Below are 144,179 nucleotides of genomic sequence, written 5' to 3' on the forward strand. Positions count from 1 at the left end.
ACTGTCTTATAGTATACTCTCAACACTCAACACAGAACACTTCTGTTACCAGATACATCGGTTTTTTCTCCACACAGACCAAATCTTGGGTACCAGCTGGGTGTCCTACAGTGCAACCCAATTGTGACAGTAAATGGAGAAAGCATCAGACCCCACAGGCTAAGGACTCAGTCCTAGGAATACACGTCATGCCCCTTGTTGCTTGCAAATTTAAATGACAAACACAAGGATGGTAAAAAGAAAGTGACTTTATGCCAGAGCTTAGCTGAAGGGAACATACAGGCTCTTGCCTTAAGGGAAGCACTTCCACTTTCTGGGCAGAAAGCAGGGCTTTCGGACTTGCCAGAATGGCATGCAGGGGATGAGGTGAGGAGGTGCAGGGTCTATGGGACATGCTCTGATGTTTTCTCCATTAGGTGATCTTGCTAGCACCACCATGGGCAGAGCCAGGTTGTAAATTGACTGTTGTCTGCTGCCAATCTCCTGGTGGGGGAGAGATATGGAAGTGCCAGTTTGTTTCAAGGTTTGGTCCCTGGAACTTTTAAGTTATCACACAGTTGGAAAAGTTTGCAGTATAGGAAGTGTCTGGTGGAGAGACAGTAAAGCTTATAATTGCATTCCTAAAGAGCTAAGTGCAGGAACAGCAAAATGGTAAAACTAATTCATTTCTTCTGTAAGAAAATATGGGTACTCCGTTACAAGACTGTAACCACTTAAGGTGCCAACCACAAACAGTAGGTTCCCAGGTTACCTTCTGTCTGACTTTGCTACAGATTGGAGGCTCCCACAACACCCTTATTGGGTTCAGCAATTTGCTACATCACATTGCACAACCCATGAACGCAGTGTACTTACTATTCCTGACTTATTACCAAGGATCTTTTAAACGCTACAAATGAAAAGCCAGACGAAGAGATGCACAAGGTGAGGTATGTGGAAGGAATGCAGGCCTCCCATGCCCTCACCAGACATGATCCTCCCAGTATCTCCTGTGTTGGGAGAGCAACACAGATGCTCTCCCAACCCTGTCCTTTATTACACAGGCAAATTGGTTACGTCTGTGGCCATAGGTGATCAACTCAACCATCAGCACCTCTCCCCTTCACAGAGACGGGACGGGGGAAGAAATTTCAAATCCTCTAATGACAAGGTTGCTTCCCTTGGCAGCCAGCACCACTGAGGCTATCCAGGTGCCCCCAGCCATCAATCATTTCATTAGAATACGAAAGACACATTACTTCGTACATTCCCGAGGCTTGGCGCTCTGTTTCAGGACACTGCAGCAGAGACCACACATTAACTCTTATTACGTTCCAACAACCTATAAAATGGAAGAAAATGTCGGCACATTAGATACTTCATTAGTGTCTGTTATCCAGAATGTATAAAGAACTTTTACAACTCCACAGCAAAGACAACCCAATCTAAAAATTGACAAAAGACTTTAATACACACTTCACCAACAAGCACATGAAAAGATGCTTAACATCATTACCATAATTAAAACCATGAAGAGATAACCCTTAACTCACACAAGAATAGTTATACTAAAAAATAACAAGTGTTGACAAAGATGTGCAGAAACTTGAACTCTTAAACACTGCTTGTGACAATATGTGACAATATGTGACAAAATGGTGCAGCCTACGTGTAAAATAATTTGATGTTTCTTCATAAAGTTACAAATAGATTTACCATATGACTCAATGATTCCATTCCTAGGTATATACCCCAAAGACCTGAAAACAGCTGTTCAAACAAAAACCTGTGTGCTCTTTAAATGTGTCAAGGTCATAAATATGCAGGAAAGTCTGGGGAACAGTTCCAGGAAAACAAAACTGGATCCGAATGAAAAAAAAAAAAAAAACACATTATACTCCCAAGTGTGGCACGAGGTAAAAGTGAAGTGAGTTTGTGGACCGAATTATCATGTAGGAACAACGCTGATTTCCTGATCTAGGGGTTATGTGGTAGTTACCTGGGAGAGTGTCCATGCTTTCAGTGCAATATACCAGAGTATTTTGTGCGACACTGCAAATCTGGTACGGCAATAACTGTTGCGGAATCTAAGGGAAGAAACAAGTTGTATTTTGTACTACTACTGGAAGTTGCTTAGAAATATGACATTATTGGAAAGTAAGTTATTTTTAAAACAAGCATGTCAATACCATGCCAGCAAAGCAGACACATCATCAAAATCCATTACAGAGGCTATAGTTCAGCCAAAGCTGTAAAACCCTTAAAAAAGTCTCAATGTCAACAGGGTCCACTTACTAGATATTATTCTATTTATTAGTATTAGAGGCCATTGTGTCAATATATTAGTGTTAGGGCATGGTATGGACATTTAGATTAGTGTTAGGGAATGGTGTGGATATTGTATTGGTGTTGGGAAATGGTGCAGATATTACATTAGTGTTAGGGCATGGTGTGGATATTATTACATTACTATTAGAAGCGATGGTGTGGATTAGATGAGTATTAGGGCATGGTGTGGATATTATTACATTAGTATTGGAAGCGATGGTCTGGACTAGATCAGTGATAGGGCATGATGTGGATATTACTACATTAGTACTGGAAGGGATGGTGTGGATTAGATCAGCGATAGGGCATGGTGTGGATATTATTACATTAGTATTAGAAGCGATGGTGTGCATTAGATCAGTGATAGGTCATGGTGTGGATATTATTACATTAGTATTAGAAGGGATGGTGTGGATAAGATGAGTGGTAGGGCATGGTGTGGATATTACTACATTAGTATTACAAGCGATGGTGTGGATTAGATCAGTGTAAGGGCATGGTGTGGATATTATTACATTAGTATTAGAAGCGATGGTGTGGATTAGATGAGTGGTAGGGCATGGTGTGGATATTATTACATTAGTATTGGAAGCGATGGTGTGCATTAGATCAGTGATAGGGCATGATGTGGATATTATTACATTAGTATTAGAAGTGATGGTGTGCATTAGATCAGTGATAGGGCATGGTGTGGTTATTATTACATTAGTATTAGAAGGGATGGTGTGGATTAGATGAGTGGTAGGGCATGGTGTGGATATTATTACATTAGTATTGGAAGTGATGGTGTGGATTAGATCAGTGATAGGGCATGGTGTGGATATTATTACATTAGTATTGGAAGCGATGGTGTGGACTAGATCAGTGATAGGGCATGATGTGGATATTACTACATTAGTATTGGAAGCGATGGTGTGGATTAGATCAGTGATAGGGCATGGTGTGGACATTATTACATTAGTATTAGAAGGGATGGTATGGATTAGATGAGTGTTAGGGCATGGTGTGGATATTATTACATTAGTAGTGGAAACGATGGTGTGGATTAGATCACTGATAGGGCATGGTGTGGATATTATTACATTAGTATTACAAGCGATGGTGTGGACTAGATCAGTGATAGGGCATGATGTGGATATTATTACATTAGTATTGGAAGCGATGGTGTGGACGAGATCAGTGATAGGGCATGGTGTAGATATCATTACATTAGTATTGGAAGCGATGGTATGGACTAGATCAGTGATAGGGCATGGTGTAGATATTATTACATTAGTATTAGAAGCGATGGTGTGGACTAGATCAGTGATAGGTCATGCTGTGGATATTATTACATTAGTATTACAAGCGATGGTGTGGACTATATCAGTGATAGGGCATGCTGTGGATATTATTACATTAGTATTGGAAGCGATGGTGTGGACTAGATCAGTGATAGGACATGATGTGGATATTATTACATTAGTATTGGAAGCGATGGTGTGGATTAGATGAGTGTTAGGGCATGGTGTGGATATTATTACATTAGTATTGGAAGCGATGGTGTTGATTAGATCAGTGATAGGGCATGGTGTGGATATTATTACATTAGTATTGGAAGCGATGGTGTGGATTAGATGAGTGTTAGGGCATGGTGTGGATATTATTACGTTAGTATTAGAAGCGATGGTGTGGATTAGATGAGTCTTAGGGCATGCTGTGGATATTATTACATTAGTATTAGAAACAATGGTGTGGACTAGATCAGTGATAAGGCATGGTGTGGATATTATTACATTAGTATTGGAAGCGATGGTGTGGACTAGATCAGTGATAGGGCATGGTGTGGGTATTATTACGTTAGTATTGGAAGCGATGGTGTGGATTAGATCAGTGTTAGGACATGGTGTGGATATTATTATGTTAGTATTAGAAGCGATGGTGTGGATTAGATGAGTGTTATGGCATGTTGTGGATATTAATACATTAGTATTAAAAATGATGGTATGGACTAGATCAGTGATAGGGCATGGTGTGGATATTATTACTTTCGTATTAGAAGCAATGGTGGGGACAAGATCAGTGATAGTGCAAGGTGTGGATATTATTACATTAGTATTGGAAGAGATGGTGTGGATTAGATGAGTGATAGGGCATGGTGTGGATATTATTACATTAGTATTGGAAGAGATGGTGTGGATTAGATGAGTGATAGGGCATGGTGTGGATATTATTACATTAGTATTAGAAGCGATGGTGTGCATTAGATCAGTGATAGGTCATGGTGTGGATATTATTACATTAGTATTAGAAGGGATGGTGTGGATTAGATGAGTGGGAGGGCATGGTGTGGATATCACAACATTAGTATTAGAAGCGATGGTGTGGATTAGATCAGTGTAAGGGCATGGTGTGGATATTATTACATTAGTATTAGAAGCGATGGTGTGCATTAGATCAGTGATAGGGCATGGTGTGGACATTATTACATTAGTATTAGAAGGGATGCTGTGGATTAGATGAGTGGTAGGGCATGGTGTGGATATTATTACATTAGTATTGGAATCGATGGTGTGCATTAGATCAGTGATAGGGCATGGTGTGGATATTATTACATTAGTATTAGAAGCGATGGTGTGGATTAGATGAGTGTTAGGGCATGGTGTGGATATTATTACATTAGTATTGGAAGCGATGCTGTGGATTAGATGAGTGTTAGGGCATGGTGTGGATATTATAACATTAGTATTAGAAGTGATGGTGTGCATTAGATCAGTGATAGGGCATGATGTGGATATTATTACGTTAGTATTAGAAGCGATGGTGTGCATTAGATCTGTGATAGGGCATGGTGTGGATATTATTACATTAGTATTAGAAGGGATGGGGTGGATTAGATGAGTGGTAGGGCATGGTGTGGATATTATTACATTACTATTGGAAGTGATGGTGTGGATTAGATCAGTGATAGGGCATGTTGTGGATATGATTACATTAGTATTGGAAGCGATGGTGTGGACTAGATCAGTGATAGGGCATGATGTGGATATTATTACATTAGTATTGGAAGCGATGTTGTGGATTAGATCAGTGATAGGGCATGGTGTGGATATTATTACATTGGTATTGGAAGCGATGGTGTGGATTACATCAGTGTTAGGGCATGGTGTGGATATTATTACGTTAGTATTAGAAGCGATGGTGTGGATTAGATGAGTGTTAGGGCATGGTGTGGATATTATTACATTAGTAGTGGAAGCGATGGTGTTGATTAGATCAGTGATAGCGCAAGGTGTGGATATTATTACACTAGTATTGGAAGTGATGGTGTGGATTAGATCAGTGATAGGGCATGGTGTGGATATTATTACATTAGTATTAGAAGGGATGGTGTGGATTAGATGAGTGGTAGGGCATGGTGGGGATATTACTACATTAGTATTAGAAGCGATGGTGTGTATTAGATCAGTGATAGGGCATGGTGTGGATATGATTACATTAGTATTAGAAGGGATGGGGTGGATTAGATGAGTGGTAGGGCATGGTGTGGATATTATTACATTAGTATTAGAAGCGATGGTGTGGATTAGATGAGTGTTAGGGCATGGTGCGGATATTATTACATTAGTATTAGAAGCGATGCTGTGCGTTACATTAGTGGTAGGGCATGATGTGGATATTATTACATTAGTATTAGAAGCGATAGTGTGGATTAGATGAGTGTTAGGGCATGGTGTGGATATTATTACATTAGTATTAGAAGGGATGGTGTGGATTAGATGAGTGGTAGGGCATGGTGTGGATATTATTACATTAGTATTGGAAGTGATGGTGTGGATTAGATCAGTGTTAGGGCATGGTGTGGATATTATTACAGTAGTATTGGAAGCAATGGTGTGGACTAGATCAGTGATAGGGCATGGTGTGGATATTACTACATTAGTATTGGAAGTGATGGTGTGGATTAGATCAGTGATAGGGCATGGTGTGGATATTATTACATTAGTATTGGAAGCGATGGTGTGCATTAGATCAGTGATAGTGCATGGTGTGGACATGATTACATTAGTATTGGAAGCGATGGTGTGGACTAGATCAGTGATAGGGCATGATGTGGATATTACTACATTAGTATTGGAAGCGATGGTGTGGATTAGATCAATGATAGGGCATGTTGTGCATATTATTACATTAGCATTGGAAGCGATGGTGTGGACTAGATCAGTGATAGGGCATGATGTGGATATTATTACATTAGTATTGGAAGCGATGGTGTGGACTAGATCAGTGATAGGGCATGGTGTGGATATTATTACATTACTATTGGAAGCGATGGTGTGGATTAGATCAGTGTTAGGGCATGGTGTGGATATTATTACGTTAGTATTAGAAGTGATGGTGTGGATTAGATGAGTGATAGGGCATGCTGTGGATATTATTACATTAGTATTAGAAACAATGGTGTGGACTAGATCAGTGATAAGGCATGGTGTGGATATTATTACATTAGTATTGGAAGCGATGGTGTGGACTAGATCAGTGATAGGGCATGGTGTGGGTATTATTACATTAGTATTGGAAGCGATGGTGTGGATTAGATCAGTGTTAGGGCATGGTGTGGATATTATTACGTTAGTATTAGAAGCGATGGTGTGGATTAGATGAGTGTTATGGCATGCTGTGGATATTATTACATTAGTATTGGAAGCGATGGTGTGGACTAGATCAGTGATAGGGCATGGCGTGGATATTATTACATTAGTATTGGAAGCGATGGTGTGGATTAGATGAGTGTTAGGGCATGGTGTGGATATTATTACATTAGTATTGGAAGCGATGGTGTTGATTAGATCAGTGATAGCGCAAGGTGTGGATATTATTACATTTGTATTGGAAGTGATGGTGTGGATTAGATCAGTGACAGGTCATGGTGTGGATATTATTACATTAGTATTAGAAGGGATGGTGTGGATTAGATGAGTGGGAGGGCATGGTGTGGATATTACTTCATTAGTATTAGAAGCGATGGTGTTGATTAAATCAGTGATAGCGCATGGTGTGGATATTATTACATTAGTATTAGAAGCGATGGTGTGCATTAGATCAGTGATAGGTCATGCTGTGGATATTATTACATTAGTATTAGAAGGGATGGTGTGGATTAGATGAGTGGTATGGCATGGTGTGGATATTATTACATTACTATTGGAAGTGATGGTGTGGATTAGATCAGTGATAGGGCATGTTGTGGATATGATTACATTAGTATTGGAAGCGATGGTGTGGACTAGATCAGTGATAGGGCATGATGTGGATATTATTACATTAGTATTGGAAGCGATGGTGTGGATTAGATGAGTGTTAGGGCATGGTGTGGATATTATTACATTAGTATTGGAAGCGATGGTGTGGATTAGATCAGTGATAGGGCATGTTGTGGATATGATTACATTAGTATTGGAAGCGATTGTGTGGACTAGATCAGTGATAGGGCATGATGTGGATATTATTACATTAGTATTGGAAGCGATGGTGTGGATTAGATGAGTGTTAGGGCATGGTGTGGATATTATTACATTAGTATTGGAAGCGATGGTGTTGATTAGATCAGTGATAGGGCATGGTGTGGATATCATTACATTAGTATTGGAAGCGATGGTGTGGATTAGATCAGTGTTAGGGCATGGTGTGGATATTATTACGTTAGTATTAGAAGTGATGGTGTGGATTAGATGAGTCTTAGGGCATGCTGTGGATATTATTACATTAGTATTAGAAACAATGGTGTGGACTAGATCAGTGATAAGGCATGGTGTGGATATTATTACATTAGTATTGGAAGCGATGGTGTGGACTAGATCAGTGATAGGGCATGGTGTGGGTATTATTACATTAGTATTGGAAGCGATGGTGTGGATTAGATCAGTGTTAGGGCATGGTGTGAATATTATTACGTTAGTATTAGAAGCGATGGTGTGGATTAGATGAGTGTTATGGCATGCTGTGGATATTATTACATTAGTATTAGAAATGATGGTATGGACTAGATCAGTGATAGGTCATGGTGTGGATATTATTACTTTAGTATTAGAAGCAATGGTGGGGACAAGATCAGTGATAGGGCATGGTGTGGATATTACTACATTAGTATTGGAAGCGATGGTGTGGACTAGATAAGTGATAGGGCATGATGTGGATATTACTACATTAGTATTGGACGCGATGGTGTGGACTAGATCAGTGATAGGGCATGGCATGGATATTATTACATTAGTATTGGAAGCGATGGTGTGGATTAGATGAGTGTTACGGCATGGTGTGGATATTATTACATTAGTATTAGAAGCGATGGTGTGCATTAGATCAGTGATAGGGCATGATGTGGATATTATTACGTTAGTATTAGAAGCGATGGTGTGCATTAGATCAGTGATAGGGCATGGTGTGGATATTATTACATTAGTATTAGAAGGGATGGTGTGGATTAGATGAGTTGTAGGGCATGGTGTGGATATTATTACATTACTATTGGAAGTGATGGTGTGGATTAGATCAGTGATAGGGCATGTTGTGGATATGATTACATTAGTATTGGAAGCGATGGTGTGGATTAGATGAGTCTTAGGGCCTGGTGTGGATATTATTACATTAGTATTGGAAGCGATGGTGTTGATTAGATCAGTGATAGGGCATGGTGTGGATATTATTACATTAGTATTGGAAGCGATGGTGTGGATTACCTCAGTGTTAGGGCATGGTGTGGATATTATTACGTTAGTATTAGAAGCGATGGTGTGGATTAGATGAGTGTTAGGGCATGGTGTGGATATTATTACATTAGTATTGGAAGCGATGGTGTGGATTAGATCAGTGATAGCGCAAGGTGTGGATATTATTACATTAGTATTGGAGGTTATGGTGTGGATTAGATCAGTGATAGGGCATGGTGTGGGTATTATTACATTAGTAGTAGAAGCGATGGTGTGCATTAGATCGGTGATAGGTCATGGTGTGGATATTATTTCATTAGTATTAGAAGGGATGTTGTGGATTAGATGAGTGGTAGGGCATCGTGTGGATATTATTACATTAGTATTAGAAGGGATGGTGTGGATTAGATGAGTGGTAGGGCATGGTGCGGATATTATTACATTAGTATTAGAAGCAATGCTGTCCGTTAGATTAGTGGTAGGGCATGATGTGGATATTTTTACATTAGTATTAGAAGCGATGGTGTGCATTAGATCAGTGATAGGGCATGGTGTGGATATTATTACATTAGTATTAGAAGGGATGGTGTGGATTAGATGAGTTGTAGGGCATGGTGTGGATATTATTACATTACTATTGGAAGTGATGGTGTGGATTAGATCAGTGATAGGGCACGTTGTGGATATGATTACATTAGTATTGGAAGCGATGGTGTGGATTAGATGAGTGTTAGGGCCTGGTGTGGATATTATTACATTAGTATTGGAAGCGATGGTGTTGATTAGATCAGTGATAGGGCATGGTGTGGATATTATTACATTAGTATTGGAAGCGATGGTGTGGATTACCTCAGTGTTAGGGCATGGTGTGGATATTATTACGTTAGTATTAGAAGCGATGGTGTGGATTAGATGAGTGTTAGGGCATGGTGTGGATATTATTACATTAGTATTGGAAGCGATGGTGTGGATTAGATCAGTGATAGGGCATGGTATGGGTATTATTACATTAGTAGTAGAAGCGATGGTGTGCATTAGATCGGTGATAGGTCATGGTGTGGATATTATTTCATTAGTATTAGAAGGGATGTTGTGGATTAGATGAGTGGTAGGGCATGGTGTGGATATTATTACATTAGTATTAGAAGGGATGGTGTGGATTAGATGAGTGGTAGGGCATGGTGCGGATATTATTACATTAGTATTAGAAGCAATGCTGTGCGTTAGATTAGTGGTAGGGCATGATGTGGATATTTTTACATTAGTATTAGAAGCGATGGTGTGCATTAGATCAGTGATAGGGCATGGTGTGGATATTATTACATTAGTATTAGAAGGGATGGTGTGGATTAGATGAGTGGGAGGGCTTGGTGTGGATATTATTACATTAGTATTGGAAGTGATGGTGTGGATTAGATCAGTGATAGGGCATGGTGTGGATATTATTACATTAGTATTGGAAGCGATGGTGTGGACTAGATCAGTGATAGGGCATGATGTGGATATTACTACATTAGTATTTGAAGCGATGGTGTGGATTAGATCAGTGATAGGGCATGGTGTGGATATTATTACATTAGTATTGGAAGGGATGGTGTGGATTAGATCAGTGATAGGGCATGGTGTGGATATTATCACATTAGTATTGGAAGCGATGGTGTGGACTAGATCAGTGATAGGGCATGGTGTGGATATTATTACATTAGTATTGGAAGCGATGGTGTGGATTACATCAGTGTTAGGGCATGGTGCGAATATTATATGGGTGTTAGGGCACGGTGTGGGTATCATAGTAATGTAGAGCACAGTGTGATTATTATATTAGAGGCCACTGTAAGAATATATATTAGTAGCCACTGTGTCTTGGACGTTGACCATGATACTAGGGTATACTCCAAACAGTGAGATTTGGGGGTTTTATTTTTCTAGATTAATTTCTTCCTCTGCTGAGTACTCTAAAGACTCACTCCTTGGCACTCAGGGTCGTGGACAGGAGCTTTTTACTCGCCAATGAAGAACACCAAATTAACATGACCCTCGTGCTGCCCTGAGGAAGTTGAAGCTCCTCGCTGCTTCTGGCACCTCAGCGGGAAGTTGGTTGGGGCGGGATCGCGCGCCCTCTGGTGGAGCCATGGTTCAGCACAGACGCTCTTGCTCACAGTTTCTCGGCGGATGTGCGCCCCCTCCTGGCTGTCCTGAAATACCTATAAAATTCAATATTCAGTTTATTCAGTTTCATAATTTTGGAAATTCAAACCGAAATAAAGGCCACTATATCCATACCTTTCCCATAAATGGTGATGGAAGAATTATTTGGAAGCCATATAGAATGAAGTGACTCTATACACAAATTAAAACACCAAAACCTACTCAAAATAGTCCAGAGACTACAACTTGAAATGCAAAACTATAAATAATCTAAAAGAAAACCTAAGAGACATTGGATTTGGTGTTGAGTTTTAACACACAGCATCAAGTGCCAATTCGTGAAAATACTGAGAACAGACTTTATAAAACTAAATTTTCTACTATGAAAAACCCTATTCAGAGAACAAAAAGACAAGACACACTGTGAGAAGATATTTACAAAATACAAACGTGATTTTAAAAACTGTATTGAAAATACACAAACAACTCTTCAAACGAACACTAAGAAAACTAAAGGCCCAAATAAAACTGGGTAAATATCTGAACAGACATCCAGCCAAATAAAATATATAGATAGCAGGCCAGGTGTGTTGGCTCATGCCTATAACCCCAGCACTTTGGGAGGCTGAGGCGGGTGAGTCACCTGAGGTCAGGAATTTGAGATCAGCCCGGCCAACACAGTGATACCCCCTCTCTACTAAAAATACAAAAAAATTAGCCAGGCACGGTGGTGGGTGCCTGTAATCCCAGCTACTTGGGAGGCTGATGCAAGAGAATTGCTTGAACATCGGAGGTGGAGGTTGCAGTGAGCCAAGATCACGCCACTGCACTCCAGCCTGAGTGACAGAACAAGACTCTATCTCAATAAAAAAAAAAAAAAAAAGAAAAAAAAGAAAATATACAGATAGCACATAATCACACAAAAGGATGCTCAATATATCTCATTAGGAGACTGGAAATTAAAATAATGCTGAGATATCACTGCACACCTAGTACAACTGTGGGACTCTTAAAAAAGCTCAACAGTAACAATTGGAGGTTGAAGAACAATAGGTACGGCCATTCATTACTGGCAGAATGCATGAATGGGTACAGCCACTTTGGGAAACAGTTTGACAGTTTTTCCCAAAGATAAACAAGTCTTACCTTACAATCCAACAAATGCACCCCTAAATTGTGTATGTTTAGACAGCTGCTTTGAAAAATTATGTTCAAACAAAAACTAGCATGTGATTATATACGAGCCACTCTACTCATCATGGCCAAAACTTGAAGTAATCAGAACATTCTTCAATAGCTGAATGCATAATCAATTTGAAGTACAACCATGCAATGGAATGCCATTCACCAACAGAAAGGAATGAACTGTCAATCCATGAAAAGAAATGAATGAATCTTGCATCTATGTTGCTAAGTAAAGGGTGGCAGTATGAAGATGCTATACATTATATGACTCCATTCATATGACATTCTGGAAAAAGCACAACCAAAGAGATGATAGTCAGATCAGTGACTGTCTGGGGTGGGGATCTGAAGTATTCTGTATGCTACTTCAGTAGTGGATATCTGACAGTATGCATTTGATAAAACCCACAGAATTTTAATGCACAAAGAACAAATCACAATCTACACAAATTAAATTATTTAGGATGTGGAAGTATCTAAGGACAAAATACAGAGTGCAACCAAGAATCTAACTGTATTACCAATGTATGTTGCAAGTGGTGGGCCAAAGGTGCTGAGCTGGAAATGAGTAGAATCCATAGACTAAAAACAAAATGTACTATATACATGAACAGTGGACTCTATTTTATAAAGTTATTTCCCATAGGGATAATAGTTAATTTTGAAACCACTATATCTGTAAAAAGAAAAATAACCATGATTTTCCTCTATACTATGAACATTCCACTTTTAACAGCAAATTGTGGGGGGGGGGGGTGTTTCCCACACCAACCAATTTTCCAACTCTCTGGAAAACAATTGGGTATCCTGTAATTCAACTGTGACACTGATTACCTGGAGTTAGTATACACCCTACAGGTTAAGGGCTTAGTAACACCAGACTGTCCACAACCTCAGATGCCAATCACAAGTAATGAATCCCCAGTTTACCCAAACTTCTATATGACTTGGCTAGAAACTAGGCATTCCTACACCCCCTCTTCAGGTTTGACAATTTGCTATGATGGCTTATGGAACTAGGAAATACTTACTTATGTTTACCAGTTATTATGGTCTCAATGTGTGTACACCCCCACCCCAAATTCCTATTTTGAAATGTAATCCCCAAAGGGATGGTATTCAGAGATAACCGAGAGGTGATCGGATCATGAGGGTGCTGTCCTCATGAATGAAACCAGTGCCCTTATAAAAGCGTCTAGGAGCCCGTTTCCCCATTCTGCCATGTCACGACATGCTAGAAGGCACTATCTATGATAGATGAGCCCTCACTAGACATCAAATCTGTCAGCCTTGATCTGGAACTTTCCAAATTCCATATTTTAGGAATTTTTATGGAAGCTTCATCATGTAGACATGACAGATTATTAACTCAATTTCCAGTCCCTTCACACCCTCAAAGGATTGCATGTTAAGCTAAAAGTTACAACCTTCTTATCATGGCTTGGTCTTCCTGGTGACCATCCCCATCCTGAAACCATCCAGGAACCCACAGAGTGTCCTTATTAGAACAGAAGCCATTCCTATTATCCAGGAGATTCCAAGAGATTTAGGAACTCTGCGTCAGGAACCAGGGCCAAAGACCAAATATTAGAACACAAGATGCTCCTACTGTTCAGGAAATTGTAATAGTTTTAGGAGCTCTGTACCAGGAACTGCAGACACAGACCAAACATATATTTCTTATTAAGTCCCAACCTGGAATCTTGATCAAGAATGAATTCCTTGTTCCCAATGGTACAAGGGATGAAATAAATGGCAGATAGATAGTAGGAGCCAGGTTCCTCACGATTACAGTGAGAAGTTACAGATAAAAAATAGGGAAGCCTAGAATGATCTCTGTCATAATGAGTCAGAATATATATATACAACATAAGTATAAACTCACATTTAGCTTAACATATACACAGATGGTTCCACATAGAAACCTTTATAATTAAGTGGGTACATATAAGTTAGAAGACACACATATATTTCTTTGCACTGTCAGCTGTAAGTGTCATGATGCAATGACCACATTTAGTGTCCAGATGTAAGTTTTTCATACCATTCTCTAACAAAATAAATCAGGGCTATTAGAAGAAATAGCTGAAACTAGGACTGGGACAGAAAATATATGAGCCAGGGTACTTTTGAAGTAACAGAAATACATTATAAAAAAAACATGAAATTATGTAAAAGGAGCCAGTGGAAAGAGCTACCAATGGCCACAGGTATGAACAAAGAGCAACAAAATACTGTAGAATTAGATAACAACCAAAAGATTAAAGTAACTATCTGTGGATCCATACTGGTATAAATAAATGATTAAACAGATATGCAAATGGGCTGAATAGAAATCTCTTATACAGAAGAATTCCAAATACCTGATATAGACACTCAGCCATCAAGGAGGTGGGGCTAACTCCCCATTCCTTAAGTATGAGCTCTGCATGATGACTTCCTCCAAAAGCATACATACAATATAGACATGGGAAAAAAGTAACTTCACGGTGAAAAACCTGAAAACACTGCCTCAACCAAGTGATAAAAGTTAACATTAATGGTGATAACACATCTTGAGAGCATGAAGTGACTAGACTAGCACTTGCAAACCAAAAATAAAATTCAAAGATCTTTCCCACAACCACCTCTCCACCAGGGGACACCAAAGTTAACCTGGAAGACTGGTTCAGGCTATGATGGGAAAGAGATGGTCAGACATTCCTCAGTATGCCCTCCTCCCTTTTGGAATTCAGGAAAAGCCAATCAGCATTTAACATCAACACGACCTTAAATCTGATAAGAAACATTTACAATCTATTCTCTCTGAAGCCTGCTACCTGGAAGCTTCATCTCCATGATAAAACCTTGGTCTCCATAACCCCTTATCATAACCCAGACACTCCTTTCTATTGATAGTAAGTCTTTCAACAAACTGCCAATCAGAAAAATTTTAAAGGTACCTATAACCTGGAAGCCCCACCCCACCCTAATCCTTTGGGTTGTCCCACCTTTCTGGACCAAACCAATATATATCTTAAATACACTTGATTGATGTCTCCTATCTCCCTAAAATGTATAGAACCAACCTGCACCCCAACGACCTTGGGCACATGTTCTCAGGGTCTCCTGAGGGCTGTGTCATGGGCAATGGTCACTCATATTTGGCTCAGAATACATCTCTTCAAATATTTTAGTCTTTGACTCTTTTTGCGGACACACTACACATCTGCTCTGCTTCCCCCAAACCCCTAAACCCAGGCTGATTATGAGAAAAACCCCAAGTAAACCACAATGGAGGACATTCTACACAATACCTCACCAATCCTTCTAACACTGTTTCAGGTCCTCAGAAGTAAAGTCTGAGAGACTGCCACAGCCAAGAAGAGCCTGACATGATGACTAAATGTCCTATGGGATCTTAGATAGGATCCTGGGAGAGAAAAAGGCAGAACTAAGGGAAACCAAATAAGATGTGAGCTTATTTAATAATATAGTAATATCCAGTCATTAACTATGACAAGAAATGATATAAGATGTTGGTCAGGAGTGGTGGCTCATGCCTGTAATCCCAGCACTTTGGGAGGCTGAGGCGGGCAGATCACCTAAGATCAGGAGTTCAAGACCAGCCTGGCCAACGTGGTGAAACCTCATCTCTACTAAAAATACAAAAATTAGCCGGGCGTGATGGCAGGCGCCTGTAATACCAGCTACTCAGGAGGCTGAGGCAGAAGAATTGCTTGAACCTGGGAGGCGGAGGTTGCAGTGAGCCGAGATCATGCCACTGCACTCCAGCCTGGTTGAGACTCTGTCTGAAAAAAAAAAAAAAAAAAAGATGTTAAACCTATCTGATACATGTTGATATGTTAAAAAGAGGGGAAACTAGGTTGCGTCTACATGGGAAATCTGCATTTTCTTCCCAATTTCTGTGTGAATCTAAAACTAATTTAAAATAAAACCTCTATTTAAAAATTGTAATTTTTTCAGATATCTGCTAAATTATTTCTACTAAAAATTATTAATTGGCAGTAACTACTCCTACTTTTAAAAACAAGAGCATTCATGATACTGCAAAGTAAATTATACAGACTAATACATACTTTCAAAGAAATGCCCCTTTTACATGTTTTATGTTAAGATAACATATATGTGTAAACATGGTCATATCATTTTTCTTATGGTGTAGTTCACTCTCTAAGAAAGCTGGTCATCTTAGAACCAGGGAAAAAAATTCACATTTTGGAGACTATTTCAATTTACGGCTGGATGTTTTCAAAGTATGACTTTGTGAAAAAAAAAAAAAAAGTTCAAATTGATTCCTTGTGACTGGATCACTTATTCTAATGAATGCTTGCCTTTATTTTGTTTCCCAGCATTTCTTTCAGCTACGATACAACAGAAGCAAATATTTGCCACTGGAAAAAATATTCAAAGACACTCTTAGGTTAATCTATAGCTGATGACAGTCAGTCTAGTCTACATAGCAAGCAGCTTCAAGATATGATTATTTAGCTAAGCGGGAATGGGACGTGACTGCTGCCTCATTCCCACGCCTCTCTGGACCTGATAATTTAGAGGAAGCTCACATTTGCTAGATAAAAATTTTCTTTTCCTTCTCAGTATTAAATATGCTGTCACAATAGAAGAAAGCTTTACTGACTTCTTAAATGATGTGTTGAGACCGGAAACCTAAAATGATAGTTACTGAGAATAGTGCTAATGCCCTAAGTTTTTAGTCACACCCTCACCTAGGTAGGAACCTAACCAAAAGGGGAGAACTGTTAAACAAATTACGGGAGGTCATTGTTTTGGTCACAACTCCTGCATTAGGCCACACTGAGCAGGCAAAACCAGAATGGAGACACTCACGCTGAATGACACACAACGAAGCTGAAACTTTAAGGAAGTAGATAGATCCCAAAAGAGCTCCCTTTTTCCCTGAAGAGACTCCAGTCTACCTGAGTCAGCATAAAGAAGTCCCCTCTGCTTTAATTCTTACCAAAACAAGTAACTTGAAGTAATCTGATATTAACAAATCAGTTGTTATTTTCTATTGCTCTATTTCCGCCTTACACAACACAGTGTTCTGCTATTGCCCAGAGGGCACTGAGACCAAATAAAAGTTGAAAATGCCACACTGAAAGCAAATAAGTCCTAATAACTCAACTTACAACGATAACAAAGAGTGACACCAATGCCCAAAGTTTTGATCAATATCTCAAAATTGAGAGGCTGACCAAAAGGGAGGAATTCTTACATCAAACAACATTTGGGCTTTAGAAGCCTCCCAAGGAGTCCTTGTAAAGAGTCGCGGCTGGGCACCGTGGCTCACGCCTGTAATCCCGGCACTTTGGGAGGCCGAGACGGGTGGCTCATGAGGTCAGGAAATCGAGACCATCATGGCTTACAAGGTGAAACCCAGTCTCTACTAAAAAAAAAAATACAAAAAAATTAGCGGGACTTGGTGGCGGCAGCCTGCAGTCCCAGCTACTCGGGAGGCCGGGACAGGAGAATGGCATGAACCCGGGAGGCGGAGCTTGCTGTGAGCTGAGATCGCGCCACTGCACTCCAGAGCGAGACTCCGCCTAAAAAAAAAAAAAGAAGAAGAAGAAGAAGAAGAAGAATCGCAACCTAATTTACTATAGAAACAAACTGAAAACCTGACTTGGGAATGTATCATTGTAACAAATAGCGGCGGTTCAGCCAATCACATCAGCCGAGTGTCAGTCAATGGCCGGCAGCCAGCTGTTCAAAACAAGTTCCAAGAAGGCAAATCCGGGCTGTAACCAGGTCTGTAACCAATCCAGCCACCTCTATACCTCACTTCTGTTTTCTGTATGTCACTTTTTTTCTCTGGCTATAAATTTAACCTGCACATATTGTGTGGCAGATCATTCTGAACCATTTTTGGTCTGGACTGCTGCCTGATTCTAGAACCACAAAAAAAAAGCCAATTAAGATCTGCAAACGCACATTTGTTGTAATTTTGTATTTTAACAGTTGTGCCCTACAAAAGACATTAAGCTGAAATTAATCAAAAATCATTTACGGTCATGATTAGGTCATAAAAAATTGTCAAACATAACAATTCTTCAAAAAAAGCTAAAAAGTATTTTTTAAAAATATTGTTGATGGAAAAAAGAGTGCAAAAGTAGGTAGGAATATTATGTACAAAACTAAAAACAGAGGAGAAATTAAAAGTCAAATAATTGCATCAAACTGGAAACCTAGAAAAAATGGGTGATTTCCTAGTAAAAATACACATTAACAAAATGGGCACTGAAATAAGGCAACTATGAATATACCAATTAGCATAGAAAAGCTAAGAAAGGTCCTTAAAGATCTCCCAGTGGAAAAAGGCCCCAGGACCATCTGGGTCCATAGCTTAGTGTAAGCTGACTTAACTAAATGTGATTTTACACTCATGCATTGCATACATATGATGGTGGTCCCATGAGATAAAAATGGAGCTGAAAAATTCCTTCCTGGCCATCTTGTCATAAGCTCATGGCTCAAAGCATTACCTTTTCTCTGTTTTGATACCATGAAAGGAAAATAAATCTCAGGACCCCCAAATCACTAAGCCAAGGGAAAAGTCAAGCTGGGAGCTCGGTCAGGCAAACCTGCCCTCATTCTATTCCTAAGATAGCTACAAAGATAAAAAGCTACATACCTCACTCACAATTTGCCCACAAAGAATTTCCTTTTGGACAAAGGACAGACAGCACTCAAAGTCATCCCTCACCTGAGACAGATGCATATCTGATTGCTTCCTCTGCCCTATTATTTATGTAAAAATGCAGATTCATTGAGCCAGACTAAATTGTGTATTCAGTGGAAGGCTGATCAAGGATTCAAAAGAATGCAACCTTTTGTCTCCAACCTACTTCTGACCTGGAAGCACCCCCACTTCCTGCTTCCAGTTGTCCCCCCTTACTGGGCCAAATGACTGTATATCTTACACGTCTCATCTATCCCTAAAATGTACAAAAGCAAGCTCTACCCTGGCCACCTTGGACACATGTCGTCAGGACCTCCTGAGGCTGTGTCAAGGGTGTGTCCTTAATCTTGGCAAAATAAGCTTTCTAAATTGACTGAGACCTGTCTCAGATATTCTGGGATCACAATCTACAATCACCATGGTGTTATAGTTGACTGCAGCATTCAGTACAGAGACATGCTGTACAGGTTCGTAGCCTGGGAGCAATAGGCTATACTATGTAACTTAGGTGTGGAGTGGGCTACACCATTTAAGTTTTATAAGGACACTCTACAGTGTTCACACAAAGATGAAATCACCTAAGGATAGATTTCTCAGAAAGTATAACATCGTTACGAGATGCCTGAGTGTACTTTAAATGGTCAAAGCCTAGGAGAAAAAAAGAAACTTAACTCTTGTTATGGGTTAATAACAAAGCTTAAGAGAGTTAACATAGTTCATCTAATCTAAGATGCCAATGATTAAAAAACATTATTTTATGCACCATCACAAATAGGTTGCCAATTAAACCGACTTTCTGAATAACACACAAATGTGAATTTACTTCTATTAATGCCAGGAAAGTAAAATGAAAAATAAATTACGGTTTTGACATGTTAAAGCAAATAAGGCGGGGGTTAGCCTGAGGCCTTCCCTAAGCAAACAGAAACCGAACTTGGAGGCATTTGAACTGACTTAAAAAAATTAACAAACCAACCACAGTCAATGCCAAAAAGCTCAGCAGCCAGTTGGCTGTATGACTAGGGACGCTGAGGGAACCATTCCCATAACAGGCGGTCGCCTAGCTGGAGCCACTGAGGAGCCTCACTTAGGGGCCACCCTAAGAGCTCAAAGCCCCAAGCCGATTTCCGTTCTGGTGCTTCCTGCGTGATTCATGAACCATTCCTTCGCTGAAATAAACTCCGCTTAAATTTATTTTACCTAAAATCCTTTTAACAGACAAAGTCCAGTATTTACACTTAAAATACGGTTGTGAAAACTCACATCTACATCTGCTCTTCAATATTTTTCAAGTACTTTAACACTCTAAGAAAAACGAGCCACTGGAACGCAAACAAAAGCAAGTCGTGGGGTGCGCGTCTCCCTGGGGCTCTCCATGTTGCCCTCAGGGTTTCTCCCTTCTCTGTCCCGGATCCACCCCAAACAAACCCATATTGGTCAAAAATTAAAAAATGAAACAACTCAGGTATGCTGTAATAATGAATAACAAAGCCACTTAATGATGGGCCACTTTGTAAAATAAAATAAATACAACTTGAGAAAGTGGAGCGCGAGGCAGCGCGGCCTCCTCAACGCTGAGCCGGGACAGAAAGCTTTTTCCTCACCTTTCCTCGGGCAGCCTCGGGGACCATGAAGCCACAGCTTCCCCAGTCGTTCCTGAGGAGCTGAAGAGAAGGAGGCTGGGTCGTCCCTGGCCACGGTCCCCAGGTGTTCCTATAGAGCCAGCGGCGTCTCCCGAGTGGGTCCTGAGGAGGAGGAGGCTGGGTCCTCTCAGGTGTCCCTGTAGGGATGGAGGCGTCTCCTGCGTAGGTCCTGAGGAGGCGGCTCGGCTCCGCCCCCTGGAGCCGCAGGGCGTCTGTGCCGGAACCCGGGCGCCTCTTGAGGTTCTGTGAGGCGGCATCGCGCCCCCTGACGGCCGTCGCAGGCGGTGCAGGATGCTCAGGTGCTCGCGGTCGAGCTGTGGCCTCGCCCCTCCGGTGAATCTCCGAAGTTCACTGTTCTGACAATTACTTGCCATGACTTTTGAAAAACCAGCTGAGGCCGGGCGCGGTGGCTCACGCCTGTAATCCCAGCACTTTGGGAGGTCGAGGCGGGCGGATCGCGAGGTCAGCAGATCGAGACCATCCTGGCTAACACGGTGAAACCCCGTCTCTACAAAAAAATAAATAAATAAAAAATTAGCCGGGAGTGGTGGCGGGCGCCTATAGTTCCAGTTACTCGGGAGGCTGAGGCAGGAGAATCGCTTGAACCCGGGAGGGGGAGGTTTCAGGGAGCCTCCTCTAAACAGAAAAGACCGACCCCCAGTCAGTGTTTTATTTTCCCTGATGACCGCAGGCCATGAACTTATGGAACAATAACGTAATTAGGCTCTTGGACCCAGGGAAGTAGCTCCATGCCACCTGCCCTCATTTGCTGAACATTTTGGTTTCTCGGATCTGCTACTCAGTTTCCAGTCTCTTCCTCCCTGCCAATGCTGCCAGCGTGCCTCTTCTGCAAGCAGCAACCGCCTTCCACCTTCCATTCTCTACTCTTTAGCCATCATCTGGCTGGACTTTTCAGAACGGACTGCAAAGGAGAATAAACTGGCTGAGTCTGAGGGTGCACTCACGTGCAAAGTTGCAAGCTTTAATGTACCCATCTTGGCAGATTTTGGCTCCTTAGAGTTCTTTCTCATTTGGGGATCTCATGTGCCCTCTCATGAGGTGGGCTCGCTGACTGTCTGCGCTGGTGGCATCTGGCAGCACCTTGTCAAGTGCACCTAGGTAAGAACCTGGCTGCACCTGATGCTTAGCCAAATGGGGAGCCCACAGTTCTGTGTATCAGGTGATGTTTAATCTCTGGAGGTTAATGAACGTGAGGGAGCGATACTGTCTGGGACTGTCCACATATTGCGTCTGAGTCACTGAAGGAAAAGAATGTAGGGTCTGTTTGCTGGGACTGGACACCTCCATAATCACATGCTCCGTGAAATGCAGGCAGGAGATCTCGCTTTCTACCTCTGGGATGGGAGTGTGCAGTTTCAGAGTGAGACTAGCTCACACAACTGACTATTTGGGAAAGAGAAATGAAATCAGATGCAGCAATTTAATATCCACTAAGATGATATCTTAATCACAAACACTCTTCTGGTTTTTAGAAATGTGAATGTTATTTACACTAGGTTAAAAAACCTGAATATCCAACAGCATGACACCGACTAAAGAAATACTGGCGCACTCTGGAACCTTGCACACCACTTATTGCCATGGGAACAATGGGAACACGCCTATGCAAAGATGTGCATGGAAATTAGAAGAATGCAACGCTGTAGAACAGATGTGACTAGGTGCATGATCAAGAGCACACAAGACCAAGCCTGCCTCTGCACACACAAGACCGCGCCTGAGTCTGCACCACGTGACGGGACCATTGTGGAGCAAGCCTGGGAGATTCTGATGTAGGCAGCAGAGGCGTCACTTAGGGACCAGACTTCCGTGGGAAACCACCATCTCCTTCCAACCCAGATGCACTTCGTGGGAAACGCGAGCAGATGAAGGTCATGTAGGAGACGAAAGAACTCGCTCCCCAAGCCCACAGGCCTTTGTCCTCCACCCATGGACTGAAGCATCTTGTTAGATGACGGCCGCCCGCAGCCAGGGCCGGCGGAGAACCTGCCATGGAGCAGAGGTCCGTAAAGAACTGCTGACTGTCACTGTCCCTACTTGGGGGCCACTGGGGGATCTGATGCATCTCACTACCCTTTGTAAAGGAATTATTGAAAATGTCAGCCCTCTAACAAGGCATAGGTTGATTAGTTACAGGATTTAACATTTCTATTTTAAAAGGCAGCATTGAAGAATGTCTTTACAAAGGCTGTACAAAGCCTGCCATATTCTTTGTCACACAGATTGACTCATGTGCAATGCAGCCATTTGATGAAACACTGGCATTTACCAGATGTAAACTTATTAGCAGACGACAACTAGAAATAGTGTGCTGGATGTGCCCGTTTATTTATATGAATATAACCATCTCTCTAGATGCATCGAAAGATACACAACATGAGATCCACTTTATTTCTACAAGTTTATGATCAGGTGGTCAGGACAGGGAAAGAAGAGGAAAAAACTTTAAATCATGGACCTTTATTCTTAGACACCTTTATCCTACATACACAAGGGACATGCATGGTTGAAATAACGGAAACAAGGTGGATAAAAGTGAAAGTAACTTAAACTACTTTACCCAGGAATGCCCAATTCAGGTGCTGCAGAGAAGAGCATGAGAACCGGGTGTCTTCAGGACAGGTGTGCATCTGGGAGCAGAGTGGGCATTCATCAGCAGGGAGGAGCAAGGCCTGGGTCGGGGGACACTGGGGCTGCTGTCCCAGAGGCTGGCAGTGTAGCCCTGAACCCCCAAGACTTCACTGAGTCTCCCCTCAACCACCTAAACCAGAATAAACTGATGTAGCAGGACTCCTCAAACACTGTGCAGGGTCTCCATGTCCTCGATGGCCCCCGATGAGCCACAGTACCCTCAGGTCCTGGTGAAGGAGCTGGTGCTGCCTCCTGCCTTTCCCCACATGGGGTCCTGCAGCTCATCCCACACAGCCTCAGATTCCCTCTACAGAACCTGCCCACAGATGTCTTCCGAGACCGGCAATACTGGGAGGCCTGTGGCCCAGACCCAGGAGGAACCAGCTGAGAAGCTCCGTGGAGGTATCGCTGATGGTGTAACCAGAATGAAAATGCCCACTTCTGTTCTGCTCCCTGAGAACAACTGTCAAGCCAGCATGAGTTTCCAGTTGGAACTTTTCCTTTTCTCACCATGTTTGTCGCTGTTTTAATGGACATTGCCTGGCTATTAAATCCCCCGATGAACTCACTTTGAAAATTATCTATTGCACTGGGCACCCTTTCAGGAATCACTGAGTGTTAATTTTCTCAGTCTGAGTGATAATTTATGAGTCAAACAAGGACAGATCTGAAGCCAGAGGCTGCTCCTGTTGGGAAATCCCTGAGGATGATGTTCCGGGGAAGCGTCCAGCCTTGGGAGTCCCGTGGAACTGAGCCAGCCCAGGTCATGAAGGGAGCTGGTGCCAGACACTGACTGGGGACCTGCTGGCCTCTGGGCAGACCGCTCTGTCCCTGCACTTGGCCTGCCGGGTATCCCTGTGCAGTCATACCAAGTCCTGTGCTCAGAAGGGCCTCAGAGTAGTTTAAAGTTCTGCTGCCGCCCCTGGAAGCTCATGATTTTGAACAACAACAACAACAACAACAAAAAACCCATGTTTTCCACTCGGCCCCACACATTATGTGGCCTGTGCAGCTGTCAGGCTGTGGCCACAGTGCTGGCATCTCTCACACAATGAAGGCTGCTGGAGTCCTGGCTGACTTGTTTTGACTCTTTTGTGAGGCCCACACCTAAGCTAAACACTCACGTGCCCCCACGCTGACTCCCCACACTCTAAAGCATGAATCTGCCCCTTCAGCTGGGAGAGGGTCCTCGTGTCATCTGGGTTTTCGGAGAGAAGGTCAAGGGAGCCTGGATTCTAGTTCTTCAGTAATCAAGAGTAAGGGTCTTACCTGTTCACAGGTCCCTGTGGCTGCTTTACAGAAAGCAGGAAGTGGCCACTTCAGCCACACGGCTGCATTTCCAGCTCAGTCCAGGCAGAGCTGCACCCTGCCTTGCACCTCTGCAGATCCTGAGGGGAGTCCTTAACTGAGCCAGGGCGAGTCCTGGGGGCACTCTGCCCCTGTGGACACTGCCCCTGGGCAGGCCCTGAATCTCCTCTGCTCCCACACTCTAGAGTTCAACAGGTCTCAGGGGCTCTGCCTGAGGACTGCCCTTCAACCAGGTATTCGTAATTTCCCCAAGACCCAGGCTTGCTGAGTCACTCAGTTACCTGAATGCCTTTTTCACAAAGGGATGACTGTGCTGCTCCGTCTTCCTTCTTTTTTGTTTGCGAGGCCACAGGGAAATCTGGATCCTCTGGTGAAAAAGCAAATCCAGTTTCTTCTTCTTCTTCTTCTTCTTCTTCTTCTTCTTCTTCTTTCTTCTTTCTTCTTTCTTCTTTCTTCTTTCTTCTTTCTTCCTTCCTCTTCCGCTGCCGCTGCCGCTGCCGCTGCCGCTGCCGCTGCCGCTGCTGCTGCTGCTGCCGGTTCTTGTAAATGTCCTCACTTGGTTTCTGGGCAGCAACTTCCTTGACTTGCCTGGGGAGCGGATCTGAGCTGCATTTACCAGGCCATGCCCAGGGGAAGTGATCAGTGTGGGACCGTGAAGCTGGATTTCCCCAGGAGCTCCCTCCAAGCTTCTGGGATGATGATAAGACTCGGGATGAACCAAGGATCTCGAACCATGGGACAATGTGAAGTCTAGACCCAGTGGAGGAAGAGAAAGGCTACGGGAAGGGCAGGCTTCACTTTACTGAGCATCCGCTACCTGCCACACAGTTTCACGTGACTTATTCTGTGTGTTTCTCACAGCACCCTTGAGAAATAGAGACTACGATCACATCTTTTACATAAAAGAAAACCACCATCCAGGGAGGCGAAGTCCCTTGCTCACAGACTGTCATGTGGGAAGCTCTCTGGATGCAATGATGTCCTCCAGTTGCAGTACCAGGCAAGCTGTCCCAGAGTTCATGGAGCGGAAAGGCTTGAGAAGCAACTGAGGATGCTTGAATCACAGGTTTATAAAATCCATTCGTAAAACACAGCAAGCAGCTGAGGGAAGGAGATGGGAGGGCCGTATGACCTGATTCCTGTGCTGTCAACATTCATCGGTTCTCTTCTTTCTCTGCTAGTCAACCTCACCCCCTCAGGTGTGACCACGAGGACCAGAGCCGAGGTCTGGGCAAGAGTGCTCACAGCTGAAGGGCTTATGACACACACCAGCTCAATGGGACAGACATGGGACAAGTGTGCCTGATCATGGTGGAGTTGCCAAGAAGCAGCTGTCGCACTGCCATGGGTTCTACGTGTTTCTTGGGCAGAGGACGCATGCGACCAGAATGGGCACCAGGAATGGTGGTGAACGAAGGCCCCATGGTTCTGCATGTTTAGGTGTCTCTTGTATAAAGGCACATTGTGAATTGAACATTTAGTGCCCAGGAGCCTCATGCATATTAAGTATCTCTTGGCCCTTGTGTCTCTTCCTTCCCACATGTAACATACCTGTTCTCTGTAACTATCTATTCTGAACGTATCTAAAAACCATGTCTTGCCTGTGTTATACAAACCACATGCATACTCACGTTCTCTGATGTAGCTGAATGTTTCCTAAGGCCAGGGCACATTTCAGGGTCACATAGAGTGGAGAGAGGGACCAAAATAGCCTTGCTCTGTTTGACTCCCAGCCGAGATGTCTGCTGGGCAGCACTGCCTCTGTAGGCTCTAATGGGGGAAGGGAGCTCAAGGGAGCCTCTGGGGCTGGGCAGGCTACCAGAGAGTGTGGACATTTGGGTGGACCCTGACGGAGGACTTGGGTTTCCTTGGGAGGAAATGTCAGGAAGGGCATCTGGGGCTGAGAGCACTGTGTGAGCAACAGAAGGAAGGAAACTGTGGCTGGTTGGGAAGGGATGGTATGGGGGACAGGGTGAGACTTCTGGCCCTGGGTGCTCAGATGAAGACCTGGGGTTGCCTAGTGGCTGGAAACACACACCAGCTGTGGCAACTTGACCTCTGGGATGTGAGTGTGCAGGCAGCTGCTGAGAACGGCTGTGGATTTGGAGATGTGGCTACAGGGAATGGGCAATGGATTCATCTGGGAATTCTGCAGGCAGTGGCCCATAGAGGAAACAGCCTGGAAATGAGACTGCAGATACGTGCTAAAGAGGCTGGAGGAACAGTGACCCCAGTACAAGTTTATGGATCTTATCCACAATCTAAAGAAATGGAGGCCAAATGGCTTTTGAAATTCTAAGATACATGCAGAGGAAGAGTAATGCTTCATGGGAGAGCCAGACTCTTACTGGCAGTGACGCTACACAGTAGAGCTCTGTTCCTCCTGCCCATGTCTGTGGTTGGGGCTGGGGTAGTGCACAAACATGACGCTGATGAGGCCCAAGCATTGTTGGAAAAGAATTCAGCAGCTGCCACAAGAATCTTGAATCCGTGGGTGAAGACCTTGACTTTCTCTGGGACCAATGTGGTCAAGAACAAAGTAAAATCATGACAACAAACACTGTTCAGTTTTCCAAATATAGGCTATTTTAAATACTGTACATTTACCCTCAAAGACTGACATAACTTAGAATAACTTTTATAACAGCAAGGATGAGAACTAAAACTTAAATTGTAAATAGAATTTTATTTATAAAAACAAAGTTAGCTTCAAATATTTTATGAACTAGTAGAATTTTAACCTTTTGTCACATTTCCCAACAAAGTAAATAATTCTTTTTTCACTTCTAGTCTGTCAGAAGAAAAGTCTTAGCTGAAATGGCCAGAAACTCTGACGCACACTCCGGAGGCTGCTTCCGGGGCACCTCGGCACGGCCGCTTTTCCATCCCGGCCCTCACTTGATGCGGTCCAGCAGGGTTGAAATTGTTTGACATGCTTGTTCCCAGTGTGGTAAAGAAATAGCACTTGAATGTAAATTTAATTTCCTCAGCAAGGCCATTTTTATTTTTTTTTAATTTCTGCAGAAAGGGTACACTCACCAGCAGTTTTGCCACAAGAGTATACTGAGCAAAGGAGACAGGGTCATTTATAACCTGACGCATCCACCCTACTGCTGTGTCCAGTTTCCAGTGGCTGGAATGGGACCTCACATTCTGTATTTGTCCCGATTGGCTAGCAACTTAGAACTTTTTTAGAGAGGAAAAGGCAGAGGAGAACAAAGGAAGGAGGAAGTAACTTGTGGAATGCTGAAAAAAGTAAAAACACCTTCGAATAAAGAAGAGGAACAGGCAATGACCTAAAGCTTGCTTGGACTAGTATAAGCATGCCAGGGCAAATATTTAGGCTAAATTGTGGGAGCTAAGAACATAAAGTACATTGATTTCTTTATTAGGGCTAGCAGATATTTAAGAATGTTAGCACAGGTCTTTGAATAAATTTTGCTTCTAAGAGAAGTTACTATTTATTTCTAATGAGATGGGAAGGAAAGTCTTTGAAGAGGAAACTCTACTTTTTACAGAAGTAGGAACTTAGACTTACAGTTTGCACATTGACAAACTTGTTTTCCTTCCGTACACGAGGGGTTTATGATCCTCTGTTGCAACTGATTTGTCTTATGTAACTTCAAGAGTTACTCATCAACCTACTTACTATTCTGGACTTTTCGGGAAATGGCAATTTGCCTATTTAGTGGGAGGGATACTGAGACTGCACTTTTTCTTACCCCAAGAAGTGCACAGTGTCATTGCAATGTCAACATCAGGGAGATCTCAGCCAGTGTGAAATAATTAGATCATCCACTCAAAATTCTTAGTTACATCTTTTTAATATTTTCTTCACACTTCTTAAAAGCAGCTTAACAAGAATTGCATTAGTCAGGGTTTTCCAGAGAAACAGAAAAGAGAGGAGGAGATGTCCAGAATTGTCTCGTGTGATTACAGAGGCTAGAATCCAAGGAAGAGTGGCTTGAGTCCAGGGGCAGAATTCCCTCTTCCCCTAGGAGGTCAGTATTTCTTCCTTTAAGGCCTTCAACTGATTGGATGAGACCCACCCACATTATGGAGCATAATCTGCTTTACTAAAAGTATACTGGCTTAAATGCTAATTTCATCTGAAAAATACCACAGAATAATGTTGACCAAGTACTGGGAGAGGCCTTTTCCTTCATCTTTTGGTAAACTGCAATCCCTGGGTATATTCACATTTGAAACTCAAATGTGGGCATTGGCTACTGCAGGCCTTTCCCTGCTCAATGGAGTGCAGACAGGGGAGGCACAGGAGTGACTCCACTGTGTGAAGAGAAGACTGATGAGGGCCCGTGTGGCACCTCAGGTAGGGTCTGCACTGTCTGGACTATGGTCAGGCCCCTGCCTGAGCCAGCCCTGCTCTCCAGTGTCCCCAAGGAATCCCTGAAACTAGCATCTCATGGAGGAGATAGACGATGCAGGAGGTCCCCTGTGCCCAGAACAAATGGTACAACAAGGCCCCTCTGTTCCCCAAACTGGTCTCAGCAAACTTTCCCCACAGCTTGGATCTGGGCAGGTCACAGGGCCCAAACCTCATGACCAGCAGTGCTGGACCAGGGGGCTAGAAGGGCAGGTGGAGCTCTCTGACGACATTGTGGAGAGGAGGGGTGCCAGGCAAGGGGTGTCCAGGCAGGGGGTGTCCAGGATACTGTCCTGAGAGCCTCTCCAGGGACAGGTGCCCTTAGGGGCAGAGAAAAAGGCAACCGGGGAGACCAGAGGAGTCTGATGCAGATAAGGAGGGGCTCTGTCCAGTGATGTTTCTCCACAATGAGCTCTCCCGAGGACAAGCAGCCTGCTTTATAGGCTAACCCCATTGCACAGTGAGAAGACGAAGACTTCGGAACTCAGTTCCCTAGAACCTCTTCTCTCCCTGCATAGTCCGGCCCTATTGGTCCCTTCTGGTCTTGAAGGTCTTTAATGGAAACAAACCGCAAGGCCAAGGCCAGACCTGCCTGCCCTTCATGCCCATCTCCACGCAGCAGTTGAGTGTGGACTCTGCCTCCCCTGTCCCCCGAACAGTGAGTCCCCACCAGCCCCTCCAGGGACACAGTGCCAGCTCTGCAGCCCTCCCATCCCTCTGTCCATTCTTCTGCAGGCAGGATGGGCACTGTGGCTGGAGGAAGGCTCCTGATCCACTGCTTTGGGGGAATCTCTGATTTAGCACTCCACAGGGAACCCAACAGAGATCCAAAGCTGAGTACTGATTCAGAGAAAGAACATTTCTGCTAAGCTTAGGGCCTCAGGGAGGACAGATAATTATCTAAACTTGACAGAACAATCAATTTTCTGGGTCTGAAGTTTACAAACAAAATCCCTCTCCTTTGAAGGCAGATTAGCCGTGGAAACACCTTCTACATTGCCTGCCTAAATGGTTTGTCTCTGCAATCAATCTCTCTATTCTTTAAAACAGAATTAGGACAATTTGCATAATTGTTTCTTGTCTCAGAGAAATCTTACGGGGAGGCTGTCTCCAGATAACCAGCAGCCTGGGCTCCAGGCTGGGTTGTTTCCTGATGCCAAATCCACAGGCAGCCTTGCGGTAAGGCTCCAGGTTCTAGAGCCAAAGGCTCTAGGTCAGAGGCTCCACCTGGGACCCCTGCACCCTCCCTGCCAGGGCGGCAGAGGGAGCCACATCCCTGAAAGCCTCTGGCTTAGGGACCTCAGAATTCCCACCTCTGATAAGGTAATGAAATGAGCCAAAGTTGGTAAAAATCTGTGAACAAACTGGCCTACAGTGGCTAAAACCAGAGGGAGAAAAATAAGGTGATAAACCCCCAAAACCAGCCATCCTGGGAAGTTTCAAGGGGCTGCATAGGGTTCTACATAGGGTTCAGTGCATGTCACAGGCCCAGCAACCACATCTGCAGCCCCCAGGACCTAATCCCCTTCTACATAGGGTTCAGTGCATGTTAGCAAACCCTGGGCTCGATTCCTGCCTAGTCCCTGCCAGATGTCCCATGCCCACCTCATTAAGAGAATGAGGCCACACAATCACACCCAGGCCATCGTGGTGATGGAGTGGCTGGGGTCCAACTTGCACACCCTTCATTGCTGGTTCAGAGCCAGCGGTCTGACCACATTCCTACCCCGAGAGGGACTTTGGGGACATTGTCCACCAGGGTTCACTGACCCCTTTTAAAGTTCCAGAAACATGGCCAGCTGGTCCCCTAGAAGTTTGGTACATGGGATAAGCCAAGGCTTGTCTTCAGGAACAGGTTTTCCACCACGTCGATGCCCAAGGCCCACGGCATCCCCAAGTTTGCGTGAAGCCTGCCTGCCATGTCCACAGCCCATGCCGAGCCCTCCTGGAGCCACTGGAATGCTTGTTCCTGGGCATGTGATAAGCCCAGACAGCTTCCGCCTTGCAGGACAACTGTGTGCATCTGGCAGCAGTAGCCAGAGGGCCCATGGAAGATGGAGGTGAAACCAGATGCTGTGAGAACACTATTAGTCAAAACTGCATACTATAGAAATGCTTTAAAAAGCAGCAGGAGATGTGAAGACACAAATGAACAAGCGCATAGTGACACATGGCTGTCAGAACACAGGAAAGAATCCACACTGCTTCCCCCCTTTACCTAGAAAAGGAGAGTTCTAGGCCACCTCCTCCCTCGGCATACTCCTCATCCTCCTCCTCCTCCGCCGTGGCGTCCTGATATTGCTGATATTCAGGCACCAGGTCGTTCATGTTGCTCTCGGCCTCGGTGAATTCCATCTCATCCATGCCCTCGCCTGTGTACCAGTGGAGGAAGGCCTTGCGCCTGAACATTGCTGTAAACTGCTCTGAGACACACGTGAAGAGTTCCTGGATGGCTGTATTATTCCCAATGAAGGTGGCCGACATTTTTAGCCCCCGGGGTGGGATGTCACAGACGGCTGTTTTTACGTTGTCAGGGAACCAGTCAGCAAAGTAGCTGCTGTTCTTATCTTGAATGTTGAACATCTGTTCATCCACCTCCCTCATGGGCATGCGACCCCTGAAAATGGCAGCCGCCGTTAGGTAGCGGCCGTGATGGGGGTCACAGGCAGCCATCATGTTCTTAGCATCAAACATCTGCTGGGTAAGCTCAGCCACAGTCAAGGCCCGGTACTGCTGGCTGCCCCGGCTGGTCAGTGGGGCAAAGCCGGGCATGAAGAAATGCAGCCGGGGAAATGGAACCATGTTCACGGCCAGCTTCCGCAGGTCAGCATTCAGCTGGCCCGGGAAGCGCAGGCACATGGTGACCCCACTCATGGTAGCAGACACCAGGTGGTTCAGGTCACCATAGGTGGGTGTGGGCAGTTTTAGGGTCTTGGAACATATGTCATATAGCGCTTCGTTGTCTATACAGAAGGTCTCATCCGTGTTTTCCATGAGCTGGTGGACTGAGAGGGTGGCGTTGTAGGGCTCCACCACGGTGTCTGACACCTTGGGCGAGGGCAGGACGCTCAATGTGTTTATGATCCTGTCTGGGTACTCCTCCCGGATCTTACTAATGAGAAGGGTACCCATCCCAGACCCAGTCCCCCCACCCAGGGAGTGGGTCAGCTGGAAACCCTGCAGGCAGTCACAGCTCTCAGCCTCCTGACAACGTCCATCACTGACTCCATCAGCTCCGCGCCTTCGGTGTAGTGTCCCTTGGCCCAGTTGTTTCCGGCCCCACACTGACCTGTAAGACAGTACAGCCAGTCACTCGACGGCCAGGTATACGGTCATCAGTGGTCACCACCATAATGCAGAAAGCACCAGTGTCACGTGTGAGGTGAAAGCACCATTCGCCCTGCAGGTGGAACAAATGAAACCCCCTCCTCCAGAGTTACAGGACAGCAGCTTCCCCTGTTAGAAATTAAGACAGGAGTCAAACCTGAGACGGGCTCACAGACCTCGCTGCAGGTGGCTCCTGCCCATTCTCAGGAAAGGCAGTAGCCACGGCCCCAGCTCAGCTCCCGGCAAGGACATCAGTAGCTCCTCACCTTGAGGAGACACCCGGGCCTTCCTCCCGAAGCCCGTTTAGGACAGGCAGATTGAGCGACTCGACTCGGCGGATAGGAGGGTGTTCAGGGGCCCTGGCGCCACAGTTCCCACAGGATGACCTTGGGGTGTTCCTAGATTTTGAGCTGCCCTGGCTAAGGAGCCGCACCTCAGTCCTTGCCCGCAGCTCACCGGAAATGAAGTTGTCTGGCCTGAAGACCTGCCCGAAGGGACCCGAGCGTACAGAGTCCATGGTGCCCGGCTCCAGATCCACGAGCACAGCGCGGGGCACGTACCTGCCACCTGCGTGGGGCGGGAGGGCATGAGTGAGGGGAGAGCCACGTTCCCAGGAGGGCGGTGGGGGAAGGACGAGGGTCTCACCGCTGGCCTCGTTGTAGTACACGTTGATGCGCTCCAGCTGCAAGTGGCTGTCCCCGTGGTAGGTGCCAGCGGAGTCGATGGCATGTTCATCAGAGATCACCTCCCAGAACTGCAAGAGACAGGAGGGGCCAGACAGGCCGGGGCTGAGTCACGGAGGCGCCCCAGCCCCTCTCCCACCCCCACCCTCATCCGCACCCCCATCCCTAGGCCGCCCTGTCCCTGGGGTCCACCCCAGCCGCCTCGCCAGCCACCCAGTTCCACCATCCCCGGCAAGGAGCCCAGGGGCCGCAATGCAGGGGCACCGCTCCCGCCACTGCCAACATCTTCCCCGGCCACCCGGCAGGCCCGGGCTGGGCCCTCAGAGCCCCGGCTGCCAACCTTGGCCCCGATCTGGTTCCCGTACTGCCCGATCTGCGTGAGCACGATCTCCCTCATGGCCAAAGCAGGATTAGGGCAGCAACAGAAGCGCGAGAAGGAGCAGCAGAGGCGCAGCGACCCAGCCCGCCCTCCGCTAACGCTTAAATAGCCCCGCATCCACCTCCCTCCGCCTCCGATTGGCTCCCAGAATAAGCAACAGCTTTACTTCCACACAGGTGCACCCACCTGTGAATCCCTTGGCATTGAACGTCTGTTGGAGAACTCAGGTGTCCTTGCTATGGTCCCTTCCACGTTGGGGAAAGCTGCTCAGCTGGAGAACTTCCTCCCACGTCTTTAGTAAGACTAAATTCCTAGCTGAGCTGAAACTGAATTTTCCTCCCATGTGGGAGGGGAAGACTCTTGTTTCCATATTCACAGAGTGCCTTTGCACCTGTCCCAGATTGATGACATATTTTTGTAATTGATGAGTCTTTTCATCTATTAGGAGATCTGTGGTTAGGAAAGGCCTTCCGTATGTGAACTCAACAGGACTTAATTATACGTTTTACTTTGGAGCAGTTCAAACCCGCAGTAAGCTATGGGTGTTAGAGATAGTCAGGCCTCTGATTTAGCTAGTCTTCTTTAGGATTAGCCCTTTCACCTTTCCAGAGGACTGTGGTCTCCAGCAGAGTGAAGGTAATATTGGATTCTTAAAGCTGAGGATAGGTGTTGGGTTACGCCTGCTGTGAAAGATGGGCCATTGTCACTTTGCAGGCTTTTGGATTACCCAAACTGAGGAGTTATTTCTTCTGGTAAACATTTTTCAGATGGGGTGGGGAATGCCTCGATCTAACCAGTGAAGGTATCAGTAAGCATTAGCAAATATTTGAATCTCCTGCAGAAAGGCTTCAGGGTAAATTAGAGTTGCCAGTTCTCATGTAGATAGGGTCCTCAATTTTGGACAGGTTTAACTGGAGAAGGAGAAAATTGCTGGCCGTTTGGGTCATGTCAGGCACAGAGCTCACAGGGCTGAGTCACCTGTTTTAGTGTCTTGAAAAGATTTACCCCTATAAACAAATGAGACATTAACAGAAACAAAGAATCCCTTCTAGGGTGAAAAGAATCACGAAAGTGCTGAGTTATACTCCTGTGATTGGTACTTGGCATTAGTAATTTATTACCATCATTCAGCCCGAGGGGCCCTGGACTGAAATGCAATCCCTGGACCATTTTTGTTCTTCTTCAGGGTATTCCGGCCCAGTTCTATGTATGCTGACCAGCACGCCCATAAGCTTCATTGGCCCTTCCAGTGCAGGGGCCTTGGCTGCGGCATCTACAAGGGCATTTCCTTTTACATGGTCAGTCTGTCTTTTGATGTCCTCTGCAATTAATTATAGTCACTTTTTGGCAGCAAAGCAGCATTCTAACAAGCTCAAAATCTGAATGATGTTGTATGGAAAAGCCCTTTGGGGTCAGGAGTCCCCACCCATTCCAAATTGCAGCATAAGCATGAAGCACTAAAAAATCATACTTGGAATCAGTGTAAATGTTAACTTTTAAATCCTTTCCAACTGCAGGGGCCTAGTAAGTTCAATTAACTCAGCTTTTTGAGCTGAGGTCGAGGCCAGCAAGGCTTGTGCCTTGATTCTCTTGTGCTGACTACTAATAGCATATCTAGCCCTCCTGTTTTCCTGATGCATAAAACAACTTGCATCTGTTAACCACTCTTCCTTGGGATGGTCAAGGGGCTCATCTCTCCTACGTCTGGCCTGCTAGAATAAATTTGTTTCATAACCTGTGACATGCTTTGGCTGTGTCCCCAGTCAAATCTTATCTTGAATTATAGCTCCCATAATTCCTATATATCGTGGGAGGGGCCCAGTGGGAGGTAATTGAATCGGGGGATGGGTCTTTCCCATGCTGTTCTCGTGACAGTGAATAAGCCTCATGAGATGTGATGGTTTATTTATTTATTTATTTATTTTTGAGACAGAGTCTTGCTCTGTTGCCCAGGCTGGAGTGCATTATCATGATCTTGGCTCACTGCAACCTCTGATTCCCGGGTTCAAGCGATTCTCCTGTCTCAGCCTCCCGAGTAGCTGGGATTACAGGCGCCCACCACCATGCCTGTCTAATTTTTGTACTTTTAGTATAGACGGAGTTTCACCATGTTGGCCAGGCTGGCCTCGATCTCCTCACCTCAGGTCATCCACTGCCTTGGACTCCCAAAGTGCTGGGATTACAGCTGATGGTTTTATAAAGGGGAGTTTCCCTACACAAGCCCTTTTGCCTGCTGCCATGTAAGAGATGTGACTTTGTTCCTCACCTGCCTTCTGCCATGAGTGTGAGGCCTCTCCGACCATGTGCAACTGTGAGTCAATTAAACCTCTTTTTTTATAAATTACCCAGCCTCAGATATGTCTTTATTAGCAGCATGAGAACAGACTGATACAACCTATATGCCAGAAAGGCTGGGAGCACCTGTGGACTCTGACAGGTAAGTAGCTGGGTTTATGGTTTGCCAGGCTTTAAGGGTTATGTCTGGAGGGTCGGTCTAGCAATAAGGCCTCACACTTTCATAAATATTCTCCTATTATCCACTGGTGCCCTTTAGCTTCTAGGACCCCCTTCCCTTGGTGTGGGGTCAAAAACTTGTAGGTACTGTTCTAATGTTAGTTTATTAGCTTTGCCAACTAGAAAAGTGGTAGCAGCAATAGCTCTAAGACATCAAGGCTAAAAGTCAGAGGATTGCTGAGGAAAATAAAAGCTAAACTGTTTGGGGCCTCTTTCCTGGGGCAGCCTCCAGGCTACTGCAAAACGGAGGCGGTGGGCAGAAAGGCAACAATATGCAGAGCACTCAGGTGAGGGACAAAGCACAAGGTGGACAGTCCAAAAAGAGAAAGTGGCAAACATCTTGTTTAGCCAAATCCATTCTTCTCAATGTTCCCCAGGGCCTCTAACCCTGTGGGCTTGGCCTCTAATCTGATTATGACACCCCCAGGTCTCTAACTTTGGGCTGAGTCTCTCACCCTAATATTATACCCTAGGGCCTCTCACTTAAGTAATAGTGGGTAATCATTCTTGCCAACCTGAATGGCTTCGCGACTCTAAAAGACAGCCCACTTGCCAGCTGATTAATTCTATGTGGATTGTTTTCCTTGGAGTGGGGGTCTTGTCTTGGTGTCCCTTCATGGTGTTGCTGAAAGATGTTGCTGGAAAAGAGGTTCCTGATACAGACCACAAAGTAGGATTCTTAGATCTTGTGCAGGAAGAAATTTGAGGTGAGTCAGAGAGCACAGTGAAAGAAGCAAGTTTATTAGAAATGACTCCATTACAGAGTTGGACATCCTCAGAAAACAAGAGCAGGAATGCATTGTCTTTTGTTAGTGTCTGTACTCTAACTATAAAGAGAAAGAGTTATAATTAAACTTGGAAGGTGCAGATGTACTCATTAAAGTCGGGGCTATTCGTTTTAACGATGACCATTAACCCGTTGACCTAAGCTAGCTCATTAATATTATCTTTAACAAAAAATGCTGCACTCCTAGGACATTTATACATTTTTCAGGCTTGGTGGAAGTGTCTTGTATGGCCATAAATATTCTGCAATTGTAATCTGTGGCCAGTAAAAAAATGTGGCTATTTCCAGACCATAGGTATTAATCTTCTAGATGCCTTGTGAGTACCTAGCTACTCATATTAAGATAGAGAATTCTAGTCATGTTTACTAAACTAGAAGCTTGATAACCATGAGTTCCTCTAACACAGCAAGTCTACTCCTCAAGGAGAAAATGTATTTCTCAGGAATTTTGTGCATTTTGTATGGTGGCATTTGGTATGTTTACCAAAATGGCAGAAAAGAGTGAAATTAGTCCTCAAAGATTTCTCAAGATTGGATATAAAGTAAACAAAATGATTATAGTTAATATGCAACTTGACACAGTTGATACGCAAAAGAAATTTTGTTTGAAACACAATGAGATTTTTATTTTTATTTATTATTATTATTTTGAGACAGAGTCTTGCTCTACTGCCCAGGCTGGAGTGCAGTGCACCATCTTGCCTTACTGAAACCTCTGCCTCCCAGGTTCAAGTGATTCTCCTGCCTCAGCGTCCCAAGTAGCTGGGATTACAGGCATGAATCACCACACCCAGCTAATTTTTGTATCTTTAGTAGCAATGGGGTTTCACTCTGTTGGCCAGGCTGGTCTCAAACCCCTGACAACAAGTGATCTGCCCACCTTGGCCTCCCAAATTGCTGGGATTACAGGCATGAGCTACTGCTCCCAGCCACAATGAGGCTTTTAAATAATTCTGATTTCCTGCTGTTGAGCAGGGAGCTGAGCAAATTCAACAGATCATGAGCCTAAAGTAGGAGAAGACTGAGGACAAACTCTAGAACACATGTGATTAAATTAATTACAATGGAAAGCAAATCAAATTTAATAAGGCCATACCTCTTAGTTTCAAGATGTTTCCCCTCATTTTGAAATGTGGTGTTATTCAGTGGAAAAGAAAAATAGTGTTTATCTCCAGAGTAAAGAACAGAGTTCCCTGCAGGGACTGACTGACTGAGAGCTATGGCTCAGGATTAAAAATTCTCTTTTTTCCACTTACAAACTAAAAATTAATTTCTAAGCCCCTATTGAGTAAATGGACCCCTCTTCTTGGATAAGGACATTCCAAAGTTACCCTGAAAAGCTAGTTCAAGCCATGGGTCACACCTGCCTCGTTAGACTCTCCTCCCTTTGGTTTTAATTGTAATTTTTAATTAATTTTTATGGGTACATAGTTGGTGTATATATTTATGGGGGTACATGACATACTTTGATACAGGCATGTAACGAGTAATATATAATAAAAAACAGGGTATCCGTCCCCTCAAGCATTTATAGCTTGTGTTATAAACAATCCAATTATACTATTTTAGTTTTTATAAAATATATAATTAAAATTTTTTTACCATAATCACCCTGTTGTGCTATCAAATACTGTCTTATTCATTCTTTCTAACAATTTTTTGTACCCATTTCACATCCCCACTAACCCCCTGTTCCCCCACTGCCCTTCCCAGCCTCTGGTAACCACCCTTATACTCTGTATGACATCAATTATTTCAAATTTTAGCACCCACAAATAAGTGAGGACATGTGACATTTGTCTTTCTGTGCCTGACTTATTTCACTTAACATAAAGACTTTCAGTTCCATTTCTGTTACTGCAAATGACAGACTCTCATTCTTTCTTATAGCTGAATAGTACTCCATTGTGTATATGTACCACATTTTCTCTATCCAGTCATCTGTTGATGGACATTTAGGTTTCTTCCAAATCTTGGCTATTAGTAACATTTGTTTTTGACTGACTTCTGCATAAAAGCCACCTTAACTGAGGTGAAATGATATCTCATTTTGGGTTTGATTTGCATTTCTATAATGATCAGTAATGTGGAGCACCTTTTCACTTGCCTATTTGCCATTTGTATGTCTTCTTTTCATAAATGTCCATTTAAATTTTTGTCCACTCTTTAATTGATTATATTTTTTCTATAGAATGTTTTGAACTCAATATATTGTAGTGTATTAGTCTGTTTCTGCACTGCTATAAAAAAACTGAGACTGGGTTATTTATCTATTTATGTATTGAGATGAAGTCTTGCTCTGTCGCCCAGGCTGGAGTGCACTGCTATGATCTCGGTTCACTGCAACCTCCACCTCATGGGTTCAAGCAATTCTCTGCCTCAGCCTCTTGAGTAGCCGGGATTACAGGTACCTGACACCATGCGCAGCTAAGTTTTGTATTTTTAGTAGAGACGGGGTTTCACCATCTTGGCCAGGCTGGTCTTGAACTCCTGACCTCGTGATCCACCCGCTGCAGCCTCCCAACGTGCTGGGATTACAGGCATGCGCCACTGCGCCTGGCGAGACTGGGTAATTTATAAAGGAAATAGGTTTAACTGAGTCACAGTTCCACATGGCTGGGGAGGCCTCAGGAAACTTACAATCATGGCAGACGGGAAGCAGGCACCTCTTCCATGATGGCAGGCGAGAGAGCATGTATGTGAAGCAAAGGGGGAAGAGCCCCTTATAAAACCATCAGATCTCATGAGAACTCACTCATTATCAGAAGAACAGCCTGGGGGAAACCAACCCCATGATCCAATCACCTTCTACCAGGTCTCTCCTTCAACACCTGGGGATTACAATTCAATATGAGATTTGGGTGGGGACACAAAGCCTAACCATATCATGTAGCTATTAATTGCTTTTCAGATGGGTAATTTACAAATATTTTCTTCCGTTCTGTGGGTTTTCTCTTCACTTTGTTTATTGTTTCCTTCACTTTAAAAAAGCTTTCTGACTTGCTGTAATTCCATTTGTCCATGTTTGCTTTGGTTGTCTGTGCTTATGGGGCATTATTTAAGAAATTTTTGTCCAAACCAATGCCCTAAAGAGTTTCCCCAGTGTTTTCTTGTAAAATTTTGATAGTTTGAGGTGTTAGGTTTAAGTCCTTAATTCATTTTAATTTGATTTTTGTATTTTGCAAGAAATAGGGTTCCAGTTTCATTCTTCTGCCTATGGCTTGCCAGTTTTCCCAGCCCTATTTATTACAGAAACTGTCTTGTTTTTTGTTGTATGTTATTGACACTTTTGTTGAAAATTAGTTTAGCTGTATGAGTTTGTTTCTAAGTTCTCTATTTCATTCCATTTGTCTTTATGTCTTTTCATTCTAGTGTCATGCTGTTTTAATTACTATAGCTTGATAGTACAATTTAAAACCATGTAATGGGATTCCGACAGTTTTGGTTTATATACTCAGAATAGTTTTGACTATTATGGTGTTTTGTGGTTCCATATATATTTCAGATTTTTTTTCTATTTCTGTGAGGAATGTCATTGTTATTTTGATAGAGATGGCATGAAATGTATAGATTGCTTTGGATCATATGGACATTTTTTAAAATACTGATTCTTCCAATCTGTGAACATAGAAATAACTTTCCATTTTTTTGTCTTCTCTTTCATTTCTTTTATCAGTGTTTTACATTTTTAATTGTTGAGAACTTTTATTTCTTTGGTAAATTCCCACACATTTTGTTTTATTTGTGGCTATTGCAAATAGGATTACTTTTTTGAATTCTTTTTCAGTTTGTTGACTGTTGGCATATAGAAATCCTACTGATTTGTATATGTTAATTTTGTATTCTGCAAATTTACTCAAGTTATTACTTCTAATAGTTTTTTGATGGAAATATTACGCCATTCTCACATTGCTGTAAAAACAATCGGTGACTGGTTAATTTATAAAGGAAATAGGTTTAATTGGCTCATGGTTCTACAGGCTGTACAGAAAGCATAGCACTGGCTTCCACTTCTGGTGAAGCCTCTGACAACTGACAATCAAGGTGAAAAATAAATCCGGTGCTTGCACATCACATGGTAAGTGTGAGGGCAGGGGGGAAGTGCTACACACTTGTAGATAACCAGCTCTCATGAAAACTTACTATTGTGAGAATGGCACCCAAGGAAATGATGCCAAACTGTTCATGGAAATCCTGCCCTCATGATTCAATCACCTCCCCACTAGGCCCACTTCCAACATTGAGGATTACATTTTAATATAAGATTTTGGTGGGAACACATACCTAAACTGTATCATTTTGCCCCTGGCCATTCCAAATCTCATATCCTTCTCATATTTCAAAATACAATCATGACATCCCAATAATCCCCAAAGTCTTAACTCATTTCAGCCTTAACTCAAAAGTCAAAAGTCTCATCTAAGACAAAGCTAGTTTATTCTTCCTATAAGCCTGTAAAATAAAAAACAAATTAAGTGCTTCCAAGACACAAATGGGGCATAGGCATTGGGTAAATACTCCTATTCTAAAAGGAATAAATCAGCTAAAAAAAAGAGGCCACAGGACCCATACAAGTCTGAAGCCCAGAAGGGGAGTTATTGAATTTTAAGGCTCCAAAATAATTATTTTTGACTCTATGTCCCATTTCCAGGGCACACTAATGCCTTGGGACATTTAGACCTTGTGGCTTTGCATGGTTCAGCCCCCACAGCTGCTCTCATGGACTGGTATTGTGTGCCTCTGGCTGGTTTTGTGTGCTTCTGGCTTTTCCAGGTGCAAAGTGCAAGCTGTAGCTAGATCTACCATTCTGGGATCTGGAGGACAGTGATCCTCTCCTCACAGATCTACTAGGCCATGCCCCAGTGGGGAACCCACATGGGGATTGTAACCCTACATTTCTTTGCTGCATTGTTTTAGTAGAGGTTCTCCATGAGGGCTCCACCCTTGCAGCATGCTTCTGCCTGCACACCCTAGCTTTTTTATACATTATTTGAAGTAAAGGTGGAGGCTCCCAAGTCTCAGCTCTTGCATTTTGTACACTCACAGGCCTAACACCATATGAAAGCTACCAAGGCTTATAGCTTGCACCCTCTGAAGCAGTGACTGGAGTTGTAACTGGGCCAATTTGTGCTACACCTGGAGCTGGAGCAGTGGCCAGGATGCAGGGAGCCATGTTCTAAGGCTACCCAAGGCAGCAGTTCCTGGGCCTGATCCCAGAAACTATTCTCTTCTTTTAGGCCTCAGGGTCTGTGATGGGGGGCTGCCTTTTAGATTTCTAAAATGCCTTCAATTCCTCTTCCCCATTGTCTTGGCTATCAACACTTGCTTTTTTTTTTTAAGTTATACAAATATCTCTAACAAGTGATTGCTCCACAGCCTGCTCAAGTTCCTCTCTTGTAAAAGCTTTTTATTTTTCTGCCACATGACTGGGCTGCAAAGTTTTTAAGCTTTTACGCTATGCTTCCCTTGCAAGTAAAAATAAATTACAACTTACTTTTTTTTGCTGCAACATGTGAGCATAGGTTGTTAGAAGCAGCCAGGCCACATCTTCAATGCTTTAGTGCTTAGACATTTTTTCAACAGAAACCCTAAATCATCACTTTCAAATTCAAACTTTTATATATCCCTAGGGCATGACAGAAATTCAGCCAAGCACTTTGCTAAGACAACAATGAATGACCTTTGCTTCGATCCTAATAAGTTTCTAATTTTCATCTGAGACCTCCTCAGCTCAGCCTTCACCGTCCAGATCACTATCAGCATTTTCGTCAAAGCCATTCAAAGTTAAGAAAATCTCAACTTTCCCTCATTTTTCTGTCTTCTTCTGAATCCTACAAACTCTTCCAACCTCTGCCTGTTTACCCAATTACAAAGCTGATTCTACATTTTCAGGTATTCTTATAACAATTTTCCACTCCTTTGTGCCAATTTTCTGTATTAAGCTTTTTTCCCATCACTATAAATACCTGAGACTGGGTAATTTATTTTTTAGAAAGGAGGTTTAAGTGGCTCATGATTCTACAGGCTGTAGAGAAGACACAGCACTGGTATGCACTTCTGGGAAGGCCTCTGGAAGTTTACAGTCATGGCAAAAGTTGAAGCAGAATCTTGCACATCACAGGGCAAAAAGCAGGAGCAAAAAAACAGAGGGGCGAGTTGTTACACACTTTTAAATAACCAGGTCTTATGGGAACTCACTCACTATCATGAAGATAGTACCAAGTGGGATGGTGCTAAGCCATTTATGAGTAATCCACCCCAATGGTTAAATCACCTTTCACCTGGCCCACCTCCAACATTGAGAATTAAATTTGGGAGGGGACACACATTCAAACCCTATCAGAGGAGTCTTTACGTTTTTCCAAATATAAGATTATATCACTGGCAAAAACAATAATTTGACTTCTTTTCCAATTGGGATGCCTTTTATTGCTTTCTCTTGTCTGATTGCTCCAGATAGGAATTTCAGAATTATGTTGAATAACAGTGGTAAAAGTGGATATTCTTGTCATCTTCCAGATTTTACAGGAAAGGCTTTTAGTTTTTCCCCACTTAGTATGATACTAGCTGGGGGTCTGTCATATATGACTTTTATTATGTTGAGATATGTTCATTCCATACCCAGTTTTCAAAGGGTTTATTATTAAAGAATATTAAATTTTATCAAATACTTTTTTAGCATAATGGAAATGATTATATGGATTTCGTCCTTCATTCTTTTTTTTTTTTTTTTTTGAGATGAAGTCTTCCTCTGTCACCCAGGCTGGAGTGCAATGGCATGATCTCAGCTCACTGCAACCTCTGCCTCCCGGGTTCAAGCGATTCTCCTGCCTCAGCCTTCCAAGTAACTGGGATTACAGGTGCCCACCACTCCACCAGGCTAATTTTTGTATTTTTAGTAGACATGGGGTTTTGCCAAGTTGGCCAGGCTGGTTTTGAACTCCTGAACTCAGGAGATCTGCCTATCTCGGCTTCCAAAAGTGCTGGGATTACAGGTGTGAGCCACTGCACCTGGCCCCTTCATTCTATTTATATGATATATCACATTGACTGATTTGCATGTTGAACCATCCTTGTATCTCTGGGATAAATTCCACTTGGTCATTATGAATTACCTATTTATGTATTGTTTAATTGAGTTTGCTAGGTTTTTTGCAAATTTTTGCATCAATATTCTCAAATATGGGCCTGTAGTTTGCTTTTTAAATGTGTCTTTGTCTTGTTTTGATATCAGTGTAATACTAGCCTCAAAGAATGAGTTTGGAAATGTTCTTTCCTTCTCTATTTTTCAGTCTGGTCCTACAGACATTTTTTTATTATGGCTTTAATTTTGTTACTCGTTATTGGTCTATTCAGGTTTTGGATTTTTTCCTAGTTCACTCTTGGTAAGTTATGTGTGTCTAAGAATTAATTTCCTCTAGGTTTTCTAATTTGTTGGCATACAATTACTTATAGTAGCCACTAATGATCCTTTGATTTTCTGAAATGTTACTTGTAATGTCTCCTTTTTCACCTTTGATTTTATTAATTTGTGTCATCTCTGTTTTTTAGCTAGCTGTCTAAATATTCATTAATTGTTTTACTTTTCAAAAAACCAACTTCTTGTTTCATTGATCTTTTGCACTGTTTTCTTCATTTTATTTCTGCTCTAATTTTTATTCTTTCTTTTCTTCTAATTTTGAGTTTTGTTTGGCCTTTTTATTCTAGTGAATTAAGATGTATTGTTAGGTTATTTATTTGCAGCTTTTCTGATTTTTATATAGGCACTTACAGTTATAAATTTTCCTTTTATAATAGTACCTCTTTTACCATATTCCACAGGTTTTGCTATGCTATGTTTCTATTATTTGTTTCAAGAAAATTTTCCATTTTCTTTTTAACATTTTTATTGACCTACTGATCATTCAAGAGCATATTGTTTAATGTCCAAGTGTTTGTATAGTTTCTGAAATTCATTTTTTAATTGATTTCTAGTTTGTTCCATGGTGGTCAGAGAAAATGCTTGATATTACTTCAATTTTTTTTAATGTTTTTAGACTTGTTACTTAATATATGGTCTATCCTTGAAAATAACCCATGTGCAGAGAAGAACAATGTGTATTCTGCAGCTGTTGAATGAAATTTTCTGTAAATATCTATTAGGTTCATTTGTTATACAGTGCAGATTAAGTCTGATGTTTCTTTGTTGATTTTCTGTCTGGAAGGTCTATCCAATGACTAAAGTAGGGTGTCAAAGTGTTCAGCCATTATTGTATTGAGGTCTCTTTCTTTAGCTCTTATAATATTTGCTTCATTTATCTAGGTGCTTTAGTGTTGGGTGCATATATATTTCTTATTATATCCTCTGGAAGAATTGATCTCTTTATTATTATATAATGACTTTCTTAATATCTTCCTACAGTCTTTTGTTGAAATCTATTTTTGTATGGTATAAGTAAAGCTATTTCTGCTCTTTTTTGGTTTCTATCAGCATGGAATAACTATTTCCATTGTTTTATTTTCAGTCTAAATGTATCTTTACAGGTAAAGTATTTTTTGTAGGTCATAGATTATTGTCTTGCTTCTCTATCCATTCATCCACTATTTGTCTTTTGATTGGAGTATTTAGTTCATGTACATTCAATGTTATTATTGATAAGCACTTACTCCTGCCATTTTGTTACTTGTTTTCTGATTGATTTTTGTCCTCTCATTGTTCTTTTCTTTCTTCCTGTCTTCCTTTTAGTGAAGGTGATTTATCTTTTAATATTATCTAATTTATTGCTTTTTACTTTTTGTACATCTGTGGTATGCTTTTTGATTTAAAATTACCATGAGGCTTGAATATAATATCTTATAACACATCATTTTAGACTGTGGACAATTTAACATTGATTGCATAAACAAAGAAACAAGCAAAGCAACTAATAAAAACTCTACATTTTAACTCCATTGCCATTCTTTTAAACTTTTTGTTGTTTCTCTTCCTTCCCTATTTTACTGTCTATGTCTTGGAAATATGTTGTAGTATTGGTTTATTGTTTACTCTATTTGAGATTTTTGCACACCATAATTACCATGTTATAATATTCTGTGTTTTTCCATGTGCTATTACTACTGAGTTCTGTACCTTCAGATGACTTCTTATTGCTCACTCACTTTTTTTCTTTCAGGCTCAGAACTCCCTTTCGCTTTTCTTGTAGGACAGGTCTGGTGTTAATGAAATACCTCAGTTTTTGTTTGTCGGAAAAGTTCTTATTTCTCTGTCAAGTTTAAAGGACTTTTTGCCAGATACATTATTCTAAAGTAAAAGTCTTTTTTTTTTCCTTCAGCTTTTTTAATATGTCATGCCACTCTCTCAGCCTGTAAATTTTCCCCTGAAAAGTCTGCTGTCAGATGTATTGGAGTTCCATTGAATGTTATTTGTGTCTCTTCTCTTGCTGCTTTTAGAATCATTTCTTTATCCTTAACCTTTGGGTGTTCAGTTAAGCGCCTTGAGGTGGTCTTCTTTGGGTTAAATCTGCTTGATGTTCTGTAACTTTCTTGTACTTGAATGTTGATATCAAATGTTGGGGAATTGTTTTTAATATTATTTCTTTAAATAAATGTTTAATTTTTTTTTTTTTTTTGACAGAGTCTCGCTCTGTAGCCCAGGCTGGAGTGCAATGGCGCGATCTCGGCTCACTGGAAGCTCCGCCTCCTGGGTTCACGCCATTCTCCTGCCTCAGCCTCCCAAGGAGCTGGGACTACAGGCACCCCCACCACGCCCAGTTAATTTCTTTTTGTATTTTTAGTAGAAATGGGGTTTCACCGTGTTAGCCAGGATGGCCTTGATCTCCTGACCTTGTGATCCACCCGCCTCAGCCTCCCAAAGTGCTGGGATTACAGGCATGAGCCACTGCACCGGGCCAATAAATGTTTAGCTCTTATCTCTTTTTCTACCACCTCTTTAAGGTCAATAACTCTTAGATTCCTATTTTGAGGCTATTTTTTAGATTCTGTAGGCATGCTTTATTTTTCATTCTTTTTTGTCTCCTCTGACTTTGTCTTTTCAAATAGTCTGACTTCAAGTTCACTAAATCTTCTCCTTGATCAATTTTTCTAAGTAACTCTGATGCATTCTTCAGTATGATAATTGCATTTTAACTTCAGGATTTCTGCTTTATTCTCTTTGTTTCAATCTCATTGTTAAATTTATCTGATAGAATTTTGAATTCCTTCTCTGCATTATATTGAATTTCTTTGAATTACCTCAACCAGCTATTTCGGATTTCCTGTATGAAAGGTCACATATCTCTATTTTTCCAGGATTTGCCCCTGGTGCCTTATTTAGCTTGTTTGGTGAGGTCATGTTTTCCTGGATGGCCTTGATACTTGTAGATGTTCATCCATATCTGGGCATTGAAGAGTTCAGTCTTTATTGTAGTCTTCACAGTCTGGGCTTCTTTGTGCCCATTAGTTTTGGGAACATTTTCCAGGTGTTCAAAGACACTTAGGTCCCAAGCCCAAAAACACAGTAGCAAACACGTAGAGGTACTGCTTTGGTGGCCTTGGATTAACATTAAGAAAAATTCTCTTGATTTATCAAGTAGAGATTCTTGTTCTCTTCCCTTTCTTTCTCTGAAACCAGCAGTCTCTCTTTCTGTGCTGAGGCATGTGGAGCTGGAGTTAGGGTAACATAAGCACCCCTGAGGCCATCACCACTGAGACTGTGCTGGTTCACACTTGAAGTAGGCATAGAACTTGGTCTCACCCAAGGACCACTGTAACCACAACTTGGCTACCATATAAGTTTATTCAAAGCCCTAACCCTAACCCTAACCCTAACCCTAACCCTAACCCTAACCCTAAACTCTAACCCTAACCCTGACCCTGACCCTGACCCTGACCCTGACCCTAACCCCTAACCCTGACCCTGACCCTGACCACTGACCCTGACCCCTGACCTTGAGATAGGAATTTTCTAAACACAACAATCGGCCTCCAGCACCATCTCCATTGTCAGGGCCCAGTGCTTTACTCCTAAGATCACCACCAAGGCATCAATGCTCATTTTCATCACTGTATTCAACACTGTATGGGAAGTTCCATCCACAACAAATAGGAGAGAAAAAGAAGTAAAGAGCACTCATATGTGAAAGGGGACAGCAAAACTGTCTACTCACAGATCACATGATCTATCTTACATACAGAAAATCATTAAGAACCCCCAAAATATTATTAAAACTAGTAAAGTAAGCAAAGTTACAACACAAAATCTCAATACACAGTAATCTGCTATATTTCTAGACACTAGAAACAAACAACGTGAGAATGTAATTATTAAAAAAATTCCAGTCTAGGGGTGGTGGCTCACACCTGTAATCCCAGCACTTTGAGAGGCTGAGGTGGGAGGATCTTTTGAACCCAGGAGTTTCAGGCCAGTCTGGGCAACACAGGGAAACCCTCTCTCTACAAATAACTTAAAAATTAGCTAGGTGTGGTGGTGCACGTCTGTAGTCCTAGTTACTCAGGAGACGGAGGAGGGAGGATTGCTTGAGCCCAGGAGGTTGAGGCTGCAATAAGCTGCGTTCACACCACTGCACTCCAATCTGGGCAACAGAGCAAAACCATGCCCAGAGAAAAAAAGAAAGGAAAAAGAAATTCCATTTTTAAAAATCAGCAGGCTGGACATGGTAGCTAACACCTGTAATCCCAATGCTTTGGGAGACAAAGAGAGGAGTATCACTTGAGGCCAGGAGTTTGAGGCCAGCCTGGGCAGGAGAGAAAGACCCTACCTGAAAAAAATAAAAAAAAATTAGCCAGCTCTGGTGGTGCACACCTCTAGTCCCAGCTACTTGGGAGGTTTGAGGTGGGAGGATCACTTGAGCCCAGGAAATAGAGGTTGTAGTGAGTCATGATTGTGCCACTGCACTCCAGCCTGGGAGACAGAGTGAGGCCCTGCCTCAAAAAATAAAACAATTGCTCATAGGAGTATGGGTTTATCTGGACTCAGAATTCAGTTCCATTGATCTATTCCATTGATGATGCCAAAATCATGTTGTTTTTGTTAATGTTGCTTTCTAGTAAGATTTGAAATTTGGAAATGTGAGCCTCTGAGTTGGTTTCTTTGACACTATGTTGGCTATTCTGCATCCCTTGAAATTTCATATAAATGATAGGATCAGCTTGTGAATTTCCGCCAAAAGTTTTCTTGAATTTATTTCAGCAATGTTTTGGAATTTTCCATGTATGAGTTTATTTTTTCCCCCCAAAACAGAGTCTCGCTCTGTCACCCAGGGTGCAGTGCAGTGGTGCAATCTCGGCTCACTGCAACCTCCGCCTCCCGGCCTGTAATCCCAGCACTTTGGGAGGCCGAGGCGGGCGGATCATGAGGTCAGGAGATCAAGACAATCCCGGCTCACACAGTGAAACCCCGTCTCTACTAAAAATGCAAAAAAATTAGCCGGGCATGGTGGCTGAGACTACAGTCTCAGCTACTCAGGAGGCTGAGGCAGGAGAATGGCGTGAACCCGGGAGGTGGAGCTTGCAGTGAGCAGAGATCACACCACTCCACCACACCACTGCACTCCAGCCTGGGCGACACAGCGAGACTCCGTCTCAAAACAAACAAACAAACAAACAAACAAAGCACTATGTCTAGGTATAACTGTTTTCAGAAGAGGTGTCATACTGGTATAACATATCATGGCATATCGTAATACCCACCCACAACACTGCTGTGACGTTCACAATGCAGATGATACCTGCAAGACTGCTATGGCACCCTTAAAACTGATGTGAAGCCCGCAAGATTCATGACACTCCTAAGACTCATATGACACCCTTAATAATGATATGACACCCATAAGGCTGATATGATGCCCATAAGACTGATGGGACACCTGCAACAGTGATATGACGCCCACGATGCAGACATGACACCCGCAATACTGATGACACCCACAAGAGTACTATGACACCCCTAAGACTCATATGACACCTGTAATACTGATATGACAGCCGCAATACTGACATGACAGCAGGGCGCTTGGTATACAGCTTCCACTGACCTGGATTTGGATTGGTTTGGCCTCTATAATGAAGTTTGATGTCTCTGCTTTACTGACAAGGTATTAATGTGGTTGTTTATAGTTTACAATAATTTCCTTCTTCTAGGAATATTGCGATAGCAAAGTTTAACTTATCCCTTCTCTTGGATTCCCCAGCAGTTACAGCAACTTCACACAAAATACTCCTATGTATTTTATCAAAGCAAAGACAGCCTAAAATTTTTTTTAATTTAGAAAAAAAAAGCAGCCGGGCATGGTGGCTCAGGCCTGCCTGCAATCCCAGCACTTTGGGAAGCCAAGGCAGGTGGATCACTTGAGGTCAGGAGTTTGACACCAGCCTGGCCAACATAGTGAAACCCCATCTCTACTAAAAATACAAAAACTTAGCTGGGCGTGGTGGCGGGTCCCTGTAATTCCAGCTATTCGGGAGGCTGAGGCAGTAGACTCGCTTGAACCTGGGAGGCGGAGGTTGCAGTGAGCTGAGATGGCGCCACTGCACTCCAGCCTGGGCAACAAGAGCGAAACTCGGTCTCAAAACACACACACACACACACACACACACACACACACACACACACACACACACACACACACACACCAAACAAACAAAAAAAAACGAGCACTGATCCGGGGGCGCCTGTTTTCTTGGCCTCAGGCTGTGGCGCCTTCCCGTCCCCAACCTCCTGACCGCGTCTCCTCTCCTGGTACCAGGGTCTCTCCCCAGAAACAAACTCACATCCATAACCTGCATCTTGGCCTGCGCTGGGGGTGACCAGCCCAAGCCCTCATGAGGGGACGCTTTTATTAATATAAAGTGAGGTCCCGCTACAAACGGCGGACAGGGAAACACGGCCGCGCTCCCGCCGCTACACTCAACGGCAACAGGAAGCTTTTTCCTCATCTTCGCCTGGGCGGCCCCAGGTGTCCCGAAGCTGCAGCAGCGTCTCCCTGTCTCACTGTGGACGCGGCCCCAAGTGTCCCCATGTCTCCCGAGGCCGCAGCCTCTCCCAGCCGCGTCCTGAGGGGAGGAAGCTCTGTCCTCACGGTAAACGCCCCGCAACGCCGCCTTGCGGATCAGATGCGGCTCAAGCGCGCAGCGCTCGGGTTTTGCAGGGGCTGGGCGCCCCCTCGCGGCAGCCCTCGGGAATCTCTGAAATTCAGCCTCCAGATTACTCCGGGCCATGATTTTGGAAATTTCAACTGACATCGAGCCCACCATCACATGCCTTGATCAGAACGCATGGAGATTTTTAACAAGTAAAGAAGATGGCCAGTAGACAAAGGTCAATGGATTTTCTTTTTCTTTTTCTCTTTCTTATTTTAGAGACGGACGCTTGCTCTGTAGCCCAGGCTGGAGAGGCAGTGGCATGACCTTGGCTCACTGCAGCCTCCGCCTCCAAGGATCAAGCAATCCTCCCGCCTCAGCCACCCAAGCGCTGGGATTACAGGCGAGAACCTCCGCGCCCAGCCCTAGCTGATTTTTTTTATATCACCAATAATGTATAGGAATAATTTGAACTTAATGAATTAAATTTTGGGTGTGCTATTGTAAATGATACTCTTTAAAATTTCAATTCATTGAGTATAAATCTAACAAAAGACAAACAAATATGCATTCAGGAAACTGAATCATGGTTGAGAGGAATAAAAAATATATAAATAAATGCAGATAGTCCTCGTTTAGAAACAATAACTTACTATTGTTATCTTTACCACAAAGCTAAAGTAATGAAGAGTGATATTGGTGACGGAATAAGCAAAAAGATAAATGGAACGCAATAGAGAACCCAAAAGACCCGAATAAATACAGTTAACTGATTTTGTCATGGGGCAAACGCAATTCAATGGGGAAAGAAAAGTCTGTTCCACAAGTGGTGACAGCACAACAGAAACCATAGTGGGGGAATGAACAAAGACACAAACTTCACGGGTCAACCAAAAAATCACTCAAGATAATCTATAGACTTAAATTTCCAAATATAAAATAGTAAAAGTTATGGAAGAAAACCTACATGGATTTGGGTTGGTGATAAATTTTTAGATACAATAGCAAAAGCTAGTCCATAAAAGAAAAAGAAATTGATAATGTGGACTTTATTAAAATTTGAAATGTCTACTCTGTGAAACATCCTGTTACAAGAATCAAAAACAAAGCCACTGACTGAGAGAAAATATTTATAAAACAAACCTGAAAAGGACTTATATGCAAAATATACAAAGAAATTCTAATGCTCAACAAGAAAACAACACAACTAAAAGGTTGACACCTCACTAAAAATGATATAAGACAGCAAACAAGCATCCAAAAGAACACTTATGGCACTTGTCAAGAGGGAAAAGCAAATTAATGCAACAATGGTATACCACTGAGCATCTACTAAACTGACTAAAATCTTTTTTTAATGCAATAAAAATTACAACAGGAGGCGGGGCACAGTGGCTCATGCCTGTAATCCCATCCGATTGGGAAGCAAAGTCAGGAGGATCAACTGAAACCAGGAGTTCAAGACCAGCCTGGGCAACATAGTGAGACCCTCATCTTTAACAAAAATTAAAAAAAAATTAGCCAGCCCTGGTGGCACATGCCTGTAATCCCAGCTGAGGTGGGAGAATTGCTTGAGCCTGGGAGGTAGAGGCAGCAGTGAGCAATGTTCATGCCACTGCACTCAGATTGGGCTACAGAGCAAGACTCTCTCTCAAAAAAACAAATAAATAAATAAAATTAAAATAAGTTGCAACAGGAACTCTCATTCAATGATAGTGGAATGCATAATGATACAGCAACTTCAGAAAACAATACAGCAGTTTATATTAAAGTTAAACATGCTCTCACCATAGAAGCACTCCTAGGTTTTGGGGTTTTTTTTTTTTTTGGTTTTTTTTTTGGTTGTTGTTTATTTGGTTTTGTTTTTGTTTTGTTTTTTGTTTTTTTGAGATGGAGTCTCGCTCTGTCACCCAGGCTGAAGTACAGTGGTGCGATCTTGGCTCACTGCAACCTCCACCTCCTGGGTTCACGCCATTCTCCTGCCTCAGCCTCCCAAGTAGCTGAGACTACAGGCACACACCACCACACCTGGCTAATTTTTTGTATTTTAGTAGAGAAGGTGTTTCACCGTGTTGCCCAGGCTGGTCTCAAACTCCTGAGCTCAGGCAATCCACCCACCTCGGCTTCCAAAAGTGCTAGGATTACAGGTGTGAGCCACTGCGCATGGCCAACTACTAGGTATTTAGATAACAACTTTATAAACTTAAGTCCAAACAAAAGCCAATATGCTGTTATGTACGGTTGATCTCTTCATAATGGCCAAATACTTTAAGGGGTCAGGATGACCTTCAATAGGTGAATGAATAACCAAGTTGGGTACATCCATGCAATAGAATGCTATTCAGCGAGAAACAGGGGTGATCTATGAAGCCATGCAAAGACATTGATGAATCTGACATGCACATTGCTAAGTGAAAGAAGCCACTCTGAAAAGATCACATAATGTGTGATCCCATTTCTGTGACATTACAGAAAAGTGTGACCATAACTCGTTTTAGGCTCAAACTCCTGGGCTCAAGCAATCCTCCCACCTCAGCCTCCCAAGTAGCTAGGACTCCAGGCAAGTGCCGCCACACCCAGCTAATTTTTAAATTTTTTTGTACAGTTGGGATCTCCCTATGTTGCCCAGGCTAGTCTTGAACTCCTGGGCTCAAGTTAACCTCCCACCTCAGCCTCCCATGTAACTTGGACTTAAGGCATGGACCACTACACCCAGCTAATTAAAAAAACATAATTTGGTAGCGATAGGCCTCAAAATGTTGCTCAGGCTAACGTGAAACTCCTGGCCTCAAACAATCCTCCCTCCTTGGCCTCCCAAGTGCTGCGATTACAGGCATAAGCCACTGCACCCCACCTGATTTTTCAGTCAAGTTATTGTTTGTTGTTGAGTTATAAGACTTTTTTTTATAAGTTTCTGGATATTAACTCCGTACCAGTTATATGATTTGCAAATATTTTCTCCCTTTCTATATAGGTTGCCTTGTCACTCTGTTGATTGTTTCCTTTGCTACACAGAAGTTTTTAAGTTTGATGTACTCCCATCTATCTAATTTTGCTTTGGTTGCTTATACTTTTGGTGTCATATCCAGGAAGTAATTGTTCATTACAATGTTATAAAGATTTTATTTTTTTTCTTCTTGGAGTTCTGTACTTTTAGGTCTTACATTTCAGTCTTTAATTTATTTTGAATTAATGATAATAGATGATGCATTACACGGTAGCATTCCATAGAATGGAATGATCTGGTTGGGATCTGTGTCCAAAACTTAGTTGAAATGTAATCCCCAGTGTTGGAGGTCGGGCCTGGTGGGAGGTGATTGGATCACAGGACAAACTTCTTATGAATGGTTTAGCACCATCCGTCTTTGGAACTGTACAGTGAGATCTGGTTGTTTAAAAGTGTACAGCACCTCCCCATCTTTCTCTCTTCCTCCTGCTCTGGCCATGTCAATTGCTGACTCCCCTTTCGCCTTCAGCCATGAGTGTAAGTTTCCCAAGAAGCCAAGCAGGTGCCAGCATCATGCTTCCTGTACAGCCCGCAGAACAATAAGCTAATTAAATCAATTTTAATTGGAGGAGACTCTGGCAGCAGCTGACGTCTGAGCCAGGAGACAGCAGTGGCAGCTTCCCTGTGGGACTTGGGTGCCTCCGTTCTGCAAGTCCTCCTGTCCACTGGCCCCTCCCAGGGCCCATGCCTAGCCACTCTGCAAGAGTAGGTGCACAGTGCAGCCTCTGCAGCCCAGCCTGAGTGCATTGCTCCACCTGAGTACCTTCCCCGTGACCCAGGAGCACATTGGATTCCCCAGCGCAGCAAGAGCCCAACCCCAAGCCATAGGACTTCCTGGTGTCCCCAGGGCTGTGGCACGTAGCTAGGGATACCGAGGGGGAGATCTGTGGCCAGCACTCGAACGGAGGAGGAGCCCCCACTCTCAGAGCACTGAGAGAGGTGAGACATGTGGGATCCTGGGCAACGAGGGAGCGAGGCATGCCTCCCTCCAGAGGGCCAGTCCAGAAAGGGGGCGACCTATGCAGCCTCTGCCCTAGGGAGCCCCGCAGCTCAGAACACCTAACAAAAGAAACGCAGGCAGGCGCCAGTGATCACAGGAGGCTCCCCTCAAGGTCCAGGAGCTGATGAGGGGCTATCGCTCTCCCGTCTCAATGCAAAGCACACCTGCGAACGCGAAGTACAAAAGAACCTTGCTGCTGGAGATAGCAGCCGTTCCTCTTAAGCACCATCTATTGGATCACAGCCCTAACTACAACACCAAAATTGGCCAGCTAATACAACATCTGTGAAACCAAGCACAATTCACCCACCCGTAAGGGTCCTGTACAGAACCCTGGCCCTCTGGAGCATCCAGAAACGAAGCCAGTTGACAATACCCAACTTACACCACAGTTAAAGGAACACCAACCCTCCCAGATGAGAGTCAGTGCAAGAACTCTGGCAATTCAAAAAGACACAGTGTCCCCTCAGAAGACCCAGGCCTGAGGAGGGACGTGAGGAGCAGCCCCGACTCCCGGCTCAGTCGCAAACACCGGCGTTGGGGAAAACCAAGTAATAAAACCGCGAAACTGCGCCTGTGCGCGGGAGGATTCCAGATGGTTGCACGCAATCCCAGCGGGGTGGGGCAGGACCTTCCCCAGGGGCGGGACCTTCCCCAGGGGCGGGAAAAGCCAGGCCCCTCCCCGACTTCCTGAGCCCAAAACCGGGTTGTGCCCATGACTGACAGGCAAGGCTCCGCCCTACTCCCCTTCCCTTTAGCACCTCCTGACTGCCGATTGGCGGGCTGGCCTTGGTCTCAACGCTGATTGGCTGGCAGCACTACAGGCTGGCGCCCACCGCGTCTCACCTCCTGAGCGGCTCCGAGAAGACGCCCGGCCAGGGTGAACACCGCGGCAGGAGAAAACGGGAGACTGTGAAGAGCACGGGGAGCCTTTGTCGTGCAGCGTGAAACCCTTGTAAACCCTCATCCCAAGACCTTCAAATTTTAGCCTAGGAGACCCCAGATCCCCTCACCCTGAGAAGCTCCAAATCCTCTCAGCCTCAAAAGACCCCAAATCCTGCCACCTTGAGGGATTTAAAATCCCCTCAGCATGAAACCCCCAAAGTACCTCAGCTTCAGACACCCCAAATCCCTTCACCCAGAGGAACATCGAATCTCCTAATGCTTAGATCCCCAAATATTCTGAGCCTGAGGAGCCACAATTTCCCTCACCCTAAGGCACCCCAAATACCTCAGCCTGAGGAACCCTAAATATCTCAGAGAGACCAAATTTCCCCAACCACAGATAACCTAAATAGCCTGACAACTCAACCCCGTCAGCTTCAAGGACCAAATAACCTCAGTGTCAAACACCCTAAAACCCATTAATGAGAGACCCAAATCTCCTTTACCCGAGACCCAGAATTTCCTCAGCCTCAAATATCCCAAATCCTTTCATCCCGAGGAACCCCAAATCCCCTTAACCTGATGAATCTCAAATCCTGTCAACTAGAGCACCCCAAATCTCTTCAGCCTAAAAGACCCCTAATCTCATCCTGAAAAACCACAAATACTATCAGCCTGAGGGATACCAAAGCTCCTCAGCTCGAGATACCCCAAATTCCCTCAACCTGAGAAACCCCAATTTCTTCAGTCTAAGACATCTCAAATCCCCTCAGCCTGAGGGACCCCAAATCTCAACCTGAGAGATAGCTTCCCCTTAGAGATGCAGACTGCTTTACTCCTGGATTTTTCTAGAATCCCCAGGTAGAGATCCCCAAATCCTGTCTATGCAAAATGTTCATTTTGCCTCGCTAAAACAGAACCCTGCTCCTCAGTGTGACCCAAGTCCCAGCAGTCAGGGGGCCTCAAGGTCTCCTTGGGACTCCTCTGGCTCTCACACCTCAGGACTCCCCTCAAACACCAGTAGCTACAACCCTCCAGGCACCTGCGCCACCCTTCTCCAAATGAGCCAAGCTGCAGGGGAACTAAAAGAACAAAATCCAGCTTACATTAGGTGGCAGCTCATGGCCAGTGGAGGCCTTCCCATCCCATCAGTACCCCCAGACCTCCCTGGGGTGCTCGAGACCTCACCAGGAACCCAGTCTTCCTGCTCTGAACACCCCAGCCAGATGGAGAAGACAGAGCCTGGTTCTGGGTAGTGCTCAGGGCTGTTGCCCCATCTCAGCACCTTCTCCTTCCACAGGAGCCTTTGGCCTAGGAGCTGGGAGACTCAGGGGCCCTTCCCACACGCAGAATTGGAGCAGGGCCTTCTAGACAGTCCCAGCACCATGAGCCCTGAAAGGTCCCAAGAGGAGAGCCCAGAAGGAGACACAGAGAGAACAGAGCGGAAGCCCATGGTGAGAAGTCGGGGAGGCGAAGCCAGACTCCCAGCAGGAGCTGATCTCTGGAGTGCTGCAGACTCCTGGCCTGTACCCTTGGGTGACTCTGTCTGAATGTGCATGGAATGGGGGAAGCTGGTCCTGGCCAGGACATGGGGGAGAAAAGAACACTAGCATCAGCGACTGCTCTGTGTCAGCAGAGAGCTAGGAAAATGCTCAGTGTCTGCTCAGTTAAACAGGACACAATCTGGAGAAGGAGGGAAGGTCTTTATGTTTCACAGAGACTCCCAGAGGCCCCAGGCTGTGCCCTACACACAGGGTAGAGGAAAAGGACCAGCTCGATGTGTATTAGTAAATCACTGATGGAATCTGTTACTTCCTCTAGGTCAAAGATGCCTTCAAAGACATTTCCATATACTTCACCAAGGAAGAATGGGCAGAAATGGGAGACTGGGGGAAAACTCACTATAGGAATGTGAAAATGAACTATAATGCACTGATTACTATAGGTAACAGGAATTGCTGGGCACAGACCAGCCTGGGCGATATAAAACAGGTCTTTGGTCCCTATATTATTTTAATTATCAGGTGGCGGCATCTGCCCACAATTCCCTTTTGCACGGAGACAAATCTGGAGGGAAATATTGTTCTTTTGCGTCAGTGCAGGGTTGTGTGTGGATACTGACCATGCAGAGGTCACATCTTGACCTTGTTCAAGGCTCTCCCACCTCATCAGACTGAGCAGCACCGGCTTTGTGGTGCTTTCCATTGCCACTGCTCTTTGTTCCTCCTCCCAGCTCTTCCGTTTCAGAGCAAAATTTTTTGCTTCTTTTCAGGTCTCAGAGCCACTCGACCAGCTTTCATGTGTCACCGAAGGCAGGCCATCAAACTCCAGGTGGATGACACAGAAGATTCCGATGAAGAATGGACACCTAGGCAGCAAGGTAAGAGGGAAGGGAAGGAGGATTTTTTTTTTAAAGATGGAGTTTCGCTCTTGTTGCCCAGGCTGGAGTGCAATGGCGTGATCTTGGCTCACGGCAACCTCTGCCTCCCAGGTTCAAGCGATTCTCCTGCCTCAGCCTCCCAAATAACTGGGATTACAGGCATGCGCCACCAAACTCAGCTAATTTTTTGTAATTTTGTTTAGTAGATATGGGATTTCTCCATGTTGGTCAGGCTGGCCTCGAACTCCTGACCTCAGATGATCTACCCACCTTGGCCTTCCAAAGCGCTGGGATTACAGCCATGAGCCACCACACCTGGCCTATTTTTATTTTTTTTAAGACAGAGTCTTGCTCTGTCATCCAGGCTGGAGTACAGTGGTACAATCTCGGCTCACTGCAGCCTCCACCTCCCAGGTTCAACAATTCTCCCACCTCAGCTTCTCGAGTAGCTGGGACTGCAGATGTGCACCACCTTGCCCAGCTAATTTTTGTATTTTTTGTAGAGATGGGGTTTCACCGTGTTGGCCAGGCTGGTCTCGAATTCCTGGCCTCAAGTGATCTGCCTGCCTTGGCCTCCCAAAATGCTGGGATGATGATGATGATGATGATGATGATGATGATGATGATTGTTACTATTATTACAGACAAGGTCTCACTCTGTCACCCAGGCTGGAGTGCAGTGGCACAATCATAACTCACTGCAGCCTCAAACTCCTGGGCTCAAGTGTTCCTCCCACCTCAGCTTCCCAAAGTGCTGGGATTACAGGCATGAGCCACCGTGCATAGCCCCCAGTAAGATTTAGAAGTGACCTCCTGGCCAGGCATGGTGGCTCACACCTGTAATCCCAGCACTTTGGGAGGCTGAGGCAACCATGTCACTTGAAGTCTGGAGTTTGAGACAAGCCTAGCCAACATGGTGAAACCCCATCTCTATTAAAAATGCAAAAAAAGATAGCTGGGCATGGTGATGGGTGCCTATAATCCCAGCTACTCAGGAGGCTGAAGCTGGGAAATAGCTTGAACCCAGGAGGTGGAGGTGGCAGTGAGCCGAAATCGTGCCACCACCCTCCAGCCTGGGCAACAGAATGAGAAGACTCCGTCTCGGGGGGAAAAAAAAGTGACCTCCTGAAACCGGCCTCAGTTTAGGTCTCAGCTACATTTCAGAATTTAACAAAGGAAAAAGAGTCTTCCCTCAAAAACATAAATGTTCAACAAACCAGCACAATGTAATCCCAGCACTTTGGGAGGCCGAGGCGGGCGAATCATGAGGTCAGGAGATCAAGACCATCCTGGCTAACACGGTGAAACCCCATCTCTACTAAAAATACAAAAAATTAGCCAGCACGGTGGCGGGCACCTGTAGTCCCAGCTACTCAGGAGGCTGAGGCAGGAGAATGGCATGAACCCGGGAGGCGGAGCTTGCAATGAGCCGAGATAGCACCACTGCACTCCGGCCTGGGCGAAAGAGCGAGACCCCATCTCAAAAAAAAAAAAAAAAAATTGTCATTCTTTTTTTTAAAAAAAGAAAACTTTGTTTTTGCTAAACAATGTTAATAAATCACAGAACAATTAAAGAAAACAATTAAACTGCAAATCCACAAAAAAGCTTTCTAACACCAATCTCATAATAGTTATTGAGTTAAATGTCTTAGAAGAAATAATATTAAGTAAAGATACATCATTTATGTACATTTAATCTTACTATATGATCCTCTTATACCAAAATGTATCTACTTCTTTGTCTCGATTCTGGAGCGGGTTTCAGAGAGCTGTTTAGTTGCCCTGATCTTTCCCATACGTCACTGACCAGAGACAGCATCAAGTAGATAAAATAACGTACCATAATTATAAAATAGAAGTGCAAAGCTCATTTCCTCTTCTACTGCTTGGTTAGGAGAGTTTAGAAGTAAAAACAGTCAATCTGCCCAAACTGGAGAAAGCAACTTGGATTGGGTCTACGATTTCCCCATCTGTGGATTTGAGATTCCTTAAGACCTTAATGTAATGTAGAGGAATGAAAGGCCAGCGTTTGCTTTTCTGCAAATGTTTTGACATGAAAAGAATGTCCCTTTAGAGGGAATCTATCTCCCGCGGTTTACCACACATCTATACATCTTTATCTGAACTCAGTTAAAATCCCCAATTTAAATCAATTTATTTTCTATTGTGGAAATCAAACAACATATATTTACTTTTCTAACCATTTTTAAGCATACAACTTTATTAACTATATGCACACTGTTGTGCAATAGATCCCTAGAACTCTTTGTCTTGCATGACTAAAACCCTAACCCATTGAACAATAACACTCCATTGCTTCCTCCCTCCAGCTCCTGGCAACTGCAATTCTGTTTCTATGAATTTGGTTACTTTAGATACCTCATATACGTGGAATCAGCCATGAAACATTTGTCTTTTTGTGACTGGCTTATTTAATCACTTAGCAGAATGTTCCCAAGATTCACCCATGTCACAGCATGTGACAAGATTTTCTTCTTTTTTAAGGCTGAATAATATTCTACTGCATGTATATACCACATTTTGAAAATCCATTCATTTGTCAATGGATATTAGGTTGCTTCGCCTCTTGTCTATTGTGAATAATGCTGTAATAACTATCAGTGTGCAAATATCTCTTTGAGATCGTTTTTAATTCTTTTTTTTTTTTTTTTGAGACGGAGTCTCGCTCTGTCACCCAGGCTGGAGTGCAGTGGCGCAATCTCAGCTCACTGCAAGCTCTGACTCCCGGGTTCACGCCATTCTCCCGCCTCAGCATCCCAAGTAGCTGGGACTACAAGCGCCTGCCACCACACCAGGCTAATTTTTTGTATTTTTAGTAGAGACGCGGTTTCACCATGTTAGCCAGGATGGTCTCGATCTCCTGACCTCATGATCCGCCTGCCTCATGGGCTCGATCTCCTGACCTCATGATCTGCCTGCCTCGGCCTCCCGAAGTGCTGGGATTACAGGCATGAGCCACTGCGCCCAGCCTTTAATTCTTTTTAATATATTATATACCCAGAAGTGGAATTTCTGGATCAGAAGGTAGTTCTGGTTTTAATTTTTTGTGGAAGCACCATACTGTTTTTTTACAGTGTCTGCACCATTTTACATTCCCACTACTATGGTTTGAATGTGTGGAAGTTCATGTATTGGAAACTTAATTGCCATTGTAACAGTATTAAGAGGTGGAGCCTTTAAGAGGTGATTCGGTAATGATAGCTCCAACCTCATGAATGGATTAATGCCATTATCACAGGAGTGGGTTAGTTATTGCAGGAGTGGGTTCCTGATGAAAAGGATGAGTTGGGCCCTTCCCTGTCTTTCTCTCTGTCTCACATGCACACTTACCCTTCTACCATGTCATGATGCAGCTTGAAGACCCTTGCAAGATGCCAGTGCCATGCTCTTCAACTTCCCAGCCTCCAGAACCACAAGCCAAATAATTATTTTCTTTATAAATTACCCACTCTGGGCCAGGCACAGTGGCTCACGCCTGTAATCCCAGCACTTTGGTAGGCCAAGGCAGGCAGATCACAAGGTCAGGAGTTCGAGACCAGCCTCGCCAGCTTGGCAAAACCCCATCTCTACTAAAAATACAAAATTAGCCAGGCATGGTGGCATGCACCTGTATTACCAGCTACTTGGGAGGTTGAGGTAGAAGAATCACTTGAACCCGGGAGACAGAGGTTGCAGTGAGCCGAGATCACACCACTGCACTCCAGCCTGGGCAACAGAACGAGACTCCATCTCAGAAAAACAAACAAACACATAAATTTCCCACTCTCTTGCATTCTAGGAAAGCAGCAGAAAACAGACTAAGCTACCCACTGACAATAAGCAAGTGTTCTAATTTCTCCACATCTTCGCCAACATTGCTATTTTCTGGTTTTTTGACAGAGGCTATCATAACAGGATAAGGTGATATCTCATTGTGGTTTTAATTTTCATTTCCCTGATGATTAGTGATGTTAAGCATATTTTCATATGCTTCTTGGCCATTTATGTATCTTCTTTTGAGAAATGTCTATTCAAGCTTTTTGCCCATTGTATTAGTCAGCCCAGGCTGCCACAAGAAAATACCACACATTGAGTGGCTTAAACAACAGAAATTTGTTTTCTGACATTTCTGAAGCCTGGTAGTAAAAAATCAGAGTGCCAGCATGGTTGGGTTCCGGTGAGGGCTCTCTTCCTGACTTGTAGTCAGCCTCCAGCTCACTGTGTATTTACATGAATTATTTGTGTGCCAACAGCAGGAAGGAGAAGGAATTTCTCTCTTCCTCTTCTTATAAAAGCAATAATACCTACTAGAAGATTTTTTTTTAGACAGCCTCATTCTGTTGCCACAGGCTGGAGTTCAGTGGTGCAATCTCAGCTCACTGCAAACTCCACCTCCCGGGTTCAAGCAATTCTCCTGCCTCAGCCCCCCATGTAGCTGGGACTACAGGGGCACATCAGCTAATTTTTGTATTTTCAGTAGAGATGGGGTTTTACCATGTTGACCAGGCTGGTCTCAAACTCCTGGCCTCAAGTGATCTGCCCACCTCAGCCTCCCAAAGTGCTGGGATTACAGGCATGAGACACCGCACCCGACCAAAAGCACTAATGTCATCCTAAGGGCCCCACCCTCATGACATCACCTAGCCCTAATTACCTACCAGTGGCTCCATCTTTAAATACCATCATATTGAGGTATTAAATATGCTTCAGCATATGAATTTGGGGGAAACAAAATTCAGCCCATAGCACCCATTATTTAATTATTTGTTTTGTTGTTGTATTATAGGAGTTCTTCATATATTCTGGATATTAACTCTTTCTTCGGTTTTTTTTTTTTTTTTTTTTAGACAGAGTTTCGCTCTTGTCACCCCGGCTGGAGTGCAATGGCGCGATCTCAGCTCACTGCAACCTCCCCCTCCCAGGTTGCAGCGATTATTCTGCCTCAGCCTCCCGAGTAGCTGGGATTACAGGCACACACCATCACTCCCAGCTAATCTTCTGTATTTTTAGTAGAGACAGGGTTTCACCATGTTGGCCAGGCTGGTCATGAACTCCTGACCTCAAGTGATCCATCTGCCTCAGCCTCCCAAAGTGCTGGGATTACACCCATGAGCCACGGTGCCTGGCCTGGATATTAACTCTTTATCTTCTTTTTTTTGAAACAGAGGTCTCACTATGTTGCCCTGGCTGGTCTCGAACTCCTGGGTTCAAGTGATCCTCCCACCTCAGCCTCTGAATAGCTGAACTATAGTCATGTGCCACTGCACTCAGCAACATTAACCCTTTATCAGATACATGGTTTGCATATATTTTCTTCCACTCTGTAGGATGCCTTGACACTGTGTTGATTGTTTTCTTTGCTACACAGAAGTTTTTAAGTTTGATGTAGTCCTACTTGTCTATTTTTGCTTTTATTGCTTATGCTTTTGGTGTCATATACAAGAAGTTATTGTTCATTTCAATGTCATGAAGCTTTTCCTCTGTGTTTTCTTCTTGAAGTTCTGTACTTATAGACCTTACATTTCAGTCTTTAATCTATTTTGAGTTAATTTTTATATGAGATATGTGGTAAGAGTCTGTCTTCTCTTTTGCATATGTATATCCAGTTTTCCCAATACAATTTCTTGCAGACTGTCCTTTCCTCCACTGTGTAGTCTTGGCATCATTGCTGAAGATCATTTGACCATATACACAAGGGTTTATTTCTGGCCTCTCTATTCTGTTCCATTGGTCTATATGTCTGTCTTTATACCAGTACCATACTTTTCTGATTACTGTAGCTTTGTAATATGCTTTGAAATCAGGAAGAGTGAGGCCTTCAACTTTATCCTTCTTTTTCAAGATTGTTTCGGCTATTCTGGGTCCTCAGAGATTCTATATGATTTTTTGGATATTTTTCCATTTCTGAAAATAATAGCATTGGCATTTTGATAGACAGGGCATTGAATCTATAGATCATTTTGATAGTATGAACATGTTAACAATATTAAGTCTTCAAATCCACGAACACAGGATGTCTTCCATTTATTTGTGTCTCCTTAAATTTCTGTCGGCACTGTTTTGTAGTTTTCAGTGTTCAAGTTTTTGCCTCCTTGGTTAAGTTTATTCCTAATTATTCTATTCTTTTTGATGCTATTGTGATTGGGATTTTTTTCTTAATTTCGTTTTTGGATTGCTCATTTTTACTAAATAGAAACACAACTGATTTGGGGTGTTGCTTTTGTATGCTGAATTCATGTATTACTTCTTTTTTTTTTTTTTTTTTTTTTTTTTGAGACGGAGTCTCGCTCTGTCATCCAGGCTGGGGTGCAGTGGCATGATATCGGCTCACTACAAGCTCCACTTCCAAGGTTCATGCCATTCTCCTGCCTCGGCCTCCTGAGTAGCTGGGACTACAGGCGCCCGTCACCACGCCCAGCTAATTTTTTGTATTTTTAGTAGAGATGGGGTTTCACCATGTTAGCCAGGATGGTCTCAGTCTCCTGACCTCGTGATCCTCCCACCTCGGCCTCCTAAAGTGCTGGGATTATAGGCTTGAGCCACCATGCCCAGCCCAAATTCGTGTATTACTTCTAACAATTTTTTGGTAAAATCTTTATAGTTTTATTTTTATTTATTTTTTTAGATGGAGTCTCGCTCTGTCGCCCAAGCTGGAGTGCAGCGGCATGATCTCGGTTCACTGCAACCTCTGCCTCCCAGATTCAAGTGATTCTCCTGCCTCAGCCTCCCGAGTAGCTGGGACTATAGGTGCCCGCCACCATGCCCAGCTAAGGAATCATTATAGTTTTCTGCATGTAAGATCATGTCATCTGCAAACAGAGATAATTTTACTTCTTCCTTTCCATTTGGATGCCTTTTATTTATTTTACTGGCCTAATTGCTCAGGCTACGACTTACAGGACTATGTTGAATAGAAGTAGCAAGACTGGAAATCCTTACCTTGTTTATGACCTTAGAAGGAAGGCTTTCAGTTTTTCATCATCGACTATGATGTTAAAAAATGGGCTTTTCGGCTGGGCGCGGTGGCTCACGCCTGTAATCCCAGCACTTTGGGAGGCCGAGGTGGGAGGATCACAAGGTCAGGAGACCGAGACCATCCTGGCTAACACGGTGAAACCCCATCTCTACTAAAAATACAAAAAATTAGCTGGGCGTGGTGGCAGGCACCTGCAGTCCCAGCTACTCGGGAGGCTAAGGCAGGAGAATGGCCTGAACCCAGGAGGCAGAGCTTGCAGTGAGCCGACCTTGCGCCCCTGCACTCCAGCCTGGGTGACAGAGCGAGACTCCATCTCAAAAAAAAAAAAAAAAGATATTCAGAGAAGGACTGTGTGGTAGATAGAGCTCCCTCTCCCCTCTCCCCTCCCCCCTCCCCCTCCCCCCTCCCCCCTCCCCCTCCCCCCTCCCCCCTCTCCCCTCTCCCCTCTCCCCTCTCCCCTCTCCCCTCTCCCCTCTCCCCTCTCCCCTCTTTCCACGGTCTCCCTCTGATGCCGAGCCGAAGCTGGACGGTACTGCTGCCATCTCAGCTCACTGCAACCTCCCTGCCCGATTCTCCTGCCTCAGCCTGCCGAGTGCCTGCGATTGCAGGCGTGCGCCGCCACGCCTGACTGGTTTTCGTATTTTTTTGGTGGAGACGGGGTTTCGATGTGTCGGCTGGGCTGGTCTCCAGCTCCTAACCGCGAGTGATCCGCCAGCCTCGGCCTCCCGAGGTTCCGGGATTGCAGACGGAGTCTCGTTAACTCAGTGCTCAATGGCGCCCAGGCTGGAGTGCAGTGGCGTGATCTCGGCTCGCTACAACCACCTCCCAGCTGCCTGCCTTGGCCTCCCTAAGTGCCGAGATTGCAGCCTCTGCCTGGCAGCCACCCCGTCTGGGAAGTGAGGAGCGTCTCCGCCTGACTGCCCATCGTCTGGGATGTGAGGAGCCCCTCTGCCTGGCTGCCCAGTCTGGAAAGTGAGGAGCGTCTCTGCCCGGCCGCCATCCCATCTAGGAAGTGAGGAGCGCCTCTTCCCGGCCGCCATCACATCTGGGAAGTGAGGAGCGTCTCTGCCCGGCCGCCCATCGTCTGAGATGTGGGGAGCACCTCTGCCCTGCCGCCCCGTCCGGGATGTGAGGAGTGTCTCTGCCTGGCCGCCCTGAGAAGTGAGGAGACCCTCTGCCTGGCAACCGCCCCGTCTGAGAAGTGAGGAGCCCCTCCGCCCGGCAGCCACCCCGTCTGAGAAGTGAGGAGCGTCCTCCCTCCTCGTCTGGGAGGGAGGTGGGGGGGTCAGCCCCCCGCCTGGCCAGCCGCCCTGTCCAGGAGGTGGGGGGGGCGCCTCTGCCCGGCCGCCCCTACTGGGAAGTGAGGAGCCCCTCTGCCCGGCCAGCCGCTCTGTCTGGGAGGGAGGTGGGGGGGTCAGCCCCCGGCCCGGCCAGCCGCCCCGTCCGGGAGGGAGGTGAGGGGGTCAGCCCCCCGCCTGGCCAGCCGCCCCATCCGGGAGGTGAGGGGCACCTCTGCCCGGCCGCCCCTTCTGGGAAGTGAGGAGCCCCTCTGCCCGGCCAGCCGCCCCGTCCGGGAGGGAGGTGGGGGGTCAGCCCCCCACCCGGCCAGCCGCCCCGTCCGGGAGGGAGGTGGGGGGTCAGCCCCCCGCCCGGCCAGCCGCCCCGTCCGGGAGGGAGGTGGGGGGGTCAGCCCCCCGCCCGGCCAGCCGCCCCGTCCGGGAGGGAGGTGGGGGGGTCAGCCCCCCGCCCGGCCAGCCGCCCCGTCCGGGAGGGAGGTGGGGGGGTCAGCCCCCCGCCCGGCCAGCCGCCCCGTCCGGGAGGGAGGTGGGGGGTCAGCCCCCCACCCGGCCAGCCGCCCCGCCCGGGAGGGAGGTGGGGGGGTCAGCCCCCCGCCCGGCCAGCTGCCCCATCCGGGAGGGAGGTGGGGGGATCAGCCCCCCGCCCGGCCAGCCGCCCTGTCCGGGAGGTGAGGGGCGCCTCTGCCCGGCCGCCCCTACCGGGAAGTGAGGAGCCCCTCTGCCCGGCCAGCCGCCCCCTCCGGGAGGGAGGTGGGGGGGTCAGCCCCCCACCGGGCCAGCCGCCCCGTCGGGGAAGTGAGGGGTGCCTCTGCCCGGCCGCCCCTACTGGGAAGTGAGGAGCCCCTCTGCCCGGCCAGCCGCCCTGTCCGGGAGGGAGGTGGGGGTTCAGCCCCCCACCCGGCCAGCCGCCCCGTCCGGGAGGGAGGTGGGAGGGGTCAGCCCCCCGCCCGGCCAGCCGCCCCGTCCGGGAGGTGAGGGGCGCCTCTGCCTGGCCGCCCCTACTGGGAAGTGAGGAGCTCCTCTGCCCGGCCACCACCCCATCTGGGAGGTGTACTCAACAGCTCATTGAGAATGGGCCATGAAGACAATGGCGGTTTTGTGGAATAGAAAGGGGGGAAAGGTGGGGAAAAGATTGAGAAATCGGATGGTTGCTGTGTCTGTGTAGAAAGAGGTAGACATGGGAGACTTTTCATTTTGTTCTGTACTAAGAAAAATTCTTCTGCCTTGGGATCCTGTTGATCTGTGACCTTACCCCCAACCCTGTGCTCTCTGAAACATGTGCTGTATCCACTCAGGGTTGAATGGATTAAGGGCGGTGCAAGATGTGCTTTGTTAAACAGATGCTTGAAGGCAGCATGTTCGTTAAGAGTCATCACCACTCCTTAATCTCAAGTACCCAGGGACACAAACACTGCGGAAGGCCGCAGGGTCCTCTGCCTAGGAAAACCAGAGAACTTTGTTCACTTGTTTATCTGCTGACCTTCCCTCCACTATTGTCCTGTGACCCTGCCAAATCCCCCTCTGCGAGAAACACCCAAGAATGATCAATAAAAAAGAAAAAAAAAAAAAAGAAAAAAAAAAAAAGGGCTTTTCTTATATGACCTTTTTACATTGAGGTGATTTCCTTCTATTCCTAGTTTGTTCAGTGTGTTTGTCATGAAAGGTCAATTTACATTTTAAAAATTAATGTAATAAACACCTTATTAGGTATACCTTTACAGATAGGCTGAAACAAAGATGAAGTTTTATCTATTTTTTTAAATCTTAAGAAAATTAGCAATGCCCCCAATAGAAGCATAGGCCTTAATGATACTTCAGAAAACATTTCCAAATTGCCCTTGGATAATACTTGGAATCATCACTCTCTGATTCAGAATTCTCTGTCTCTAATGAGAAACTCCAGAGTTAGGCCGAGCATAGTGGCTCACGCCTGTAATCTCAGCACTTTGGGAGTCCGAGGCAGGTGGATCACCTAAGGTCAGGAGTTCGAGACCAGCATCGCCAACATGGAGAAACCCCATCTCTACTAAAAATGCAAAAATTAGCTGGGTGTGGTGGTGCACACCTGTAGTTCCCAACAACTCACAAGGCTGAGGCAGGAGAATTGCTTGAATCCGGGAGGCGGAGGTTGCAGTGAGGGGAGATTGTGCCACTGCACTCCAGCCTGGGCGACAGAGGGAGACTCCATATCAAAAAGAAAAAAAAAATCTCTAGAGTTTGGAAACATTTACCAACCAAACCACTGATTTCTCATCACCTTTTAGTCAAACCTCCTTGGATGGCCTTCAGAGGAGAACAGAGTAAACACCAGAAGGTAAGTATCTCCCAAATCCTGTTGACAAGAAACCTTCCTCATAGATCCAAATACAGGTAAGAGAAGGAGAATGTACAGACTATCCTAGGAACTACTGCCTTCCTCTCCTGATCTCTTTAGCGCAGTGTCTGACATCATCATTATTTTAAGAGTTAATAAGAACAGCAACAATAATCGCTACCATGGGTTATTTTCTCAGTATTTTCAGACTTTATTTTAAGCATTTTACATGAATAAACTTTACGTATGTGTACCTATTCAACTTCACATATAGTACCTATTAAATAGGTACTATAACTATAGCCATTTTACAGGTTAGGAAACTGAGGTATAAAAATGTTCAGTTATATCCCTGGGATCACATTCAGTGTTGGTGCAGTCTAATCCAAAACTCCTTCTCTAAAGCACTTACAAGATCATTAAAAGTTTCATAGTTTTATAAAGTTTATGCTGTCTTACCCATATGTCTTTACATCATTCGTCCAATTGATTTTTCAACCTCAGTTTTTCTCTGTTGTAGTGAAGTCAGATTTGCACTAAAACACTCTGATTAAGGGAAGCTTCCAAGTAAATAGACAATTCATACTGTGGATGGTACCAGAAGAAGATAGGGTCCCTACCCTCATAAGGGACCCATTCTGATCAGAGGAAGCAGCTTCCAGCCCTGAGGAGTTTCAGGTTCGAAGATTGAGAAACAACAAATAAGAAAATGGTTTAGGACTTCATATAGGTTACACCCTATTAAGTAAAAATATATTCTTCTGGAACCAATTTCAAATGCTCATTCCTGTAGAAGGCAGTAACGGCTCCTTCCTCTGGGCTCCAATTAGGGAACTCTCATGTTATTTGGAATTATTTGTTTAGCCTGCCTGCTGCCTCTTCATTGTGAGCTCTTCAGGAGTCTAGTCCCTTCCTGATTCTTCTCAGAACTCCCAAGCCCAGCTCAGGGCCTCTGAGAGCCTCCTGAGTGTTTCCTGAATGATTGATTCCAAGCTTATGAATTAAACTATAAGTAACAGGGTCAAGGAATGCTGAAAATATCTTTGAGTTAGATTTCAACTGTAGAGATATATCAGGACTATGAGATAATTTTCGTTTGTTATTTTTCTACAGGGGCAGGGGGTGGTTTGAGACAGAGTCTGGCTCTTGCGCCAAGGCTGGAGTGCAATGGCTCAATCTCGGCTTACTGCAGCCTCCATCTCCTAGGTTAGTGTGATCCTCCTGCCTCAGCCTCCTGAGTAGCTGGGACCACAGGCATGCACCACCATGCCCGGCTAATTTTTATGTGTTTTGTACAGGCAGGGTTTTGCCATGTAGCTCAGGCTGGTCTTGAACTCCTGGGCTCAAGCCATCCTACTACCTTGGCCTCCCAAAGTGCTGGGATTACAGATGTGAGCCACCGCACCCAGTCTGTGAGAAAAATTATTTTTTTCTTTTCTTTTCTTTTCTTTCTTTTTTTTTTTTTTTTCAGACAGAGTTTCAGTCTTGTTACCCAGGCTGGAGTGCAGTGGCGTGATCTCGGCTCACTGCAACCTCCACCTCCTGGGTTCCAGTTGTTCTCCTGCCTCAGCCTCCCGAGTAGCTGGGATTACAGGTGCCCGCCACCACACCCGGCTAGTTTTTTGTATTTTTTGTAGAGACAGGGTTGGCCAGACTGGTCTCAAATTCCTGACCTCAGGTGATCTGCCTGCCTTGGCCTCCCAAAGTGCTGGGATTACAGGTGTGAGCCACTGTGCCTGGCGAGAATAATTATTAATCTCACATTCATACTGTATTAAGTAGCTCAAAAAACACTTTGGTGAACATTATTATCTTTCATGTTCACTACAATATTAAGAATTAGTGCCGGGGGCAGTGGCTCACACCTGTAATCCCAGCACTTTGAGAGGCAGAGGTGGGCAGATTACCTGAGGTCAGGAGTTCGAGACCAGCTTGGCCAACATGGTGAAACCCCATCTCTACTAAAACTACAAAAATCAGCTGGGCATGGTGGTGGACACCTGTAATCCCAACTACTCGGGAGGCTGAAGCAGGAGAATCGCTTGAACCTGGGAGATGGAGGCTGCAGTTAGCTGAGATCGTGCCACTGCACTCCAGCTTAGGCAACAGAGTGAGACTCCCTCTCAAAAAAAAAAAAAAAAAAAAAAAGAATTAGCATGGGCTGGGTGCGGGGGCTCTTACATATAATCTCAGCACTTTCGGAGGCTGAGGTGGGTGGATCACTTGAGGTGAGGAGTTCTAGACCAGCCTGGCCAACCTAGCGAAACCCTGTCTCTAATAAATATACAAAAATTAGCTGGGTGTGGTGGCACGTGCCTGTAATCCTAGCTTCTCGGGAGGCTGAGGTAGGAAAATCTCTTGAACCTGGGAGGTGAAGGCTGCAGTGAGCTGAAATCATGCCACTGCATTCCAGTCTAGGCAACAGAGCAAGACTCCTTTTCAAAACAAAACAAAACAAAACAAAAAAACCATGTATGCCAACTTCTGGATCGGGAAACTAAAGAGAAATTAGCTAACAATACACCCTTATTCAAGCAGACAAGCAGAATTGGTACAGGAACTAACTAATCTAATTCAAAAGCCAAATATTCTTTCCAGGATATGGCAACATGCAACTTTGACTTCACTTTCTTAGTTGTCTAGATATATTTTTGCCAATCATCTCTTTGTTCTGTTCCGAACCTTACTGCCCTATTACCTCATTTTCCAGATGTGCTTTGTCCCTCTGTGCTTTTCTACATTTCCCCTTCCATCAAAAGTCTACTAGTTTATGGAAGATTCCCTCCTTCTCTCTGTAAGCCCTTATCCCCTTCTTTCACAGATCTTGCTGATTCTCCAGCTAGTCTTCCCAAGTATTCTTCCTCCTTCCCTTTAACTTACATAGAACGTTTTGAGAGAAAGTTGAAGGAAAGAGCCTTAAGACATGGGTTAGAGTCCCAGATTCACTACCCACTTAGACCTTGTCTTTTCCCTCTAGTATTTAGACACTCTAGGTATTTCCAAGGTTTGAACATTAACTACAGTCATATGAAAACATGTTGCAAGCCGTAAAGAACTAAATAAATGCACGTTGTCTTTTAATATGTGATTCTCACATTAAAGGGAATGCCCAAGGCGTCATTCAATAATGAATCTAGTTTGAAAGAATTGTCAGGAACGCCAAATTTACTGAATACAAGTGGCTCAGAGCAGGCTCAGAAACCAGTGTCCCCTCCTGGAGAAGCAAGTACCTCTGGACAGCACTCTAGACTAAAACTGGGTAAGAAAAAATTTGAGGGGAATTTAGTCCCACTATGTCCTCTAGAAAGGTTGGTGAGTATGGTCTACCTATGTGGGGTGGACTTTGGATAGGCCTGGGCTTAAGCTGGACTCAACTGTGAGACCAGAAGTTAGATGCAGTATTTTGTTAAAATTATTTATTTATTTGTTCACTGAGACAGAGTCTTACTCTGTCACCCAGGCTGGAGTGCAATGGTGAGATCTCGGTTCACTGCAACCTCTGCCTCCACGAAAATAGCGATTTTCATGCCTCAGTCACCCGAGTAGCTGGGATTATAGGTGTGCACCACCGTGCCCGGCTGATTTTTAGTAGAGACAGAGTTTCACCATGTTGACCAGGCCGGTCTCAAACTCCTGGCCTCAAGTGATCTGCTCAGCTCAGCCTCCCAAAATGCTGGGATTACAGGCTTGAGCCACCATGCCTAGCCTTGGATACAGTATTGAATAGCATGTAAGAACATTAACTTTGAAGTCACTCACTTGGGTTATAATCCACACAGAAGCATTGGGGCCTTGGGCAAATCTTATAAATTCCATGGGCTCCTGAATGGTAATCTGTAAAATGAGACCAAGTATATAGAGCTCATGTATTGTTTGAAATCATTAAATTAAATATAAATGAATTGATACATGTGAGGTGTCCAATAAGTACCTCTCTGATAACATATATTCTTTTGTGCGTTTCTACATTTCCTTTTCCATCACATGTCAACTAGTACATAGAAGATCCCCTATAGAGACTATACTTTCTTAGTGTTGTATGTCCAGGCCTTTGTTCAATGCCTAAGATGTAATAAACTCTCAAAAAATATTTTCTGAATAAATAAATGCATGAATGAACCATTTTGTAAGCAGAAAGGCTGGGAGGTTAATGGGATAATGAGAACCGCTAGAAACTAAAATTGAATAGGCATCTACAGTCAGTGTGGGTGTGGGGTCTAAGTCTCTCTGAAGCAGTAAAGAGGGGGAGACTAGAGTATGTCGAAAGGTAGATGCTAATTTGATGGTAGGAGATTTCACATTTTCTTATGAAACAAGGACAAACACCCCACACTCCCAGTTTTACCCATCTACTCTTCTCCAACCTAGAACTCAGGAGGAAGGAGACTGAAGGAAAGATGTATAGCCTGCGAGAAAGAAAGGGTCATGCATACAAAGAGATCAGCGAGCCACAGGATGATGACTACCTCTGTGAGTGACCCTTTCAGCCACTCACACAGCTTGCTGTTATGTCCTGGTACAATAATTTCATCATTTGGCCCACAAATCATTCCCTTACTCGAATGAATTAAAGTACAGGATTGGGGCTAAATAATGTGAGTGCCAAGCTCTTTCTGAAGCTCTTATATCAAGGAACATGCATTACAACTTTCCTAATCCCTGCTTCCCTCACTTCCAGATTGTGAGATGTGTCAGAACTTCTTCATTGACAGCTGTGCTGCTCATGGGCCCCCTACATTTGTAAAGGACAGTGCAGTGGACAAGGGGCATCCCAACCGTTCAGCCCTCAGTCTGCCCCCAGGGCTGAGAATTGGGCCATCAGGCATCCCTCAGGCTGGGCTTGGAGTATGGAACAAGGCATCTGATCTGCCACTGGGTCTGCACTCTGGCCCCTATGAGGGCCGAATTACAGAAGACGAAGAGGCAGCCAACAGTGGATATTCCTGGCTAGTAAGAAGAGCCTGCTGTTTCCCCTGTTCTGTCTTCCCACATCCCTTCTGTGCCTTTGGTGGGACATCACCTTCTACATGTTAGGATATAGGTAGGGATAACATGGTTAGCTCTGTGTACTCAAGGGTCTTTGCATGAACATGGAACTCCTATTTAGAGATCACAGGGTACGTGGGAGCAGAGTGGTACAAAGACAAAGAAGTGCATCCTCCCTTTTGGAGCTTCTGCTCTGATTGGACAAACCAACTCAGATGTGTAGATGATGACTAAGGTGCATGCCATGTGGTCTCAGTTGGCAGTTGAAGCTCTGCAGGTCCAAAGGCCATTGATGACTGTGGAGTAAAATAATTCTTCGGATTTTTACCCTCTAAAAAGTCTTTACCTTATTTTTTGAAACTCAGATCACCAAGGGGAGAAACTGCTATGAGTATGTGGATGGAAAAGATAAATCCTGGGCCAACTGGATGAGGTAAGGCCACTAGCTCTCTTAGTTTCAGAGAGAACCTCCATCTCTCACAAACCCAGACTTCCTTCCTTCTCATTATGCCTCCCTCAATGATTTTCACATCCCCTATTTCTATTTTTCTCCATACAATGCTGTTTTATACCATCAACTTTTAGAAATAAAAAATAAAAATATAGATATTATGATTTATTGGTATCAAAACACAAATATGTATGCTAGACAAAATTGAGGCACCAAGATAAACCTTGACAAGGTTAATTCATGCTTTAATTTATGTAATCCACATTTGTTAAACACTTAGTATGTTCCAGGTTAGAAAGTGAAGTTCACTACTTGAACAGAAGTGAGCTGCAGGATGACCCAGCCCCTTTCCACAATGGGCTGTCATTCTATCAGAGAATAGAAAAATGAATCAACTATTACTGTTCTATGTTATTGGGACAAGAGAAAGAGACTTCTGAGTTTCTCTAGGAATCTGAAGAAGTCAGGTGAATGGCAGCTGAGTGAACTGTAGGGTGATTAGAGGAAGGCCTGTCAAAGAAAGATGGACTTGAGCTGAGTGTAGAATGATGTGAGCTAATCTAGAAGCAGAGCACGTGATCAAGCACCAAGTTCTGTGGTATAAAACAGAATTAATTTAGAGTTTAGAGAAGCTAGAGGTCAATGTGTTTTATGGCCAATCAAGGTGGAGGTAAGTCTGGAGTTGGGCTTTGAAAAAATGGCTGATTAGGCACAGCAGGGAAGCATTCTAGGCAGGATGAGCACTGTAGTCATCCTGCCTAGAGGGAACTCACTGCCTCTTTTCTTTCCCTTTGCCTGCCTTGACCCCAGGTATGAGAACTGTGCCCGGGATGATGAAGAGCAGAACCTGGTGGCCTTCCAGTACCACAGGCAGAGCTTCTATAGAACCTGCCGAGTCATTAGGCCAGGCTGTGAACTGCTGGTCTGGTCTGGGGATGAGTATGGCCAGGAACTGGGCATCAGAGCTTCTATAGAACCTGCCGAGTCATTAGGCCAGGCTGTGAACTGCTGGTCTGGTCTGGGGATGAGTATGGCCAGGAACTGGGCATCAGATCTTCTATAGAACCTGCCGAGTCATTAGGCCAGGCTGTGAACTGCTGGTCTGGTCTGGGGATGAGTAGGGCCAGGAACTGGGCATCAAGTGGGGCAGCAAGTGGAAGAAAGAGCTCATGGCAGGGAGAGGTAGGCATCACTATTACTCTTTTAAAAGGACAGGAAAGAAAGAATTATCCTAGAGAATTTTCATGATTGAACTCTTAAGTAGAGTAAAATGCCATCTAAAGTCAGTAAAATTTTACATCAGTGGCTTCCAAAATTAAAGATTCATGTTATAAGCCTTTGGCTCTTTGGGACAGTTTTTATATTTTTAAATCTTTGTTCCGATTTTATATTCAAAGTACTTCATGCACAAAGTATATAACAGCATACAGTGCTCAAAGACTTAAAGACAAAAATCAAGTTCTCAAACACCTACCAGCTCTCCCAACAAGGTAGTTTCTTCTGGCATTTCCTTGATATTTCTTAATGATATGCATATGTTGTTATTCTTTCATTCATTATCTCAATTAGCTGTCGAGTTCCTACTCTGTGCCAGACGATGTTGCAGGAAGTGTAAATACAGACTGATCAAGACAATCAAAAAAACTGCTCTTGAACAGATGACTTGTGAATTAGGGAACCATATGAATACACACAGACATATGTGTAATATCAGACGGCGATTAGTGCTTTGAAGAAAATGAATCCAGAAAGAATACCTGGGATCAGTGTGAGACCTGGGATCAGTGTGAGAGCTGAGGTCAGTGTGAGACCTGAGGTCAGTGTGAGACCTGGGGGTCAGTGTGAGGTGAGAGTAGAGTGTTGCAGGGGATTGTCAGGGAAGGTTTCTCTTAGGAGACAGCATTTGAGAAGTGCAAGTGCCTGTGGGCCAAGGATTCCAGGCACAGGGTGCAGCTAGTGCAATGGTCCTGAGGCCAGAAAGAGTTCAGCTTTGGTTCATTTTTGGAAAATAGGCTGCCATGGGTCATCCCTTCAGAGCTGCTCCAGTTTCCAAGTGAGAGAAAACGGTGGGCAGGATGAAGGTGGGGAGCATGGAGGTAAGCCTGAGTAGGGATATATTTTGAAACAAGACTTCCTATTATATTTAAAATGGGTTCAGACTGAATTAAATAACTCAAACATGAATACTTGATGTGCAGCCTGACAAAGAGCATATTCTCATTGTATGATTTGTGGAATCTGAAACAGAAGCAGTCCATGCACCTAGTTGGCGCAGCAGGACCCACAGTCCTTTAGTCAGTGGGACCTGGACCACTCTGTGTTGGCCAACCTGAATCACACTTCCTGATGGAGAACCAGGCACATAACAGTCCTCAATTAAATATGTCCTTTTGAATGAGGATACTCAAATTCAGCCTAGCCTAGCCTGTCACTCACACACATGTACAGATCCCAGGGTCCACACAGATACAGATCCCAGAGTCCACATCTATCACATATATGAACATTATCACACAGACCCCTGCAGACACATCTGTGAGGCATATGCATTCCCAAACACACAGACAGACTCATGATAAATTTGTTCCTACCCAGCCGTGACTTCTAAATGCTTGGGGAAACCAAGACATAGTAGAAAGGAGTGTGCAATTATCATTTCCCATGATGCCGTTACTTAAGAACTCTTTGTGTCCGTCCTTCTAATGGCACCAATGCCTCCCATCAAGCCTTAAACCTCACCTAAATTATGTCATTGGGCTTTTTCATCCATAAATGAGCATATCAGGTGCCAAGGGAATCAATATGCCCTTTCACATGCCTTAGACCAGTGTCCAAAGAAAGATAAAATGTTATTCTATAAAAGCTTTCTCCCAGCATTTCTATTCCTTTACATTTTGTGCCATATACAACTATGGTTTTCTAATGATCTTATTTCTGACAGCTGTTTTTCTTCAGAACATCAACAGCTTCTTTCCTAAATTAGTTTTAGTATGAGTTCCATTTCTAATTAGCTCAAATTAAAGTCCTAGAGAGCAGCGAGGTAATATTTAAACCCTCAGGCTAAAATTTCGGAGTAGGCGCAGAATGTTGACTCTAAATGAGTTTTTCCTGTGACATAACACGCATGAAAGCAGGATTTCTTTCATGTGTGAAATGTCTTAAATCAGACTTACCCTTTGTGATTCTCTTTTAGCTTTAAATGTCATTTAAGAAAAAAAAAAAGAAAAGAAAATTAAGCATGACATTCCCCAATATCCTCTGCTCACTGTGTTATAATCCCTATCACTCCCCAAGTGAATTGGAGAGAGTGAAGACACAATGAACAGAAACTTCCCTGATGCTTCACAGAGGAAGTGTTCTCCGGGACCACACAGCCTCCACCATGTCCATCTACGAAGGGCTGTGGCAAGCCATATACACAAAGATGCCTGTTTCCTGTCTTCTCGGTTAAAAACAAAAACAAAACACTGGAAGGAACCCCAAAGCCAAGCTGCCATGGGTTGCAGAGTGCCAGCCCTTAAGTAGTGTTGTCCATGGGTAAACAGGAGACGGATAAGGGCAATTTCAAGAAATAACAAACTCAAGGCATGAATGTGGTTATCCAAACATCAAGGGACTCCTTCATTTGCATTTGGATAATTGTGCAGTTATATGATTTGTTACATGGAGACCAGATGGAAGTAAAAGTGCTCATCCTCAACTTCCTGTACCTCTGGAAGTCTTTACACACATGCTGGAGAGATAGATGAGAGTTCATTAGCATCAAACCACCATGGATTTCATAATCAATTCCTAATATCTGAATAAGTGCCGAAAAGTCACAGGCATCTAGAAGTGTGGCCCAAGTTCTGTTCTTCAATCGGCCCACCCATTATCCCTATGTATCTCGATTTTTTTATCTAAAAGATCACATGATGGAGGATGTAAGCAAGTAACACAGCCAGGACCCAGTTTACAGTGTCTAGCACCTAACAGACTCTTGACACGTTTCACTTGCCCTTGAGTCAATCTTTCCATGTCACTGAATATTCTTCCACAACACGATTTTAATGGATATAGTCGTCCATTGTTTAAATGTACCATTATTGACCAATGTAAAAATGTTCTTTTATCTCAAATTTTTATATGTAAAACAAAAACATGTTTGAGGGCTAAACCCACACTGTAGTATAAATTAAACTGGATGTAGGCCAGGCATGGTGAGTCACACCTATAGTCCCAGCACTTTGGGAAACCAAGACAGGAGGATGGCTTGAAGCCAGGAGCTCAAGAGCAGCCTGGGCAATACAGCAAGACCTCATCTCTACAAAAAAATAAGAAAAATTAGCTGGCCATGGTGGCGTGCACCTGTAGTCCCAGCTTCTTGGGAGGCTGAGGTGGGAGGATCCACTGAGCCCAGGAGTTTAAGGCTGCAGTGAGCTTGGATAACGACTGCACTCCAGCCTGGATGACAGAACAAGAACCTGTTTCAAAAAAGAAAAAAAACCCTAAAAACTGAAAACTGGATGTAGTTTGCTAATAACTAAACAGCAAATTAATTGTAACATGCTTACATATCAACGATGTCTTTCTTCTTTAATCATAAACCTGCTCACTAAGAAGCTGCTGAAGTCCATGGTAGTGACAGGTACATGTCTGCATCCTTGTCCTGACCTGCATCTTCTTTGATTGTCCCCATCTGTGTCTCCTACTGGCACTGCCGAACCGGCTTGCTACCTGATCAATGTTGTACTGAACCGGACTGCTAACTGATCAATGTTGTTGAGCTCACTGCACAAAGCTGTTCTTACAAGGTAGATTTCTGCCTGGAATAGTCATACTTACACTGTTTATATTCCTTACTCCTGACCCATCCAACGCAGCACAAGTTCTATTTATTGCCATAGAAACATAGGTCATTTGGAAACACCTCCTTCATTTCTATGGAATGTTCAAACATTTCTGACATTTTGGACTCTGTTCTAGCCTCTTGTTAAATATATCCAGAAAAGAGACAAAGCTTTATGGGGGGGCTATATGCACACATATGCTATAGAATAAACTATCTAAATGCTTAAAAATACTTTCCATCTGGCACCGCACCTTAATAGGTAGACAGAAATTAAGTATGTGTATATCTATCTGTATAGATACGTATAAATATATATCCCCAAAACAAAAACTCATTCTCTTACTTATACATAGGTAGAATATAGGTGAATATACATATACATTTATAGGTAGAACAAAAAAAACCCTCAGCCTCTTTAGGGCCATGTGTTTTCTCTGAGTAATTGTCACAATTAATTAAAATACATGTGTATGCCTTTTTAGATAAATTCCATCAGACCAGTTTCTGTCTGGTTGGAAAATAATAACTGCCTATTTGCTAAGTGCCCCTGCCCCCATACTATGTTCCAGTGAACTAAAGACCTCTGGCAATCATAGATTTACAGCTCAGCAAGATTAAACAATTTATTGTTATTTATGACATCCAAGCTGGATCTTCTGTATTATATTCCACATTAGCATCTCTCACTTTACATTTGGGAGATCCTGTCCAAAAAAAGATTATGCCTCCTAACCAAACATTCAGCAGGGCTGCAGGAACAGGCCCCCTGAACAAACATCCTGCCAAAGTATTTTAAAGCACCGTGAGCTCCCACAGCTGTGCATTTTCAGATGACTCAGCAGATTAGCGTGGAGTCTCTTAGCCTCTGCTTGGTCTGTTCCTTTCAGTGATCTCTCACATGGCCCAGTCCATTCGGTTTGAAAATCCTCATGAAATGAGCAGATTAAGATCTGGCTTCAGTAGAGGGCCATGGGGTGGGCATGGAGGGGAGAAGGTTTGCTCTTAACACAGCCTGAGCCTCAGAAAGGTTTCAGATGGAAAAGCATGACACTGACTCAGCTCATGCTTAACAGGAAATAATGCACAGACCACACCAAAAAAGCCCTTTATGTTGTGTGAAAGTCTATGCCGGAGCAGCTGCTGCCACCTCATGTACTGGGATAGAGTGTGCATGTGTGTGTTTGTGTGTGCATGAGTGTGAGTACGCACACAAATGTGTGCTGGGAAGGGGAGGAGATCACATCTTCCACAGTCGCCACCTCAGCCTTAGCTAGCAGCATGGAGAAATGCCAAAAGTCAAGAGGAAGCTGCACCAAAGCAACTGTGATCACCACATCAGCAGGCGCTTTCTGGTTAGTAAAGCTACTGGGACAAAAACACACACGATCTCGTCCTTCTTTTATTTTAATCAGAGCAAAATATTTTTATAATAATTGTGTTACATGAATAAATAATTCATAATGCTGTAACCCATGATCACATTCAATCCTCCCAACAACCCTAGAAGATATGTAGACAAGTATTATTACTTTCCCTATTTTTATAAATGAGGAAATAAACCCCAGGAGGCTAGGTGACTTCCCCACGGTCATATAAGTTGCAAACAGTAGTATCATGATTCAAATCCAAAGCTTCTCCTTTTGTCTTTATCATTTTAATTTTGAAGGTAATGCATATGCATGTATGATCTTTTAAATCCAGAGATGTATATGGAATAGATAGGAAAAGGGACTCTCCTTCCCCATTATACAGCCCCTCCACCCAAGCTATATACACTGTTGACTAGAGTATGTCCTTTCAATCCTATTTTCTATGCCTACATTATATACAGAAAAGCAGGATTACGTTACACACAATATTCCAGTCATTGCTGTTTTTCACCAACAAGCTATCATTCACATCTTTTTCATACTACATACAAATTTATATCCTTTATTTTAGTGGTGCATACTGGGCAGTTGTGTCATAAATTATGTACCTGTTCTCTGTTGAACATATAGATTTTTTCTGAGTTTTTCCTTAGCAAAATGCTGCAGTGAGTACCCTTGTACATAGATGTTTGTATATTTGTTCTAGAAAAATCTACAGTAAAGATTCTTAGATTAAGAGACTCCCAGGTTATTAGAAAACTACTCTATTAATTTAGATATATACTTCCAAATTGCCTGACCAAAAAGTTATGTCAATTTAACTTCTATGAACAGTATACAAACATGACAATTTTACATCACCTACACCAACTCTGGGAAATTTCATCTTTTTTACAAGTTGATGGATTGTTTTAATTTATATTTCTCTGGTTATTAATAAGGTTGGCCACCTGTTCATGTGTTATTATTGATGATATTTGTATTGAATTGTTTGAATTTTCTTGATTTCGAAAACGTTTTTACATGTCATAGATATTAAATATTTGTTGTAAAACTCTCCTTCCAGTATTTTGTATGTGTTTAGTCAAGTAGAATAAACTCTTGTCCTCTGATTTCAGATTCCTTTGTCTTTCCATTAGAAATCCCTAAATGTAAAACTACATATTGATAGCTAAAAACCAGGATGTTTACTAGAGAAAAGGAATACAAAGGCAATAATTAAATATTATATTTATACAAAATACCTACTAGTAAAAACTTAAAAAGAGAAAGTAAAAGTCAAATGCTTCTACGACTTCAGACTAAGAAAAAGAACTTTTGAGGTTGAATGTTCCTGAAATTTTTCTTTTCATACAACTACGGACATGACTTCAAAAGTTGATGTTACTAAAAATGTAAGATATGAAAGATATTTGAAGACTCAGAGAAGGTGGATTTTCATTTTAACAAGTCACATATATATTCTAGATATCCTCTTATTCGTAACTAAGAGAGTCAAATCAGATGAAAGAATCTAAAAATTTCCCTTTGACTGTGTTAAGTAGAAGTAGTAGAGGCATATTGGCCAAATCTTGAGTGTTTGCAAATTGACTCTTAAGGCTATAGGCTGGCACAGGTCATTGAAGCCCTAGCTTTTTATCTTTAATTTTAAAATCCCCAAACGATTTATACTAATTTTTCTTGTCCATTATTTCCAAATAATCTTGTTTAAATGTTATTACAGTGCTTGCTCATGTTACTGTTGTCTAACAGAAGGGTATCCGGGGCCTTAAAACTGAGAGGGTTAGGATTAATGATTCCAATACCTATGCTTGGACATCTCCAAAAGTGGGTTCCAGCTTCTTGTCCTCAAGTCTGTATAGAAACTAGCAAACTTCCAGAGTTCACAAAAGGCTCAAAGAGAACAGATGTTTTATAGAAAATTCTTAGAGCAAGTTTCACGCATAATGTTGCTGATGTGTGTCTGCCTTTTCAATAAACATCACTATGCTTTATCACAAGATTTAATAAAGCAGCTTAGTTAAAAATGCCATCTGGGTCTCTGGACACATTAAACAAAGCTTAAAATAACCACCCCAGCAACTGGGAGGACCCAGCTGTTCTCATAATCTGTCCCACTCCTTTTACTTCCTCATAAAAAGAGTGAATGAAGACCACAGACTAAAAGCATCCAGAATGAACTGACACAAACAGGGAGATAGATGGAGCCAAGGGCTCCTGTAAGTTTGCTATTGCTCACATAATAGATTTGCTAATTCCACAACCTGCGGATGGTGATTAAGAACGGGAAGCAGAAAGAGGGAAGAGAGAATCATAGAAGGGCTCATTCAAGTTTTCTAATGTATCACAAACCTGTCCTCCCTAATGTCTGGATCATAGCAGCCCATTCCATTCACCTATTCTGTAGTGAACTCCAGTAGAAAATACAAAGCCATCACCACCCAGTTCTTTCTCCCTTCTAGAGATGAGATATTAGCCACCCAATCCCAGATTCTCAGATCCATTCCAGGAAAGAAGCCCTAGGTATTGAAGCACAGCTTTCCCTCCCTCCCTTCTTTCTTCCACCCCAAGATTTGTTTCCCAGATAGTTCTAGTAAATGCAAAACCAAGTATATTCTCATTCTTTAGAGCAACCAGCTTTTCATGGCCAACTGGAATCAAATACAACCTGCACAAACATCTATCTGGAGGACACTCCCAAGGCTCCTACTGAGCCAGCCTTCTGCATACCACTGCATTTCAGCTTCCTAGTTCACAAGACACTGAGACATTCTTGAATTCTGCAAGGTGCACTGTGTGTTAATATCATTGCTGCTCATCATGTGGCCAATAAAGGGCATGACTAGTCAACAAATAAATTTTCTCTTGGCTAAAACTTGCAACAAAACTGTAAGCTGTTTACCAAGGGGCCCACTACAGGTTATATTCAATACATACAGTCAAATCATAATTATCTGAGATGTATTCAGTTGACCATACACCTTTATATTTCAGTAAAAGGTCTTTACATTTCCCAGTGCTATCGATGTTACAAAGTGCTTTCATATGCAGTGCATCATCTGATTTCCAGGGTAATTAAATGATCCTGTCATACCTGATTTTTAGATGAGGAAACAAGTGGTTTCTGGGTATTTCAAGAGGCTAACGCATCTGCCCTCCAACTTGTATGTGAAAACCAAAAACAAAATTCCAAGGCCCCTCAACCATCTGAATGGACTTTGACTCTTTTGGTCAATATATGGCAGAGCTAGGAAAAGAAGGTGAGTCTTCCAGCTGCTGATACAGGGTTTTTTCTGCCATACTCCATTACCTCCAAGGCTAAAGTCAAAAGAGGGTGTGGTTATCACATGAAAAAATCTGGTTTGGATTTCCCAAATGTGTATGTAGAATTTGGTGATTTACCTTAATTTAACCTACAGGTCTTTTGGGTTGTAACAGTCTGACTCCATTTTTGAAAACAAAACAAAATCGATTTTAAATGCTGAATTATAGATCTTTGCTGTCCAGTATGGTAGCTACTAACCACTTATGGTTATTTGCATTTCTATTTTAATTAATTAAAATTAAGTAAAATGCAAAATTCAGTTCTTCAGTTGCTCTAGCCACATTTCAAGTGTTACAGTAGTCACATATGGCTAGTGGCTGGGACAATGCAGATTATAGAACAGTTCCATCATCAAAGAAACTTCTATTGAACAGTGCTATTATATAATGTCATCTCCAGAGAAAGAAGACTTTAGAAAAAGTCAGAAACGGCCGGGCACAATGGCTCACACGTGTAATCCCAGCACTTTGGGAGGCCAAGGCAGGCAGATCCCTTGAGGTCAGGAGTTCAAGACCAGTCTGGCCGACATGGTGAAACCCCGTCTCTAGTAAAAATACAAAAAATTAGCTAGGCGTGGTGGTGCATGCCTGTAACCCCAGCTACTCAGGAGGCTGAGTTGGGAGAATCACTGGAACCCAGGAGGCAGAAGTTGTAGTGAGCCAAGATTGTGCCACTGCACTCTAGCCTGGGTGACAGAGCAAGACTCCATCTCAAAAAAAAAAAAAGAAAAAGAAAAAGAAAAAGTCAGAAACATCTTGAGGCAGGCACAGTGCTGTCATCTGTCCAATATTGAAGATGATTTAAGAATAAGAAAGAAGAAGAGAACAAAGAAGAGAAAAAGAAGTTGCCTTAGGTGTACCTACCCAGAAAAGGACAAAGGCATTCTTGTAGTCATTGTGTTGTATTTTAGCTCTTAAACTTTTTAAGAGATTAGAACAATTTGACACATAGAAGATCTAAACCACTGAAGAGGCTCTGAAGCAGATAAAAGTAGAAAGAAAATAAAAAACTAGTTACAAACTAAGCTTAACCACAATTCGTTTAAACGATACTATTTACTCTTCACATGATTGGTTTTTCTTTTGCTTTATAGTATGACATAGTTTATATCTTTCAAGGGGAATTAAAATATTTCTGGGAATTTTTAAAAGTAAGTTCACACAGCCACATAAAAACTACAGAAACAGATAAAACCTATCTTCTCATTTATTCCCTAATCCATTCAAATTAAATATAAAAATCCAAGCATCCACAGTGATATTCAAAAAAGCAAAAGTGAGACAAAACAAAATTCATTTGTCAACTGTGGAGGTAGTTACCTCACCTAATCTTCACTCCAAACACCAGTAATTTTTAAAAGACAGAAATAAACATATGTTCTGCCTTCCCGGAAGGAACTATGTTTCAGGGTAGCCAAATAACCCAGTTGTGAAGAAAATGGTCTGCTTATAGAAAAATGCCAGCTAAAACATGTAGATAGAATTAGAGAATTAGAAATTCACCATTTTGAAACCCCTAATGAAATAATCAACTCAAGCAAGGATCATTAATAAATGCTAAAACAATCAAGTAACTATTGATACAGAATATAACTGAATATACACATGGTACAAAGTTCACATCACAGACTACTGGCTTGACCCAAGGGGGAATATAGCAGAGGAGATAGGCAGTGATCACCCTAACCTTGCGATCATCTCACCATCACTAATGATGGGATGTGAATACACATTATTGCCTATGAAATAGTCTTTAAAAAAGGAAGTTGAACCTGAATCTAACTAAACCTTGCAATGGGCTGAACGTGTATGTCTTCCCAAAATTAATATGTTGACATCTTAACCCCAAAGGTGCTGGTATTAAAAGGTGGGGCCTTTAGGGGGTCATTAGATCATAAGGACAGAGCCTTCATGATTGGAATTAGTGCCCTTATAAAAGAGGCCCCAGAGAGCTAGCTAGTCTCTCCCACTATGTGAGGGCCCAGCAAGAAGGCCAATCTATGAACCAGAAAGTTGGTCCTAACCAGATATCAAAACCGCATGCTCCTTGATCTTAAACTTGCTAGTCTCTAGAACTGTGAGAAATAAATTTCTGTTCTTTATAAGTCATCCAGTTTTTGGTATTTTGTTATACCAGGCCTAAAAGCCTTTAGAACTAACTTCCAGTTAACCAGGAAAAAACAGAGTGAAAAGTTAAATGACACCATAAAAAGCAACCAGAAAATTCCAGAAGGGGAAATATTCTACAGGACAACTGACTAGTTTTTTCAACAAGTCAATTTCACTAAATAAATACATAAACAAAGAGTGAGGGTATTTTCCAGGTTAAAAAAGTCTTGAGCTAAATAATCAAATGCAATGTGTGTCCCTTGATTAGAAGAAACTAATTTGAACAAACCAGCCACAAAAGATATTTCAGGGAGACCAAGCTGGAAGGATCACTTGAGGCCAGGAGTTTGAGACCAGCCTGGGCAACGTAGTAAGACCTCCATCTCTACAAAAACAATAAATTAGCTGGGCATGGTGGTGTGCACCTATAGTCCTAGCTACTCAGGAAGCTGAGGCAGGAAGATCACTTGAGCCCAGGAGTTTGAGGCTGCAATGAGCTATGATTGTTTCACTGCACTTCAGGCTGTGTGAAAGAGCAAGACTTTGTCTCAAAAAATAAAAGGACATTTCATAATAATTGAGGAAATCTGAATGTGGACTGGGTAATAAATGTTATAAAAAAGCCATTTTTTATTTTGTTTGAAAAGATGATTTTGTAACTATACAGGAAAATGTTCTTATTTTCTAGAAATCTGTACTAAAGAATTTAGGGGTAAAATATCATTTTCTTTAATATACTTTCAAACACAAGCAAAAAATAGTCATGACACAAATATAGCAAAATGTTTACAATCTATGTTCTATGTTTGCCTGTGAGTGCCATTAATCTCATCTCTCTGCTTTTCTGAAAGTTTGAAAATTTCAAAGTTTTATAATAAATTTTTTTACATCCCATAATTTTATAATGAATTTTTTAAAGTTTGAAGCAAATCAACAACAATAGCTTCAAAAATATCCTGACCCACAATAAACATTGAACAGGGTATATTTCTCCCATTTCCTAAAAAAGTTGGCACAGGAAGGAGTATGAGAGCTGCCATAGCTCTCCCAAGGCTCATTATTCTCCATCACTCCATGGGAAATCCCAAAATAAATTTTTTAAAAAGTTGTTTAAATTTATAATGTTTTTGATTCTATAATAATTTTATAATAAGATAATTTTAAAATGTTTTTGATTTTATATTTTTAATTTATAAAAATTTTTATACATGTTTATGTTTGAAATGTCTATTTCAAACTTTATGAGATATTAAAATATAAGTAATATAGTTCATCATTTTAGAAATGCCATGTTTTTCTTCTCCAGCAATTACATAATCAAAGAGTAACTGTAGTTTTTCCTAGAACATTGCTTTGTAGGCTGGGCATGGTGGTTCATGACACTTTAGGAGGCCAAGGCAGGCAGATCTCTTGAGATCAGGAGTTTGAGACTAGACTGGGCAACACAGAGAAACCCTATGAGTAGTAAAAACACAAAAATCAGCTGTGCGTAGTGGCATGCACCTATAGCCCCAGCTACTCAGGAGGCTGAGGTGGGAAGATCACCTGAATCTGGGGAGGTCAAGGCTACAGTGAGCCAAGACTGTGCCATTGCACTGCAGCCTGGGCAACAAAGTGAGACCCTGTCTCAAAAAAAAAAATGAAATTTAATTTAAAAAAAGAAAATTGCTTTGTAAAATTAACTTTTTCAATCAAAACCAAGATTTTTCAGATATAGAGAATGCAGCCCACTGGTCAGATTTGTCAGTTCAAAGAGAATAAATTCTAGTTTCCTATTTTTCTAGCCTGCTTATGATTATCCAATAGGATATCAAAAAAGACCAAAGCCTTTGGGATCCAAGTTCAGTATTCCTGAGTCTAACTCAGGATGCCAAATCAGGAGACAAGCACATTCTCATCAATTTTCAATCATTCGAGACCAATTTTGCTTATAATTATCCAGTTCTTTTAGACCGCCTTTCTCCTGAAGCCAGCCTTATGGCTATTCACTTCACTTTAGCATAAGCCCCCAAGAAGGTGAACAAAATGAGGAAAAGATTGGTTAAAGTTGGCTGTTTGAAATTCTGAAACATGTCCACCATTCCCTTCACCCATGCCCACCCCTCTTAGAAGTAGTACTTTCAGATTATTTAAGAGTCTATGCTTCTATGTGGATTTTGTCATCTGTCCTTTATAACAGCTAGTAGGTTTGACTCTATTTTAAGCATATATTGACCTATGCTAATTATCTGTTAAAATAAATTCCACTCTTAGAGTTAATAAAGTGTGTTTGTCATGGAAGACCCATTGAAGTAAGAAGCTGAGGAGCCCTTATGGTAAAGTGGGACAAGAAATAATAAGACATAATAATTTTCCCATGCAAATCAACAACCGTAGCTTCAAAAATATCCTGACCCACAACAAGTATTGGACAGGCCATGTTTCTCTCACTCCCTAAAAAATTGGCTCGGGAAGGAGTATGAGAGCTCCCATAGCTCTCCCAAGGCTCATTATTCTCCATCACTCCACAGGAACGGCCTGTCAGAGAAGAGTGAAAGACCATTTGTCAACCTCTCTTCAACTCCCTGATTCTAGCCAAACTTCATCAATCCCAAGTGAGGAGCCAGAGAGAAATCAAACCCCATATATCCAGCATCATTGTCTACTGGAGTCAAAAATCACAATTCCACTACCCAACCCAACACCACTGGCCCTGTTTCTCCCAATTGCTTTTTATTGTGTTTTTTAAAAAATCCTCTTTCCCCATCCCTGCAACACCGAGAAGGAGGAATTATAGTAGATAAATATGAAGCACGGAGATCCTTTAAAAATATTTTTAATAATAAATGAGAAAATGAAAAGGAGAGGGTTGGGAAGGAAGGAGGGAATTCAAATGCCAGGGAATTGTTCAGTTTCGCTTTTAAAGATGTTAACACTCATTTATACATCTGCAAGACACTCCCCTTAAAGAAAAGTTCTATGAGTGTGGGTCTGGTTGCATGAATAAGGATAAAATTACTTTTTTAGACGATGTTTCCCACATATCATTCAGAGACCCCTGAAATTAGGTATCCCTCTTGTAGATGTCCTTGAGATGCTGCTGGACCTGGGAAAGAGGAAACTGGGATACGGGGCTATGCCAAAAGGTGCTTCTAGTTATAGGACAGAGAGGAAAGGGGCAGAGGGAGAAAAACCCGAAGTCTGAGAATCTGGATTGCAGAAGACTACCGAGGTCGTGGGAGAAGGGAGAGAAAACAAGGATGAAAACCGAAAGGGGAAGAGGCATGAAATGTTGTCAAATGTCAAAAGGCATTTGGAGAGAAGTTGGGAATTGCATTAAGAAAACCACTGCAAATCTCATTTCAGACCATTTAGAGATATGCTCCCTGGGAACTGCGAGCTCAGGCTGTTTAGCATCAAACAAATGGATCCACTCCATCCCTACCCTAATTAAATAAATCATTCAGTAATTCCACTGGGTTAAAGAACCAAAATATTAAAAACCTTCAGGGCCTACTCTTGCCAAATATGTCAGGGATCGTGTGTGTGTGTGTGTGTGTGTGTGTGTGTGTGTGTGTGTGTTCTGAGACACCACTACTGTTAAATAGGCAGAGCTAACACTTAGGGGACTGGCAGATTATTGCAAAAAGGGCACGGGGCAGAGGGACTATGTTGGGAGCCTGCGAAAGAAGTTTGTGTGGGGACTGTGGGCAGTGAACGCGTTGGGAACAATACGGAAAACTGGGAGCTGCCTTGGAATCTACAGGGCCGGGTAAGAGAATGTCCGAAAGAAAAATGAGCAGGTGCGGGATGTGCGCAGAGTCGGAGAACAGTCCAGGGCGCCCGGAGTGGCTCCAGGAACGACGGAAACCCCTCAAGGCTTTTGGGGGCGGTGGGTACTAATAGAACCCAGTGTCCGGGGTGCGCCGGGGAGGCTGCGAGCGCGGCGGGAGTGGGGCGCTGGAGGGTGAGGACGCGGGAGTGAAGAAGCAAAGCCGGGGCCGGGCAGGGGCCTCCCAGCTGGGCCCGGAGGCAGCAGGGGGACAAGGGCTAGGAGAGGGCATGGCGGCGGCGCGGCGGGAAGCGAGGGGCATCCGGACACTCACCCCGTTGGCCGCGGCCATCTGCACCACGATCTCGATGGCCGTCCTGCTAAAGCACCTGCCGTCGCTGCCCACCACCGTGGTGCAGCCCCGACGGTCGCGCAGGTCGATGGACGATAGCACGCTCTGGATGAATTTGGGCAGGTAGTTGCGCTGGCCCTCGAAGAGGCCGGTAGGTCGCCGCAGACCCCCGCCGCCGGCCGGCCGCCGGTCCTCGTAGGGCGCGGTGGGCACTGTCAGCACCGGGATGGGGCTCCCCTCCGTGGCGCCTCCTGGCCGGTCCTGCTGAGGCTTCCGGGGCCGGAGGCAATCTGCAGCCTGCCGGGGGCCTCCGCCCACCTGGCCACACGCCGGGACTCCGCCTCGCACCCAGGCCCCCTCTCCGGCAGGTCGGCACCCTGCGCCCTGCACCCGCCCGCCTGGGGACTGCCCGCCCCTCCTCTCCGCGCGGCTGCTCGCTGACTCCCTCGGCGGAGATTGCTTCTGCCTTCCTGTAAAGTTTTCTCCCGCCCAACTTCTCCGCTGCCAGACCGCCCGAGGTGTCCTCAGTTTCTCCCCAAGTTGGACTCACTTTCGGGGTGTCCCAAAAGCCTGATTCCAGGGCCTGCTAGCCCGACCCCGGTGACGCCTGCACCCGCGCCTGGCCCCAGCCTTCACGCGCGATCGCCGCCCTCCGGGGCACACCCTCCGCCAGAAAACAGCCGGCGGGCGGCGAGACTTTGGGCAGAGTCCGGGTTCCTCTCCGGCGCCAGTCCCGTCTCCCTGTCTCCCTGGGAGTGCGCAGCCTACACGCACCAGTTTCTCTTTAGAACAAGCATGGGGAGGGATTTGGGAGGGGGCTGAAACCTTTTGCCATCAGCGAACAGCCTCAGCCAAAAATAACCCTGGAAAGGCGAGCTAAGAATGGTTATCTCCTGCCAGCGCTGAAATCGGAGGCTTGGTGCTGCGTGTGGGGTGTGTGTGTGTGTGTGTGTGTGTGTGTACCCTCCCACCCCGACCATTTGTTGAAGGGAATCACCACTGTCAGACTTCAATCCAACAGGACCCACTCGAGCCATCCACACTTTCCCCAGCCTCCTCCAAAACAGCACACTTTCCGGTATGGATAATTCTTTTTTTTTTTTTTCACTTGTTTGTTTGTTGTGGTGGTTGCAACAGCAGCAACACAGACGACACATATTTCCCTATTCTTCTCGCCCTTCTCACCCTCCCTACCCAGCTCCTGCCTTAGAAACAGGCTTGGCCTACACTGTATCTGTCCACACTGCCTGAACTCTTCCCTGAATTAATCGTTTTCAATAGGAGGGGGCTAAATCCCTTATTAATGCCCTACCAGGAGTGAATGAATAAAGCCAAGTTAAAGGGGAACTGGGTACCACATACTGTGCTAGGTTCCTTTGCATGTATCCTTTCATTCTGCTGGAGCTAAAGATGTTCTGCCTCCTCTCCATAAAATGCACCCAAACTCCAAAACCAGGAAATTCTCCATAGAAAATAGGAGTGAAGAGAGACAAGACTAACAGGATAAACCCCAAACAGGAAGAAAGTTTTGTCTCCCATTTCGCTCAAGGAATTTTTGGACCCACCAAGGCTACTGTCCTGAAAGATCCTGCTGCTTCTCCTTCCCCAAATATTGTCCACTTCCTGAGAGTAAGGCTGACTTGCCGCAGGCTTATAAAGTGTTTGGTCACAGTAAGACAACTGTGAGTAATAACACACATTGTATACTGTTTTGCAATTGATAAAAGGCTTTGCATCTGTTTTTTCTTTGGAGGCTGAAGAAAAGAAGAATGGTATTCATGCAGTTCCCATTTTACAGATGAAAACAAGAGGACTTTTTCTGTGAAGTCAGGAAAGTGGTTACAATGGTACTTTCCGCCTGTCCGAATTATGTATTGCCCCTCCCCTTTCTATTAATAACATTGAAGTGTGATGGGACAACCACTGAAGCCGTCAGATGAAACCTGCTGGGACTTTTTAGCCATTCTCTTCAACATAAAGAATGGGTGTTTTTGGAGGGGGTGAGAGGAATGGGGAAATGTTGTCAAAGAGTACAATGTTTTAGTTGAGACAGGAAGAATACATTTTGTTGAGATCTACAGCACAGCATGGTGACTGTAGTTAACAATGAAGTATTGTGTATTTCAAAATTGCTAAGACAATAAATTTCAAATGTTCTCACCACAAAAAAGATAGGTTTTGAGGTGATGAATCCATTAATTCTCTGGATTTAATTATTCCACAATGTATACATATATCATAACATCACATTATACCTCCGTAAATACATACAATTTTAATTTGTCAATTAACAATTTTTTAAAAGAACAGTGTGGCCAGTTGGGGAGGTAGTTTTTTTTTTTTTTCCTCTAGTCTCTACTCAGTCTCCAAGATCCCATTCCCCATAAAGTTCCTGTCACCCAGGTGGAGTGCAGTGGCACAATCATGGCTCACTGCACCCTCTCCCTCTTGGGCTCAAGCGATCCTCCCGCCTACAGGTACATGCCACCACGCCCAGCTAATTTTTGTAGCTTTTGTAGACATGGGGTTTCACCATGTTGCCTAGGCTGGTCTCGAACTCCTCAGCTCAATCAATCTGCCCACTTTAGCCTCCCACAGTGCTGGGATTACAGGTGGGAGCCACCAAGCCCAACCCATAAAGTTCCTAACGTTTTATCTCCCTGGGAGTGCACAGCCTACACACACCAGTTTCTCTTTAGAACATACTTAAGAGTCTTGGCTTAGCATCCAACAGACAGAACTTTAACACTTCTACGGATCTGTGCACCTGTCTATGGTGTGGGGTTTTTAAGATCTCTTTCTAATGACACTTTATTTTGCAAAGCAGGACAGTTTCATTCCCAGAAGAGCAGGTATGGTAAATCCTTTGTTCCAGTAATGAAGACAATGATCCAAACCCTAAGCCTCAGAGAAGCCCAGAAACCCTCCAGGCCTCCATCTCTCTGCTCCTAGCACCTGCCTCTCTCTTGACATCAACATCATTCTCCCCTCTCACAGCCCAGCTCCTTCCACAGACCCAGGGATTAGGCACCAGCACCTCAGACTAGATTTTAGAGAATTACCATTCAAGAGGCAATCCTCTTCCCTTGGTTCCAATTTCAAGGTTCTCAAAGACTGGAACAGGGCTAGTTTGAGGCAATGTGCCCCATCGCATAGCCAGAAAGAACCTTACAGTGAAAAGGAAAACAATTCTTCCAAAGTAAGGGGGTGCTGATCCCCAGAGGGAGGACAGATGGGCAACCAAACAGTAACCGGGCCACCACATGCTTCACACTCACTGATCAAGGATTTCTAAAACCACTTTTCTTTTCTCTGAATTTATATAGGATTTTGTATCACTCATAAAGGAATGTCTTATAGGCTGATAACACCTTTCTATTCATGCTTATACTTAACGTTTAGGCTAGGATAATTTCCTAACCTCAGTGTCCTCACTATAAGATGGGAATTATTATAATCCCTACCTCATAAATTGTTGGGAGGATTAAAATACTTAGTAAAGTGCCTGACTAATAGAAAGGCATTCAATAAATGTTAGCTATTCATGGTGTCATCATCATTATATTTACCATTATTACTAATCTCCTGTATTGCAAGAATTACAGTTTATATTTTTGTAGACCATCACTGTAGCTAAAGGGTCTTTGGGCCATAGGTGATATTCCATAAATGTTGGTTAAATTGATCTGTGGTTTTTGACTATGGAAACTCAGAACTCCCTCAAAATGTACAAAACCGATTTACCTGCTAAATAAATCTCTTCAAAGCTGACCCCAGGTTTGATTGAATTAATTCCAATGAATTTGTCACAATGATGGAGAAAGGAAACTTAGAGGGCCCCACAGTGGTTTGCTGGTAAAATGAGAAGTTTGGATTAGATCAATGTTTCCCAAAATATTTTCCTCAGAATGTTAGTGCCCCTCGAATCCTGCACAAAGCAAGAGTTTCATGACCAAGTAGCTTTTAAAACTCCTGTACACTCTACTCCCATTCTTCACAATGCACACTTTCATATTAAAAGTTCTGAGAGGTCCTCAACAGAAGACATCACTTAACTTTTTTTTTTTTTTAAGACAGATTCTCACTCTGTCACCCAGGCTGGAGTACAGTGGCCACCACTCCTGGCCTAAACATTTTTTAACCTGGTGCTTCCCAATCTAAACTCACAGGGACCAGTTTTCTTAATGAAAGAGAATCAGACTAGCTTGTAACCATAGCTGGTGACACTCCCCTGCCCCATTCCTTGTATGTCCTCAGTGGACTAGGTCAGGAATAAATAAATTTTCCTGATTCTCAAGGGCTGGTCACTCCTTTGCACTGAGCTCAAAGCTTCTCTGTAGCATGGGTCACAATGAATGGTAGCCCTGATAGTCTAGAGTAGCCTTTCAGCCTTCTCTGAGCCTCTAAAGACTGAGGATCCTTGGCATGAAATGGAGCAACTGATATACCCTTGCTTCCCCTGGGGACTCTCTTGCTCTCAAAAAGGCATCAGCCATCATCTCCATCTAGAGAATATACTAGCTGACTCAGCTTGACCAGCCTGTCCCAAAATGAGAATCTGGGTAAAATAAGCATTGAAACACTTCATTCCTTGTAGATTCACAAAACATATTAGCATATTAAAGACTATGAAGTTCTGCAGGAAAAAAAAACCTAATTAACTTTAATCCAACATTGCCAAGTTTTATTTGACCATGGAAGATTTTTCCAAAACACTTACAAACAGATCAAGGACATTAATCTTTCATGAAACACTAGATCCCCAGGGTCCTCTCCAGCTACATCATTCTGTGATTTTCTTTTTCATTTATGATGCATTAAAAGATTAATCTCTATCAGACTTCCATTTAGAAATTCACCAGAATGTGCAAAGGCAGCAGGTAAAATTGCTGAAGGGTATTATAAAAATACCCTCGAGTGATTTTTGAAACTTAAACTGAAATATTTATATAACTATATATTTCAGTTTGTATATTATATATATATGTATATACACACATATATATGTGTGTATATATATTGGTGTATGTATATCTATATCTATGTATATATGGCATTATATCCATTTTACAGATGCAGAAACTGAGCTTTAGAGGGGGTGAGCAATTGGTCCAAAGCCACACAGCACACAGGTAGTCATTGATAAAGGTAAAAACAAGAGTTGAAGCCTGAGGTGTAAGGACACAGAGACAAGTACACAAATGTTTACAAGTTACACATATGACACGTGCCTTTAACATGAATTTCTTGAACATTCATTTAGAGGCCTTACAATGAAGACATCAGAGTGGCAGCAAGTTCTGTTGGAATCAGGGGAGCGTGTTCTTCTATAATCCCCTGGCTAACAGGAAAGCACACTGATTTGGCCCATGGTAGTTATACACTCCCATTGAGTCAGGGGCCACTTCTATGCACACAGGAGGTGCTAAAAATATGCTGTTGACTCATTGCCTCTAAGAGCAGAAGAAATGCCAAAAGTATAGGACAAGAGGCAGAAAAGCACACGGAAAAATGTCGTAGGGCAGTCCTCTGAGGAAGTGTTAGATCACTTTGAAATCTGTCCAAACACTTTCTTGTGCTGGGGAAAGTCAATTACATATTTCAAGCAAGCCCACATGTCATATGAGTATCTTGTATGTGTTTGTGTACTCGTGTCTGTGAACTTACATCTCAGACTTCAACTTCTCGCTCCCCACCCTTATCAATGACTGCCTGCATGGCCTTGGGCAAGTTGCTTTCCCTCTTCAAAGCTCAGTTTCTGCATCTATAAAATGGACATAATGCTACCTACCTCATGGGGTTAGTGATCACATTTAAGGAGCTAATATGTGGAAATTGCTTACACAGTACCTATCACATAATAAGGGTTTAACAAGTGTTTGATGTAAATGTTTTGATTATTACTACTATTACTAAAATAATAATTACTACAATAATAATGATTCTTATTCTCTATATTAGTATTATCTTTGAAAATGGGCATGGATTATGTCTATGTAACACATTTGGCACAATATCTAGCATTATATCACACACAAATTAGAGAATTCATGTTATTAAGGATGAAAAAATATTTTTACTGACCCTTAAATTCTTCGTAAGTAACTGCAAAAGAAGCCATTATCCCAACACATGAAATAAAAAAAAAATTCAGTTGCTCTGGAGTTTGTTTTTGGAGGTAGCCACAGGATACCTAAATATTTTTTCTTTTCAGAGAGACCGAGGGGCTCACTAGGTTGACCAGGCTGGTCTTGAACTCCTGGTCTCAAGCCATCCTCCCACCTCAGCCTCCCAAAGTGCTGGGATTACATGCATGAGCCACCACATCCAGCCTACCTAAAATATTGAATGCTGTTAATAAATCTCCTGAGGCCAGCATAAGAAGGTGATGGGCAAAACTAATGCAAGTATGTTTTTCTGGCTTTTTCATGTATTGGGCCAAACTTTGAAAAGCACTTACTATTAATGGCTAACTTGCAAAATTTGTGATTTATTAAAAGCAGATTTTAATTGTTTTACCTAAAAATAATAGGCCTCTGATCTGCCATCGATGAAGATTTAATTTCTAGGTGTTCCCCACAATACCTAGAAACATCAGTGTAATCGATTATTAAACACTTTAGAACTATTCTCATCAAAGTTCTTTAATATATAATACAGCAAAAGAAAAGTTTCTTTTCTAAAGGCTTCTCTATACTTTTTTTAATAGTTGAATTTCATTTCTGAAGGCTCCTAAAAAGAATAGAATTTAGATCTTTATTAAAGAGGAAATATATTTTCCATGTTTAATTTAAATGACATTCCATCAGTCATTTGCAATCTTAGCCTACACGGAATTTTTTTTTTGTTTGGTAGTTTTTATGTTTGGGCTTTAGGAGGGGATTCCCAATAATCTCTATATAAATATTTCTAATCTCTATATAAATATTTTAACATTTCAATGTAAATTAGTTTTTTAAAGCTATTTTATCCATAAAAATAATGAATTTGCATGGCTGAGGGTGAAATAATGTGTTACCAGGACCCCTCAGTTTTGGGGGTTGTGAGTAGATCCCATCTTCATGTTCCTCCAGCCCAGCCCAAGCCTGGCTCAGGTCCTCCTCCCCCATTTGTCAGGAACCACCATCCCCAGGGATTCTATGTGCCCTGTCTGACCAGTGTTCTCCATCAGAGTTTACCAATCTTTTGTTCATTCCCTCAGAGCACAGCTAAGCAAGAGTACACTAATTTGAAAATTAACTCAAGCAAATAGAGGAACAATATCCCCAACACATTGCATTTTAACATAGGGTTTCCTGGACACACTGTTTCAACCCAAGAGTTGGGCTAATAGCAGGAGTTCCATCTGCTAAAATACGGCTGTCAGCTTCAGAGGGAAATTCATGAATGTCTTCGTAGTTTGTTTTTACGTTTCACTTGGCACTGTTTCTAAAATTTCCTCTGAAGCCAAAAAATAAGTTATTTCCCAGCACACTGGGCACTTTTCATTTATCACTGGATTGATTTTTGTAACTTGCAGTAGGAGCTGAAATCGACCAGGGGGTTCTTATCCAACAGACAGCAGCAAAACTCTTTGTGTATCTGCATTCCTTTCAACAAACGTGACTTCCTCAATGGCATCATTCGTGAGCGTAACACAGAGCTCAGCAATAACGTTTCTTCACTAACCCTACCAGGTATCCAACATAGGATGTTACTTCCTTTCACTGTTTTCCGACTCCTGGCAGATATTAATCATTGGGATTTGGGAACAAGGAAATAGAATTTCTGAGAATGCTTGGGAATTCCCAAATTCATATGATTTTCATAACACTTCACTTACAAGTTTTTGAAAAATAATAAGTGACTATAATAACAAGCAAATAGTCGTTTTTTTTCTGTAACAGGATTATATGAAAAGTTTTAGCAGTCTTCTGTTTTAAAAAGATATGATAACAAATGATGATTTATTATTATTATGAGCCAACATATTGTAACAAGATTATAAAATCCAATAGCATTAATAGAGAAAACATTAAAAAGAAATGAATACTATCACAAAATAAATGCTAAAGAAAAGTCCTTTAAAGATTGAAAGGTAACACCACAAATACTTAATGCTTTAATCATTGTTTACATGACATTGTTAAACAAGGCATCAATCATCCCCTCCAATACCATTTAAATAACATAACATTCTGATCTCCTGGCAAGATGAATAGCACTAGAAAGAAGCAACTGTCAAAATTGCCGATTTAAGGGCATATTTTGTTTCTAAAACTTGGCATTTCTTAGAAAACCTCTCATAGGATTTGTAAAACATATACTATGCCTATGAACACATTAATATTTATTTGCAGAAATGGTTCACTGTTAGCAGTGGACAAGGCCATGAACACACACTTGTAACACAGCAACAGATACAAGAAAGTCTGACTGAGGCTCCTTTACTGCTCCTGTCCTGTTCACCTTAACTTTCATCTCCACATGGCAGTGCTTCCTCATCTTGCTTGACTTGAAGTCAGTGCATTTCTTCAAGCCAGTAAGTTCTCTATACTGACTATTAAGCTGTAATTTTCACAGGAAAATTAGAACGTTCCTTCCCATTTTCCTAATTTCTCAACTGATTTTTCTCAGAATTCAGAATCCATAAATATTGAAATGCCAGGAGAGAATTTCCAAATGGAAATGCTGTTCCCTTCGTCCATTTTCAGAAGAAACCGTAGGATAGTGTTATCCTTCTCTTCTCCAATTTTTTTTTCCTGCAAACTTATGGTTATCACCTCTTTAAGTGAGTAGCTCACAATTTTGCCTCCCCTGCAAATGGTCCCAAAACAGTGAAGTGGGTCCTCTTTAGCTGTGTCTTTAGTACATAATCCTGCATTTCTGACCATATGCAGGGAGTGTGACCCAGGGAAGGATCCCTGACTCAATGGGATTTCTCTTGCTGTCTCTAGAATTTGAACACCGGAACCCAGACGTACAGAGGCTGGGAGCCATCGTGGTGTGCTATGTTGATGACAGCAGCAGTGGGTGGTGTGGGGGCAGTTAATTGACAGCTACCTGTTGCTGACATCCCAGGAACTGCCTGAGCCTCCTCTTTCCCAGTCATAAGATATCTAAGATTCTGCAGTATTCTTCATTAAATCCTAGCATGGTTTAAGCTAGCCAGAATTAGGTTCTGTTGCTTTCAATCAACAGAACCTTAGCTAATACGTTGTTATTTCCTGGTCTTTGTTCCTTTAATTTTCCAGGAAAAGAAGGGAAAATGGCTTACTGGTTTTAAAAAGAGACAAGTGACAACATACCATTTATGCAAAATTTAGAAGCACTCAAAGGAAACTCTGGAAAGTTCCTGAGACATATATAGGTAGGATCAGCATAAAACTTGAACAGTGTATCTAGATCATGGTTGCCATGGTTGCCTTGACACAATGAACATCTGTATCAAGATCATATTTTCTTGGTGCGACAGAGAGAAGCGCAAGGCGGGACTCACATTTACAGTAATCCTTGTTTTCCAGGGACCATACAACCCAGTTTGTCCAGAGCTGTTCATCTTAAGTTTGTTATCCCACCATAATTTTAAATAGAACCTCCTTTTTCTCTCAAGAATATCCCACTTTGGATGATAATTTCTGTGACTACCCATTAAGAATATTTAATAACTATAGAAAACTGCTTCTCTATATTTTTTGTATGTTTGAAACATTTTATAACAAAAATATCTTTAAAGTTATCACCTACACAGAATATAGCTGCCAAATGCTCCTACTCTGCTATTCTAACCATGAATCCCTGTGGGGCCCCTTCCTCCTACGGCGCTTGTGAGGATGAAATGAAATAAGCTCTATGAAGTGCCCAACAGTGACCAACACTGAATAAAATGCAGCCACCATAGGTGGCCTTCCCTTATGTTCACCAAACTCCTGATAAGTTATTCGGTGATGTTTTAATCTTAATATTTTATGTAGATTATACATTCATCTGATTCAAAATGCAAAAGGTACAAAAGCGTATACAGTTAAAAGTTTCCCAACCCACTACCATTTATCTCCCTGGAGGCAACTGCTTCCAGATTTTTGAATATCCTTAAAGAATATCATATGTATGGAAAAGAAAGATTGTATATTTATCTGCATCTGTGTGTGCATTTTCCTATGAGAGGCTCACAAAGTCTCCTTGAAGAGATATCATTATTACAAATAGCCCTCAATTTACAATAGGGTTATATTCCAATAAACTTATGAAAATATAGTAAGCTGAAAATGCATTTAATACACTTAACTTACTAAACATCATAACTTAGCTCGGCCTACCTTAAACACTCACATTAACCTACAGTTAGGCAAAATCATCTAACAGAAAGCCCATTTTATAATAAAGTGGGCTTTGAATATCTCATGTAATATAATGAATACTGCACTGAAAGTGGAAAACAGAATGGTTGTATGAGTACTCAAAGTACAGCTTCTGCTGAATGTGTATTGCTTTCAAACTATCTTAAAGTTGAAAAATCATAAGTCAAAATATTCTAAGTCAGGGATTGTTTGTACTTCTACTTTACATGATGAAATTGAGCCTTGAAAAGATTAAGTGACTCGCCCAAGGTCACACTGGCAGTTAAATAGTGAAGCTTGGATCCAAATTGTTCAGTCACTACATGTATTGTCTTGAAATTTGAAAAAGAGGAAGAGGAATTAAACTACTAAATTGAAGGACTATTTTAGGCATAGAAGAAGCAGATGCCTTCATGTCCAAGTGATTGTGAAAAGCCCACTTGCCCCAAAATATGTCTCCTGGTCATATGAAATTCCACCATTTCAGATTTTTACCTGGGGATTTAGAGTAATCTGCTGTTTTCCTAGAGCTCCCCTAAAATAGAAATAGAAAATTTTGGAAGGCTAAATATATGCTAACATTGGAAAACTCATTTTCTCCCCTTCGTAAGGCAAGGTACTGAAGGAGGGGCCCCTACGGGCTGTGCAGGGACATCCTGGAGGCATGGGGAGAAGAAACTGACAGGCAAGTTTGTATGGAACAAAGAATACCGATCTCAGGATTCTCCCTTGAACCTGCCCTAACTTTGTTCAAATAGACTCAGCCACTGACCTGCTGTCAAAAGACCACAGCCAATCTGACTTGTTTTCAATATAATGATGAATATTGATTTGGTCCCTTCATCCAACATTCTCAGCTGGATCTTTTTTGACCAAGGATATACATTACTAGGAGAGTACAGGCAGTTAATTTTTCCACACGGGATTCGGAGTTTCTGAGTTAACCAGAATCACCCACCTTAACATCTGCCAGTTTATACCCCAAGTCCTGACCAGTGCCCCCTACCTGCTATGCCTCATGTTTTCAATAGAGCATAAAATCAGAAATGAAAGATGAAACATCATAGCCAATATCACAGAAATACAAAGGATCCTAAGAAACTGCTAGGTATAATTACACACTAACTAATTGGATCATCTAGAAGAAATGGATAAATTCCCAGACTCATAAAACCTACCAAGATTGACTCATGAAGAAATTTAAAAATCTGAACAGACTAATAGCAAGCAAGGAGGTTGAATCAGTAAGAAAATGTCTCCTATCAATGAAAAACCCAAAACCAGATGGCTTCCCAGATTAATTCTACCAAATATTTTAGAAGAACTAATACCAGTCCTTCTCAAACTCTTCCAAAAAGCTGAAGTGGAGGGAATACTTCCAAACTCATCTTACAGGGCCAGCATTACCCTGATTCCAAAGCCAGACAAGAACACTACAAGAAAGGAAAATGACAGGCCAATATCCTTGATCTACATAGATGCAAAAATCCTCAACAAAATCCTAGCAAACCAAATTCAATAGCACATTGAAAGAATCATTCACCATGATCATGTCATGGTTCAACATAAGCAAATCAATACATATAATATACCATATTAGAAAAATAAAGGATAGAAACTATATGGCCATCACAATAGATATAGAAAAAGCTTTTGACAAAATTCGAAACCCTTTCATGGTGAAAAAAAAAAAACACCCAACAGATCACGTATTGAGGGACTGTATCCCAACAAAATAAAGGCCATATATGACAAACCCATAGCTAACACCATAATCAATGGTGAAAAGTTGAAACTTTTCCTCTACCATCAGGAACAAGACAAGGATGCCCACAGACACCACTTCTCAGGGTAATTAGGCAAAAGAAAGAAATAAAAGGCATCCTAATAGGAAAGGAAGAAGTGAAACTGTCTCTACTGACGGCATGATCTTGTTATATATAGAAAACCCTACAAACTTCACTAAAAAAAGGTTAGAACTCAACACAAAGAAAGGAACAATAGACACTGGGGGACTCCAAAGGTGGGAGGGAAGGATGGTGGGAGCAAGGGTTGAAAAACTACCTATCGATTACTATGCTCACTGCTTGGGTGGTGGGATCATTAGAAGCCCAAACCTCAGCACCATGCAATATACCTGTTTAAGAAACCTGTACATCTAACCTCCTGACACTAAAATGAAACATGCAATATTTAAAAAACAAAAACAAATAAATAAAATTTGAAAACTGTTAGAACTGAACTCATAGGTGAAATCAGTAAAGTTGTAGGATACAAAATCAACATATAGAGCCTTGAACACAGCAACATCCAGCTGTCTGACACGAAAGTCTCAGGGGCAAGAAAACCTCTATATGAACTCAGAAACAATGAGCTAAGTTGTGTTGATGTCTGAAAGGATGTTAAGAACTTCATTCATGTTACATCAGAGCCAACAGAAAGAACCAACAGGAAACCTGTACCCAACAAACAGAAATGACAAGATGAAGGGAAAGCAGAGGTAAGGGCTTACCTTAGAAAGGGCAAGTGATTAGCTCAATATGCAATACAATGTTTGCTCCTGAGCCAAAAATTTGTACAATAATTTGGATATTACTTGCACAACCAGAAAAATCAGCCACTCATTAGGAAAATGTGTTTCTGTATAAGTCTTAGGACTCAGCTATCTATAATAACATGAAAACACAATATTTTCATCCAAAATGAGTATTTTTGTTTGTCTTGGCTTGTTATTCTAACATCAACAGCCTCTAAATAAACTGTTGAAGTACATGATATAACCACCTCTTTCTCCATCTTTCCCATTGCTCCCATAGGGTTTCAGTTGTGCAATTTCACCATTAGCAAAGCTTTTTGCTGAAATCTGGCTTTTCAAAGGGAGAGTATCCAGAAACAGAAGATGCTGATCTGGGAGGCTCTTCCTAATAGAACTGCTGCTTCAGTTTAACTTGAAAAAGCCCACACCCAGTTCCTAATGACAAACATCTGAACACCGGGTCTTCCCATGAGCAAGACCATGCTATGCCTCCTGCTCGCTCTGTTCTATAAGCAACCCACAGATTGCTCCCTGTGAAGAGGAGCCTGCAAGGGGAGCAGCATTCCACCAGACCCTGATTTAGCAAGATATTTCCGTATCATTCCCCCAACCAGCTGGAAGTCCTCCACTGCTCTTGTCTAAAAATCTAACTCATCTCGCTGAATTTCCTGATTTAAAAGTCTAATTCATTTCACCAAAAGTGTGACAGAAGGAAACCAAGTACACCATCTCTCTCTTACCAAACCAAAGCTATTGCATGTGCATTCTGGGGGAAAAACATGGTCCAAATATGTTATGGAAGGGGTGCCAGCCCAGTGTCATCCTCTTACTATTGCCATAGGATCTTGGCTGATGGCATCAGAGGAAAAACAAGTTTATTGATTACTTTCAACCATTAAGCTCACTCCTCCATGAAAAATAAGTCACAAGTCCAATGTCTCTTATTAAAATAAGCACTGCAAAATATAAAGGAGTCACAGTTTTAAAATGGGACACACGTTCTCTAAGCAGTGAACCACGTTAGAGGTGCACTGTTTACATTGTATAAAGTCCCCTGGAGCCAGGGTTAGGAAGCGCATCTGTTCTTTGGTGTTCTGGGATGAAGGAGAAAGGAAAACGTGCTGCCAGAAGTGAGTGGGAAGGAGCCCATGAGATAAAGGAAGTAAATCCATTTGCTGATTGCAATAATAATGGTAATACACGAAGCTATACATACATACATACATACATACATACATACATACATACATTCATACATACATACATGCAAACTTTCACATTCTTTTAAAAAAAGAACTTAAGGCTTCCACTCATGTAATCAGCCCTTATGAACTCTCCTGATTAGCTGCAAAGAAAATCTTCCTTTCTCCTCTTTCTTGCACCATCCTGGGCTCCCTTTTGACTTGTTTTTTTTTTTTTTTAACTTATAAACGATCAGCTCATATTCTGAAGTTTGTAGTCCCCTCCCGCCCCCTCTCTCTATATACGGCTCATTTACATTGCCAGCTGTCGTGCTGCTGGGCATCCTCAAACCCACAAGTTTCCCTTTAATGTTTGAGCAGACAAACATGATCATGCACTAGGCATCACTGTGCCACTCATAATGCTTTTTTGTTTTTTTTTATTGCATCTGAGAGAAATCTCAAGGTTGCAAACCTGGAGTCAGAATTGTCTCCATGTGTCTCAGTGGGAAGAGTATCGTGTGAAGAAACAAGTTGATTCTACTAATCAAAAGGAATTTTTTTTGATATCAGGTCATCCTCCGAATGAATTTATATTACCGAGTGGAGGGTCACATGAAGAAAATGGTCAAACAGCACCACCTAGAGCAAGAGATGAGAAGTGCAGCGGAGCCGGGCTGTGTCAGGAAAGAAAAGCAAGCTGGGGCCTGGCTCAGCACTCTCCCCTCTGCTCCTGTCTGCACGGAAAGATTAGGATGACAGTGGCAGGAAGCCTGTGCACCTAGTATGCATCACTTGAAGGGAACACACAGATTCCAGTAAACAGTTGGAAGGAAATGTTAATACCAGGCTTTGCTAAACAATATGAAATGACTCCTAGATGAGACAAGCGACTTTCATCAAAGTTTCCTGATACCTGAAAAGACAGCCCAGGGGATCCTGCACTACATGTGGTGTATGTAAATTAAGCGGTTTTTTTTCCCCTTTGTAATCAAGGCTCAGACACAAACAAAATCACACTTTAGAAACGGCCTCTTTCAACTTGTAACTAGCTTGCTTTCAGGGGCTCCAGGTCAAAAAGAAATAGAGCACAAAGATGCTTTCTCCTTAGGGATCATACACAAATTCACTCTGTCCGTTTCTTTCCCACATGGAGCAACAAAGCCGTCAGATCTCTCCATCCACCCATCGGGTCCTTCCTGATTAAAGTGAGAGAAATCACAGCCCTCTCTCTCCAGATGGCAGGCGACAAGAGGGGGATGCTTGCCTCAAGAAGTCCTCCCCATCCCTCTGCATTCATGCAAGCCCGAGCGGAGAGATGCAAGAAATTACGGATGCAATTTAATTCCCCAGACCCTGCAATTAAAAATGGAAATTTTTTGGCCACGCGTGTTGGCTCACGCCTGTAATCCCAGCACTTTCAGAGGCCGAGGTCGGCGGATCACCTGGGCTCAGGAGTTCGAGACCAGCCTGGCCAACATGGTGAAACCCTGTCTCTACTAAAAATACAAAAATTAGCTAGGAATGGTGGTGGGCGCCTGTAGTCCCAGCTACTCGGGAGGATGAGGCAGGAGACTCACTTGAACCCGGGAGGCAAAGTTTGCAGTGAGCCAAGATCGCACCACTGCACTCTACTCTGGGTGACAAAGGAATACTTCATCTCAAAAAATGTTTTTAAAAAATGGAAGTGTTGTTCTTTCATTTGTAAATGTGTTTTGGTAAAAGAGGCGCAGTTTAAGCAACCCTTTCTATTGTCTACATTGTTAAAATTCATCAGACATGGACTCTTGACTCCGTTTTGCCTGGGCAGAACCAATTCAAGCATTTACAACAGCTACAACCTCCTCAAATCAAAAAGAGGAATCAGCATTATTGCTAAGTTCAAATAAGGTCTTGTTTTATTTCATTTTTATTTTTGAATGCAGCCATTCCTCCAGGTGCTGTCATCAGGTAAGATTGTCAGTCTTGATTAGGTAAAGGTATTATTACAAAATGCAATTCTTAAACATTCAGTGTCTAACCACACTTTTAATAAGCCTTTCCCCCTCCCCTATGTATTCTCCCTTAGACACCCCTTCTCAAATTTAAAATCACAGAAATTAAAATATGATGCCTAAAGAGAGCCTAGCGATTGCCCAGTCCTCTAATTTGATGAGTGGGAGTACTGAAGCCCAGAGGAGGTCAAGTAATTTGTTCCCAATGTCTTAGAGAAGAAGAAAATGACCAGCTGGGAAATCACACTCATGTCAAGGCAGAGGCACAGGGCCACAGACTGTGGTTGAATTGTGCCACACTCCTACATCCTTCTTTAGGAATCACAGAACATTCCTGTGTGGAGTCGGAGTCACTGACTTCCTTTTCAGGCTGATTGAGTTCTGTCCTTACGGGCTGCGACAAGAAGTTTTGGTATTATGCTACACCAAGTCCATTTATCTAGTTCAAGAAATGAGCACAGTCCTGAGAGCCCAGCAACTTTCCCCATGTCCAGTAAATGTAGCTTCTCCATTAGAAGCTGTCAGAATGGAGCCTTCTGGCTCATCTTGATTTTGATTTGTGCAAGAATGAATGGTTGTGCTAAGACAGCTTTCCTAGCTGATAGTGAGCAAAACTTTTTTCTCATAATCTATAAAAAAATATTAAGTTAGAAGCATAGAGTTTATTTCATGACTTTTATCTTCCTGCAATTTTCTTGTGGGCATAAATGATTTGTTTTTATCCTGCCCGCCCCCCAATCCCTTTTCCAAGAGACTAAAAGAGTATCTAGTGCAAAGTAGAGACTCAAATATTTTTTAATAAACAGTGATCTCAGCCACCCAGTGCATGTTGCCAAATGCCAACCCCATAAATGATCAAACACATCATCTCATTCAGCCAATCAAAATCAAGTGCTACCTATTTTTTTAAGTTTTCATAGCCCTTGGGCATCTGCTTTCTCAGCATTTCCCAAACTTGAGTCATTCTCATCCTGCCTTCCTAATTTTGCTCTGTCAATTACCTCTACTATTATTTATTTCATATATTTTTAAATAGCCCAACTTTTGAAACTTAAATACATGCCTTTTAAAAGGAAGCTTTCTTACTACTATACATCAAAAGCCATTATTACTTGTTCTAAGTACTCATAACAACATGGTCACAACTATTAAAATTTACTAATGTGCATCCACATACTCTCTAAATTCATGGAGCATCTGCACACACTTTAAGAAACATTTCTGCATTACTCACTCAGTTTTCTTGACATCCTTCTGAGGCAGGACAAACCTTGGGCCCAAAGAATTGAGGTAGGAGTCCAAGCAAGTTGCCAGCCACATAAAGGCAAACCTTGGCTTGGAAGTCAGGACTACCAGCCCCTAGGTTATGGTTCATGCTCTTTCCTCTGCTCTCCAGAACCTCCTATCTCCAAGTGTAGTTAGCAGCCCAGATGCAGCAGCATCCTCTAGAGACTTGTTAAAAATGCAGAAGCTCAGGCTCCACCCCAGGCCTATGCAGACTGAATCTGCATTTTAACAAGGTCCAGGTAATTCACGTGCACATTAAGTTTGAAAAGGCCTGGTCTAGATCAGCGGTTCTCTAACTAAGCAGCACATTAGAACCATCTGTAGAGACTTTAAAAATACCAGTGCCTGGGCTTCAACTCCCAGAGAATCTGACTTAAGTGTCTGGGGTTTGCCCTGAGTCTAGGTATTTTTAAAAACTCTTCAGCTTATACAAAGCTGGCAGGGCCGGGCACAGTGGCTCATGCCTATAATCCCAGCACTTCGTGAGGCCAAAGTGGGCAGATTGCTTGAGTCCAGGAGTTTGAGACTAGCCTGGGCTAAAACCCCATCCCTACAAAAAAAAAAAAAATACAAAAAGTAGTTGTGCCTGGTGGTGACACATACCTGTAGTCCCGGCTACTCAGGAGGCTGAGTCCTCGCTTGAACCCAGGAGGTCACGGTCTGGTCAACAGAGCAAGACCCTGTATCAAAACAAACAAACAAGCAAACAAAAAATGCTAGCAGCTTACCAGCTAGGGAGGCCTGTACAGCCAAGTTTTCCAAATGGGGCTACATTAGTTGCTCCAGAACTTTAGCTGCTTCAAAACCACCTGGATGGCTTGTTCAGCTACAGAGGGTCTGGCCATGCCCCTAGAGTTTCCAGCTGAGGGTCTGGAATGAGGCCCGATGGTTTGCATTTCTAACAATCTCCAGGTGATGCTGATGCTGTTGGTCCAGGGACCACATTTTGAGAATCTATGATAAATGAATCGGAGAAGACCAAATCTCAAACTTATTCCAAGAATTTTTCAAGGCCCACCTGCAAGTTGTAGTGGAAGTAAGCATCTAAGGGTGCAAAAAAGTTTCACTGTCAACTAAGGCCTTTTACCTGAGCTCTCAAATGTTCACATTTCTCTTATCAACCTAAATAACAAACAGAGAGAGGCTCTCCACAAGAAAAAGATATTCGTTTGGAAACAGAGCCTTGCAATAGAAATAGGCAAGCCAGAGTAAACTATATGCATATACACGGAGGTAAAGGAAGACAAAAGAAAAAATGAGGAAGATTATATGATCATTTGGAAATGATTATCCTTGGCTACAAAGATCAAAAACAAAGGTGATGCCAGGCCCAGGTTGGACAGGCAGTTGTTGGGCAAATATCCTTCAGAAACATTGTTGTGTGCAAAGTTGCAATGGTCTTTGTGCAAAATTGTGTTTTTTGCAATCTTCTGTGATAAGTTTTTGTTATCAGGCATACAAGCACAAGAATCCTTTTTTACATGGCCTTCCCTGGCTCTATTTGTCAGGGTTTTGGTTAGGGGAGGGGTATTTTTAACACTCTCAATGTAAAAAATGCCATAAGTTAGGTACCCCAATTGCTTGTTTCGTATTCATAAAATAACTTTTCCACCCGAACAAAGTCTACACATAAATTGTAAAAATACCCTGGCATGCAGTCCCTGGAAAATTCTGGAGTCATTCTCGTGGTTCCCACCAAGGTGGGCAAGTGTAGCCACCACAGATAAACACAAAGTAGGGGTGCCCGCTGGGGTTCGGCGGCAGGCAGTGTCCCTAGTTCTGATATTTGGCTGAAAACACAGCTCCTCTTTGTCACCCTCAGGACATTTCAGCTATTTCCTAGATAATAATCTCACTTCACCATGCACAAAACAGGCACATGATCATGTCACTCTGACCTGGTTTGAGTCCAAGGAGACTTTTGTTTTTAAAATAATTTAGGTTAGTAGTTAAAATATGAAATTTGGGCCAGGAGTGGTGGCTCATGCCTATAATCCCAGCACTTCGTGAGGCCAAATTGGGCAGATTGCTTGAGTCCAGGAGTTTGAGACTAGCCTGGGCTAAAACCCCATCCCTACAAAAAAAAAAAATACAAAAAGTAGTTGGGCATGGTGGTGGCACATACCTGTAGTCCCGGCTACTCAGGAGGCTGAGTCCTCGCTTGAACCCAGGAGGTCACGGTCTGGTCAACAGAGCAAGACCCTGTATCAAAACAAACAAACAAGCAAACGAAAAATGCTAGCAGCTTACCAGCTAGGGAGGCCTGTACAGCCAAGTTTTCCAAATGGGGCTACATTAGTTGTTCCAGAACTTTAGCTGCATCAAAACCACTTGGATGGCTTGTTCAGCTACAGAGGGTCTGGCCATGCCCCTAGAGTTTCCAGCTGAGGGTCTGGAATGAGGCCCGATGGTTTGCATTTCTAACAATCTCCAGGTGATGCTGATGCTGTTGGTCCAGGGACCACATTTTGAGAATCTATGCTAAATGAATCGGAGAAGACCAAAGCTCAAACTTATTCCAAGAATTTTTCAAGGCCCACCTGCAAGTTGTAGTGGAAGTAAGCATCTAAGGGTGCAAAAAAGTTTCACTGTCGACTAAGGCCTTTTACCTGAGCTCTCAAATGTTCACATTTCTCTTATCAACCTAAATAACAAACAGAGAGAGTCTCTCCACAAGAAAAAGATATTCGTTTGGAAACAGAGCCTTGCAATAGAAACAGGCAAGCCAGAGTAAACTACATGCATATTCACGGAGGTAAAGGAAGACAAAAGAAAAAATGAGGAAGATTATATGATCATTTGGAAATGATTATCCTTGGCTACAAAGATCAATAACAAAGTTGATGCCAGGCCCAGGTTGGACAGGCAGTTGTTGGGCAAATATCCTTCAGAAGCCCTGTTGTGTGCAAAGTTGCAATGGGCTTTGTGCAAGATTGAGTTTTTTGCAGTCTTCTGTGATAAGATTTTGTTATCAGGCATAAAAGCCCAAGAATTCTTTTTTGCATGGCCTTCCCTGGCTCTATTTGTCAGGGTTTTGGTTAGGGGAGGGGTAATTTTAACACTCTCAATGTAAAAAATGCCATAAGGTAGGTACCCCAATTACTTGTTTTGTCTTCATAAAATAACATTTCATAAAATCTCTGTAAACGTGGAAATATCTACACCGCTATCTCTGTAAATGTGTAAACATTTACAACGCTATCTGTATAAACATGGAACTATTTACACCGATGTCTCTATAAACATGTAAATATCTACACCGCTATCTCTATAAACACGGAAATATTTACACCGCTATCTGTATAAACATGGAAATATGTAAACAGCTATCTCTATAAACATGGAAATATCTACACCGCTATCTCTATAAACATGGAAATATCTACACCGCTATCTGCATAAAAATGGAAATATCTACAACGCGGTCTCTATAAGCAAGGAAATATCAACACCGCTATCTGTATAAACATGGAAATATCTACACCGCTGTCTCTATAAACATGGAAATATCTACACCTATATCTGTATAAACATGGAAATATCTACACCACTGTCTCCATAAACATGGAAATATCTACAAGGCTATCTCTATAAACATGCAAATATCTACATCACTGTCTCTATAAACATGGAAATATCTACACCGCTATCTCTATAAACATGGAAATATCTACACCGCTATCTCTATAAACGTGGAAATATCTACACCGCTATCTCTATAAACATGGAAATATCTACACTGCTATCTCTATAAATGTGGAATCATCTACACCACTATCTCTATAAACCTGGAAATATCTACACCGCTCTAAGTATAAATGTGCAAATATCTACACCGCTATCTGTATAAACATGGAAATATCTACACCGCTATATCTATAAATGTGGAAATATCTACAGCACAATCTGTATAAACGTGGAAATATTTATACTGCTATCTAAACTTGGAAATATCTACACCGCTATCTGTATAAACGTGGAAATATCTACAACGCTATCTCTATAAGCGTGGAAATATGTACACCGCGATCTGCATAAATGTGGAAATATCTACACCGTTATCTTTGTAAACGTGGAAATATCTACACCGCTAACTGTATAAACGTGGAAATATCTACACCGCTATCTCTGTTAACGTGAAAACATTTACACCGCTATCTGTATAAACATGGAATTATTTACACAGCCATCTCTATAAACATGGAAATATCTACACCGCTATCTTTATAAACATGGAAATAACTACACTGCTATCTCTATAAACATGGAAATATCTGCACCGCTATCTCTATAAAGATGGAAATATCTACACTGCAATCTCTATAAACATGGAAATATCTACACCGCTATGTCTATAAACATGGAAATAATTACACCGCTATCTGTATAAACATGGAAATATATACAAAGCTATCTCTATAAACATGGAAATATCTACAACCCTATCTCTATAAACATGGAAATATCTACACCGCTATCTGTAAAACATGGAAATATCTACAACGCTGTCTGTATAAACATGGAAATATATACACGGCTATCTGTTTAAACATGGAAATATCTAGACCACTGACTGTATAAACATGGAAATATCTACAATGCTATCTGTATAAACATAGAAATATCTACAAAACTGGTCTATAAACATGGAAATATCTATACCGCTATCTGTATAAACATGGAAATTTCTACACCGCTGTCTCTCTAAACCTGGAAATCTCTACACCGCTATCTGTATTAACATGGAAATATCTACACCGCTATTTGCATAGATGTGGAAATATCTACATCGATATGTCTACAAACGTGGAAATATCTACACCGCTATCTGTACAAACGTGGAAATATCTACACCTCTATGTGTATAAACTTGGAAACATCTGCACCGCTATCTGTATAAACGCGGAAATATCTTCACTGCTATCTGTATAAACGTGGAAATATCTACACCGCTATCTCTATAAACGTGGGAATATCTACACCGCTATCTCTATACACATGAAAATATTTACACCGCTATCTGTATAAACATGGAAATATTTACACCGCTATCTCTATAAACATGGAAATATCTACACCGCTATCTCTATAAACATGGAAATATCTACACCGCTCTCTGTATAAACATGAAAATATCTGCACTGCTATCTCTGTAAACATAGAAATATCTACACCGCCGTCAGAATAAACATGGAAATACCTACACCGCTATCTTTATAGACATGGAAATATCTACACCGCTGTCTCTATAAACATGGAAATGTCTACAACGCTATCTGTATAAACATGAAAATATCTACACCGCTGTCTCTAAAAACATGGAAATATCTACACCGCTGACTCTATAAACATGCAAATATCTACACCGCTGTCACCATATACTTAGAAATATCTACACCGCTATCTCTATAAACTTGGATATATCTACACTGCTGTCTCTATAAACACGGAATTACCTACTCCGCTATCTCTATAAACGTGGAAATATCTACAACAGTGTATCTGTAAACATGGAAATATCTACACCGCTATCTCTATAAACTTGGAAATATCTACACCGCTATCTCTATAAATGCGGAAATATCTACAAGGCAATCAGTATAAATGTGGAAATACCTACACCGCTATCTGTATGAACCTGGAAATATCTACACTGCTATCTCTGTGAACGTGGAAATATCTCCACCGCTATCTGTATAAACGTGGAAATATCTACACTGCAATCTGTATAAAAGTGGAAATATCTACACCGCTATCTATGTAAACGTGGAAATATCTACACCACTTTCTGTATAAACGTTGAAATATCTACACTGCTATCTCTGTAAATGTGTAAACATTTAAACTGCTATCTGTATAAACATGGAAATATTTACACCGCTATCTCTATAAACATGGAAATATTTACAACACTATCTGTGTAAACATGGAAATATGTACACAGTTATGTCTATAAACATGGAAATATCTACACTGCCATCTGTTTAAAGATGGAAATATCTACACCACGAGCTGTATAAACATGGAAATATCTACAACGCTATCTGTATAAACTTGGAAATACCAACACCGTTATCTGTATAAACATGGAAACATCCACAATGCTATCTGTACAAACATGGAAATATCAACACCGCCATCTGTATAATCATGGAAAAATCCACAACGCTATCTGTATAAACATGGAAATATTTGCACCGCCATCTGTAAAAACATGGAAATATCTACATAGTCATCTGTATAAACATGGAAATATTTACACCTCCATCAGCATAAACATGGAAATATCCACACTGCCGTCTGTATAGACATGGAAATATCTACACAGCCATCAGTATAATCTTGGAAGTTTCTTCACCGCTATCTCTGTAAACGTGGAAATATCTACACCACTATCTGTATAAACATGAAAATATCTACACCGCTATCTGTAGAAACATGGAAATATCTCCACCGCTATCTGTATAAACATGGAAATATCCGCACAGCTGTCTGTATAAACATGGAAATATCTACATCTCTATCTGTACAAGCATGGAAATATCTACACCGCTATCTGTATAAACATGGAAATGTCTACACTGCTATCTGTATAAACATGGAAATATCTACAACGCTATCTGCATAAACATGGAAATATCTCCACTGCTACCTGTATAAACATGGAAATATCTACACCGCTATCTGTATAAATATGGAAATATCTACAACGCTATCTTTGAAAACATGGAAATATCTACACAGATATCTGTGTAAATCTGGAAATATCTACACCGCTATCTGTGTAAACATGGAAATATCTACACCGCAATCTGTATAAACATGGAAATATCTACACCGCTATCTGTATAAACATGGAAATACCTACACCACCATCTGTATAAACATGGAAATATCTCCACCGTTATCTGTAGAAAGATGGAAATTTCTCCACTGCTATCTGTATAAACATGGAAATAGCCACACCGCTATCTGTAAAAACATGGAAACATATACACCGCCATGTGAAATAACATGGAATTATCTACACAGTCATCTGTAAAAACACGGAAATATCTACACCTCGATCTGTATAAACATGGAAATATCCACACAGCCATCTGTATAAACATGGAAATATCTACACTGCTATCTGTGTAAACATGGAAATATCTACACCGCTTACTGTATAAACATGCAAATATCTACAACGCTATCTGCGTAAACATGGAAATATCTACATCGCTATCTGTGTAAAAATGGAAATATCTACACCGCAATCTGTGCAAAGATGGAAATATCTCAACCACTATCTGTGTAAAGATGGAAATATCTACACCGCAATCTGTGCAAAGAGGGAAATATCTACACCGCTATCTGTTTAAACATGGTAATATCTACATCGCTATCTGTATAAAGATGGAAATATCTACACCGCTATCAGTAAAAACATGGAAATATCTACACCGCCATCTGTATAAACATGGAAATATCTACTCTGCCATCTGAATAAACATGGAAATATCTACACCGCAATATGTATAAATTTGGAATTATCTACCCCGCTATCTCTATTAACATGGAAATATCTACACCACTATCTGTATAAACATGGAAATACCTCCACCGTTTTCTGTATAAACATGGAAACATCTACACCGCTATCTATATAAACATGTAAATATCTACATAGCTATCTGTATAAAAATGGATATATGTGCAATGCTATCTGTGTAAACATGGAAATAACTACACAGCTGTCTATTTAAACATGAAAATATCTACACCGCTATCTGTGTAAAGATGTAAGTATCTACACCGCAATCTTTGCAAAGATGGAAGTATCTACACCGCTATCTCTACAACCATTGAAATATCTGCACCGCTATCTGTATAAACATGGAAATATTTACACCACTGTCTCTATAAACATGGAAATATCTACACCGCCATCTGTATAAACTTGGAAATATCTACACAGTCATCTGTTTATACATGGAAATATCTACACCACCATCTCTATAAACACGGAAATACCTACACTGCCATATGTATACACAGGGTAATATCTACACAGCCATCAGTACAAACATGGAAACATCTGGACCGCTATCTCTATACACATGGAAATACCTACACCACAATCTCTATAAACATGGAAATAACTACACCGCAATCTCTATAAATATGGAAATATCTAAACCGACATCTCTATAAACATGAAAATATCTACACCGCCATCTCCATAAACATGGAACTATCTACAGCGCTATCTGTATAAACATGGAAATATCTACACCGATATTTGTATAAACATGGAAATATGTACAATGCCATTTGTATAAAGATGGAAATATCTACACTGCATGCTGTATAAACATGGAAATATCTACAACGCTATCTGTATAAACATGGAAATACCAACACCACTATCTGAATAAACATGGAATTATCTACACCGCTACCTCTATACACATTGAAATATCTGCACCGCTGTCTGTATAAACATGGAAATATCTTCACCACTAACTCTAAAAACCTGGAAACATCTACACCGCTATCTGTATAAACATGGAAATATCTACACCATGATCTGTATAAACATGGAAATATCTACACCACTATCTCTTTAAACATGGAAACACCTACACCGCCATCACTATAAACATGGAATTATCTGCACCACTATCTCTATAAACTTAGAAACATCTACACCGCCATCTCAATAAACACGGAAATATCTACACCGCCATCTGCATAAATATGGAAATATCTACACTGCCATCTGTATAAACATGGAAATATCTACACTGTGATCTGTAGAAAGTTGGAAATATCTACACCGCGGTCTGTATAAACATGGAAATATCTACACCTCTACCTGTATAAACATGGAAATATCTACACCGCTACATGTATAAATATGGAAATATATACACCGCTATCTCTGTAAATATGGAAACGTCTACACCGCTATCTGTATGAACAAGGAAATGTCTACATGGCTATCTCTATAAATATGGAAATATCTACACCGCCATCTGTATAAACATAGAAATAACTAAACAGTCATGTGTATAAACATAGAAATATCTACAACACTATCTGCATAAACATGGAAATATCTACATTGCCCTCTGTATAAACATGGAAATATGTACACAGCCATCTCTATAAACATGGAAATATATACACCGCTACCTGTATAAACATGGAAATAGCCACATCTCTATCTGTATAAACATGGAAATAATTACACCGCCATCTGTAAAAACATGGAAATACCTACCCAGTCATCTGTATAAACTTGGAAATATCTCCACCTCCATCTGTATAAACATGGAAATATCTACACTGCCATCTGTATACACATGGAAATATCTACACAGCCATCTGTATAAACATGGAGATATCTACACTGCTATCTCTAAAAACATGGAAATAGCTACACCCTTATCTGTATAAACATGGAAATATCTACACCGCTATCTGAATAAACATGGAAATATGAACACCGCTATCTGTATAAACATGGAAATATCTACATCGCTATCTGTATAAACATGGAAATAACTACATCGCTATCTGCATAAACATGGAAATATCTCCACCGCTATCTGTATAAACATGGAAATATCTACACCGCTATCTTTATAAACATGGAAATATCTACACCGCTATCTGTATAAACCTGGAAATATCTACAACACTATCTGTGTAAACATGGAAATATCGGCACAGCTATCATTGTTAACATGGAAATATGTACACCGCTATCTGTGTAAAGATAGAAATATCCACACTGCAATATGTGAAAATGTGGAAATATCTTCAGCGCTATCTCTGTTAATTTGGAAGTATCGACACCGCTATCTGTATAAACATGGAAATATCTACACCGCTATCTCTATAAACATGTAAATACCTGCACCGCAATCTGTATGAACACGGAAATATCTACACCGCTATCTGTAGAAACTTGGAATTATCTTCACTGCCATCTGTATAAACATAGAAATATCTACATCGTTCTTTGTATAAACATGGAAATATCTCCACTGCTATCTCTATAAACATGGAAATATCTACAGCATTATCTTTATAGACATGGAAATATCTACACCGCTATCTGTATAAACATGGAAATATCTACACCGCTATCTGTATAAACTTGGAAATACCTACACCGCTATCAGTATAAAAATGGAGATATCTACACCATGATCTGTATAAACATGGAAATACCTACACTGCTATCTGTATAAACATGGAAATATCTACACCGCTATCTGTATAAACTTGGACATATCTACACCGCTATCTCTATAAATATGGAAATATTTACAACTCTATCTCTATAAACATGGAAATGTCTACACCGCTATCTGTATAAACATGGAAATATCAACAAGGCTATCTCTATAAACATGGAAATATCTACACCGCCATCTGTATGAACATGGTAATACCTACACAGTCATCTGTATAAACATGGAAATATCTACACAGCTATCTCTATAAACATGGAAATATCTACACAGCCATCTCTATAAACATGGAAATATCTACACAGCCATCTCTATAAACTTGGAAATATCTACACTGCTATCTGTATAAACATGGAAACAGCCCTACCGCTATCTGTATAAATATGGAAATATCTACACCGCCATCTGTAAAAACACCGAAATAACTACACAGTCATCTGTATAAACATGTAAATATCGACACTGCAATCTGTATACCCATGGAAACATCTACACAACCATCTGTAGAAACATGGTAATATCTAAACCGCTATCTCTACAAACATGGAAATATCTACACCGCAATCTGTGTAAACATGGAAATATCTACACCGCTATCAGTATAAACATGGAAATATCTACACCGCTATTTGTGTAAACCTGGAAATATCTACACCGCCATCTGTATAAATATGGAAATATCTCCACCATTATCTCTATGAACTTGGAAATATCTCCAGCACTATCTGTATAAACATGGAAATATCTACACCGTGATATGTATAAACATGGAAATATCTACACCGCTATCTGTATAAACATGGAAATGTCTACACCTCTATCTGTATAAACATGGAAATATCTCCACCGCTTTCTCAATAAACACAGAAATATCTACTCCGCTATCTGTATAAACATGGAAATATCTACACGGCTATGTGTTTAAACATGGAAACATCTACATCACTATCTGTACAAACATGGAAATATCAACACCGCTATCATTATAAACATGCAAATATCTACAACGCTATCTGTGTAAACATGGAAATATCTGCACCACTATCTGTGTAAAGATGGAAATATCTACACCGCAATCTGTGCAAAGATGGAAATATCTACACCGCTATCTGTGTAAAGAGGGTAATATCTACACTGCTATCTGTATAAACATGGAAATATCTACACCGCCATCTGTATAAACATCGAAATACCTACACAGTCATCTGTATAAACATGGAAATATCTACATCACTATCTTTATAAACGTGGAAATATCTACACTGCCATCTGTATACACATGGAAATATCTACAACACGATCTGTGTAAACATAGAAATATATACACCGCTATCAGTATAAACATGGAAATAACTACACCGCCATCTGTGAAAAGTTGAAAATATCTACAAACCCATCTGTATAAACATGGAAATATCTACACCTCCTTCTGTATAAACATGGAAATATCTACAACTCCTTCTGTAAAAACATGGAAATATCTACACTGCCATCTGTATACACATGGAAATATCTACACAGCCATCTGTATAAACATGGAAATATCTACACTGACATCTCCATAAACATGAAAATATCTACACCGCCATCTCCATAAACATGGAACTATCTACAGCGCTATCTGTATAAACATGGAAATATCTACACCGATATTTGTATAAACATGGAAATATCTACAATGCCATTTGTATAAAGATGGAAATATCTACACTGCAAGCTGTATAAACATGGAAATATCTACAACGCTATCTGTATAAACATGGAAATACCAACACCACTATCTGAATAAACATGGAATTATCTACACCGCTACCTCTATTCACATTGAAATATCTGCACCGCTGTCTGTATAAACATGGAAATATCTACACCATGATCTGTATAAACATGGAAATATCTACACCACTATCTCTATAAACATGGAAACACCTACACGGCCATCACTATAAACATGGAATTATCTACACCGCTATCTCTATAAACTTAGAAACATCTACACCGCCATCTCAATAAACATGGAAATATCTACACCGCCATCTGCATAAATATGGAAATATCTACACTGCCATCTGTATAAACATGGAAATATCTACACTGCGATCTGTAGAAAGTTGGAAATATCTACACCGCGGTCTGTATAAACATGGAAATATCTACAACTCTACCTGTATAAACATGGAAATATCTACACCGCTACCTGTATATATATGGAAATATATACACTGCTATCTCTGTAAATATGGAAATGTCTACACCGCTATCTGTATGAACATGGAAATGTCTACATGGCTATCTCTATAAATATGGAAATATCTACACCGCCATCTGTATAAACATGGAAATACCTAAACAGTCATGTGTATAAACATAGAAATATCTACAACACTATCTGCATAAACATGGAAATATCTACATTGCCCTCTGTATAAACATGGAAATATGTACACAGCCATCTCTATAATCATGGAAATATATACACCGCTACCTGTATGAACATGGAAATAGCCACATCGCTATCTGTATAAACATGGTAATAATTACACCGCCATCTGTAAAAACATGGAAATATCTACCCAGTCATCTGTATAAACTTGGAAATATCTCCACCTCCATCTGTATAAACATGGAAATATCTACACTGCCATCTGTATACACATGGAAATATCTACACAGCCATCTCTATAAACATGGAGATATCTACACCGCTATCTCTAAAAACATGGAAATACCTACACCCTTATCTGTATAAACATGGAAATATCTACACCGCTATCTGAATAAACATGGAAATATGTACACCGCTATCTGTATAAACATGGAAATATCTACATCGCTATCTGTATAAACATGGAAATAACTACATCGCTATCTGCATAAACATGGAAATATCTCCACCGCTATCTGTGTAAACATGGAAATATCTACACCGCTATCTTTATAAACATGGAAATATCAACACCGCTATCTGTATAAACATGGAAATATCTACAACACTATCTGTGTAAACATGGAAATATCGGCACAGCTATCATTGTTAACATGGAAATATGTACACCGCTATCTGTGTAAAGATAGAAATATCCACACTGCAATATGTGAAAATGTGGAAATATCTACAGCGCTATCTCTGTTAATTTGGAAATATCTACACCGCTATCTCTATAAACATGTAAATACCTGCACCGCAATCTGTATGAACATGGAAATATCTACACCGCTTTCTGTAGAAACTTGGAATTATCTTCACTGCCATCTGTATAAACATAGAAATATCTACATCGTTCTTTGTATAAACATGGAAATATCTCCACTGCTATCTCTATATACATGGAAATATCTACAGCATTATCTTTATATACATGGAAATATCTACACCGCTATCTGTATAAACATGGAAATATCTACACCGCTATCTGTATAAACTTGGAAATACCTACACCCCTATCTGTATAAAAATGGAGATATCTACACCATGATCTGTATAAACATGGAAATACCTACACTGCTATCTGTATAAACATGGAAATATCTACACCGCTATCTGTATAAACTTGGACATATCTACACCGCTATCTCTATAAATATGGAAATATTTACAACTCTATCTCTATAAACATGGAAATGTCTACACTGCTATCTGTATAAACATGGAAATATCAACAAGGCTATCTCTATAAACATGGAAATATCTACACCGCCATCTGTATGAACATGGTAATACCTACACGGTCATCTGTATAAACATGGAAATATCTACAGAGCTATCTCTATAAACATGGAAATATCTACACAGCCATCTGTATAAACATGGAAATATCTACACAGCCATCTCTATAAACATGGAAATATCTACACTGCTATCTGTATTAACATGGAAACAGCCCTACCGCTATCTGTATAAATATGGAAATATCTACACCGCCATCTGTAAAAACACCGAAATACCTACACAGTCATCTGTATATACATGGAAATATCTACACATCCATCTGAATAAACATGTAAATATCGACACTGCAAACTGTATACCCATGGAAACATCAACACAACCATCTGTAGAAACATGGTAATATCTGCACCGCTATCTCTACAAACATGGAAATATCTACACCGCAATCTGTATAAACATGGAAATATCTACTCCGCTATCAGTATAAAGATGGAAATATCTACACCGCTATCTGTAGAAACCTGGAAATATCTACACCACCATTTGTATAAACATGGAAATATCTCCACCACTATCACTATGAACATGGAAATATCTCCACCACTATCTGTATAAACATGGAAATATCTACACCGTGATATGTATACACATGGAAATATCTACACCGCTATCTGTATAAACATGGAAATGTCTACTCCTCTATCTGTATAAACATGGAAATATCTCCACTGCTTTCTGAATAAACACAGAAATATCTACTCCGCTATCTGTATAAACATGGAAATATCTACACGGCTATGTGTTTAAACATGGAAACATCTACACCACTATCTGTACAAACATGGAAATATCAACACCGCTATCTTTATAAACATGCAAATATCTACAACGCTATCTGTGTAAACATGGAAATATCTACTCTGCTATCTGTGTAAACATGGAAATATCTGCACCACTATCTGTGTAAAGATGGAAATACCTACACCGCAATCCGTGCAAAGATGGAAATATCTACACCGCTATCTGTGTAAACAGGGTAATATCTACACTGCTATCTGTATAAACATGGAAATATCTACACCGCCATCTGTATAAACATGGAAATACCTACACAGTCATCTGTATAAACATGGAAATATCTACATCACTATCTTTATAAACATGGAAATATCTACACTGCCATCTGTATACACATGGAAATATCTACACCACGATCTGTATAAACATAGAAATATATACACCGCTATCAGTATAAACATGGAAATAACTACACCGCCATCTGTAAAAAGATGAAAATATCTACAGAGCCATCTGTATAAACATGGAAATATCTACACGTCCTTCTGTATAAACATGGAAATATCTACAACTCCTTCTGCATAAACATGGAAATATCTACACTGCAATCTGTATACACATGGAAACATCTACACAGCCATCTCTATAAACATGGAAATACCTACACCGCCATCTGTATAAACATGGAAGTATGTACAAGGCTATCTTTATAAACATGGAAATATCTACACCGCTATCTGTATAAACTTGGAAATATCTACACCACTATCTCTATATACATGGAAATACCTACACCGCCATCTGTATAAACATGGAAATACGTACACAGTCATCTGTATAAACCTGGAAATAACTATATCACTGTCTTTATAAACATGGAAATATCTACACTGCCATCTGTATAAACATGGAAATAGCTACGCAGTTTTCTCTATAAACATGGAATTATCTACACTGCCATCTGTATAAACAGGGAAATATCTACACAGCCATCTCTATAAACATGGAAATATGTACACTGCCATCTGTATAAACATGGAAATAGACCCACCGCTATCTGTATAAACATGGAAATATCTACACCGCCATCAGTAAAAACAACGAAATACCTACACAGTCATCTGTATAAACATGGAAATATCTACACCTCCATCTGTATAAACATGTAAATACCTACACTGCAATCTGTATACCCATGGAATTATCTACAAAACCATCTGTAGAAATATGGTAATACCTACACCGCTATCTCTACAAACATGGAAATACCTACACCACAATCTGTATAAACATGGAAATATCCCCACCGCTATCAGTATAAAAATGGAAATATCTACACCGCCATCTGTATAAACCTGGAAATATCTACACCGCCATCTGTATAAACATGGAAATATCTCCACCACTATCTGTATGAACATGGAAATATCTCCACCTCTATCTGTATAAACATGGAAATATCTACACCGTGATCTGTATAAACATGGAAATGTCTACACCGTTATCTGTATAAACATGGAAATGTCTACACCGCTATCGGTATAAACATGGAAATATCTCCACTGCTTGCTGAATAAACACGGAAATATCTACACTGCTATCTGTATAAACATGGAAATATCTACACGGCTATGTGTTTAAACATGGAAATATCTACACCACTATCTGTATAAACATGGAAATATCTACACCGCTATCTTTATAAACATGCAAATATCTACAATGCTATCTGTGTAAACATGGAAATACCTACACTGCTATCTGTGTAAACATGGAAGTATCTGCACCGTTATCTGTGCAAAGATGGAAATATCTACACCGCAATCTGTGCAAAGATGGAAATATCTACACCGCTATCTGTGTAAACAGGGTAATATCTACACTGCTATCTGTATAAACATGGAAATATCTACACCGCCATCTGTATAAACATGGAAATACCTACACAGTCATCTGTATAAACATGGAAATATCTACATCACTATCTTTATAAACATGGAAATACCTACACTGCCATCTGTATAAACATGGAAATATCTACACAGCCATCTCTATAAACATGGAAATATCTACACTGCCATCGGAATAAAAATGAAAATATGTACACCGCTATCTCTGTAAAGATGGAAATATCTACACCGTAATCTGTGCAAATATGGTAATATCGACACCGCTATCTCTGTAAACATGGAAATATCTACACCGCTATCTGTATAAACATGGAAATATCTACACCGCTATCTCTATGAACAGGGAAATATCTAAATGGCTATCTCTATAAACATGAAAATGTCTACAACGCCATCTGTATAAACATGGAAATACCTACATGGTCATCTGTATAAACATGGAAATTGCTACACCACTATCTGTATAAACAGGGAAATATCTACATTGCCATCTGTATAATCACGGAAATATCTACACAACCATCTGTATAAACATGGATGTATCTACACAGCCATCTTTATAAGAATTTTAATAACTTCACCACTATCTGTAAAAACATGGAAATAGCCACACTGCTATCTGCATAAACAGGGAAATATGTACATGGCTATCTCTATGAACATGGAAATATGTACACCGCTATCTGTATAAACATGCAAATATCTCCACCACTATCTGTATAAACATGGAAATATCTACAACAACATCTGTGTAAACATGGAAATATCTACACAGCTATCTGTGTAAACATGGAAATATGTACACCGCTATCTGTGTAAAGATGGAAATATCTTCACCGCAATCTGTGCAAATATGGAAATATCTACACAGCTATCTCTGCAAACATGGAAATATCTACACCGCTATCGTATAAATATGTAAATATCTACACCGCTATATGTATAAACATGGAAATATCTACACCACAATCTGTATAAACATGGAAATATCTACACAGTCACCTGTATAAACATGGAAATATCTACACCTCCATCTGTGTAAACATGGAAATACCTACACTGCCATCTGCTTACACATGGAAATAACTACACAGCCATCTGTATAAATATGGAAATATCTACACCGCTATCTCTATAAACATGGAAATACCTACACCGCTATCTCTTTAAACATGGAAATAACTACACCGCTATCTGTATAAACATGGAAATAACTACACCATTATCTGTATAAACATGGAAAGAACTACACCGCTATCTGTATAAACTTGGCAATATCTACACCACCAACTGTAAAAACATGGAAATATCTACACAGTCATCTGTATAAACATGGAAATAGCTACACCTCCATCTGTAAAAACATGGAAATATCTACACTGCCATCTGCATACACTTGGAAACATCTACACAGCCATCTGTATAAACATGGAAATATCTCCACCACTATCTGTATGAACATGGAAATATCTCCACCGCTATCTGTATAAACATGGAAATATCTACACCGTGATCTGTATAAACATGGAAATGTCTACACCGCTATCTGTATAAACATGGAAATGTCTACACCGCTATCTGTATAAACATGGAAATATCTCCACAGCTTTCTGAATAAACATGGAAATATCTACACCGCTATCTTTATAAACATGCAAATATCTACAATGCTATCTGTGTAAACATGGAAATATCTACACCGCTATCTGTGTAAATATGGAAATATCTGCACCACTTTCTGTGTAAAGATGGAAATATCTACACCGCTATCAGTGCAAATATGGAAATATGTACACCGCTAGCTGTGTAAACAGGGGAATATCTACACTGCTATCTGTATAAACATGGAAATACCTACACCACCATCTGTATAAACATGGAAATACCTACACAGTCATCTGTATAAACATGGAAATATCTACATCACTATCTTTATAAACATGGAAATATCTACAATGCCATGTGTATAAACCTGGAAATATCTATACAGCCATCTCTATAAACATGGAAATATCTACACTGCCATCTGTATAAACATTGGAAATATCTACACCACGATCTGCAGAAACATGGAAATATATACACCGCTATCTGTATAAACATGGAAATATCTACACCGCTATCTGTATAAACATGGATATATCTACAACACTATCTGGGTAAACATGGAAATACCTACACAGCTCTCTGTGTAAACATGGAGATATGTAAGCCGCTATCTGTGTAAAGATGGAAATATCTACACCGTAATCTGTGCAAATATGGTAATATCGACAACGCTATCCCTGTAAACATGGAAATATCTACACCGCTATCTGTATAAACATGGAAATATCTACACTGCTATCTCTATAAACAGGGCAATATCTACATGGCTATCTCTATAAACATGGAAATATCTACAACGCCATCTCTATAAACATGGAAATACCTACACGGTCATCTGTATAAACATGGAAATAGCTACACCACTATCTGTATAAACAGGGAAATATCTACATTGCCATCTGTATAAACACAGAAATATCTACACAACCATCTGTATAAACATGGAAGTATCTACACAGCCATCTCTATAAGCATGGAAATATCTTCAACACTATCTGTAAAAACATGGAAATAGCCACACTGCTATCTGCATAAACATGGAAATATGTACATGGCTATCTCTATGAACATGGAAATATCTACACCGCTATCTGTATAGAAATGGAAATATCTCCACCACTATCTGTATAAACATGGAAATTTCTACAAATCCATCTGTGTAAACATGGAAATATCTACACAGCTATCTGTGTAAACATGGAAATATGTACAACCCTATCTGTGTAAAGGAGGAAATAACTTCACCGCAATCTGTGCAAATATGGAAATATCTACATTGCTATCTCTGTAAAGATGGAAATATCTACACCGCTATCGTATAAATATGTAAATATCTACACCGCTATCTGTATAAACATGGAAATATCTACATCACAATCTGTATAAACATGGAAATATCTACACCGCTATCTGTATAAACATGGAAATATCTACACTGCCATCTATATAAACATGGAAATGTCTACACAACCATCTGTATAAACATGGAAGTATCTACACAGCCATCTTTATAAGCATGGAAACATCTTCACCGCTATCTGTATAAACATGGAAACAGCCACACTGCTATCTGCATAAAAATGGAAATATCTACACCGCCATCTGTAAAAACATGGATATATCTACACAGTCATCTGTATAAACATGGAAATATCTACACCTCCATCTGTGTAAACATGGAAATATCTACACTGCCATCTGCATACACATGGAAATATCTACACAGCCATCTGTATGAATATGGAAATATCTACACCGCTATCTCTATAAACATGGAAATACCTACACCCCTACCTCTATAAACATGAAAATACATACAACGCAATCTGTACAAACATGGAAATATATATACAGCTATCTCTATAAACATGAAAATACGTACAACGCAATCTGTATAAACATGGAAATATCTACACCACTATCTTTATAAACATGGAAATATCTCCACCGCTTTCTGTGTAAACATGGAAATATCTCCACCGCTATCTGTATAAACATGGAAATATCTACATCGCTATCTGTGTGAACATGGAAATATCTACACCACGATCTGTATAAACATGGAAATATCTACACCGCTATGTGTATAAACATGGAAATATCTACACCGCTATCTCTATAAACATGGAAATACGTACAACGCAATCTGTATAAACATGGAAATATATACACAGCTATCTCTATAAACATGAAAATACGTACACCGCTATCTGTATAAACATGGAAATATCTACACCGCTTCCTGTATAAACATGGAAATATCTACACCGCTATGTGTATAAACATGGAAATATCTACAAGGCTATCTGTGTAAACATGGAAATATCTACAGAGCTATCTGTGTAAACTTGGAAATATCTGCAAAGCTATCTGTGTAAAGATGGAAGTATCTACACCGCAATCTGTGGAAAGATGGAAATATCTACTCCGCTATCTCTGTAAACATGGAAATATCTACACCGCTATCTGTAGAAACATGCAAATATCTACACCGCTATCTGTATAAAGATGGAAATACATACATCGCCATCTGTGTAAACATGGAAATATCTACACCGCCATCTGTACAAACATGGAAATATCTACACCGCTATCTATATAAATATAGAAATATTTACACGGCTATCAGTATAAACATGGAAATATCTACACCGCAATCTGTATAAACATGGAAATATCTAAAACGTTATCTCTATAAACATGGAAATATCTACACCGCCATCTGAACAAACATGAAAATATCTACACAGTCATCTGTATAAACATGGATACATCTACACCACCATCTCTATAAACATGCAAATACCTACACAGCCATCTGTATACCCATGGAAATATCTACACAGCCAACTGTATGAACATGGAATTATCTACACCGCTATCTCTATAAACATGGAAATACCTACAACGCTATCTCTATAAACATGGAAATATCTACACTGCAATCTCTATAAACATGGAAATATTAACACCGCCATCTCCATAAACATGAAAATATCTACACTGCCATCTCCATAAACATGGAACTATCTACACCGCCATCTGTATAAACATGGAAATACTTATATCGCTTTCTGTATAAACATGGAAATACCAACACTGCTATCTGTATAAACATGGAAATATCTACACCGCTATCTGTATAAATATGGAAATATCTACACTGCTATCTCTGTAAACATGGAAATGCCTACACCGCCATCTGTATAAACACGGAAATATATACATCGTTACCTGCATAAACATGGAAATTCCTACACCGCTATCTGTATAAACATGAAAATATCTACACTGCTATCTGTATAAACTTAGAAATATCTACAATGCTATCTGTATAAACATGGAAATAGCTACACCGGCATCTGTAAAAAAATGGAAATATCTACACAGTCATCTGTATAAACATGGAAATATCTACACCTCCATCTGTATAAACATGGAAATATCAACTCTGCCATCTGTATACACATGGAAATATCTACACAGCCATCTGTATAAGCATGGAAATACCTACACCACTATCTCTTCAAACATGGAAATATCTACACTACCATCTCTATAAACTTGGAAATTTCTACACCGCCATCTGCATAAACATGGAAATATCTACACCGCTATCTCTATAAACATGGAAATATCTACAATGCGGTCTGTGTAAACATGGAAATATCTACACAGCTATCTCTGTCAATATCGAAATATCTACACCGCTACCAGTGTAAAGATGGAAATATCTACAACGCAACCTGTGCAAAGATGGAAATATGGGCACCGCTATCTCTGTAAACATGGAAATATCTACACCGCTATCTGTATAAACATGGAAATATCTACATTGCCTTCTGAATAAAGATGGAAATATCTACACCGCGAGGTGTATAAATATGGAAATATCTACACCGCTATCTGTATAAACATGGAAATCTCTACACCACTATCTGTATAAACTTGGAAATATCTACACCACTATCTCTATAAACATGGAAATATCTACACCGCCATGTCTATACACATGGAAATGTCCGGACCGCTATCTCTATAAACATAGAAATATGTACTCCGCCATCTCTATAAACATGAAAATATCTACACCGCTATCTGCATGAACATGGAAGTATCTACACCGCTATATGTGTAAACAAGGAAACATCTCCACCGCTATCTGTATAAACATGGAAATATCTACACCGTCATACGTATAAACATGGAAATATGTACACCGCTATCTGTATAAACATGGAAATGACTACACCTCTATCTGTATAAACATGGAAATATCTACACCGCTTTCTGAATAAACACAGAAATATCTACTCCGCTATCTGTATAAACATGGAAATATCTACACGGCAATGTGTTTAAACATGGAAACATCTACACCACTATCTGTACAAACTTGGAAATATCAACACCGCTATCTTTATAAACATGCAAATATCTACAACGCTATCTGTGTAAACATGGAAATATCTACTCCGCTAACTGTGTAAACATGGAAATATCTGCACCACTATCTGTGCAAAGATGGAAATATCTACACCGCAATCTGTGCAAAGATGGAAATATCTACACCGCTATCTGTGTAAAGAGGGTAATATCTACACTGCTATCTGTATAAACATGGAAATATCTACACCGCCATCTGTATAAACATGGAAATACCTACACAGTCATCTGTATAAACATGGAAATATCTACATCACTATCTTTATAAACATGGAAATATCTACACTGCCATCTGTATACACATGGAAATATCTACACCACGATCTGTATAAACATAGAAATATATACACCGCTATCAGTATAAACATGGAAATAACTACACCGCCATCTGTAAAAAGATGAAAATATCTACAGAGCCATCTGTATAAACATGGAAGTATCTACACCTCCTTCTGTATAGACATGGAAATATCTACAACTCCTTCTGTATAAACATGGAAATATCTACACTGCCATCTGTATACACATGGAAATATCTACACCGCCATCTGTATAAACATGGAAATACCTAAACAGTCATCTGTATAAACATGGAAATATCTACATCACTATCTTTATAAACATGGAAATATCTACACTGCCATGTGTATAAACCTGGAAATATCTATACAGCCATCTCTATAAACATGGAAATATCTACACTGCCATCTGTATAAACATTGGAAATATCTACACCACGATCTGCAGAAACACGGAAATATATACACCGCTATCTGTATAAACATGGATATATCTACAACACTATCTGGGTAAACATGGAAATATCTACACAGCTCTCTGTGTAAACATGGAGATATGTACGCCGCTATCTGTGTAAAGATGGAAATATCTACACCGTAATCTGTGCAAATATGGTAATATCGACAACGCTATCTCTGTAAACATGGAAATATCTACACCGCTATCTGTATAAACATGGAAATATCTACACCGCTATCTCTAAAAACAGGGCAATATCTATATGGCTATCTCTATAAACATGGAAATATCTACAACGCCATCTCTATAAACATGGAAATACCTACACGGTCATCTGTATAAACATGGAAATAGCTACACCACTATCTGTATAAACAGGGAAATATCTACATTGCCATCTGTATAAACACGGAAATATCTACACAACCATCTGTATAAACATGGAAGTATCTACACAGCCATCTCTATAAGCATGGAAATATCTTCACCGCTATCTGTAAAAACATGGAAATAGCCACACTGCTATCTGCATAAACATGGAAATATGTACATGGCTACCTCTATGAACATGGAAATATCTACACCGCTATCTGTATAAACATGGAAATATCTCCACCACTATCTGTATAAACATGGAAATATCTACAAATCCATCTGTGTAAACATGGAAATATGTAGACCCCTATCTGTGTAAAGGAGGAAATAACTTCACCGCAATCTGTGCAAATATGGAAATATCTACATTGCTATCTCTGTAAAGATGGAAATATCTACACCACTATCGTATAAATATGTAAATATCTACACCGCTATCTGTATAAACATGGAAATATCTACACCACAATCTGTATAAACATGGAAATATCTACACCGCTATTTGTATAAACATGGAAATATCTACACTGCCATCTATATAAACATGGAAATGTCGACACAACCATCTGTATAAACATGGAAGTATCTACACAGCCATCTTTATAAGCATGGAAACATCTTCACCGCTATCTGTATAAACATGGAAACAGACACACTGCTATCTGCATAAACATGGAAATATCTACACCGCCATCTGTAAAAACATGGAAATATCTACACAGTCATCTGTATAAACATGGAAATATCTACACATCCATCTGTGTAAACATGGAAATATCTACACTGCCATCTGCATACACATGGAAATATCTACACAGCCATCTGTATGAAAATGGAAATATCTACACCGCTATCTCTATAAACATGGAAATACCTACACCGCTACCTCTATAAACATGAAAATACATACAACGCAATCTGTATAAACATGGAAATATATATACAGCTATCTCTATAAACATGAAAATACGTACAACGCAATCTGTATAAACATGGAAATATCTACACCACTATCTTTATAAACATGGAAATATCTCCACCGCTTTCTGTGTAAACATGGAAATATCTCCACCGCTATCTGTATAAACATGGAAATATCTACATCGCTATCTGTGTAAACATGGAAATATCTACACCACGATCTGTATAAACATGGAAATATCTACACCGCTATCTCTATAAACATGGAAATACGTACAACGCAATCTGTATAAACATGGAAATATATACACAGCTATCTCTATAAACATGAAAATACGTACACCGCTATCTGTATAAACATGGAAATATCTACAGCATGATCTGTATTAACTTGGAAATATCTCCACCGCTATCTGCATAAACATGGAAATATCTGCACCGCTATGTGTATAAACATGGAAATAACTTCAAGGCTATCTGTGTATACATGGAAATATCTACACAGCTATCTGTGTAAACTTGGAAATATCTGCAAAGCTATCTGTGTAAAGATGGAAGTATCTACACCGCAATCTGTGGAAAGATGGAAATATCTACACCGCTATCTCTGTTAACATGGAAATATCTACACCGCTATCTGTAGAAACATGCAAATATCTACACCGCTATCTGTATAAAGATGGAAATATATACATCACCAACTGTATAAACATGGAAATATCTACACCGCCATCTGTACAAACATGGAAATATCTACACCGCTATCTATATAAATATGGAAATATTTACACGGCTATCAGTATAAACATGGAAATATCTACACCGCAATCTGTATAAACATGGAAATATCTAAAACGTTATCTCTATAAACATGGAAATATCTACACCGCCATCTGTACAAACATGAAAATATCTACACAGTCATCTGTATAAACATGGATAAATCTACACCACCATCTCTGTAAACATGCAAATATCTACACAGCCATCTGTATACCCATGGAAATATCTACACAGCCAACTGTATAAACATGGAAATATCTACACCGCTATCCCTGTAAACATGGAAATACCTACACCGCTATCTCTATAAACATGGAAATATCTACACTGCAATCTCTATAAACATGGAAATACCTATATCGCTTTCTGTATAAACATGGAAATACCAACACCGCTATCTGTATAAACATGGAAATATCTACACCGCTATCTGTATAAATATGGAAATATCTACACCGCTATCTCTGTAAATATGGAAATGCCTACACCGCCATCTGTATAAACATGGAAATATGTACATCGTTACCTGCATAAACATGGAAATTCCTACACCGCTATCTGTATAAACATGAAAGTATCTACACTGCTATCTGTATAAACTTAGAAATATCTACAACGCTATCTGTATAAACATGGAAATAGCTACACCGGAATCTGTAAAAACATGGAAATATCTACACAGTCATCTGTATAAACATGGAAATATCTACACCTCCATCTGTATAAACATGGAAATATCAACTCTGCCATCTGTATACACATGGAAATATCTACACAGCCATCTGTATAAGCATGGAAATACCTACACCACTATCTCTTCAAACATGGAAATATCTACAACGCCATCTATATAAACATGGAAATTTCTACACCGCCATCTGCATAAACATGGAAATATCTACACTGCTATCTCTATAAACATAGAAATATCTACAATGCGGTCTGTGTAAACATGGAAATATCTACAAAGCTATCTCTGTCAATATGGAAATATCTACACCGCTACCAGTGTAAAGATGGAAATATCTACAACGCAACCTGTGCAAAGATGGAAACATGGGCACCGCTATCTCTGTAAACATGGAAATATCTACACAGCCATCTGTATAAACATGGAAATATCTACACAGCCATCTCTATAAACATGGAAATATCTACACTGCTATCTGTATAAACATGGAAACAGCCCTACCGCTATCTGTATAAATATGGAAATATCTACACCGCCATCTGTAAAAACACCGAAATACCTACACAGTCATCTGTATATACATGGAAATATCTAGACATCCATCTGAATAAACATGTAAATATCGACACTGCAATCTGTATACCCATGGAAACATCAACACAACCATCTGTAGAAACATGGTAATATCTACACCGCTATCTCTACAAACATGGAAATATCTACACCGCAATCTGTATAAACATGGAAATATCTACTCCGCTATCAGTATAAACATGGAAATATCTACACCGCTATCTGTAGAAACCTGGAAATATCTACACCGCCATTTGTATAAACATGGAAATATCTCCACCACTATCTCTATGAACATGGAAATATCTCCACCACTATCTGTATAAACATGGAAATATCTACACCGTGATATGTATACACAAGGAAATATCTACACCGCTATCTGTATAAACATGGAAATGTCTACTCCTCTATCTGTATAAACATGGAAATATCTCCACTGCTTTCTGAATAAACACAGAAATATCTACTCCGCTATCTGTATAAACATGGAAATATCTACACGGCTATGTGTTTAAACATGGAAACATCTACACCACTATCTGTACAAACATGGAAATATCAACACCGCTATCTTTATAAACACGCAAATATCTACAACGCTATCTGTGTAAGCATGGAAATATCTACTCCGCTATCTGTGTAAACATGGAAATATCTGCACCACTATCTGTGTAAAGATGGAAATATCTACACCGCAATCCGTGCAAAGATGGAAATATCTACACCGCTATCTGTGTAAACAGGGTAATATCTACACTGCTATCTGTATAAACATGGAAATATCTACACCGCCATCTGTATAAACATGGAAATACCTACACAGTCATCTGTATAAACATGGAAATATCTACATCACTATCTTTATAAACATGGAAATATCTACACTGCCATCTGTATACACATGGAAATATCTACACCACGATCTGTATAAACATAGAAATATATACACCGCTATCAGTATAAACATGGAAATAACTACACCGCCATCTGTAAAAAGATGAAAATATCTACAGGGCCATCTGTATAAACATGGAAATATCTACACGTCCTTCTGTATAAACATGGAAATATCTACAACTCCTTCTGTATAAACATGGAAATATCTACACTGCCATCTGTATACACATGGAAATATCTACACAGCCATCTGTATAAACATGGAAATATCTACACCGCTATCTCTATAAACATGGAAATACCTACACCGCCATCTGTATAAACATGGAAGTATGTACAAGGCTATCTGTATAAACATGGAAATATCTACACCGCTATCTGTATAAACTTGGAAATATCTATACCACTATCTCTATATACATGGAAATACCTACACCGCCATCTGTATAAACATGGAAATACGTACACAGTCATCTGTATAAACCTGGAAATAACTATATCACTGTCTTTATAAACATGGAAATATCTACACTGCCATCTGTATAAACATGGAAATAGCTACGCAGTTTTCTCTGTAAACATGGAATTATCTACACTGCCATCTGTATAAACATGGAAATATCTACACAGCCATCTCTATAAACATGGAAATATCTACACTGCCATCTGTATAAACATGGAAATAGACCCACCGCTATCTGTATAAACATGGAAATATCTACACCGCCATCAGTAAAAACAACGAAATACCTACACAGTCATCTGTATAAACATGGAAATATCTACACCTCCATCTGTATAAACATGTAAATAACTACACTGCAATCTGTATACCCATGGAATTATCTACAAAACCATCTGTAGAAATATGGTAATATCTACACCGCTATCTCTACAAACATGGAAATACCTACACCACAATCTGTATAAACATGGAAATATCCCCACCGCTATCAGTATAAACATGGAAATATCTACACCGCCATCTGTATAAACCTGGAAATATCTACACCGCCATCTGTATAAACATGGAAATATCTCCACCACTATCTGTATGAACATGGAAATATCTCCACCTCTATCTGTATAAACATGGAAATATCTACACCGTGATCTGTATAAACATGGAAATGTCTACACCGTTATCTGTATAAACATGGAAATGTCTACACCGCTATCTGTATAAACATGGAAATATCTCCACCGCTTGCTGAATAAACACGGAAATATCTACACCGCTATCTGTATAAACATGGAAATATCTACACGGCTATGTGTTTAAACATGGAAATATCTACACCACTATCTGTATAAACATGGAAATATCTACACCGCTATCTTTATAAACATGCAAATATCTACAACACTATCTGTGTAAACATGGAAATACCTACACTGCTATCTGTGTAAACATGGAAGTATCTGCACCGTTATCTGTGCAAAGATGGAAATATCTACACCGCAATCTGTGCAAAGATGGAAATATCTACACCGCTATCTGTGTAAACAGGGTAATATCTACACTGCTATCTGTATAAACATGGAAATATCTACACCGCCATCTGTATAAACATGGAAATACCTACACAGTCATCTGTATAAACATGGAAATATCTACATCACTATCTTTATAAACATGGAAATACCTACACTGCCATCTGTATAAACATGGAAATATCTACACAGCCATCTCTATAAACATGGAAATATCTACACTGCCATCGGAATAAAAATGAAAATATGTACGCCGCTATCTCTGTAAAGATGGAAATATCTACACCGTAATCTGTGCAAATATGGTAATATCGACACCGCTATCTCTGTAAACATGGAAATATCTACACCGCTATCTGTATAAACATGGAAATATCTACACCGCTATCTCTATGAACAGGGAAATATCTAAATGGCTATCTCTATAAACATGAAAATGTCTACAACGCCATCTGTATAAACATGGAAATACCTACATGGTCATCTGTATAAACATGGAAATTGCTACACCACTATCTGTATAAACAGGGAAATATCTACATTGCCATCTGTATAAACACGGAAATATCTACACAACCATCTGTATAAACATGGATGTATCTACACAGCCATCTTTATAAGAATTTTAATAACTTCACCACTATCTGTAAAAACATGGAAATAGCCACACTGCTATCTGCATAAACAGGGAAATATGTACATGGCTATCTCTATGAACATGGAAATATGTACACCGCTATCTGTATAAACATGCAAATATCTCCACCACTATCTGTATAAACATGGAAATATCTACAACAACATCTGTGTAAACATGGAAATATCTACACAGCTATCTGTGTAAACATGGAAATATGTACACCGCTATCTGTGTAAAGATGGAAATAACTTCACCGCAATCTGTGCAAATATGGAAATATCTACACAGCTATCTCTGCAAACATGGAAATATCTACACCGCTATCGTATAAATATGTAAATATCTACACCGCTATATGTATAAACATGGAAATATCTACACCACAATCTGTATAAACATGGAAATATCTACACCGCTATCTGTATAAACATGGAAATATCTACACTGCCGTCTGTGAAAACATGGAAATGTCTACAGAACCATCTGTATAACCATGGAATTAACTACACAGCCATCTTTATAAGTATGGAAATATCTTCACCGCTATCTGTATAAACATGGAAACAGCCACACTGCTATCTGCATAAACATGGAAGTATCTACACCGCCATCTGTAAAAACATGGAAATATCTACACAGTCATCTGTATAAACATGGAAATATCTACACCTCCATCTGTGTAAACATGGAAATACCTACACTGCCATCGGCTTACACATGGAAATAACTACACAGCCATCTGTATAAATATGGAAATATCCACACCGCTATCTCTATAAACATGGAAATACCTACACCGCTATCTCTTTAAACATGGAAATAACTACACCACTATCTGTATAAACATGGAAATAACTACACCATTATCTGTATAAACATGGAAAGAACTACACCGCTATCTGTATCAACTTGGCAATATCTACACCACCAACTGTAAAAACATGGAAATATCTACACAGTCATCTGTATAAACATGGAAATAGCTACACCTCCATCTGTAAAAACATGGAAATATCTACACTGCCATCTGCATACACTTGGAAATATCTACACAGCCATCTGTATAAACATGGAAATATCTCCACCACTATCTGTATCAACATGGAAATATCTCCACCGCTATCTGTATAAACATGGAAATATCTACACAGTGATCTGTATAAACATGGAAATGTCTACACCGCTATCTGTATAAACATGGAAATGTCTACACCGCTATCTGTATAAACATGGAAATATCTCCACAGCTTTCTGAATAAACATGGAAATATCTACACCGCTATCTTTATAAACATGCAAATATCTACAATGCTATCTGTGTAAACATGGAAATATCTACACCGCTATCTGTGTAAATATGGAAATATCTGCACCACTTTCTGTGTAAAGATGGAAATATCTACACCGCTATCAGTGCAAATATGGAAATATGTACACCGCTAGCTGTGTAAACAGGGGAATATCTACACTTCTATCTGTATAAACATGGAAATATCTACACCACCATCTGTATAAACATGGAAATACCTAAACAGTCATCTGTATAAACATGGAAATATCTACATCACTATCTTTATAAACATGGAAATATCTACAATGCCATGTGTATAAACCTGGAAATATCTATACAGCCATCTCTATAAACATGGAAATATCTACACTGCCATCTGTATAAACATTGGAAATATCTACACCACGATCTGCAGAAACATGGAAATATATACACCGCTATCTGTATAAACATGGAAATATCTACACCGCTATCTGTATAAACATGGATATATCTACAACACTATCTGGGTAAACATGGAAATATCTACACAGCTCTCTGTGTAAACATGGAGATATGTACGCCGCTATCTGTGTAAAGATGGAAATATCTACACCGTAATCTGTGCAAATATGGTAATATCGACAACGCTATCCCTGTAAACATGGAAATATCTACACCGCTATCTGTATAAACATGGAAATATCTACACTGCTATCTCTATAAACAGGGCAATATCTACATGGCTATCTCTATAAACATGGAAATATCTACAACGCCATCTCTATAAACATGGAAATACCTACACGGTCATCTGTATAAACATGGAAATAGCTACACCACTATCTGTATAAACAGGGAAATATCTACATTGCCATCTGTATAAACACAGAAATATCTACACAACCATCTGTATAAACATGGAAGTATCTACACAGCCATCTCTATAAGCATCGAAATATCTTCAACACTATCTGTAAAAACATGGAAATAGCCACACTGCTATCTGCATAAACATGGAAATATGTACATGGCTATCTCTATGAACATGGAAATATCTACACCGCTATCTGTATAGAAATGGAAATATCTCCACCACTATCTGTATAAACATGGAAATTTCTACAAATCCATCTGTGTAAACATGGAAATATCTACACAGCTATCTGTGTAAACATGGAAATATGTACAACCCTATCTGTGTAAAGGAGGAAATAACTTCACCGCAATCTGTGCAAATATGGAAATATCTACATTGCTATCTCTGTAAAGATGGAAATATCTACACCGCTATCGTATAAATATGTAAATATATACACCGCTATCTGTATAAACATGGAAATATCTACATCACAATCTGTATAAACATGGAAATATCTACACCGCTATATGTATAAACATGGAAATATCTACACTGCCATCTATATAAACATGGAAATGTCTACACAACCATCTGTATAAACATGGAAGTATCTACACAGCCATCTTTATAAGCATGGAAACATCTTCACCGCTATCTGTATAAACATGGAAACAGCCACACTGCTATCTGCATAAAAATGGAAATATCTACACTGCCATCTGTAAAAACATGGATATATCTACACAGTCATCTGTATAAACATGGAAATATCTACACCTCCATCTGTGTAAACATGGAAATATCTACACTGCCATCTGCATACACATGGAAATATCTACACAGCCATCTGTATGAATATGGAAATATCTACACCGCTATCTCTATAAACATGGAAATACCTACACCCCTACCTCTATAAACATGAAAATACATACAACGCAATCTGTACAAACATGGAAATATATATACAGCTATCTCTATAAACATGAAAATACGTACAACGCAATCTGTATAAACATGGAAATATCTACACCACTATCTTTATAAACATGGAAATATCTCCACCGCTTTCTGTGTAAACATGGAAATATCTCCACCGCTATCTGTATAAACATGGAAATATCTACATCGCTATCTGTGTAAACATGGAAATATCTACACCACGATCTGTATAAACATGGAAATATCTACACCGCTATGTGTATAAACATGGAAATATCTACACCGCTATCTCTATAAACATGGAAATACGTACAATGCAATCTGTATAAACATGGAAATATATACACAGCTATCTCTATAAACATGAAAATACGTACACCGCTATCTGTATAAACATGGAAATATCTACACCACGATCTGTATAAACATGGAAATATCTACACCGCTATGTGTATAAACATGGAAAGATCTACACCGCTGTCTCTATAAACATGGAAATTCGTACAACGCAATCTGTATAAACATGGAAATATATACACAGCTATCTCTATAAACATGAAAATACGTACACCGCTATCTGTATAAACATGGAAATATCTACACCGCTTCCTGTATAAACATGGAAATATCTACACCGCTATGTGTATAAACATGGAAATATCTACAAGGCTATCTGTGTAAACATGGAAATATCTACAGAGCTATCTGTGTAAACTTGGAAATATCTGCAAAGCTATCTGTGTAAAGATGGAAGTATCTACACCGCAATCTGTGGAAAGATGGAAATATCTACTCCGCTATCTCTGTAAACATGGAAATATCTACACCGCTATCTGTAGAAACATGCAAATATCTACACCGCTATCTGTATAGAGATGGAAATACATACATCGCCATCTGTGTAAACATGGAAATATCTACACCGCCATCTGTACAAACATGGAAATATCTACACCGCTATCTATATAAATATAGAAATATTTACACGGCTATCAGTATAAACATGGAAATATCTACACCGCAATCTGTATAAACATGGAAATATCTAAAACGTTATCTCTATAAACATGGAAATATCTACACCGCCATCTGTACAAACATGAAAATATCTACACAGTCATCTGTATAAACATGGATACATCTACACCACCATCTCTATAAACATGCAAATACCTACACAGCCATCTGTATACCCATGGAAATATCTACACAGCCAACTGTATGAACATGGAAATATCTACACCGCTATCTCTATAAACATGGAAATACCTACAACGCTATCTCTATAAACATGGAAATATCTACACTGCAATCTCTATAAACATGGAAATATTAACACCGCCATCTCCATAAACATGGAAATATCTACACCGCCAATTGTAAAAACAAGCAAATATCTACACAGTCGTCTGTATAAACCTGGAAATATCTACACCACCATCTCAGTAAACATGGAAATAGCTACACTGCCATCTGTATACACATGGAAATATCTACACAGCGATCTGCATAAACGTGGAAATATCTACACCGCTATCTCTATAAACATGGAAATATCTACACCGCTATCTGTATAAACATGGAAATGTCTACATCGCTATCTGTATAAACATGGAAATATCTAAGCCGCTATCTGTATAAACATGGAAATATCTACACCGTTATCTCTATAAACATGGAAATATCTACAACGCTATCTGTGTAAACATGGAAATATCTACCCAGCTATCTGTGTAAACTTTGAAATATCTTCACCGCTATTTGTGTAAAGATGGAAATATCTACATTGCAATCTGTGCAAAGACGGAAATATCTACAACCCTATCTCTGTAAACATGGAAATATCTACACAGCTGTCTGTATAAACATGGAAATACACCGCCATCTGTGTAAACATGGAAATATCTACACCGCCATCTGTATAAACATGGAAATATCTTCACGGCTATCTCTATAAACATGGAAATACCTACACCGCAATCTCTATAAAAATGGAAATATCTACACCGCATTCTCTATAAACATGGAAATATCTACACCGCCATCTCTACAAACATGAAAATATATACACCGCCATCTCCATAAACATGGAACTATCTACACCGCCGGCTGTATAATCATGGAAATATCTACATCCCTATCTCTATAAACATGGAAATATCTACACTGCCATCTCTATAAAGATGGAAATATCTACACCGCTATCTGTATAAACAAAGAAACACCTTCACCACTATCACTAGAAACATGGAAATATCTACACCACTATCTTTATACACATGGAAATATCTACACCGCTATCTCTATAAACATAGAAATATCTACACTGCCATCTCTATATACATGGAAATATCTACACCACCATCTGCATGAACATGGATATACCTTCACCGCTATATGTGTACACATGGAAATATCTACACCAACATCTGCATAAACATGGAAATAACTACACTACCATCTGTGGAAAGACGGAAATATCTACACCGCAATCTCTACAAACATGGAAATATCTGCACCACTATGTTTATAAACATGGAAATATCTACAACGCTATCTGTATAAACATGGAAATATCTACACCACCATCTCTATAAACTTGGAAATATCTACACTGCCATCTGTATACACATGGAAATATCTACACCACGATCTGTATAAACATAGAAATATCTACACCGGAATCTGTGCAAAGATTGAAATATCTACAACGCTATCCCTGTAAATATGGAAATAAGTACACCGCTATCTGTATAAACATGGAAATATCTACACCGCTATAAGTATAAACATGGAAATATCTACACCACCATCTGTATAAACATGGAAATATCTACACCGACAACTGTATAAACATGGAAATATCTACACCACTATCTGTATAAGTATGGAAATAACTACACCGCTATCTGTGTAAACATGGAAATATCTACACCGCTATCTATATAAACATGAAAATATCTACACCGCCATCTGTATTAACATGGATATATCTACACTGCCATCTGTATAAACATGGAAATATCTATACCGCTATCTGTATAAACATGGAAATATCTACACCGCTATCTGTATAAACATGCAAATGTCTACAACGCTATCTGTGTAAACATGGAAATATCTACACAGGTATGTGTGTAAACTTGGAAATATCTACATCGCTATCTGTGGAAACATGGAAATATCTACACCGCTATATGTATAAACATGGAAATATCTACTCCGCTATCTATATAAACATGAAAATATCTACACCACCATGTGTTTAAACATGGAAATACCTACAACGCCATTTGTATAAAGATGGAAATATCTACACCGCTATCTTTATAAATATGGAAATATCTACACCGCTATCTGTATAAACATGGAAATATATTCACCGTTATCTGTATAAACATGGAAATATCTACACCGCTATCTGTATAAACAAGGAAATATCTACACCACCATCTGTTTTAACATGGAATTATCTACACCGCCATCTATATAAATATGGAAATATCTACACCGCTATCTGTATAAAGATGGAAATATCTACACCACTATCTGTAAAACGTGGAAATATCTACACTGCTATCTGTATAAACGTGGAAATAACTTCAACACTATCTGTATAAACGTGGAAATATCTACATCGCTGTCTTTATAATCGTGGATATATCTAAACCGCTATCTGTATAAACCTGGAAATATCTACACCGTTATCTGTATCAAAAACGAAATATCTACACCGCTATCTGTAGAAACATGGAAATATCTACAATGCTATCTGTGTAAACATGGAAATATTTACACCGCTATCTTTCTAAACTTGGAAATATCTACACCGCTATCTGTGTAAAAATTGCAATACCTACACTGCAATCTGCGCAAATATGGAAATATCTACACCGGTATATCTGTAAACATGGAAACACCTAAACTTCTATGTCTATAAACATGGAAATATCTTAACCGCAATCTCCATAAACATGGAAATATCTACACTGGCATCTCTATATGCATGAAAATATCTATACTGTCATCTCCGTAAACATGGAACTATCTACACCGCCATCTGTATAAACACAGAAATATCCAAACCACTCTCTGTATAAATATGGAATTATCTACACTGCCATCTGAATAAAGTTGGAAATATCTACACCGTAAGC

At 41.2% G+C, this 144,179-nt stretch overlaps 2 protein-coding genes and 1 long non-coding RNA gene across 3 annotated transcripts in view; 1 reads left to right on the forward strand and 2 right to left on the reverse strand.

Moving 5' to 3' along the window:
• Positions 1 to 2,440, reverse strand: part of LOC134729861 (uncharacterized) — a 2,544-nt gene extending 104 nt beyond the window's left edge. The window contains exons 1-2 of the long non-coding RNA XR_010111361.1: positions 1,979 to 2,440; positions 1 to 1,321 (exon numbers count right to left, since the gene is read on the reverse strand). The exon at positions 1 to 1,321 is cut by the window's left edge and continues 104 nt beyond it. This is a non-coding gene — a long non-coding RNA (uncharacterized LOC134729861). The remainder of the gene's footprint in view (positions 1,322 to 1,978) is intronic.
• Positions 2,441 to 27,298: 24,858 nt separating this feature from the next.
• LOC117977588 (tubulin beta-8 chain-like) lies at positions 27,299 to 89,905 on the reverse strand. Its single transcript, XM_063602020.1, is given in 5 exon segments — positions 27,299 to 32,222; positions 32,225 to 32,305; positions 32,800 to 32,910; positions 32,989 to 33,097; positions 89,799 to 89,905. Coding segments are annotated over 5 exon segments (1,311 nt in total). The 5' UTR covers positions 89,817 to 89,905; the 3' UTR covers positions 27,299 to 31,230.
• On the forward strand, positions 57,020 to 77,278 carry LOC129395355 (histone-lysine N-methyltransferase PRDM7). The gene is made up of 11 exons (XM_063602028.1): positions 57,020 to 57,128; positions 57,496 to 57,619; positions 57,947 to 58,054; positions 68,593 to 68,642; positions 71,745 to 71,901; positions 73,011 to 73,112; positions 73,321 to 73,592; positions 73,994 to 74,061; positions 74,890 to 74,982; positions 75,072 to 75,261; positions 77,273 to 77,278. Exons 1-11 carry the CDS (start codon positions 57,060 to 57,062, stop codon positions 77,276 to 77,278), a joined length of 1,239 nt encoding a protein of 412 aa, XP_063458098.1. The 5' UTR covers positions 57,020 to 57,059.
• Positions 89,906 to 144,179: the final 54,274 nt, after the last annotated feature.

The sequence above is a fragment of the Pan paniscus genome, chromosome Y (assembly GCF_029289425.2).
Source record: "Pan paniscus chromosome Y, NHGRI_mPanPan1-v2.0_pri, whole genome shotgun sequence".
Taxonomy (NCBI): domain Eukaryota; kingdom Metazoa; phylum Chordata; class Mammalia; order Primates; family Hominidae; genus Pan; species Pan paniscus.

Coding starts and splice junctions, on each gene's coding strand:
- LOC129395355 (XM_063602028.1), top strand. CDS start 57,060: ATGAGCCCTGAAAGGTCCCAAGAGGAGAGCCCAGAAGGAGACACAGAG. Junction 57,129..57,495: donor GAACAGAGCGGAAGCCCATG/GTGAGAAGTCGG, acceptor TACTTCCTCTAG/GTCAAAGATGCCTTCAAAGA. Junction 57,620..57,946: donor TAATGCACTGATTACTATAG/GTAACAGGAATT, acceptor GCTTCTTTTCAG/GTCTCAGAGCCACTCGACCA.